This window comes from Marmota monax, unplaced genomic scaffold, assembly GCF_021218885.2.
Source record: "Marmota monax isolate L192 unplaced genomic scaffold, Marmota_monax_Labrador192_F-V1.1 WCK01_AAM20220418_F8-fsc00074, whole genome shotgun sequence".
NCBI classification, from domain to species: Eukaryota; Metazoa; Chordata; class Mammalia; order Rodentia; family Sciuridae; genus Marmota; species Marmota monax.
The window spans coordinates 6,901,724-7,045,902 of record NW_026694232.1 but is presented as its reverse complement, the minus strand read 5'-3'; the positions used below and the strand labels follow the sequence as shown (position 1 = coordinate 7,045,902).

At 35.3% G+C, this 144,179-nt stretch overlaps 1 protein-coding gene across 1 annotated transcript; it reads left to right on the top strand.

The window, feature by feature from the left end:
- The first annotated feature begins 77,610 nt into the window (after positions 1-77,610).
- Positions 77,611-139,002, top strand: Ccdc39 (coiled-coil domain containing 39). The gene is made up of 20 exons (XM_046466880.1): positions 77,611-77,796; positions 90,046-90,165; positions 92,010-92,156; positions 94,686-94,844; positions 95,665-95,757; positions 95,857-95,985; positions 106,835-107,026; positions 112,989-113,092; positions 113,400-113,532; positions 115,438-115,632; positions 116,545-116,709; positions 118,202-118,339; positions 120,168-120,376; positions 126,361-126,484; positions 133,740-133,899; positions 134,877-134,983; positions 136,010-136,150; positions 136,286-136,465; positions 136,675-136,760; positions 138,442-139,002. Exons 1-20 carry the CDS (start codon positions 77,707-77,709, stop codon positions 138,587-138,589), a joined length of 2,820 nt encoding a protein of 939 aa, XP_046322836.1. The 5' UTR covers positions 77,611-77,706; the 3' UTR covers positions 138,590-139,002.
- The last annotated feature ends 5,177 nt before the right edge of the window (positions 139,003-144,179 follow it).

The window sequence follows — 144,179 nt, the reverse complement described above, 5'->3', positions numbered from 1 at the left end:
ACCTTGTCAGGTTTAAATTATTAGCCCTGGATCACTCCTCTGCTAGAAATGTTCTACATATTTATCTATAGAAGTAAATAACAGCTTGAACTTAACATGTCAACAACTTCAAAGAACGTTCTAGCCAACCTGAATGAATTCTATCTTGTTAATACCACTGTCTGAAATTTGGCCGAGAAGATTAGGGAAAATGATGAAGGTTAACTCACTAACTTTGTATTGTTGCTTTATAATTTGCAACACATTTAATATACCTGATCAAAATAGGGAATCCTTGAAATGATCCTGTGAGGCAGATATTGCTACAGTCTTTGTGTCACTCAGCTTTCAATTACTGTAAGAAACTACTGGAGACAATCAACTTCAATAAAAGAAATGTATATTTTGGCTCACAGTTTTGGAGTTTTCAGCCCATGACCAGTTGGCCTGTTGCTTTAGGGCCCATGGGGAGGCAGTACACCATGATGGGAAAGCATGGCACAGGAAACTGCTCACCTTGCTGTAGATGGGAAATAAAAAGAGAGCTAGGAAGGGGGTGTGGTTCCAAAATCATCTTTAAGGGCATGCCTCATATGACCCAGCTTTTTTCTACTAAGCTCCACCTTCTAAAGGTTTCACCATCTCCCAGTAGCCCCACAGGCTTGCAGCCAGACCTTTAGCACACGGGCATTTTGGGTACACTTAACCAAATCACAGCAATCTCCAGTTACAGAGGTGAGGAGCCTGAGAAGCAATGAAAGTAAGCAATTCATTCAAAATATCTTAGTTAAATAATTCATCTAGGACTCAGAGCCAGGTAGTTTGATACAAAACCCCACATTCTTTCTATCACATAAGCTTCATTTCTCCCAGTCACCTTCCACTCAGACTACATAAGCCCTGAGGGGATTTTGTTATTTAAACCCATCCTCCCTTTAAAGATCATCAAGGGATACAAAAACTTTCCAGTTACAAACCTCTTCCATGTTTGTAGGCAGAGAGGGCTGAGCTACAAAGCCCTACTGTGTTCACCCACTTTTCTTTCACATATGGCTCTTATAAAAACAAACAGATGTAATGAGAGTTATGGAGATCTATACGGAATAGTCCCATGATAGTACTCAGGGTATCCTGAGTAGTTTATCAAGAAACAGAATGGTAACTATTCTTCATCTTATTTGCAGAATTTGACAATGCTGAATTTTACCTGTCTTCTGATCTCGAAAAATAGTGAAGGTTCAGAAATGCCATCACTTGTGTTCTGCAAAAAGTCTTAATATGGCTCTTGAACTCTCTTGTTTATCTATACCAAAGGTCAGCTGCAAACTCAAAATTCCTAACTGTTTGTCCCCATTGATCAGTTGAAACAAAATGCACATCATCCTCATTTTTCTTAAGCATTTCTCCTTCACCTGGGATGCTGAACTGTAGCTCACCCTCAGACTGAGAGCAAACACTCCTCCTGAGAATAGGCTGGCTGTAGGGTCAGACACTGATGTACTCTCCTTTCACATCACTCTTGCATTTCACTTGCCTATACCTAGTTCTGTGTGGCTTTGGGAAGGAAGGAAGGAAGGAAGGAAGGAAGGAAGGAAGGAAGGAAGGAAGGAGGGAGGGAGGGAGGGAGGGAGGGAAGGAAGGAAGGAAGGAAGGAAGGAAGGAAGACTGGCCTAACCCTTGATGCTTACAGTTCTTATGGTTAGAGCTTCTCCCTGTTGCAACAACCCTTTCCTCCCCTTGCAATAATCCTCTTCCACAAAGTCTTTCTGAAGTACAGATTTATTTTTATTTGACAAATGTGTAGAAGGATACTCAGAGAAAGTGTTCCGCAACCACTAGCATATTATCAAGATGGTTCATAGAATAACTTTCTTTGGGTAGCTTCTTATGATTTGTGCTGTAGCTCATCTCTAGTCACTGTATAAGGAGGGGGCTCAGGGTGGATGTGGAAAGCAGCAGAAGGGTGGGAAATATAATTCTTGCCACCAGTCAGAGCTCCCCCTTTTTTTTCCTATTTAAAATAAGCTATAGAATAGCCATCCTGTATAGTCTCTGTACCTATTTAGGCAAGGATGTTAAAAATATGGAAAAGTGTCACAATGTATTTTTAAAAACACAAGTTTTGAAACAACATAGAGAATGTGGTCCACTGGAGGTTAAAAATATATTTGTTCCTATAGAGAAAAGATCAAAAGGTTCTATTCTAGTTATAATAGCTGTTATGAGGGGAGTGAAATTTGGGGTAAGAGTTTTCTTTCTTTTTCTCAGAATTTCTGCAGTGGACAAAAATTTCTTCTTAAAAATTAAGTTTTATTTGTTTATTTTAAAGGATGCACTGTCTTAGTCCATTCTGGCTGCCATAACAAGATCCCGTAGACCAGGTGGCTTAAACAACAGAAATTTATTTTTCTAGGGAGTTGGAAAGTCTAAGCTCAAGGTTCTGGCCATGCTCAGCTTACAGTGAAGGCTGTTTTCCGAGCTTGTTGAGGCTGCCTGGTCTCTGTCCTCCCATGGTCCTTTACTGGTGTGCATGCAAGGGGAACAGGTGTGCTTTGGTGTTTCTTCTCGTAAGGATAGTGATCCCCTCAAATCAGGGACCCACCCTTGTAACTTCATTTAAATTCACTTACTCCAGATATAACTTACTTATTCCAAATATAACCACGCTAGGGGCCAAGTTTTCAATAGATGCATTTGGGGAAAGATACATAAATTCAGAAATAACACACAGACTTACCATAAAATTTAAATAATACAAACGAGTATATAAGGCCAGTAGTGAAAGTGGACTCCTTTCCCCTTCTATCTCTACTCTAGACACAACCACTGTTCCAGATTTTTCTCTATGTTCACACCACTTGTGGGGGAGGGACACACACACATACATGCATACCCATAGCCCCATAGAGTTTCTTGTTGTTCTAATGGTATCATATACTCTGTATTGTTCTTCATTTTGCTTTTTTCTCTTTACAACATTTCCCAGGCAACTTTCCATGTTGGATCTGTTTTTTAGTTTTAAATCTACTTAGAATCCTTGTTGCTACCATAATTTGTTGAAGGATGCTGAGTTTATTTTCATTATTTTTGCTCATTGTTACCTTTAAAACATTTTAAGCAAAGACAAAATTCAATTAGTACAGTATGAGCCTGGTGTGGAACAAATAAAGCACTTACATTAAAAAGGGCTAGAAAGAAATAAATCAAAATACAAGGATGATAATTTATGAATAGTAACAATATAGATAATTTTGTTATTTTTAAACATAATTTGCTGTTCTGTGTGCTTCACTCTTGTTAAGGTTACTGAGGTTTTTCTTTTTTTTCAAAATCTTCATGCAAAGTCTTGCATCAGTTTTGGAGAGTTCTGTTCTGTATCTCTGCTGCAAAAAGGACAAAACTTCAACTAATGTGTGAGTTACTTAGCTGTAAACAATAACTAAAATTATATCTGATCGCATCATCATCATCATCACCTCATTTAAATAAAGGGGTAGTTTCTTTTTGGAAAAATCACGAATCAAGGAGAACATACGCTGGATTTCTCTTTGGTAGACTTAGGTCTTAAAGCTAGTTGAACTGTGTGCCTTGAAAAGGTTCTCTTTGCCTCTCCTGACTCAGTTTCCTCCACTACTGGGTGACATTGCTGTGGCCCTTAGAGATCAAAGGAGCAAGGAACCGATTGTTTCACTCATGGGCCGCAGTGTTGATACAGCCATTTACTTCTGACTTACACAAGCCAATAGACCAATAGAACCTTGGTCTTCACAATGTTCTGCCTCTTCTTTGAATCTGTGTGAAATACATAAGAAACATGTTGGAGCTCTCTTTCTGCCTCCAGTTCGCAGAGTGGCGGAGCCAGTCCTGGGTCATTCTTCTTTACCTTGCTTTTGTTCTGTGCACATTTGCCTTTTTTTTCTGTTATGTAAGTTATTTTGAGGGAAGGAAGTTTGCTAATTCCAGGTTGTTTTTCAAGAAAACCTCAGATTTCAGAAGACAGGGAGGTTCCTCCCTCCTGGCATCATGGAATGTCTCTGTGGTGCCCTTTCCAGTTCTGCTGCGGAAGCACTTGTGTTCCCATCTGTGGCAATGCCATTTCTGTCCCCAGATTCTAACTCTGGGTTGGGCCTTCAGGGGAAGGGGTCCACTTCCTGAATTCTTTTGTCAGAGATTCAGAAGCTATTCGGTGGCAGACCTTTCATATCCCTGCTTGGAACACAGGATACTCTCCAATTCTTCAACTTAGTCTTGGAGGAAAAACTGCTCCCTTTCTTTTCTTTCTTTCTTTCTAAATATTTTTAGTTGTACATAAGCACAATAAGTTTGTTTATTTATTTTTTAAATATTTTTAGTTGTAGATAAACACAATAAATTTGTTTATTTTTTTATATGGTGCTGAGGATCGAACCAAGTGCCTTACATATGCAAGGCAAGTGCTCTACCACTAAGTCACAACCACAGCTCCTCTTTTTGTTCTTAAAGGAAAACAGTAACACATAGACATTGTAAGCTATTAATACAAGTTGAAAGTGTAAAAACCAAATTCCTATACCATATTTTTTCCTCTTCCCACTAATAATTATGATTTATACCATGAACACACATGGTCCTATATATAAAACTCTATATTGAACACAATCACACACATCTGGTTGTGTGTGTGTGTTTTCTTTCTTTTTGCCAAAAGTAGTATCATATTATACACCTATAAGATAGTGAGACCAATGTAAGGGTAGTTGGGTTAAAACTATCAGAGTCCATTTGGCTTCCATTACTTTAAAATAGCAGTTTCACATACCCAAACCTCCTTCCTTCCCCTACTCAGCCTGTCCCTTCTGCAGGTTGTACTCACTGAAATCTTTCCCTGAAATTTGCCAGTACTTACTGGTGACTAACTTTTGCCTAAATTATAGTTAGTACAGGAAAATGCTCATATTTGCCTACATATTATCCTTGTCATTTTTTCTTACTTCCTCAACTCCTTGAGATACTAACAAATGGAAGGAAAATATTTTTTTAAGAAACAGTAATTTGAGAATTCGTTTTACAAGTCTTTAACCTTGTCTGTTGGTTTTAGGTCTAATCAAACAAGCTGGGTTCAAGTTGAGGGGCATAGTTCTTGTCACAGTATTAATTGAATTCTAGCCTCCCCTATATCCAGGCATTGCAATAACTATATTTTTTTTCTAAAATAAGTCCCTTATGCTGCAATTTAAGGTTTATGTTCTCTTGCTTTCTGAAGATACAAAGAGCAGTTATTTGTGCTCACAGTTCTTCTGATTAAGCCAATAATTGGAAAATAATCACATCGAAATGGGCTTCAGAATCTTGAGTGGTACTTGTACTTGGGAGCTAACAAATATTTCTCCCCTCCGAAGCACATAGTTTGGAAAAACACTGCACAAAAAGCTTCAGGATGGGTTTTCCCAGCAGTCATCCTATATCTTTCAAGATTAGTTGCTGAGGAGGACTGGCAGGAACACTTTGGTCCTGTGGAGTGGAACAAATAATCAGATTCTGGCACACTGCCAAATTTTATTGATCCTTTAAAAATTACGTATATACACATATGAGAGAGAGAGAGAGAGAGAGAGTCAAGTTCTGACTTACCACCTATTTCTAAGTTGATCTGTCTTTCCTTTAGTACCTGAGGAAAGAGTTCATGGTGGCCAGGTATAAGGTTTTCTGGACAACCAGTATTTCTCTCCTTTAGCTAGTGGCTATCCATCAAGAGGACAATTGCTCTTCTGCTCTGCTCACAGTTTGTTGGGTCATTGTCCCTGTATCCCAGGTTAGCTGAGGTGAGCAGCAGGATGAAAACAAAGTCACAGCTTATTTTTTTTTGCATCTGAACTAAACTTTATAAAGAAATCACAATGTTTCTGTCTGTGCCCAAGCAGCACCATAACGTTCCTGCAGTGTATTATGTTTTCAAGACCTCTTCATCCTTATGGAAAACAATTCTTTTTTTTTTAATATTTATTTTTTTTATTTGTAGTTGGACACAATACCTTTATTTTATATTTACATGGTGCTGAGGATCGAACCCAGGGCCTCTCACTTGCTAGGTGCGCTCTGCCACTGAGCCACAACCCCTGCCCCTGGAAAACAATTCTTTAGTTGTTTGTTTCTATACTGATGGACTCCGTGAGAGCAGAACTTTATTCCATTCACTGTTCATTCACTGTTCATACCATGTCTGGCATACAGTAGGCCTTTAGTAAATATTCGTAAATTGACAATAGATACTATCACTTTATGGCTTTCAAGGAGAAGGCTAAGAAAGAGATTTTAATATGAAGTGTAGTAACTGCCGTGTTCTTTTGAAAGTCACCATGAGGATTCTCAAGTCATATTCCTTAGAATTAACAAGCACCCAGTCTCTTCAATGTGCTTCTGTAAGCACCTGGAAAAGGAGCTCACTATAGTCCCTCAGTGGAGGGAGCTGAGTATAGATTTCTTTCTAGTGGTATTTGGTGAGGGAATTTTCAAACTCTGAACCCTTTCCTGCAAGGTGGCTAACAAGAGCACAGATTAGTACCCACTGTTCGCAAGGAACCAGGGATCATGAACTTTGGTTTAGCCTTTTTCTTAAATTGGCATCAAAGGAAGCCATCTCTAACTATTCACCTGCACCATGGAGCATGATACACATGTACCACTGCACAAATCCACCCCTCTATTTGTTGTTCTGTATGCTTTGTACCGCAAAAGTCTTTTTTTTTTCCTTCACTCTTTGAATGCCTGTCTGTCTTGTTGTGGCATTTTTGTGATAAGATGCAGAAAATTAGAAACAGAATTAGATTACAAACTGGAATAGGAAAACAGATACAAATTAAGAACTGGAATAGAAATTATTGTCTTAGGAAACATCACATATAAAGTGATGGTTATGTGAAAATTATTGTATGGAAAGTTGAAAAATGCAATTAACCTAATGAAATTCAGCTAAAAACAGGATAAATGAGTAAGAGTAAATGTACAAATAATATAAAACTCATGTAGCTGGTAGAATTACTAGATTTTTGGGAATCATTTTGCTGTTCTTATCTCTAGTTTGGCATCACATGTAAGCCACTTGGCCACGTGTTTTCAAATGCTGTATGTAATTTTTGTCTTTCTATGCTACTATACATCTTTCAATGTTATAGTGGGAGTAACAGCCTAAGTGTTATGCATTTCACTGAAAAAAATATATATAAGGAAAACTTGATTTGTGAAAGTTGTTTCTCCTCGTTCATTTGTTTATTTCTTCTTTGGGTCAGTTATCCATTTATCCTGTTGTCCTACAGCATGCTAGACTATGGCAATACCCTGGGAAAGAAAGTGCAATCTTTCACCTGAAGGTGCAGTGAGGACTTTGTTACAAAGGGTTTTGAGAGATTTGGAAATTTTGATAACAGAGTCTGTTCCTCATTGCAAAAGGTAAAACTGTGTCAGCTCATTAAATAGGCTCCTACCTCACCAAGTCACTGAAGCTGGTGGATTCAAACATGATGTCTCCAAAGCCAAATGAATTTGGTTTTCCCAAGGTGATTCTAATGAGATGATGTCTCCAAGAGCACCTACTTCAGAGTAAATGCCTGTTTATTTCTTTTTTCCTTCAATGACTTCTTGATTCATCTAAATATAGCCTATGTGTTTCTTTCCCCCCAGAAATTACTATTTCCCACTATCAAGAACTGAACTAGGCTTCTGAGAGCAAATTTAATCTATTTTTGAGAAACGTCAATTAGAGAGTCTAAAATGTTACATTTTTTTCCCCTTGGTGCGATTCTTTTCATTCTAATGTTTGTTTTAATAAAAAACAAAAAACTGAATCCATAGGGGAGTCTATCACAGCATACCTTTATCACAAGAAAAGGTGGCAACATATAGGAGGTGTGAAAAAAATTATATTGCAAGGCAAGAGAAAACAACACCCAACTGCACCCTGAATTTGAAAGCCTTCAATACTTTATTGCATGCAAATGCCTTATTCCCTGTTCCTCGTTTCGAAAATACTTGTAGTTGCCCAACTAAGAAGGATTTGTTTTGCACAAATTCTGGAGATGGCTAATTTCGGTAACATTTGAAAATATACACTTTCCCATACATATGTACATTTATATAGATTCATTTAGAATTCCTCTTTTTCCTCTAGGAATGACTTATATTGTAAACTACGCTACTGAGCAGCTTGTGTTTCCATGTAATGAAGTACCACTGGAGAGAACAGTCACTTGTGGCAGGTAGCAAAGAAATTTCAATAAAGTAAACTCTTGGTATTATCAAAATTATACATTTGGGGCTGTTAGCATGGCCTAGAAAAAGATGAGGACAGGCTCATCTCATTAAAAGAGAAGAAATAGTGGAATTAGCTTGAATCTAATTACAAGCCACACTATCTAATGTAAAAACATGACTGTTTTTTCACTCCCATTCATTTTGACTAGTAATTAGTTTTGGCCTCTAAAATGCCACCCTTTAATCATCCAAACACAGATGTGATTTGCCGTGCAATTTAATCTTGCTTTAATGAAGAACTAATGGACGCATCGCAAATTACTTTCCCTGTTGGAGAAAAATTCTATTTCCTGCTTTTCAAAAGATCAAGAGTATCTTGTGATAATAGCCCAAGCGGCCCTGGCAGCCTCACCGCACAGAGCAAACAAGCTCTTTTACTCAACTCCCAATTCAATGGAGAAAAAGAGGCTACAATTAGCAACAAAGCAGGGGAAACGCAGCATTACAGCCGAATCACTTTCTGTAGCTCAACCCCCAGCAACCACTGGCTTGTTAGAGCCAGGTCTAAAGTGTCAGGAACGAACAATGCGCTGTGATAAATTACTCTCTTCAAACAGCTGCACTGCTAATTTTCAATTATACACACAAATGGCTCTCAGATTGGAAGAAAATGGAGTGCATGGGGAGAACAGTAGTAGATTTCTATGTTTGTTTGGTAGTGAGTGTGGAGGCGGGAGAATGACATCTTGAAAAGAAAGCCGTGGTGAGGAGCGGTGTTTGAACTTCAGAAGATGAGCTGTCCTGGATCTTAGGGAGACCTGGGGTTCCCTCGCCTAGCTCTTCTCTCGAAAAGGCGTGAAATTACGGGTTACTTTCTTTCGTGGGCTGGTTTTCCTGGATTGGTTTGTTTTCACCAGTCACCCCGTTTATGCTGAAAATTCACTGCTGATCTGTCTTGGGGAGCCTGCTCTGAATCACACAAGGTTGGCTGGGTACTCTGGCCATCGCTGTACCAAATCCCCACAGACCCTTCCATCTCCTTCCCTACTTCCTTCGTTCCCCACCAACCCAATTGTGCTGGAAGCTTCTACTCTTTCGCTCTCATTCACCCCATCAACAGCAATTCGGGACTTCAGTGTTATATGCAGACTCTGAAGAGAAGCCCCCTCCACCCAAATAAGAAACAGTCTCTCTTTTAGACAAGAGAAAAATTTAAGAAATCTCACTTGTTTTTCCTAACAAGATTTTGCCTTAAGGAATGCTAAAATTTGGTCAGATTTCTTTCTCCAATGAGAATGAATATTGTGAGATATTCCTTTTCACCTGGTTTTGGATGCAGAAACACATTATTATTTTTTGCTTTCTTGACTCATGTGTTCTCCCTGTGGTCCTAAATGTCAGCCTATTCTGGGGCTGATTTGAAAATTAAAGTTCAGGGAGGAACCCACTGCTGGATCACCTCTCAATGTTTCAGGAAGGATTCCTGGTGGACTTGCACCCAAACCACTCTACCCAGACCATTTAGCACCTTGGTGCTGCACCTTCTGCCCCCACTCCCTGTTTTTCAATCGTGGCTATTTCCCAAGAAACAAAAGGCAAAGGTTGGCTTTTTTCAATAGAAAGAGTGTTGCTAAAGAAATCATTTTCTCATAGGAAACAAGGAAGCCACTTCTTGTTGAATCTATTTCTATCTTTTTCCGAGCAGGAGAAGATAGCCATAAGTGTGTGACATGGGGTCTTCCTTTAGCTCGCTGTCTTGGAAATCAGTTTGTGACCAGAGTAGCTGCTCTTTTGTCTCACAGCAGGGACAGTGTTGATGCTACTGCATTTTTCATCTTGAAGATGCCACATATCTCTTGCCACCATTAGTGTCTATTCATTGTGTTTGCTGTGCTCATATTTTGGGGAGCACCTTAGTAGACGGCTTTCCCCATACATTTTTTTTAAACCATGATGATTCAAGCCAGGAGCTTCTTTTGACTTCAACAGAAGATAATAAGTGGGCCTCATCTGCTTAAGGGCCACACATTAACACCACACAATCATTTGGCCAGAAGAGGACAATGGCCATTAAAATGTTCTGATTTCCAACCATTTTTTAGAAGATTGAATGTAGCGTAAATTAATGTTTTAAAAAAAGGAACTTCTAGAATGGAATTTGTTTTAAAAAGAGCAATCATTTTAGAAGGATAAGGTTGTGGTGTGTGTGTGTGGGGGGGGATCTTTTAGAGTAGTCTTCTTCGACAAGGAAAAAACTGAGTATTATCTATTTGAATCAGAAATATTACCATTTAGAAAAGACTATGTGGAAAATTTAAAATGCTAGTCCATTAAAAGTTACTTTTCTTGGTGCAGCACAGGAAGGCTGGGGGTCGGGGGTGGGGGATGGTTGTGATATTGAGTGGAAATGTGGCACCTTTTTTTCTTTTTTTGCTGAAGTGGGATTTTACTCCTTCTACTTTATAATCGTTACAGAAATTTAAACCTCAAACCATTTCAGCCCAAGCTTATACTAAGCTTGTTAGTGGTTTCTGATGCTGTGGACGATAATGCCGAAGCATTACCATAAATCAGCAGAATTAACTATGATCTTCAGAAGCATGCTTGAAAGTGGGTGACAGAAGTCTGCAATTTGGTGCTCTGAATATTATGATAACATTCTATATTAAATGTTCATAATCTACTTAAAGCTGAGCTTCAAGTACATTTTGTATTTGTGCTTTGCCCAATATTAAAAGCCAGTAACAATTATTACAACTCGTGTGAGGCTTCATTATTTGCAAATGCAAAATATAAAAATATATGGTCATGTATGTATCGAGTGGCCATTTAATTAATTTTTTAAAAAAGTATTTTTTTTCATCTGAATGTGGCTTGCTTTGTCCATTTAAGAGTTGGCTTGAAATTATATTCCTATCACATTGACATTTACAAGAAAAATGATCTATAGATTCAAATGCATTTCAGATACTATATTGCAAACTTCTAAAATATGCATTATTCACTCTTTCTTCAATATCTTATGTCAGTTTCATACAATCTTATGCCTTAAAAGGAAAGGATCAATATTAGGCAAAAGTAATACATTTAATTACATGAAAATTAATACCCTTAACATATTTTTGCAAACCCCCCCCCCAAGATATATCCTCTGACTTAGTCCTGAAATGACCTAGTTATGAGCAAATCAAGATTTATTTCTTTATTGTCCTTGTTATTCTATTTTAAATTTCATACATCCCAGTATACTAGAGATACAAAGAAAATATCTAGGCAAATCATTCTTAGTAAATGGATAGAAAATTATTTTTTTAAAACAGTGTTAAAAAAGTACAATGGTTCATTACTTGACCTGAAATTGCCACCTACCACTTTAGGTTTTCCCCTAATAGCACTTACAATAAAGTTTACATGCCACAATCAATTGGCTAATTTAGCAGGTAAGCAAGTTAGACACACTGAGGATTTTTAATATGTAACTTATCAGATTAAAATGAAGGTCAAATAAAGGATGCAAAAATGTAAATGCAACTTTATTTTCCCACTGATTTTTGTGCAAATGGAAGGAAGATGGAATTTTGATAGTACTTTTCATTCACAATGGTTATATAGAAAAGCTCATCTAAACCAGATCCTAAATGGGATTAAATATGATCTATTTTAAGTGGATCATCTCATAAAAACCTCATAAATTTCTAGCATTTAAATTCTTTCAAAGAAGCTCTGCCTTTCAGGTCTTGCCTGGGGATGCAGGAGGAGTTTGAGTCCTTGAGATTCCTCCGTTGTGTAGTGCTTTCTCCAGTTCACCCTTGATTTCTTCAGCAGCAGTGAATGATTGCCAGCAGCCCTCCCTCTTAATGTCCCTGTGTCCATGAAGAAAAAAGATGCACAAAAGCACTTTGAAAAGAGAAAACTGCTATGCGAATACAAGATATGCAACAGAAAAAAAGAATAACAGTGATAACAATCACAATTTATTGGGCACCTACTAAGTGCTTCAATATGTGAATGATCTATATTCAAAATTTTTCAATCTTCTATATGCAAAAATTTCTAAACATCAATGTGGGCAATATAACTTTTAGATAGATGAGGAAATCAAATCTCCAGAGGAGGACCCAGTATTTGAACTCATGTGTTTGGTTCTAAAGCCAGTAATTTAAATCACTGAACTATCCTGGGTCCAATTACTTAAATATATCGATTGTATATCATCATTATATAAAAATATGTGCTAAAATGCATGTTACAAGTTATGTGGTCATTGTGTTATGTTATCACTTATGAAAAACCAAGATTTTTAAAAATAACTTCCTTTCCCAGAGAATAAGATTTGGGAGACATTTATCTCTAGATTGTATGATTTGGAGAGAGGGAAAGATAAGGAGGACTGGCATTTGGGATCACTCAGGCAGGGGCATAAATGATTGGTATGAGAATGAAGTGACTAAATTTGCTACATGAGATAACTTCAATCAAATCAATTTTTCTTCTTTTTTTTTTTTGGCATTATATGCATTCATGATATTTTCATCAGAAGCAGCATTCTTTAAAAAAAATGGTTTTGGCAAAGTTCCAAGAGTAAATGAAGACGTAGGGCATGTATGGGCCCTCTGGCACCAATACTTATAATGGTCACAAAAATTTAGAAAGAGAACAATGTTTGGAGACTTGCCTTACCATTAGCAAAGCACATTGTGCTAGTCAAGATATACTAATATGAAGATGGGTATTCATGCAGAATAGGCCATGCAATCAGTGGGACAGAATATAAAATCTAGAAAAGATCAATATATTCATGGGGATGTGGTTATGATAAAAGACATTTGAAGTCAGTGGAATAAATGAACTCTTTAATCAATGTGTTGGGACAATTGGTTGCCCATTTAGAAAAAAGATGTGATCAAGTCCCCACTGTTCACAAAAATAATCCTGAAGGATTAGTGATTTAATATAATAAGCAAACACATAAAAAAATAAAACAAAGTCAATAAAATAACACCATAAAAATTCTAGAGAAAAATGCAGGAGAATATTTTTCATGGTCTTTAGGAAAGAAGTTCCTAAGCAAAACACAAAACTGCCAAATCAAATATTAAGAACTTACAAATTTGACTACATTAGGCTGGGGATATAGCTCAGTTGGTAGAGTGCTTGCCTTGGATGCACAAGGCCCTGGATTCAATCTCCAGCACCACAAAAAAAAAAAAAAAAAAAAAAAAAAAAGAAGAAGAAGAAAGAAAGAAAAGAAAAAAATTAGAATCTTTTCTGCCATTAAACAAAAGTCATTTTTAAAAAGTTAAAAGGAAAGCAATGACTGAAGAAAATATCTGCAATACACTATAATAGTCATAATAGTCAAAGGAGTAATAATAGTCACAATATGTAAAATTCTCCTACAAATCCAATAAGAGAAAAATATTCCAGTGGTAAGTTAGAAAAGAATGCAGAGGGCCATTCATTTTTGGAAGAAAAATACAACTATGTGGTAAGTACAGATGTATTTCAAAGAAATGTAAATAAGAACAAGTTACCAGTTTGTAGCCATCAAACTAGCAGAATTAAAAGGCTGCCCTTGTCCAGTATTGATGAAGATGTAGAGAGAAGGACACATCTGTACACTGTAGTGGAAGGTGAATAGATAACACACCATCAAAATTAAAAATTCACAAACTGCCTGAACCAGGTTCTCATTATAACATTTCTGGTCATAGCAGAGAATTGGAACCTACTATGTGTTGGTTAATATTAGGATAACAAATATGGTGCATCCACCCATGGAATATTATTGAGAATGAAATAAACTTATAAATGGAAAGAGATCCAGTGATTAATGAAAAAAAGGGTAAATCTCAGAACAGTAGGTGTAGCATAGTCTTGTTCATGCAAAATCTATATATGTATATACATAGTGCATAGGACAACGCTTACCTCAGTTGGACATCTCATTAAGAGAAAGGGCTTTGGAGTTAGGTAAGTGTGGATTAAAATTTCCTTGGCAAATTGCAGAACCCTTGGAGGACTCAGTTTTTCCATCTGGAAGATGGAGTCCTATCTTTCAGGACTTTTGTGAGGGTTAATGAAGTCATGTACTTGAATCACAGAGCTCCATGTCTGGCCCAGAATCAGCACTTGATGAATGGTGGCTTTTATGTTTGTAGCTTTACAACAATTCTGGGACATGGTGAGATATTTTTACTCCAAATTTTTACAAGTGGAGAAATTTGGACTCAGAGAGGTTAAATGGCTTCTCCAAGATCAGACAGAACCTGGGACTAGAGACTGGATCTAATTATTATTATTCTGACTTTTTTAATAGAAGCTGAAGAAATTGAAGGTTCCATAATTATTCCTTCACAAATTTCTAATTTTTAATCTACATTTTAGGAAGATTACTTTCACCTGTGATATGAAAAAAAAAACTAATTTGTAATAGAAATTAGCATTGAAGGGACAAATCCCTCCAGTAGCTCTATATCATTTTCTATGAAGTGTCTGGCCTGTAGCATCCAAATATCTGTCATTACTGGCACCTGAGGGCAATGAAATAGGCAGATCCCTACTATTTTCTGATTAAAAGCACCTCTTCTTCCAAGTCCCCATCTCATCCCAAGTATCCTGCCCATTCTTAAATCTCAGTTTTCCCCTTCAGTTGACATAATGCTCTGGCCTCTGACACATTCCTCTGTGACTCTGGTACACCTCCCTCTCTACAGCACCTGTCTTTAAGCTCTTCTCAATCACTTACATTACTTTTTCTACATTTTTGTTTTTCCTAATAGCTTAGCTCTGAGGAAAGATACTTTCTGTGACAATTTATAAATTAAAAACAGATAGACCTTTGAGATATTGTCAGAAATATGCAAGAAAATGTTAAAATATGAAATGTTAATATTTTTCTTTAAATTCATTAGTGAATCATTCTTCAAAAGGTGCTCAAAACAGTTTCTGAATGATTTTGTTTTTCCAGAGTCTGATATTGTGCCTGATACATCTTAGGTGCTCAATTAATGATCATTAAATGACTGGATGACTATGAAGTTTCAGATGTTCTTTGTTTCCAAGGAAGAAATACTTAACAATGAGACAAGCCACCTGGAAAGATTCAAGGACTGTCTATGAAGACACTCTATACAGAGCTTGAAGCTAGAGAAGATCACATATAAGATCTTTCTTTGATTCTGGGATTCTGGGATTTTAAAATAAATGTTGAGTATCTGCTTTTGTTTATTTTTATTTTGTTTTGTTTTTGTATAAGATACTTGAATCCTTTGGTTAGGTAAAGCTACTAGCTTTTTCTTTCTTGCTTTGTAGAGCTACAAACTTAAAGAATCAGTGTTTGGATTAGAGATTGGTAAGCAGCGTAGAGTCTGGAAGGCAGGGCACAGGGGACCTGGAAATTCTATATTTCTTTTATACTGGTGCAGGCACTTGGAAGAAACTTAACTAACTGAATACGATGTCCAGAGAGAAGTGAGGCATCAATGGTCATAATCTGGTTAGATAGCAACATCATACAATAAGAGGTAGATATTCTTAAATATCGGCAGAGAATCCCTGACTAGAAACTGTGAGTGAGGGAATTCAGGAGGAAGCTTGAGGCCAAGGTGGAAGCAGGTGGGGTGGGGGTATAGCTCAGTGGCAGAGCACTTGCCTAGCATGCTTGAGGCACTGGGTTTGATTCTTAGCACCATATAAAAATGAAACAAATAAAGGCATGCTGTCCACCTACAAATACCAATAAATAAATAAATAAATAAACAAACAAATAAATAAATAAATAAATCCAAATTAAAAAAAAAAAGACTTGCTTCATTTTTTCCCCCTAAATTTGTTTGTCAGGAGGATTTTTGCAGGTGAAATTCAATTTTGCTTAATGTGAAAGAGATTCAGATAAGCTGTAGCGTCTCTTCTGTTTTAGTTGTCAGTTTTTCATCATTGTGACCAAAATATCTGACCAGAACAACTTAGAGTAGGAAAATTTATTTTGGCCCAGTTTGAGAAATTTAGTTCATGGTTGGTTGACTCCATGGCTCTAGGCCTTAGGTGAGGCAGAACCCCATGGCGGAAGAGTATGATGGAGGAGCCCTGTTTCATGCAGGCCAGGAAGTAGAGAGAGGGACTGTGGAAGGGGTTTCAGGGAAGATTAACCCTTCCAGGGCACACCCCTAGTGACCCACCTCCTTCAGCCAGGCCCCACCTGCCTGTAGTTGCCACCTAGTCAGTCCATTCGAATTGGGAAGGACTGATTAGGTCACAACTCTCCCGGTCCAATCTTTTCACCTGTGAACATTCCTGCATTACCACAGGAGCTTTGGGGGACACTTCATATCCAAACCATGAACGTTATTTTGTTTTGTAGTCATTATTCTCCAGTTATTCCTTTACTTTGAAACTACTTTCCATGCTAGAACTATTTGCTGAACAATTAATGGATACTTAGGCAGGTAGAGGGAAAAAATTGTCTTATTGATTAATAATATTTACAAAGTTATCATTAGCACAATGTGGTTTTTACAAACCATCATCTATTTTAAATTAGTATTTTTGTGACGTGGGCCTGAGAATTCTATTTTCACAAAAAGTCCAACTAATCAGGGTGATCTGATCTGTCTTGAAAAAAAACCTGAGAAATTTGGGGTCTTCAGCTTTGCACTTGGCCATGAGACTAACACTAGGTCTCCAATAAAAAGTATTTTGAAAGATCCAGAGGTAAGCCCTGTACAGTGGCAGTAACCTCAGTGACTTGGAAGGCTGAGGCAGGAGGACAGTAAATTCTATGGACAGCCTTTTCAATTTAGTGACAGCCTGTCTCAAAATTTACAAAAAAAGATAGGGAGAGCTGGGGCTGTAGCTAGTGGTAGAGTGCTTGTCTAGCATGCAGGGGGCTCCTGGGTTCAATACCCTAGTACAGCAAAAGCAAAACAAAACAAGACAACCTTCCAACCCCCACCACAAAATCCCTAAAAGATTCTGAGACAGAATAAACTTTTTCCTGGCTGGCCACTGAAAGATGTCAGGAACCTGTCTCCCTTATATAGAGAGAGTTTTCTCCCAGACCATGGTCCAGGAAGCCAGTGGGGCAGCATACAAGTTTTATGAGAGCTTTTGATGTCCATTAAGTCTCTCGACACTTCTGGGCGAAGTACGGGAGGGGGTGTATTCTGGGAGAAAAATGTGCCAACTGAAGACTATGAATTAATGCTTTTCTGATATTCCTAAAATTAAAACCCCATGAACTAACCATTTTAGAGTATTAAGCTTTGCTTCAAAATGCATTCTCCACAGATGAATCAAAGGGCCTAATGCATTTGCTATTTGGGAATAATAAAGCATGAAATGGGGTGTAGGACTTATATATTTACATAAGAAGAAGGAGCCAGAAAAGTTTAGGAAAAAACAACAACAGAGGAAGGTGCTCTGTGAGACTTGCTCTGAAGACAGCCGCGCCAACTGCTCCTCTTCAAACCACTCCAGTTCATCACATCCAGAGAGCACACAGGCCTTTGGAAGCCTCAACTGTTCCTTTCTCTTGGGTTCCCTGGAACTTTGTCCAATTTTTGGCACTGCAGTTGCTTTGCTGTTTCACTCCTGGGAGAAGCAAAGAAACAAATGAAAGGACAATGTTTGCGTTTTCCAAGTTTTCAGTGTTGATCAGGTATTGCGATTGCTACTAGGAAAATAATATCATTTACAATGGAAAAGAAAAAGTCCAGAAATAGAAACTTTAGCAATAGCATTGATCTAAGCCCAAAGTTAACCTAAAATTGAGTCAGAGTTTGCATTCCATGCAAGAAAAAGTTGTCTAAATCACATATAAATGTACATGATCCCTTTGGCAATCTCCTGTGGAGATTTAATCTCCACAGTTGGTTAAGTTGTGTTGAAGAATCATGGAATCACACATCTTTTGTGGCTGTAAGTTGAACATCTTGTCAAGATAAGTAGGATTTTCAAATTTTTAAACAAAAAGATTGTTTCAGATAGAATCACTTTTTATTTAATTTAGTCATAGCAAAGCAAATTGAGAACCAAGGTCAGGCTGTAGGCAGTCCCTGGGTGAATAGAGGCTCTATCAGTTAGAAACAGTTTGGCTACCTGTCATGGTAGATGGGAAGTTACTAAGCCATAAGCAAGATTAAAAGCTAATTTATTTCTCAAGTTCATTATTTTGGAAGGAGGTAGCCTAGGGTTGATGTGGTAGCTTCATAACATCATAGATTATAATGTTTTATTCTTGTTTCTTTGTCATGGTGAGGTTGCATCATTTCCAAAAATGGCAGTTTTGATTTTAGTCATCATGTTTCCATCCCAGTCCACAGGAATGAAGAGGGGATGTAGAAGATGGATGGCAAAGGAGATTACGAGAAACTGCCATATAGCTCTTCCAGTTGTATTTCAAAAGCCTTGCTTAATTGCATAGTTACAACTAGCTGCAAGGGAGGCTGGGAGAATATTCTTCATTCTGGACAGGAATGTGCCCACCTAAGCACTGGAATTTTATTAGCAAGGAAGAAGGTGAGAATGAATGTCAGAGCAAATGGCCATTAGCCATTAGTCTGTGTCTTCATGCCCCCTAGATGCCCATTCTAACATACTTTGTTACTTTTTGGGGGGCGATACCGGAATTGAACTCAGGGGCACTTGACTACTGAGCCACACACCCCCAACCTACATTGTGTTTTATATGAAGTCAGGATCTCACTGAGTTGCTTAACACTGCACTTTTGTTGAAGCTGGCTTTAGACTCTGGATCCTCCTGCCTCACAGCCTCTCAAGTTGCTGGGATTTCAGGCATATCCCACCCCACCCAGCTCATCAGTGTTACTTATTTCTTCACTTTAAACTTTACTAATTTTCTTCTGAATGCAGATCTGGAGTACCAGTGCATCAATTACATTATGCAAAGTTGATAACAATGATTAATTGGAAACACAAGAGGTAAAAATAGAGATGATTTCTAACTTAGGAATAAAAAACAAAAGGGGAAAAAAGGGCCTATCAAGTTTCTCTCTTTCCCTCTCCCCCCTCCCCCCCCACACACCAGTTTTACCCACTCTAGTTATTTTTGTTTTTTTTTTGCTTATTTCTGGGCTGGGGGGCCTCACTGGATGGTTGAGAATACTTCACATAATCTAAGAAAGAATACAAGGATAGTTATTTGGCTTTTTTTTCTTTGAAGGACAAGGCAATTCACAGAAAGGACATCTGCTTTGTCAAAGAGGAAAATAAAGAAAATCTTTTTTTTTTTTTTAAAGAAGATCTTTTATCATTGTTAGCCAAAGAAAGTCAAACATCTTTTGAGTTTCTTTGGTTATTTTAAACATTGCTTTGCATTTGCACTCTCAAATTTTTGTGAACCCAGACATTATTTACTGAGATAACCACTAGAAGTGGTGGGTTTCACCTCTATCACCAACAAAAACAATTTATTTGATATAAAGCAATATATTTGATATATAGAAGATTCTTTTGTTGTTTAATTCATCATCAGGGTATGTGAGTGACCTTATCCAGGAGAGCTATCAAGTAACATTTGAGGACAATGTAGGAGGAAGACTTTATTGTCCAGGCTTTGAGAGTAGGGTGATATAAAAGTCAGCATTATAATGTGTTGTTTGATTAATTAGGTAGATAATGGTAGTGCACTGTGGTAAAAAATAATATATACCTGCAACTTTGGCTCTTAATTTTAGTATGTGTGATAGTCAACTGAGGAGCTTGTTAAAAAAAAACCTGCTCCTAATCCAATTTTCCAAACTTTCATTTGGTACATCTAGGATAGGTATCAGAATCTGAATTTTTGACCAGCATCCTAGGATCAAGTTTTAAGAAATACTGCCATAGAAATGCAGGAAGCATGAAGGTATTGACAGAATATGAGATTTAATACTGTAAAAACTGAATTTCAGTTATCTTTACCATTTACTAATTGTGTAATCTTTTGACTTTTGAATTTATTTCCTCATTTTTTAAAATTGGTAAAACCATAAGTACCTAATATTGATTATTTTTTTTGGATTAACTGGAAAAAGATTCATGGACACGTATTTCTTATTGTTTAATATTCATAAAATAGTTCTTCTATCTTGTCATGATTTAAAGCCCTCCATGGGCCATCTACCCAAAAGTGCCATCCCAAGTAAGCCTCTGAAATTCTGACCTAAGTATCTTTTGGATTAAAAGATTATCTTTAGAAAATATTCGTTGCCATCCAAACAGGTCACTAACAACTGATGATCTCTACCTGTGCTTTTTGTGGTATGTTCTATGGAACAGGGGTCCTGTAGGACATTAACAGGTGGTATTCAAAAAAAGTTCATGGCCAAATAATTTTGGAAAATACCAGATTAAACAAAGTCAATTAAAGTTTCTTTAGTGAAAGACTTCTATGAGCCTTGATATATTAATGTACATTTTGCATCTACAGAAGGAGAATTTTGTGTAAACATTTTCCAAATTTAACAGGGAAATCTTTTTTTCATGAAGCATTCCTGGAGGTTTGGGTCTACAGAACACACTAGGAAACACAATGACTATGTCCTCACACTAAAGTTTTAGATTTGCTAACAGACCGTGCTGAGCAAAGAGAGATGCTAGAATGGTAGATTTGGGAGCAGAGGAGTATGAAAAGTTATGGGACATAAGAGTCCCTAGTGAGAAGCTCACAGCAGTCAAGGACGTTGGAACACAAGGGGTCCTGGAGGTTGAGGTTGTAAAATGGAATTAAGATTTGAAAGTCAAAATGCTTTAGTTACCATTTGTCAAGTACTGCTTGACTAGGGAAACAAGTTCTTTACTTCCTTTCTCTGTTCTTATATTTACCTTCATGGCTTCTAATCTCCCTAATTGAGCTCACCTAAGCGCTCACAAGGAACATTCATCCACTGCCAAATAAACTTTAATTTGGTAGTTAACGTATGTCAGACACTGGGATTGAAGCTAAGAATCAAAGATTGAAGATACTGTTCACGTCCTGGAAGAAGCTAAGAATCAAAGATTGAAGATACTGTTCACGTCCTGGAAGAAGGACAGTGGAGTCAAAGAGAAATGCAGGTGAAGGGATGTGTGTGGTCACTTACTAATGTTAATTAATTTATGAGGATACTTATAGTGAATGAGGGGCAGGGTTTTGGGGAGTGAAGTACCAGGAAGATTTCATAGATAAAGTTGATTGTGCCAATTCTTGAGGGAGTAAGTCTTGAAACATTTGGAAAAGTTTTGAAATACATCCAAGTCTTGAAAGATTTGGAAGCATGAAGGAGAACAGCATTCTAGAAGAGACTCTCATCTGGAAGCATAGAGCGTGCATATGACTTGATAAAAACACACCATCCTTTGTATAAGGTAAGGGACTAAGGGTAAATTCTTAAAACCATGCTGCCAAATCTTCCCCTTAATTAAGAGCTGATTTTTCATCCATGATGGTAGCATAAATGGATAGAATGAGTCCTTAACAGACTACGGATATGGGAATCCAATAGGCTTCGTGGTCACCCTGATGGATTCCTTCTTAGCTGGGTCTCCTCAGGAACCCACAGTCACTGAGTCTTGACCATATTGTCTATGCTCCCTGCTCAGGCTAGCTCTTGAATCAAAATGCAATCCATTGTCATTTGAAATCAACCTGCCCTCCAAGAAGTATGAATCTCATGCACACCTACTGTGAAATTTTCCCTGACTTCTGTAGTCTAAAGTACTGTCTTCTTTTTTTTTCTTCTGAATTAATGGTGTTTATGATCTAAGAAGGGCATTAGACACATTCAACTCATTCAATAGTTTTGCATCTTATATGGGATCCATTCCTGAAAATATCTCAAATCACCATTTAAATTGATAGCAGCTGAGCACTCTGAAGTACAAAACCAATAATGATCTAGTGTTTTTCTTAATTTTTCTCTTTATCCCCCTGTATCTTTTTCCTGGGTCTGTAATAGCAACTTTTAAAGTTTAATTATAGATTGACAACAAATGGGGATTTCTTCCAAAGTAAGGGGGATTGTGTAAAATTTGAGGCCAAGACACAAGCCCAACCTCCCTGGTTTCTAGTATTATTTCTTATTGGTTGGTTTCATTTGGGGGAGAGAAGAACTTCTGTGGAATTAGAACTCTGAAGCTAATTTTCTGGACAAAAATGGGTACTTTGTGTGAAGGCAGCTAGCCAGTCAGAGAGGCTATCTCCCTGCCTCAGGGCAAGTGTCCCTGACAAACAGTGTCTGTAAGGCACCAAGTATTTAAATATATTTAAAAGAGAAAAAAATGAATCAGGTGAAATAAATCCATTTTTCTCTAAAATTCAGAGAGTGAGTTTTAGAGTATGTATAGATAAAACAGAGATCAGAGTCTAGAGACCTATTAATTATTTTTACTTCTGACAGGAGGGGAAAAGAAAAAAACTGTGCTGTTAAGAGCCACCAATGTGTGTCTCCAGTGCTCTTTAACAAAACATGAAAGAGAAAAGTGGAACACTGACTCTTTCCAGCTGCTGTGGCTTTAGGCAAAACTTTGGCCACAAGGTCTGCTGCCCTGCCTCCCTGATTTTCCTATTTCAACAATTGCACTAAATTCCGGGTAAATTAATTTTCCCTCAAAGTGAAAGGTTCTTTTAATAATCCTTGAATGTTCACATCATTGTCATTAATGGGCTTTGTTCTGTTCACTGTAGGATAACTTCTTTATATACTTGTCTTTTCAAAAGCTTTCTTCCAATGAATAGACATCATAGTAAGTCACTTGAAAAATCTCCTGTAAATATGGACTTTTTCAATATTATCAACCATTGTCTCATAATTTTCTTTCATAACTCTGACTTGGAATTGCAGAAACCTTGGTCATGAATACTAGGTCAAATTCTATACTCGTAGCTTGTAAAAGCAGTTTGATAATAAATTCAAAGCTTATTGTAGTTAAAAAAATAGTAAAATGTCAATATGGGTTAGCATTCTGCAGAATTTATTTTTTAAGCATCTTTTGTTCTCATTCTATACTTTGAGGTTTAAACTGATGATAAAAGATAGAAATATGAAGAGTTAAGAGTTCAAGGAAATGTCACTTTTGGAGACCATATTCCTGAGAATTTTTTTTTTAATTACCAAGAAAGAGATTCAGTGTTGATGTATGTGGATTCTAATGACTGATCCATCTGAAGTGAGTCAATTTCTTGGCTTTTTGCTTATTAGAAAGTGACTTTGGTTTTCTCATCTATAAATTAGGGATAACAGCAGCTACTTGAAAGTCTTTTATAAAAATTAAATGAAGTAACCCATGTAATGTGCTTAGCACACTGTCTTAAGCCTGTCAAAATATCTATTATTATTATTTCCTAGTTATTGTGACATTATGTGGAATTTAAAACTAGGAGACCAAATAATCCCAGGAATGAGGATTTGAAAATTTTCTTTACCATGGGGCTTGTTTTCAGGGGTGATAATTCTTTTGTTTGGGGGGAAAGGTGAGAACACAACTTTTCCAGGAGAGAGATATGGTTTTGTGTCTTTGAAGAGGCTGACCAGCCACACTCGCAATTCTCAGCCTACAAAAACAAATCAACAAATGTATTGAGAATAAAAATTTATAGGCACATGCCCAGATGTGTCAAAACACTTTATTTTGGTAGAGGCTAAATAAATATCTATTTTTAGCTCTTATTCTATCAAGAGACAGGAATTACATTTCTAGTTAATTCAGATTTGCATCTAATTCCTGGAGGGTTTACATGTCATTCACTGTTATAGGTAGAAGGTCTGTGTTATTCACCTTTAAAGTCATGTGTTGAAGCCTTTAACCTTCAATGTGACTGAATTTGGAAGGAAGTGATTAAGGTTAACTGAGGTCATAAAATGGGCCCTTTATATGATAGGATTAGAGTCCTTTTAAAAAGAGGACACATAAGTTTCTCTCCTTTACACTAGCATGAAGACACAGCCAGAGCAGCCACCTATAAGCCAGGAAAAAAGACTTTATCAGAAACTGAATCAGTTAGAACCTTGATCTTGGGCTTACCAGATGCAAAAGTGTGAGAAAATAACTTTCTGTTGTTTAAACTATAGTCTATGGTATTTTGCTTTGGCAGCACAAGCCGACTAATATATTCACCCAGGATTTCTGGGCTGTGGCTCCATGAACCGGGGGCAGTTTGGCTATTGTGAATTGAGTGGCTATGAACATTGATGTGGCTGTGTCACTATAGTATGCTGATTTTAAGTCCTTTGGGTATACAGGGAGGAATGGGATAGCTGGGTCAAATGGTGGTTCCATTCTAAGTTTTCTAAGGAATCTCCATTCTGCTTTCCATAGTGGTTGTACCAATTTGCAGTCCCACCAGCAATGTATTAGTGTACCTTTTCCCTCACATCCTCACCAACGCTTATTGTTGCTTGTATTCTTGATAATTGCCATTCCGACTAGAGTGAGATGAAATCTTAGAGTAGTTTTCATTTGCATTTCTCTAATTACTCGAGAAGTTGAATTTTTTTTTATATATTTGTTGATCAATTGCACCTCTTTTTCTGAGAAGTGTCTGTTCAGTTCCTAAGCCCATTTATTGTTTAGTTTTTTGATGTTAAGTTTTTTGAGTTCTTTACTGTGGAACGAACCTAGATGCTCTTCAACAGAAAAATGGATAAAGAAACGGTGGTATACATACACAATGGAATTTTACTCAGCATTAAAAGAAAATAAAATTATAGCATTTGCAAGTAAATGGATGGAGTTGGAGAAAATCATGCTAAGTGAAGTAAGCCAACCCCAAAAAATCAAAGGCTGAATATTCTCTCTGATAAGTGGATGCCAATCCATAATGGGGGAGGCAGGGGCGTGGAGAGAATGGAGGAACTTTGAGTGGGCAAAGGAGAGGAAGGGGAGTGGAGGAAGCATAAGGGCAGGAAAGATGGTGGAATGAGATGAACATCATTATCCTAGTACATGTATGACTACAACACTACATTGTGTACAACCAGAGAAATGAAAAGTTGTGCTCCATTTGTGTACAATGTTAACTGCATTTCAATGAATCGAAATGCATTCTGCTGTCATGTATAACTAATTAGAATAAGAACTGGGGGCAGAACTCATTCTCTAATCCATTTAAAATATCTAGTACTATTTCTTTCTTTTCCTACTCCTTTGTTCCCAAGTCCAGACAGCATCTCTTTCACCTTTGAGACAAATGGCATATCTCTTCAACTTTTTTTAATAGATGAATTTATATTCTGAGTGCTTCAGAGATTAAACTTTTAAAATACGTTTAAATTCATATTTTGCATATAAAAATTTATGTTTCATCATGAGTCCATTAGAGAAATGTGATTGACTAGAAGTTTGATAATATAAGGAATTATTGTTTAATATTTAAATGTGATAATATTATGTTCATATGTTTAAAAATGCAGCTCAACAAACAGATTAATAAAGAAAGAAGGAGTCCCCAAAAGGCTTCCTTTTTAAAAAAATATTTATTTTGTAGTTGTAATTGGACACAATATCTTTATTTATTTATTTATTTTTATATGGTGCTGAGGATCAAACCCAGGGCCTCACATGTGCGAGGTGAGCACTCTATCACTGAGCCACAATCCCAGCCCAAGGCTTCCTTTTTTTCTGAGATATATATTGAATATTTGTGGGTGGTATTATATGGTGTCTGGGATTTGCTTCCAAAACTTCAGTGCAAAAGAGGAATATTAGGTGTAGATAAATCAGGACTGGTTTTGAGTTAAAGAAACTGAGAGGTGTCTTCTTAGGAAATCACTAAATTAGGCTGTCTGTTTTTGTATTTTTTTGATAATTTTTATAATAATTTTTTTTCAGTCATGAGTACCAAGAGTCCATTATGAGCAATCAGAAAACAAGAACCGAATACCTTTGAAATCTACATATTTTTCCTCTAGAAATAAGGTGTGAAGTTTTAGATGTGACTTATTCTCTCAAAAGCTCATGTGTGAGACAATGCAGAAGGTTTAGAGTTGACATGATTAGGTTACAAAAGCCTTTATCCATTTAGTGAATTAATTCCCTGACAGGGATTAACTGAGTGGTAGCTGTAGGCAGGTAGGGTGTGGCTGGAGTAGGTGGGTCCCTGGGGACATGCTTTTGGAGTATATATTTTGTCCTTGTTGAGCAGAGCTCTCTCTCTGCTTTCTAGAGCCATGTCCCCAGCTGCTTTCCTCTGCCATAATCTTTCACCATGATATCTGCCTCACCTTGGCTCTGAGTAATAGAGTCGGCCATCGGTGGACTAAGATCCTTGAAACTGAGTGCCCAAAATAAACTTTTCTTCCTCTAATTGTTCTTTTCAGGTCTTTGGCCACAGCTGCAAAACAGCTGACTAAAACATAAAGCATAGTTCTGACCAATGAGAAGGGTCATGGGGCAAAATAAGATTCTCAGAAAGGAGAAATCTTGTTAATATCTCAAACTTTCATTCTATTATACAAGCAAAACAGTCAACTCAGACTTTAAATGTAGACATTTTTAATAATGAAAAATATGTAAATATGAAGATCCTTTAATATTATTTGGTTATTTATTTACCATGTTAGATGTTCTAGTGATGTGGAAAGTTTGGGATTGCTTAAATATTTTTGTAGGCTTGAGAATTTTTTTTTTTTTAATCAACCAATTAGCCAGCAGCTTTGAAGGCAGTGGGCAAAGATTTCGCCACATGAGCTGTTCCTACAGTTTATCTGATGAGAAATGTTTACCAAATGATTACCTTCATTGTCAAAGAGTTTGTAGTGGCTGACCTAACCATACTCTGGAAAATGTATTGAGATCCTGTAAGACAGAGAAGTTGGAAAGTATAAAACAGAATCAAAATAAAGGAGGGGTAATGTTAATACCAATGTTGAAAGGCAGCTACTGGGCAAATTAGAGAATATTTAGCCATAGTGTGGCTGATTTCATCTCTGACTTTGTCCCCTCATGGCAGAGAATTCAGTGATAAATGTGCTAAGCACCTATGCAGTGCAAGGCACAGGGCAAGAGAACAGTAGATAGATTCCAAGGTAGAGCTCCTGGCCTTGTGAAGGTTTGGAGCACAGCTTGGAGCACCTCTGACTCCCGTCACACTCTTTTTTTTTTGGTGCCAGGGATTTGAACTCAGGTGTGCTTAACCACTGAGTCACATCCCCAGCCATTTTAAAAATTTTATTTAGAGACAGGGTTTCACTGATTTGCTTAGGGCCTCTCTAATTTGCTGAGACTGGCTTTGAATTTGAGATCTTCCTGCCTCAGCCTCCCAAGCCACTGGGATTACAGGCATGTGCCACTGTGCCAGGCTTCCCACTCTCACTTTTGTAGCACATAGGTATTAAGATGATGGGTAGGAAAATTCTAAAAACTTCATTGGTATTTAGGTTGTACTATTTAGGTCCATATAAATTTAGTGTCTTTAAGGACAAAGGGTAGTAAAGATGAGCCACTATAGGATATTATAGTTCAGTGCATTACTTTTGAAAATTTTGAAATTCCTAGGTAGGTGTGGAAGAAAAGGCGTTTTTCTTCTTAAATCTTTCTTTCTCCTACCCGCTTCTTCTTTACCCACCATAAGCCTGCTAGAATCACAGTGAGAATTATTTTAATTTGTAAAAGGCACTTCTGTGGGAGAGGGGAAAAAACGTTACAGTGGAAATAAATGTTGAAACAGGCAGAGTGCCCTCTCTGAAGGACACTGAAGTATCTAATAGTTTCCCTAAAAGATTATCAGTGGAGTGGTCCTGCATGAAAGAGAGGTGGCATGAAAGATCATTGCTTCAGTTATTATTAATGGATTGCTATTCCCACAAAGATCATCTGGGGAAGGGTTCTGATTGGTTGGCGGGGACCATCAAAGGTAGTTTGTTTAGCTGTGTGACTAATGCCACTGTTTTCAAGGTCTGCTCATGGTACTTCAATTAGATGGAGGCTGTGGCAGTTAGAGTAGCTTTCTTGAACTCTTTGCTGAATTTCAGGAAAGGAAAACTTTTCCATTAACTGTGAAGTTAAAAGAAAAATCCTATAATGTATTTCTTAACCAGATTAGAAACCAGAACCCTGGTAGGCTTTTGTTTAGCTATTTTGCTGAGGGTGTTCTGCTAAGGCCATGCAAAGAATGAATAATTCACATTGAAAACCTTAGCATTTTACTTAAAAGCATTATTTTCATTTTTGGAAAATGTGACAGCAAGAATTAGCACTGGCACTTCTGTTTCAATAATGGTGGTGATGTTTAAATGACAACAAATACATAATTGGACTTACATGCACATTTATGGACACAAAAATGTCATTACCTATTTTGGTGGAACATTTTATACTTACTCTATAAACAAGAAAAATCAGCTTAAGTTGTTTTTATCTATAAGCAATAAATTGATGTGAGAAACCCTTGCAGCATTCATACTTTGAGAGAAGTATCCCTTTTTTCATTCCCCGATTTTGAAAGGATGAAATTGTCTATTTTAAATAAGACCCTTGATGAGTCTTCCTAAAAATAAATGGTAACCCATTTTTATAATATTCCTAAAGGACTTTTGAAGATCAATAATTAAGCTCCTCCTCAAATTAGGAGATAGAGACAAACTGAAGCATAATAATTCTATGCTTTCCTTAGTTTTATTGAGCTGGAATTGTTTGAATATTACAGTGCATGAGATTTAGCATTTTATGGTGAGAACAGGGAAAAGGGATTAGGAGATTGAATGTTGTGGGATGAAGAGGGAACCCAACTATCTTGTGTATCAATCATTTTTCCCAAAGAAAGCAAAGGATAAATGAAATAATGCAAAACAATGAAATAAAAAGAATAATTCACTATTGCATAGATTACCATTTTGAAAGTAAGGAGAAAACTAACTTAGGTATTAATAAGAAATACTGTTATCTCTCAGACTTGCTGTGAAGTCCTGATTGACTCAACTCGCACAGTAAGACATGTGTCTTTCCATGTCTCCGTTGAATTATTAGAAGCAGATAAGAGTTAGAAATATTCTGTTCCCTTTTTTTGGTCTGCCAGTCTCCTTGCATGATAATGCATGTTTTATTGGTTAACTTGCATTGAGTTTCTTTAAAAAAATATAGTGTCTTGGGGCTGGGGTTGGGGCTCAGTGGTAGAGAGCTTGCCTAGCATGTGTGAGGCACTGGGTTCTATTCTAAATACCACTTATGAATAAATGAATAAAGATCCATCAAAATCTTAAAAAAATTTAAAAAAATATAGTGTCTTACTAGGGCATTTCCCCAGAGATTGGATTAAGATCATAGATATTGCTAACCTTAAAGTTTATAGATTCATATTTCACAGTGGCCATTAAACATTGCTAGGTCTCTTCTAGAGACCATTTTAGTCTGTCTACTAGTTGGGACATATGGGTTAACTTTGTAAATTAAGTATTTAACAACTATGTAAAGGTTGACTGTCCCACCTTTAGCATGTATATAGGGTAATTTTTTTCTTTTTCTCTTTTGTAGTGGCTCAGTAAGAATGTGGTTTCCACCGTTCATTATGTTTTCCTGTTTTTGCTTTAGACTCAGGTAATTCCCCAGCCTTGTTTGACCAATTGTTCCACAGCTTATGAACCCTCAGTGACTTCTGCATAGATACAACTCTCATTTCTCCAACAGATGATTCAGGGTAGTTTGTGTTAATATCGTGGTTCTGAACAGAAATGCAAGCTGTCTCAAATGCAGTCTACAGTGGACCACTAGCATTTTGGGTTTGATATTTGGGCTTACCACCCTATCTAATCATATCCCCATTTGCCTTGCTTTTCTGTCTGATCTAACCCCAAGAAAAGAAAAATTCAAACTTACAATATGGTCTAAATCAGTTTTATTGTTTGAAGGATATGTCTCTCAGGCATTTCTACAATACTAGCTGACATAGTTTTAGAAAATAAAATTATTCTTTAGTGGGGAATTTTAGGTCTCAAAAAATCATATTGGAAAAGTTTTTTGGGGCGATGAGGGTGCAGAGTCATGGGGTCTTGTCTAGCACCTCAGAAAATACTCCCAGTCTCTTACTTTGCTTACTTATAAGATTAGTTCTGGTGAGGTATAACTCCCCTTCCCCAAACCATCTCTCTCCCCACCTTTATAGTGAAGATCAGGGAAACCTCCACTAAGAAGCTTTTCTTGATTAGTCTCACCATGCTTCAGCCAGCCTGTTTAAATTCTGGCCTACTGTTATCAGGCTGTTTAAGACCTCCAAGGGACTGGGAGCTCCCACTTTTACAGGCCCTATCCCATATTGTATCCTATCAATATGCACTGATATTCCACATTAGCTCTATATTTGTTTTCTATAAATATAATTTGAAAGAATTTTAATGCTTTTACACCAAAATTATTTGTCTGTGCATGATATTTAAGATTGGCTATAATTTCTTGGTAATTGTGTATTTTCAGAAATTCTTGTGATGAGGAAATGTTCCTTCCATTTTTAATGTGATGCAAAGTTTATGAATATCGAATTTCATAGGCAATGAAGTAGACTACAGGAATTTAGTCAGCTATTTATCAATTTATTTTAAAAGTTTATTTTTTGTATTTTACATTGTGGTTTTTATTTATTTATTTTTATTTTTTTGTGTTGTTTAGATCTCAACCACACTTTTTTTTTTTTTTTGAGTTCATGGAAAGCTCATAGACAAGTTTTAGAGAATTCTATGTATTAGGCAATGTTCTAGCTGCTGGATTAACAAGATTGAAAAGACAAAGTACCTGCCTTCAAAGAGTTCAAGATGTAAAAATGATATTGGAGTAAATGTTACCAAAGCAATGTGATAAGTGTATTAAAAAGTAGAATTAGGACCACACAGACGACTTTTACTAACTCTGCACAGACAAGGTGATGTTTGAGCTTAGAGATGACAGTTTTTCAGTCATTCCTAGACTGAAGAGTATCTAGCTTTAGGTACTTCAAGGATGATTGTCTTGATCATTTCCCCATTCTATTTCTTAGCAAATACAATCTTGAGCTCTTTCTGTAAAAGTCTGGAACATCTATCAGAATTTGTCTGAAATAGTTTTCAACACCCAAGGCCACCCTCTGTTTCCAATTCTTCTCCTTCAGCTATAGAGACAGAAGATGAACAGCAGGATGATCCAGCTGGATGTGACCTTCACAGAGACCCTTTGAGGTTAGTATTATTGTCCCATTTTATAGATGAGAAAATAAAATCTTGCAGAGGGAAAATCACTTGCCTAAAGTCAGGTGGGTAATAAAACAATACAACTGGGATTCAGTCTCCCATCTGGTTAAGGCTGCCTCATAAGCCCTCCACCTCACCACTCACAGACTGGGACATTGAGTAGCAGCTTCTCAACTGTATTCCTGTAACCACTGTTCTCTAGGTGACCATCTGTATTCATTTTCTTATTAATTTCCTCTTCTGATGATGAAGTATAAAAGGACTTTTGGATAGGAAAGGAAAAATGAAAGGAGGAAGGAAGGAAGAGCTGCTCTTGCAATACCAGGAAGGGGTAGCTCAGAAAAGGAAAAATATTGAGCATAAAAATTATCCCCCAAATACTCCCAGTTTTTCTTCTAGCTTCTTTTATGCGATGAGCATTTTCATCTGACTTTATATTTTTGCCTACCATAGCAAGAAATATTTTGCTTGATATATAATTTTTGATAAGGAAAGATTCATCAGAATAAAAACTCTATTATTTCATATACTTGAATGAATTTTAGGATGGTAGTTAAACAGAAGAATAGAAGAATTCATATTATAATAGCCATTTCTAATGATCCAATTTTAAGATTTTGTTCGAAGTTGAGAGTAGAACCCACACAAACATTGAATTAGTGAAAGGTACTAATAGCAAAAATTCCTTAGAGCCACAAAGAGTAGTCTTTGCTGTAAGTTAGGATAATATTCTGTTAGAAAAATTCTGACTTCGGTATTGTGTAAGCTGTTTCCTTAATACATATCCACCCTCTGCCTAGGTGATATTCATGAAATAAGGCATAGATAATGCATTTAGTAACACTGAGCTGAATCATGCAAAACACAATTTGTGTGTAATTTTGGGAGTATAAAATAAAAGTTGTTTTAAATGTCAGAAAAATTCCATAAAATAAAGCATTCTAATCAGAAAAAAATTCAAGAGCTTGTGTCATAAAGGAAAACAATTTACTTGTGTTGGTACCCTTAATAAGTGCCCCAAAGCGTTCCAGGGCTGTTCCATTCTCTAATGATATTACAGTATGTGGCACATCTCATCTAATCTGTTAGTAAAATCCTAAAGTCACTTATGTCAGTCTCTAATGCAAGCCAAATGAGTCTTTCCAGTAATAAGAAGCTTCGCAGAATTAGTTTTCGTTTTGCAGAAAATTGCCATTGGGGCTGGCACTTTTATCTAAAAATTTCACTCGTGCATAAGCAAAAAACTCATATATTATTTGGTTACATTCCATCAGTATGAGAAATAACATTGTGAGAATTCTATGCATGCTAATGATATATAGAAATCCACCTGCTTTCAGATAAAATGAGTTTAATTTTCTGTTGCCCACTGCCTGGTTGGCCTTTCATAAATTACTTATGCACAGCTATTATTAAAATAGAGGGAAAGCAAATTAGAAAGTCCTCCTATCTCTCCACTGGATTTAGCCAAGGCAGGGCTGTGACAGCTAGAGTCAGCGTTTTTGAAAAAATTCTGCTCTCTTGAAAAATTTTGCATCTCTATACAATTCTATACCACTGTTGTAAACGTTCTGACCTGCCTTCTTACCAAATTAACCTAAATCCTTTCTATTTTTCAACATTAATGGAATCCTCTAGAGTCCTGCTGATATATATTAAAATATATTTATTGGTTAATTTGAATTCCAGCATTTTGTACCTCATTTCCAGCACTCCTGTTATATCTGAACAGCCTTGAGCTTTAGCATTAAAAACTTACAAATTAAGATACATACAGTACATCTTACAATTATCAGATCAAAACAACTTAACTTTTATTGGAGTAGAGAATGGCAAATTTGACTTCCTGATAAAACAGAAAATGAGGGCAGTCTGTGTGACATAGTTAATTGGATTTCAAAGAGTGTTTTCCAGCTGATGGGGGTGGGGGATCTTTATTGGTCAATGAATACTTGACCTCTTACTTGAATAACAGGTGAAAAGTTTTTGTTTCTAGATAGTTTGGATATCCAAAGTTCCCAATTACTTTAAGATTAATTCCTGTTAATTGTTTTCTTTTGTTCAATTCTCATCACAAGTTTCCTAGGATGTACCAGGTGACCATGTCTTCAAGGGCTGAATTAGTTTCAGGATGGATGAAGCTCTACTCTTTCAATATCATGGTGTTGAAAGCACTATCAAAACACCATGTTCAAAATCAACTTCAACTGTAGGTCTTACTGAGAGAGATTAAGAAAGTTTTCAAACCACTTCACAAAATTCCCTTATAAGCAGATTGGTTTTTAAGACAATTGCATCCTGTGCGGAGATGATGGGTTATACTATACAAATAGTATTATAACCTAATTCTGGAAAATAAAATATGTCCATCAAGTTAAAATTATTCTGCATAGCATTCTGATATAAACTTGGTCCATAACTAAATGGAGTATTTAAAAGAGCATCTTGATAGAATAAGTTGAGTCACTGATACAAATAAAATTACAAATGAGGATTTGTGGTGTATGTGTGAGGTGAGAGTGAGGGAGTCTTGGGAAAGTAGGGTGGGCTGGGGAAGGAAGACACACATCTCTCTCTTTTTTTCATCTCTGCCCTGAATTGTAGTTTGGGTTTTTTTTTTTTCCTTTTTGGAAGAATCAAATAAAGTTTCTAACTTTCAACTTCATCCAAATAAAGTTTATAAATGTTTGTGTGGTATTTTAGAATTGATGCTTAAAAATAATGTCAAGCAAATAAAACCTAAATTCACAACTCAAAAGTAATATAAAGGATTCTGAAGATGCTGTTGCTATGAGATAGCAAAGGAAAATATCCTTTTCAGATCTGTCCATAGCAATTTTCAAGTAGCGTTGTCTCTTCTCCTGGCAAAGTTTAATGACAGAAGTATTTTGTCCTTGTGAGAATTGGATTAAAAAATATTATTTATAAGGCGATATTACTAATTCTAACATTTTCAGTGTGTTATTAGATAGTCTTAAGATGCTTTTAAAATAAATATCTTCTGAAATTTGCAAATTAAAATTCACTGGCGATGGAGTTTTGTCAAATGTTTCAAAAAAATTTGAGATTAGTCATCTACTTGGATATGTTAATCCTCTGTTTATAAAATACTTCACTAATTGAAGCTTCTTAGGTGTTCACTGACCTCAGAAGTGGTAATGTGAGCCAAGAAATCCCATGGAAGACAAAAATCAAAATGTCATTTTTCTATAGCAATCTGCTTGTAGTCTAGCACTTTCATGAAAAGTGAGACATTCATTTCTTTAGCTAGTTTAAGATTACCAGTGTGATCGCTATTGTATAGACACAACTTCCTATCACTTTTAATCATGGTGAGATATTAAAAAAAATCTAAATTAAAATTAGGAAATGAATAAAATTATCTGAATAATTCAGGCAAAAGGAAAGAAATAAAAGTTTTAAAAAACAAGCCAATTGCATGCTATCCCTCAAAATCTTTGATTTGATTTTCTTGTCAAACACTTTGTTTATAACACATTTATAAAAATAGGATAACAATACCATACTTGTAGATTTTTGGGAAGATTGAAAAAGATCTGTATGGAAATGATGGACTTATGAATATGTAGGTACTCAATAAACATCAAGTGTATTTAATCAACAGTGGGAATGTAAGACTATTTTTTTGGTATGTGCTTTAGATCTGGTATATATATTTTCATAGTATTATTGGCATGATTTCTACATAGAATTAACCCTTCTTTAGTTGACTATGTGTATGTAAAACTATTTTTTGGTTGTTGTGATACTTTAAGTCTTCTATTTTTTTTAAAAAAAACTTTACAATTATACATAGTAGTGGGATTCATTGTTATATATTCATATATGAACACAACATAATTTGGTTGATTTTATTCCCTAGTACGTCCCTGTTTTCCCCTTCTTCCTCCCTCTGTTCCCCCTTTCTCTACTCATTTGTCTCCTCTATTTCCATGAGAGCCCCCGATTTGATTTCCTTATTTCTCTCTAGCTTTCATATATGAGAGGAAATATGATCCTTGGCTTTCTGAATTTGGCTCATTTCACTTGACATAATTATTTTGTGGCATATTGGTATGAGTTCCATACATAACTCCTCAATGTGTACATTGGTGAATGAGGGAAAGAAGGAATTGTTTGTGAAAACAGTCTTGTTCTCTTAGGTGAGATAATTGTTACCAAATATGAACACTTGTAAGGGTTTTTGGAATTCAGCATCAAACTCTAGAAGGGCTGCAGCACTTCACACTCCCACAGGCAAAGTGCGAGAACATCCTTCTCACCTCCCTTTAATAAATTGAACACATAATTTTTCAAAACTTTTGTCAATTTAATCATTGAAAATTCAGTTTCTACTAAAAGAGTATGAATACCTGTTTCCTTTAAACCTCATCAGTACTGACCAGTATAAACAAAACAAGGTATTTTATTTGAGTAAATTTATTTTTTAAATAATAGGTATGTGTGTGTATATATATTATACATGTATAATATACATATATATATGTATGTATTACCATGACTTTTATTTATTGCTAGTGAATTTGAACTTTTTCTTCTGTTTATTAAAATTGGAATGTCTGTGGTGAATTATCTTTTCTTATCTTTTTTTTAAATTTAACTATCAGTGTATTATCTTTTTCTTACTGAGTCATGAGAACTATTTATATGTTAACATATAATTTCTTTACCATTTTACACTTATTTTTGGCTTTTCAATATTAAAACGTTTTAAAACTTGCATAATTTTCTATGTTCTTTGAAAAACAAATTCTTTTCCTTGCTTTAATATTAAAAATTCAATACTTTTATATTAATTCCAAATATTTCCTTCCTAAAGACTGCAAAATTATTGCTTAAATTCATTCTAACTTTTTTATAGGTTTTTAAAAACATTTTACAGAAACCATCTGAGATTTGATTTTGAATATAGGAAGAAGTAGGTTGTTGGTTTTATTTTTCCACATAGTAAGCAACTTTCCCAACAACTTTGTATTGAATAAGTTTCATTGATTTATGACACTTCCTTGACTATTTATTTGGGTCTATTTATGCAATACAAATCTTGGTTATCACTATTTTGGCAATAATAAACTTTTTACAATAAATTATAAATGATGATGATACTTATTATAATTTTAACCAAGTCAATGACTCATTTGCTAGGTAATGTTGAGTAAGTTACTTATCCCATTTGGAATAAGTAAAATGGTTGATATCTTAATAGTCATTTCATCCCAACTCATTTTTTTGTGTGTGTGGTACTGGGATTGAATTTAGGGGTACAGTATCACTGAGTTACATCCCCAGCCCTTTTTATTTATTTTTTTTTTATTTTGAGACAGGGTCTGGCTAAGTTGCCCAGACTGGCTTTGAGCTTGCAATTCTCCTGCCTCAGCCTCCTCAGTATCTGGGTTTACAAGTGTACACCACTGCCCCTGGCCCATCCTAAATCTTCAGTGGCCAATTATGGTAGTCTTACCACACTTAACAAAAGTTGGTTTCTATATAGTCCTGCCTGTCACTTTGGACGACTAAAATTTGAGAAACCTTTTGGTCAGGTCTTCTGGGAAAAAAGTGTCTTACTCTAAAAGGTGAGAAGAATAGTTCATCTTTATCTTGCTCTCTGGAACACACATGCACACACATGCTTTTTAAAAGATGGACAAGGGATTTTGCTGCCTTGGCTACTACTGACAGTCGTCTTGAGATCATGAGAATTAAAGGTGACTCAAGGGAGGAAAGCTAAGAAAATAACAGAGCAGAGTCTGGAGCCCTAATTTCTCTTTGACTTATGCCCACACTGATGACACACGGCTCTTCTTATTTCAGTTACTTGCAACTGAAATGATCCTGACTGATACATATGACATCATCCAAGCTCATCTTTAAGATTAACCACTCTTGGGGCTGGGATTGTGGTTCAGTAGCAGAGCGCTTGCCTCTCATTTATAAAGCACTGAGTTTGATCCTCAGTACCACATAAAAATAAGTAAATAAAATAAAGGTATTGTGTCCATCTACAATTAAGTATACATATATGTATATATATATATATATATGAATATGTGTATAGGTGTGTATATATATGTATATGTGTATATCTACATTAAAAAAGATTAACCACTCTTTTAAATACCTCTTGGAGAGACTATTAGCAAGCATCTATAATATACTGGAATTTTCATGCTTACTCCCAATCTCACTGTAGATATTATAAAGCCTGTATTATCTAAAGTAATCCAATATATGTCCATTTAGCTCACATGTAGACTATAGTAACTAGTGAAAAACTTGCTGATGAGTTAAGGCTTTTTGTCATACCCCTGCACTGCTAAAAATAACACATTTCCCTCACATTTTATGACAGGTTGGCCAATTTTGGGTGTCCATGTACATTAAATATTGAGTTAATTTTGTACTTCTTTAAGATAAATATAATTTCATAGTTTCTTCCAACATGTCAATGAATTGTCTTATACCTTCTTCTTGGCTTGTGAGTACCCACCTTGGAATTCATTGTTTGGATATATATCAATTGTTGGCTGCTAAAAAAATAAAGAAAGAAAAAGAAAAAGAAAAGGGAAAAACAAACTGAACAAAGCTTGTATACAAATCTACATTTTTCCGAAAATAGTTATAAAGAGATAACATGTCAAAACAATTGAAAAAAAATCCTAAGCAAGAAACTATTCTCATTGGTAAACTGTCATGAATGCAGTAGAGCTTGCATTGATTACACAAGTCACAGCATTGATTACAAACCCTATAAGCACAAAATAAGAGTGGCTGGTGATCACATGGAAATGGAAGAAAAGCAACGCTAAATCCATGATCGTATCTCCTAGTTAAGGGGTACAACTAGGAATTTATAATGGTGTAACAAAAATCACATAAAGTATAATCTTTAATTTTTTCCACACCAAAAGATATTAGAAAAGTTAGGGTGGTTTTAAAATAAGGCAAATCTTGCCGAGCCTGGTGGTGCATGCCTGTAGTTCCAGTGGCTTGGGAGGCTGAGACAGGAGGATGGTCAGTTCAAAGTCAACCTCAGCAACTTAGTGAGACCCTGTCTCTAAATAAAATATAAAAATGGGTTGGGGATGTGGCTTTGTGCCCTTGGATTTAATCCCTGGTACCCACCCCCAATCCCCCAAAAAGAAAGAGCAAATCTTGGCAAGTGAAATACTACAGAGCCAATATTTTGCTTCTTAACAACTAACTTCTCAACAATCAATTCTTTAACCGTATTTGGACAATTCTAAGTGGAAAGTTCTGCAGTTTGAGTTTCAGTCATTTACTCACTATGCAAGTATTTCTAAGTATCTTCAGCAGAGGCTCCTCTGAGGTGTATAAGTCATGACCTCCTTGATGGTCTTGCCTAATCTTTTTGAATCCTTGATTTGCTTTTCATGGTGTATTTCTGTCTTGTCTCTTTCCGTCTATACTGTCATTTCTTGAAAACGTCCCAGGCAGTGTCTGTAGAGACGACACACAACTCTTCTTTCCCTTTATAATCTGCTGCTACAAATCTCTTCTGACCTTGAAACAAGTTAGAAATGTCCATTAAGGACTAGATTGGTTTTGATTATTGGCACAAGATCTACCCTTTGAGCAGGGTTTTACTGCCTCTGAGTGTAACAACATACGTTTTAATCACTTAACATTCTTATTTTGGGTTTGGGATTGGTGAGGAGGTCAGAGATCCAAGTTTTGAGTGGGTGAACTGTTACTCGGGCTCACAGTGTCCCTGACTTTTATGTTTGGCTTCGTGTCAATAAACTCCTTCAAACCTGTTGTCTCTAGGTTGACTGTTAAGTCTTAACTGTTGCAGGGTAATTATAAAATATTTCCTGTTTTCCCAGTTTCTTAACTGTTTTTCTCAGAATGTGGAATTTGGAAAAACATTAAAACATCTTAAAATATACAAGGAAGGAACCCCACATCGAAACGAATGATACACTATAGAATTTTTGTAATTCTTCCAAGTCTAAAACCAAAGTACAGAGTATCATTTGACTATGAGTTGTTTCTTTTTGACTTCTAGAAACTCTGAATGATTCTGTAAATTTTTGGCTAAAATAAAGTAAGAGGAAAATGAAAGAAATATTAAATGAATAGAATAGAATGTGCTTAATTTTTATCTCACAAAACTTTGGAATTATTAGAATGTTTACCAAAATGAGAGTTGACAATATTCGTTTGATATTTAAAGTAGCTATTATAATCAATTTGTTATTGCAGTTTAAAATTACTTTAAGACCTTGTCTTTGAGAAATTATAGAAATGTATTAATTACACAGAATAATGTTCCATAATGCCACTACTTTCTGTTTAGTATTTTAAAATTCTCAAATCATTCTCTCCATAACTTATTTCATTCTCAGAACAATGCCAACACATCAGTGGGGTAGGTACTATAATTATTTTATAGATTAGAAAAATGATCTACATTAAGACAGTGGCAAATGCTTGCAATTCTAGTGGCTTAGGAGACTGAGATAGGAGGATCACAATTTTAAGGACAGCCTCAGCAACTTAGTGAGACCCTGTCTCAAAATAAAAAGAGGTGTGGATGGGGCCCAGTGGTTAAGCACTCCTGGGTTAAATTCCTGGTACCAAACAAATAAATAAATAAATAAAAGATGGTAACTAAAAGACTGTCTGGGTCACATAGATAGCTAGTAACTGGCAGAACAGGAATGAAAGTGAACGCTAGTTCAGTTCTTTTCGTCTTTCAGTATGCTGTCTCAGGGTACAGTTCATAGAACTCTTCATATGAAAATGAATGTTTAATAAAAACCTATTGATCCATAGTGGGGTGGGGGTAGGGAAGAATGAAGGAACTTTGGATTGTGCAGAGGGGAGTGAGGGGAGAGGTGGGGTGGTGGGGATGGGAAAGAAGGTAGAATGAGACAGACATTATTACCCTATATACATGTATGATTACTCTACTGGAGTGAATGTACCATGTACAGCCAGAGGAAGGAGAAGTTGTGCTTCATTTGTGTACAATGTGTCAAAATGCATCATACTGACATGTATAACCCATTAGAACCAATTACAAGAACAAAATTAAAAAAAAAAAAACTACTGATATCCAGGTGCAGTATGTGGCACATGCCTGTAATTCCAATGGCTTGGGAAGCTGAGGCAGGAGGATCACGAGTTCAAAGCCAGCCCTAGCAATGGTGAGGCACTGTCTCTAAATAAAACACAAAATAGGGCTAGGGATGTGGTTCAGGGATTGAGCGCCACTGAGTTCAATCCTTGGTACCCCCCCTACTGCCTCCCCCCCCAAAAAAAAATCAAACCAAAAAAGCCCTATTGACTGATTGATTGACTGACTGATTGATGTGATAAGGAAGATGTTTTCACTAACTGAAATAAGAAGAAATCACCAAGGATCTGGTATGTGGATGTTTTCTCCTTCACCATTCTTAAGTCCTGTTTCTAGTGGCAGCAGCAGTAGCTGCTACACGTGAGTTCTCCGTTTAACTAGAATTTAGGAGGGACTATAAGATGAGTGGCAAAAGAGAGTCATCTCCCTACTATATTAGGTCGAAAAACTGTTCAAGATTCAGGATAGGTCTTTGGTTCCCCATTCACGTGGAAAAGGAACACTGGAACTGATAAGGAATACTACCTTGACTGTTGGAATCTAGGGAGAGGTCTTCAGGATGATACAGCACATATCAATACATATAACACTTCATAATAACCAGTTCTTTGTGTCCAGAAGCTAATTCTCTCTCTCTCTCTCTCTCTCTCTCTCTCTCTCTCTCTCTCTCTCTCTCTCTGTTTTTTTTTTATTTAGCACAGGACATATCCTAGAAACTTAGTAAAGGACATGCTACAATATTAAGAATTCTATAATTAATGCTGGATAGCTTTGAATTTAAATCCTGTACTTTTCAGGGTCTAATTAAACTCAGACATTATTGTGAGTGGAATGAGACATTTTCCTGATCAACCGTATATTAATGGTTTAATGTGAAGGATTTTATGTTAAAAGTTTAAAACATATTTGGAATAATGCGTTTCCCTTTGAAGTCAGGAAGAGTGAAAAGTTATCTTGCCTTAACATAAAAGGAAATCACCTTTGATAAAAAGTGGTCTTATTAGGACAGATATTATTTTTATCTCTTTACAATTCTCAGTAGCTCTAAAAAAATAGGCTGCAAGATTGTAAATATAATTCTTGACACTAAACCAAGATAACTGTTCTAGTTTAGTGGTCTTTGGTTCTAAATTATTAATTCATTTTAGATGACATTTTTAGTTGTTGAATTGAACTCTTTGGTGAATGATGTTAATATCTTTAGATAGCATAACTGCAAAATGGTTGATTACCTGTGTACTAACGTGTTTAATTTCAATATTTACTTGGAGTGTGAAAAGTAGTTTCATGTATGTCCTAGAAAATAAACTATAAGAAAATAACCATCTGCTAATGTTTATAATGTACTTTAAAAAGGAAATGCTGTTCATTTTCAGTCATTTTTCTTAAACTTAAACCTAAAAAAGAAATGCGTACTCAACAAGATATAAACTATAAAAATTACAGAAAGGTAAATTTCCAAAACTACCATTTCATAAAACCTTCAGTTTCACACAAGTAAAATAATATTAGTCAGATTTTAAGTAATCCAATATTGAATGAAATCATAGACATAAATAAAATAGCCAAAATGCCATAAAATGAGCTTTAAATTTCCGTATAAAAGTGTTTTCATGCTCATACAAACTTATAATCTTTTGCCCTGGTCTTAGAAAGAAAGGATTGAGTTCTGCTTTTTTTCTCAGTTTTGTCAAAATAGAAATAATAGATTTCAGGAGAAAAAAGCAAGAAAGTAAAACAAAGGGCAGAGCTGAGAGCCAAGTGGTTGGAAAATAAGTCTGAACACATTTCTCCAGTGCTCATGTTCTCTGAGTTGGCTCTTTAACCTTGAGTAGTAGAGATGTAATTGTCACTCATTTCTTTCTATATTCTTACTGAAACTAGAGATGATACATTAATTTTAAGGCAATAATAACTCTCTTGGAGCCTGCAGATTTAGGCCCAGGGTACGGAATAGAATGTATGACTCTCAGAAATGAGAATCTTATGCTTGAACTTGGATGATTTACCTTTGTCATCATTAGTAAATCCTGAAGTTGGATCTCTTAAAACTGGTTGTTTCTTTCTTTTTTTCAGCATCACCAGGGTTAAAGTTTCCTCCCAATTGCCCTAGACTAAAGCAGTTCTCCCAAATCCCAAGTAAGTTATTCAAGAGAGCATAAGGCAGAACTAAATTCTGTTGAAGAACTTATCACCACTCGAACCCCAAGAAAATCTAAAGAAGGCTGCCAACCGGCTTCGCTGCTGCCCTCCCCCCACCAAGAGAAGACGTAAAAATGGAAGATTTACAAAGTAAACTACAGTGTACAGAATATATATATATATATATATATATATATATATATATGTATATTAACCCACCACTTTGTCTTATTTGCATGAGCACAAATCGCTTTCAACTTAATGCCAGAGAAAAAGGCAACATTCCCTGTGATGACTTGCTGAAAAGCTTGCTGTATTTGTTTGATAATGGATTTTAGTTCATTGTCATGTACTTCACTCTTCATCAGCAGGAGCACTTCAGGGTAAAGAAACAGGCTTTTACCACACTGGAACAAAAGCTATATAAGGAAAAAAAAATCCTGAGCAGATGGAATATTATTTGCATTTGCACAAATAGTGCTTTTTAGCACAATTCATATTACTCCATTGTGAGCTCAAGTAAGCCAGATGTGTCTACAGCATGCTGTAGGCACAGAATCGGCTTTTTGTTTGTCAGACTCAGAGGTCCCAACCTTATGATATCTTTGTACTTGTATATCCATTAGTTTTATTTCAGTTACTTATCAAAAGGGAAAAGAAGAAAATAGCACTGGGTATTTAAGAGGACCATTGCGTAGAGGGCCAAATTAACTATTTTTTATTTTCATGAATGAGGATCAAATAGGTTTCAGGTATCTGTCCATCTAGAGATCTAAATGATGATGCAAAATTAAAATTCAGGAGCTAAGTGTGAGAAATATCATTTCTTCATGATTACATCAAATAATCTTTGACATATAGCTTTTTCTTAAGTATCTTAGATGCAAAAAAGATCAATCATATGATTTGACATGATTAAAATAGAAATTTAGGTCTGAAACGGGTCTTTGACACTATTCCAACTTTCTTATTCTACAACTCAGGAAACAGACTCTGAAAGTGAGGTGACTTATAGAGAGGATGGGCTACACAAAATTGGGGCCTGTTCCCTTGACCTTGAATCCAACTCTCTATTCATTTGTCAGCATTTTCTAAAATGTTTTACTCAGGCTCCAACCTCAAATGGGTTTGGCAATTTGGGCTTCAAAAAAGTTAAACTAACCAAAGTTTCTCAACCTTTAGTAGCATCTATGTTTCACCTTTCCCAAGACAACAAATAATAAGCCACACTTCTCAAAGTTACTTGTTACAGAACCACCTCTTCCTACAATATATCCTCAGGTTTGTTATTTTTCCAAATGCCCTTTTGGGGTTTTAAGCTATGGCGTCCCATGCCTTCTTCAATGAAAACACAATGAATCACAGAGGGGAAAAAAATAAGATGAACTTGAATTCTGAAGATAAAGATACTCAATTGAATTGAAAAAGTAAGTGGTTTTTAAAGCTTCCCAGAAACAACTTTATCAATTAACATTTGTTTATTTCATTTTTAAAAAGAAGCCTCTAATTTCCATGTTACATAGTTTGCTTTATGTAAAATAGTATCTCAAAAATAAATAAATAAAATAGCACACTCATCTTTCATACTGGTATGAAATAGTGGTTGTCACCATCTGTGCTACTAGTGGAATATGGAATAGTGGCTGTTCTCCATTTGAGCCAACCCAGGGATCACTGGGAAAACCAAGAGCCATTTTTATCAATCCCTGAGCCACTCTTATTCATTTCTCCTTCAATTATTCCATGATATGGATACACCCCTACTTTGTGTCAGGCATAGTGCTAGACATTGAGGCTATAGGAAAAAAAACAAGATAAAGCACTTCTCAAGGAGCTTGCAGTCTAATTTGGCAGAGTCCAAAAAACAACCAAACAAAACATAAACAAGTAAGTAAACACATCAAGAAAAAATAGTTATGGTAAAATACATGTTACTGTATTCCAGATCCAGGACAAAGATGATAGTGAACTGAACTAGCATAGCAGTGGTGACAATGACAAGAAGTGGACAGAATTAAGAACTATCAGGGAGGGAACATATGCAGTTCTCGTGAAATATGACTGTGTGGATCGAGGAGAGAAAGACTAAATGATGCACATAGTCAGGGCACTGTTAGGTTACTTAGCAACTTTGTTTTTATGCTTAAAGGTATTTCTCTAATTACCTGATAGCAAAAGAGGAAAAGTACCTTAACTGAGATTTAAATGACACAAAGTCACATGGATGCAGATGAGTTCTTGTTTTTAATTCAAAAAAATTCAGGTTAAAAGCAAATTTTCTTTTTTTTTCTTTTTGAAAAATAATATTTGTATCTCAAGAACTTTTAGATGATAAATAAAGCATTTAAATTTAGCAAATGTGCATAATTTACAAAAGAAGAAAATACTATCTCTATTCAGAGATAGGTGTTCTTGCTATTTTATATACAGGTATTTCTAATTGTCCAAATTTTTATTACCTGAATTTAAGAACTGAAATGGATTTGGTTAACATGGATAGTTGTATTTTCTTCCAGTCTTTTTATGTATTCATTTCAAAACATTGCCTACAGATTGCATCCATAATTGTTCTCCTATCTTTTTTTTTAACATTATGTTGCATACATTTTCCTTTCCATATAATCTTTTAAAGCATTATTGTATACTAAATGTATAATTTGTTGAGTCACTCCCCCGTTGAAAAACACTTAGGTTATTTTTGTTTTTTCACCATAATAAACACTGTACTAATGAATGTGTTTTTATGCAATATTAGCCTTTGCTTTTTTCCTTAGGATAAATTTCTAACAGTGCACCTGCTAAATCAAAAGTTATCCACATCTTTAAGTCTCTTTATAGATAATGAGAAATGGATCCTATAGTTTACATCACTATTTTGAGTATTCCCAAAAACCATGTTTGAGAATTATAGAAAACAGAAACATTTTAGAAAATATCTTCAATTCAGGGACATGTACCAGCTATTTGAGAAAAAGGAAAATGTGATCATTTGCCATGTTAGCCATTTCAAGTGGGGCAGTAGATAAGCCTTTCATAACAAAGAGCATAGTGTGTCTTTGCACCAATGGGATGTGTAGCACCTATCCTATGCCAACAGAGTAGAGATGGAGGAAGACACCCCATGTGAGAAGAGTTCATTATCGTGTGACCTATTCAGTGGAGAACAAATAAGGTAATAATTGGTCAAGTATTTTGACTTTTTATCTACTTGTGTATAAGTAACTCACACTTCCTGAGTGATTGTCAGGTGCCAAATACTTTGTTAAGAGAACAAAGATACAAAGATGAATGGTATGGGACCTGAATTCAAGAAGTCTGGTTGAGATAGACACATGAGCAAATAATATCTACTATTAATCTAGCATTGTGTGTGTGTGTGTGTGTGTTACTGGGAACTTAATCTAGGGGAGATCTACCACTAGCCGGTACTACCAGTCCTTTAAAAATTTTTATTTTGAGACAGGGTTTTGCTAAGTTGTCAAGGCTGGCCTTGAACTTGTGATCCCACTACCTCAGCCTCCCAAGTCATTGGGATTACAGGTGTGCACCACCATGGCTGGCAATCTAGCATTTTCTACTTGTTAGTCATTGTACCAAAATCTTTACAATTATCTCTTTTATTCTGAAAACATCCTTGTGAGGGAACTTTTATTTTCTCCTCTTTTTTTTTTCCTCACATAAAAGAAAACCTGACTCACAAGAGTTAGGTAATTTACTTAGGTCACATGTCCAGTGGATTACAGAGTGGAAATTTATCCTGGGTCTGTATGAAGTCTGAAGTTTGTGCTCTGGTCTCCAGTGCTATAAAGTAAGACTATTTTAAGAACTATAATGAGTATTTTATTGTACAAAGCCCCAGGGGCCAGACACAAAAGTTGAAGTGTCCAATTCTACTAGAGGATAAAGAACGAAAGGTCCCAGGAAGCTTTATGGAGATGCTATGATTGTGTGGTGTCATTTCAAATGAATATACATTCATGAGGTTCACAAAGGGAAAGCTCACTCCAAGCTGAGGGATTAGCATGAACAAAGGCCCATTCTGATGTTTTAGAATAGAGGGAGTCCACCTTCCACCATCTTTTCCTTCTCACTTTATGGGCTATCTGCAAACAATCTCATCCACTCCAGAGGCTATACACATTGGCATAACCACATCACTCTCAAGCCTATGTGTGTATTGTGACCTTCCTATGGATCAGCAGAATTGTGTTCTCAACCACCCGCTGGGTGGCTCCACTTGGATATTCAACAAGCACTTCAAATGAAACATGGTTTGTTCCTTTCCAGCCAAGTTTTCCTCCTATTCATACTCAATGTGATTTCCAAATCTTAGCTTTCTTATTGTTCCTCAGCATTTAAAATACTTGGAAAAAATCACCAGGAACAATTGGTTCTCTTTAAGTTCTTGAGTTTCTTTTTGTTTATTTGTTCTCATTGTTTATACATGACAGTAGAATTCATTTTGACACATCAGACATAAATGGAGTATAACTTCTCATTCTTCTGGTTGTACATGATGTAGAATCACCCTGTCATGTAATTATATACACATATAGGGTAACAATGTCTGATTCATTCCATTATCTTTCCTACACCCTGTCCCCTCTCCTCCCTTCGTTTCCCTCTGCCTAATCCAAGATAACTCTATTCTTCCTTAGCCACCCCACCCCTTATTGTGAATTAGCATCCACACATCAGTGAAAACATTCTGCCTTTGGTTTTTTGGTATTGGCATATTTCACTTAAGCGTATTCTTTAGCTCCATCCATTTACTGGCAAATGCCACAGTTTTATTCTTCTTTAAGGCTGAGTAATATTCCATTGTGTATATATACCACATTTTCTTTATCCATTCATTTGTTGAAGGACACCTAGGTTGGTTCCTAGTTTAGCTATTGTGAACTGAGCTGCTTGCTATAAACGTTGATGTGGCTGCGTCCCTGTAGTATGCTGACTTTAAGTCCTTTGGGTATAAACTGAGGAGTGGGATAGCTGGGTCAAATGGTGGTTCCATTCCAAGTTTTCTGAGGACTCTCCATACCACTTTCCATAATGGTTGCAGCAATTTGCAGTTCCACTAGCAATGTATGAGTGTACTTTTCCCCCCACATCCTAGCCAAAATTTATTGTTGCTTGTATTCTTGATAATTGCCATTCTGACTGGAGTGAGATGAAATCTTTGAACTTCTTTCCTTCTAATCCTCACTGCTATTGCCTTAGTCCAAGCTTTTATTATTTTTCATCTAAAATATTGCTTTCTAATGTTACAGAAGGGATATAGCCCAAAGAAGATTAAATGGAAAGAAGATAGACTGGAATTTAAGAAAAGTTTAGAGTATCATTTCCAATTCTTAATGGTGAGCTAACTAAATTTTTACCAGTAATTTATTTGAATTATGGTTTTTCCTTTGGTAAAATGGATATTTACTTTCCAGGTTACTCCATAGATTTATATACTAATGTGCTTGAAGGATCCAGCATCATGCCTGATACTTAATAGTTGTTTAACCAATGACAGGTAACTTTCCTATTAGTCAGAACCTGTTTCTGGTGAGAGAAAGAAAAGCAGTTCAGATGAGTTTAACCAAAAGAAGAATCAGATTGATAGATGCATCTGGGAATTTCCAGACATTGTCAATTAGGGATAAAGCAGTGTCAACAGAACTCTGTCTTCTCTTATTTTTCTCAAGTCTTGGCTTCAATTTTACACAATCACTTTCTACATTGGGAACTCAGTTTACATCCTTACATTATCTGAAAGAACCCATGAATTAGAGGGAAGGAACTCAGATCAGTCTTACTTGATTCTCACTAACCTGTGAACAAATCACTTGTCCTGGGAAACGTAGCATTAGCATTGACCCAGCTTTGTGGTTGTGTGGAACACTGTGATTGACAGTCCAGCAGGACCCCAAGTGCAGAAATTCTTCCTAGGAAATAATGTTTTCAGACAAAGACCATATGCTACCACACCTTTCCTCCCCAACTCTGTCTCCTGCATTTCTGTCTAGCATATCCTCAACCATTTTCTTCCTAAAATATGGAGTATACTTTGTAACTCCCCAAATCTTAAAAACTAGCACTCAGAGAACATAATGCTAACTTCTTCACAGGGCTCAAAAATGCACATCTATCTTATCTCAACCAACCCTCCAAACTTTCCTCGGTGTCTCAGGGCTATTATCACCTCAATAAGCACTGAGTTTTCCCTCTTGCCTTTGCTCAATCCTTTCTTTTTCTTGGAAGAATCATTTTTTTTTCTGTGTCAGCTTAGAGGTGCCCCATCTGTCTTTCCAAACTGCAATGGAATTCATTCTTTTTGTTTACCCCAAACCCTTCCTCCTTAGAGGATCTGCTGGTCTCCCGCTGCAACTCTGTATTTGGAAGGCTTACCAATTATATAGGGCCTGACCATGTTCTCTGAGCAACTGCAGATTGGAAAGGGTTTGAGAGTTATAAAATAATTTCTAACATACAGAGAAAGCCTACATTCAGTAGGAGACAATGAGGCCAAGATGCAGAGAGAACCAGAGAGATAGGATAGCCCAAGAACCTGAATCTGAATGCTTCAGATCTTGTTCTAATAGTGCCAACCAATAATCTGTTTTATTTTGTTTCTCTTTAATTATGTTGAACTGAGCCTCTGTCACTTGACAAAAACTGCCAGGTTCAGCTTAAATATTTTTTTCCTCTAAGAGACCTTTCTGGACTTGGTTATTGTAGATCTCCTCTATTAGACTGATTTCTGTTTTTTGGAAGGTCCACGTAAGTATTTCCCTATCCCACTAGGTACCTTCATTAAGTGTTACTATTTTTCTGTCTGTGCTAGATTGGGAGCTTGCCTCCTACCCTATTAGCACAGGGTCTTATACACAGGAGAGTTTTGAAAATTGTTTATTGAAGTAGCTTGCCAAAGGGGGTTAAAAGAAGGGTTTCCATGCCATTTGCCCATGTATTTTTCTTTTTCTTTTTAAACTCTGCATTGATAATTGAATGAAAAATAATCTAAAATATTTCACTGAAAATGTAATTTTTGAAAAATATATGTGAGTAACCAGAGAACATAAGCTATATTTGAAGCGGAAAAAGGTTACATTTTCAAATAATGAACTCGAGCCATTTCTGTGTCTTACCTCTAAATAGCAGGTACAAATTGGTTTATTTGCATTTTCTTGGTTAATTACACATTTTGGAATGATCTTTCCATGTGGAAGTCATTGATAACAGGATCTAATTCCAGAGACCAAAGTGCCATTAGTTTCATTGAATTGAAGCATTTTCAGAGGGTTGGAGTCAAAGCCTGGGAATTAGAAATCATGGGTCTTAATTACATCTTGTTCCTAGATTGGTTGTTTTCTTGGAAGCATACAACCTCAAAAAATTCAAGTGCTTATAAAATGAAGATGGGAATATGCATCCTTCAACATCAGACCTTTATGTCATTTAATGAAATATGACCTATAAATACCTTTGAAATTCTAAGGCGATGTTCATTACTTTCCTGAGCCCTTAAATTGAAGGACAGTTTTAGCAAAGTGAATCGATAGGTAAATCGGCTATGCTCTTATGAACCTCTTTTATTATAGCAATGATTGTTTGCTCTGATCAAGGCCTCTAGTCCAAAGTGTGCTAAGTCCAGTTGTTTGTACAGAAGGCACAGGAATAATGAAGAGAAGAAAGCTGATCTGAATTGGATGTCTGCTTTACATGGGTGCTGGGCTAGGCACTTTACTTACCTTTAATCTTTAGAAAAATTCTTTGAGCTTGAGGATACAGTTTATCCATGATAAGACTGAAGCACAGATACCTTAAGTAATTTTCTTCAAGGTCGTATAACCAACAGTTGTATCTTTATGATCCTGTGGGGTCTGTGTGATGGTTTTCCATAGAATTAATTATAATGTTAAAATGTCTATGCTTTTGGACATTTACTAAAAAATAGGTACCTATTATGTATGGGTATCTTATCAGAAGTAATGCTGTGCATTTTATGGTTAATTATTGTCAACTGCAAGGGGAACTTTGGCCTTCAAGGTGTTTTCCTCTATCAGAGTGGCTCATAAACTTAGAAATTTAGCCCTTCAGTTTGTCTATAGATGGGACTCTAGAAATGTTGTGGGCAGTCATTTTTGAACTACAGGATGAGCATCAGATTCATTTATGAAGCTTATTGAAAAAATTAGCTTTTGGATATATTTTGTTTAGATTCTGAAGTGTGTGTGTGTGTGTGTGTGTGTGTGTGTGTTTACAATCTCTTCTCTGGGATGGGAGACAATGATCCAACATTCCATGGGAGAAGACAAAAGCTAGTTCTGTGGAAGTATGTGTGTGGGGGAAACTCTATAAGACTTAGGTTCTCTTTCTGATAACCTGAGGTGCCTAAAATCACTTCACAGTTGCAGACATGTCTAAATTGGCTTCAGAACTGACTGACTTTTCATAAAACCCAATTGGCAGAGTTACCTGATCCCAACATGTTTTTTTGTCTCTCAGTCTGGAGTCAAACAGTTAACCTAAGTGTGAACGCAGCCCTCCCAGGAAGCATGTGCAGCAGCTGAAGTAAGAATCTTTGGCAATAAGCCCACAACCTTACCATGGAGGCTGCACCCTGTTCAACCACCAGATAAGGCAGGATAATACCTTCATGTTTCACTTGGCCAGTTTGTAATGTGCCACTCAAAAGGAAGCAAGTCTGTCAAGCTCGTGTGTTCAGCATCTGATTGTCCCCACACTGCTCCTGCCATCCCCCATTGTGTCACAAGTACATGACTTGCTGGGGCAGTGAGGCTCAACCAACAAGGAGAGGGGGCCTGGGAGGATTATGGCAAAGAGCAGCGAGGCTCGACTAATGGGGGAGTGGGGGAAACCAAGAGTCCCACATCCACATGAGCTCCGCCTTGCTTCATGCAACCAAACCTCGTTGAAAAGCCAGTTCAGATTTTGGTGTAACAACTCTATTGGCAAAAGACAGCAAAAAAACTCTATTTCCCAAAGCTTATTTGTTTTAAACTCAGAAGAAAAAGTGTTAGAAGGAGGTCAATGCTATTTCCTTATTTTTATTTATTGAAAACCAATGTGTGTGTACATTCATTACTTCCTACACTGGCACAAAAACATCGGTGAAGACTCTTGGAAATAGCCATAAAGCACTATAGGACAAAGCTATTTATTTTATTGATATTTTTCTTTCCCATCTGATATAAAACTTCACCTGCTAATCCTTTCTTATGGGAACTGACAGTAGTCAAATGTAACAGAGATGTCCATGGGGCCTGGTATGTGTGTATGGGGGATCTACATCATGATTTACATTGTATCAATATGCAAACGCAAATGGTTTATGGCATAGTTAAATACTTGGTATATATTAACTATTGATTCAAAATAGCTTTGTAAAAATTATTTCACAATGAATGTAGTGGTAGTGATCACACCAATGATGAAAACTGGCCTTACAAAACTATAGGGACCATCTGAAAATTGATGGAATAAAAAGTTTCAATATATCTGGCTATAGATGATACCCCCACTCTAACCCTCCCCACCGCATCTGTTTAAATTCTTCAAGTGAGAATATCACTTAGAAAGTGCTTTGTAACACTAGAGAATCTTGTGTGCACTTTAAAAAACTTGGCCTTGATCCTCTCTCCTTGTTTCTTGGCCATGGTGGGATGAGCAGCTCTGCCCCACATGCCCTCCCTGCCATGATGCTTTGTCTCACACAGGCCCCACAGCAAGGCAATAAGCAAACCATGGACTACAACCTTGAATTCTAGCTTTTTTCTATTCCTATACACAGATGTCTACTTTTAAGAGCAAAATTATAGATACATTATAATGTTATTTCATTTACTATACATATATACAATATAATAGATACACTATAATAATATTTCATTTACTATTTTAAATATTATTATGTCATAAACATCATGTCATTAATACTTGCTTCCTCTATAAGAAAGTGTTTATTGGTTATAGAGTACCACATGAATTTTCCAACCTACTATTGGACACTTCTTTCCACACTTTCTTATCTGAATATAGATACAGCAATACATTTTTTTGTGCCTATCAACAATCATTTCTTAAGAATAAATTCCCAAAATGGAAACTATTGAATGTTATAGTGATTATGGACATAGATTCTATGGTCACATTCAAATTCTTAGCTTATGAATTGTGAGAGTTTGGGAAAATTACTTAGCTTCTAAATGCCTTAATTTGCCTTTCTATAAAATAAAGATACCTATAGTGGTGTCATAAAGGTTCTTTTTTTAATATTCAAAAAATTCTTAATTCAGTGCCTGGCACATAATAAATGCTATATAGATGTTTGTAAATGAAAAAAGCAAAGGGTATTATACCTTTGTAAGGACTCTGATGCATGTTATCAAATTACCTTCCAGAATGAATCTATCAGTTTATATTTCTTACATTTGCATGTACGTGTAGTACCATTTTCCTGCCCCCATGGAGTAGTGCTTAAGGATATGGGAGGTTAGACCACTTTATCTCAAAATCTGGCTTCACTGCGGAGGGGTTGCATTTTCCTGGGAGAGTTACTTGACCACGCTAAGTTTCAGATTTTTTTATTTTTTGTTTTCTGTAAAATGGGGATGATGAGAGATATTCACCTTATAGGATTTTTGTGAAGCAGAAATGCGCTGATAAAGTGCTTAATGCAGGGCCTTGTACAAAGTAGGGGATCAATAAACTATTAGTCTTTGTTTGCAGTCCCTCTATTTAAAGTGAAAATTAGAACCAGAAAGTATTGCATCTATGGCCAAAGCACTAAGGTAATAGGTCAACATGACCCAATAAATCAAGTAAGAAAAAGGAAGTATCTGGTTCTAAGTTATATAGTTTTTGTGTTCTGGATCAATATGGAGATCTTGAGAAAAAATGTCTGAGCAGCCTTGCCATGCCCAGGATATAGTAATCAATGATGTGGACAGTGGAACTGAAATTACAGTCATTATCATTGTCAGTGTGAATATGGAAAGGAGGAAACTTCATCTTTGAAGAAAGAGACAAGATAATTCAATTAAGCAAAGAAAACTATAGTAGTTGTCTACTTGAAGAGAAAATTAAGTTAGCCAAGTACCAGGTATGGAATGAGTGAGTACTCAAAACAGGCAGCAAAAGTTGTATTAGCCATTTTGTGAAACCAAAACAAAGCAACACCGGCAATGAACAAAATTCTATAGAAAAAATTTACTTAAGATACCTAAAATTTACCTAAGTAGATAATTAAAAACTGGGTAGTATCCCATTCTTCTTGGGTATCACTTGGTCAACCTTCTATATAAGTTAATAGAAGGACTGGACCTCCTAATTACATACAATCTTGAAGAACATAGGACTCATCAGAGGAGACCAACACCAATGGCTGGAAAGATAAAAGATTCACCTTGAGAAATGTAAGAGAAAATTTTGCCATTTTTTTAAAAGAGAAGGCAAGACTTTCTTAGAGAAGAAACGGTGCAATTATTTATTCCCACTGCGAATGGAACTGCAAGAAGTGAATTTCAAGCTGCAGCATGAAAGATTTAAGTTAGAACGATTGAAATAATTTATTTGTAGTGTGCAATGTAAAATACTACAAATGATTACTAAGGAAAGCTATGTAAGTTCTTCAGAAGTATTTAAACTGGGACTTTTTTTTGGATAGATTTCAAATGATTTTAGTGGGTCTTAACTAAAGACAGGAGAATGGGCTGGGTAGACTCTCGAGGTTCCTTTCTATGATTTGATGATAAAAAAATTTGATCCTATAAAGATTGCTCTGGCTTCTTTTCTATTGCAGCTACCCAAGGAAAAGCTGTTGCCTTGACAACAAGGGACATTCTTAGGTTCCTCATATGCTAATAGGAAAACGGCCAATTTTCTTGTTCATAAAAGAAAACTGTTGGTTAATGTCTCTCTCTCTCTCTCTCTCTCTCTCTCTCTCTCTCTCTCTCTCTCTCTCATTCTTTTTCTCTCTCCTCTCTCCCTCATACTAGCTACTCTTCAATGAACCTTAGCGAAGGGCAGAAAATAAGAAAGGATAGAACAGTTTATATCTCTAGAAATCCTCACTGAAACTTAAGAAACTCATTTACAAAGGAGTTTGGAGTAAGATGATATGAACTAACAAGAAAACTGTGTTTAATGTGTAAAGAAGAAAAACAATGAATAGTATAAAATTCTTAGTTTGCGGTAAGATAGGGGCAAACCAGTGAACAGATTCCAGGAGGAAGGACTCAACGTGCCCCTTCACGGATGTCTCAATACAAGATGATATCAGTGAGACAGTTTTTCAAAAACTACTTCCACATAATGTATGTATGGATATACCACCTGCTTTTGAATAAACTGATTCAATTGTATACAGATGTAGGTTTACATAGGACTTATGAGAACAATGCCACAAAATAAGGCAGAAGAACAGCAATCACTTTCACATGCAATTCACTAAGGTCAGAAGTGACAATTAGTTCACCCGGGCAAAAGCCATCGAATAACCCCTGCTTTCTCCTTTGCTACCTGAAATATAGCCAAAAGCAAGCTAAGAAACTGATTGACAGATGATAACAAGTGCTTTAAGTAAATTTACCCACATATTATGTGGAGAGTTAGAGCTTGTAGAATAAAAGCAAGCCACCTCTCTGCAATGTCTCTTAAAGCCTCAACTATAAAAAAGCCAAGTGTTTGAGCCCAGTGGAAGACGGCTTTTTGCATATAACAGCATGGAAGTGTCAAGCTGCAGCCTCAAACCACTCTTGTTTTTGTGTTGTGTTCACATGGCTGGTGTGTACAGTATTATGACAAACACATATTCCCTTGTACGTCCACCCTACATTTTTCTATATAGTAGTTACACCGTGGATATATTATTTGCTGTTTTCTCCATTCCCCATTACCTCCAAGGATTTTTTTTTTTGCTTATTATTTTTTGTTAAAGAAGTGCTTTAAAATTATCAAAATCATTTGTGCTTGTTGTAAAGAATATGAAAACAGTGTAGAAAAGAACAAAGAAGGAAATGAAAGACTATTGTTTTGAAGAGCAATATTGAAAGCAAAGGAAGCTGTGGTAGATATTTCTTTTATTAATTGCTAGAAGAGCACAGGACACATGATACAGTACACACTTCTTACCCTGGCTCTTTCTGTTTTCTGTGCTGAGGCTCGTGCCTCCCTGGACCCTGGAGAATAAGAACACTGATGACATATACAGGTACCATAGGTATTAAAGGGTACTCTGTTGCCCTGAAGAGTTGGGGGATAGATGAGCATTTCAAATTCCAGGCCAAAGCATTTGCAAAACTTTGACAAGGTAATATTAAGGAGGTTTTGAAAATTTTTGGTCTTCAAGGCACAATATTGTTGGAAGATTTGGGGGGTTAGCTTTTCTTACCCACAATCCACTTGTCCCCAATTTTCCCCATAGAATGAGATTATCATCGTCTCAGTTGGCCCCACTTCTACATAGTCACAAAATCTTACCTTTTAGTTCAGTTTTCCCCTATTTCATATTATCATTAGTAATCTTTTTTTCCATCCATCTTCCCCATTTACAATGAATCAGTTGATCCCTACTGTCCAGAAGAAAATATTCTTGTGATAGGGCACCTTTCAACTTTTCCTGTCTTGTCTCATGTCCCTCTCCTACACAAAGGCCACCCGACAGAAGTCATTCCATCCCCCATCATGTTGAACTGCTTCTAATTCCCCACCACCTCCTCCTCCAGCTCAGGGCTTGCTATTCTCTCCCCTGGAATGCACCTTTGTCCCAGCATTTCACCAGGATTCATTGAGCCACTACCTTTACAATTTCAGGTAAGAGTCTTTGCTGGCTGGATAGCTCCTCTGCCCTGCTTGCTTCCCACCCGGAGATAAGACATGTTCCCTTGCTGAGTTGTGGCAACCTTGCCACCCTCTGGGCATTTGGTATGTGTTAGCTAATTTAATAGAAGTTCTGAGAGGCAGTGTCTATGTCTGTTTTATCCATAGATGTATCTAGCTATCGCCCACTGTAGAGTATGTCACACAGAAAGTGTTCAATGACTTGGGTACAGTGAATGAATGAATGTATGAATTTCTACTGTGTACGGAGGCTGATGAGTCCGAGCTAAATTACCATGAGATTCTCTGAATTATGCTGCTTATAGGGTAATAGAGGCCCAGATAGATCAGAAGTTTAACAAGTGCCATGATAGTGAAAATAGGAGCACATATAGGTGACCTATAGCATGAACATGAGTAACAAATATATGTAGGTCATGAACATGAGCAAATATGGAAAGATATCCATGTAGAGGAAATGGATGTGTGGAGGCTTAAAGTGAGAGAGAACTTGAGGAAAAAGAAACACATTTAGCTTGGCTAGAAATTTCCAGCATAAGGCGAAGGAAAGTGAAAGACCTGGCTGGGGAGGAGTTTGGGACTTGTTCATGAAGGTCTTTTAATCATGTTAGGGGGCTATAGAGAGCCATGGAGGAGTCTTCATGGGAAGGAGGTGTTGTGCTCAGATCTGAGATTTAAAAACGTCATTTTGGCTGAGATGTGGAGGTGGTACCAGAGAGATGAGTTGTAGAGGTCAGGAGACCAGTCAGGGGGCTTCTTTTCTGGACACTTCTCCAACTGAAGATAAGCTCTTTGAGGAAAGGACAATCGTGTTTTTGGTGTTGTTGGAGACTCTTCTTATCCTAGTGATCATATTTCAAAAGTCAGAATAAAAAAAGGCCCAATTATAACATAAATAAGATAATATATATGGGTGATACACACACACACATACACGGGTACGTGTGTGTGTGTGTGTATTTCATTGAGCTGTCATTTCTTGGATTAAGACCATATGATCTTTCCATGTTGCAAAAAATACCTAGGAATAACCGATCAAATACTGTTGTCTTGAGTTTGTTTTGAGGACTAGTAAAACAGTTAATGAAGATATGAATGAAGGAAACCCTGAATGATAAAAGAGTCATCTGAAAGGTTATTCGTGAATATGCTGTGCTTGTGTTAGAATATAGCCTTAAAGGAGTACCCTTTATTGAATAAGACCATTTTATTAAGCCTTCAGTCAGCAGACTATGAATACCTATCTTATATATAGCACTCATTAGTAACCGTAGCTCCCATTTTCCTTTTGATAAAATGAAAGAGAATAGAGTAATTTTCAAAGGGACTTTTTGAAATCATAGTAGTTAACTAAATCAAAATTTAATATAATATGTATTAATATAATATATAGTGAAATGTTCCAATTTTTATATTAGTTGATGTCATTGAATCTTTGATTTAAAAAACAATTATTTTTTCAAAACATTTAAATTATGTGAGATAATAACATATTGCAAATTCGCTAGATAAAAGAAGGCAGAGAATGGATTATTTCTGATTCAGATTGTACATTGTTTAGTTGTGTTTAAAATTAATAAAGGACATACATTTATTTTTTTTGTAGGTTGCTGGGTGATATGGATTATTTGTTCTAATACCTACTTTTCTAAAACTTTTGGTTTTTGATGGTTCATAAAGAAGCGTGAATGTATATGACTAGCTTAATCATTGATTCAACAACTATCTATACAAATTAAAAATGTATGTTATCTTTAAAAAATTTATTTATTCATTCTAATTAGGTATATATGACAGCAGAATGCATTTTGATTCATTGTACACAATTCCAGCACAACTTTTCATTTTTCTGTTGTACATGATGTAGCGTTGCACCATATGTGCAGTTGTACATGTACCTAGGGTAACAATGTCCATTTCATTCCACCATCTTTCCTGCCTCCAGTATGTTGTCTTCTTAAAGAATTGATTTGCATGTTGGTCTCTCCATTTTAAATTTAAACTTTCATTGTGAATTATTGTCGTCTTTATGGTTGCTTCATAACAATTGCAACTATCAGTGTTTAAAAGAATAAGAAGGACTATGATTCTGCATCTGGATGTTTTTAATAGACTGACACAGAATTCTGTTTAAGATCAAACATTTTGTTATTTTAGAGTGGGCATGAACTGAAGGGAAAATGTTTGTAGATTGTTAGGTTGGTATTGGTCCACAATTATTTTTGGGGTCTTTTTAAATACATCTCTAATGCTACACCCAGAGATTTGGCTCAGAAGTCAGGAATAATGATTTTCATTATAATAGTAGACCTTGATGAGAGTTCTGGAGAGAGAAAGGAAGAAAGAAAGAAAGAAAGAAAGGAGGAAGGGAGGGAGGGAAAAAAAGCAAGGGTGGTATTTTACATATACAGACATGTAGCACCATCTACTGGATTAGAGTAAATGAATAAAAGCAGTAAAACATGTATTTCCACTAGCGAAAGTGTGAACCTCTGAATATCAAAGCTTCTTATAGTATTGACTTATCCAATTCTTTTGACTTTTCGGATTATTTTACTAGATAGGTGAGAATATTTTGACATAACGGGCCTTCTTTCCCCCTTTGGCCTAGGTTCTAGGAAATAGTCATAAAATTATTAGCTGTTATTTATAGTGCCTTCGTCTATAGCAATAGATCACATACACACACATACACACACACATACACACGCACACACACACACACACCCTCCACTCAACCTAATTACATAATAACACACACGCAGCCTATTCTATCTACCTCAATTACATAATACTTTACAAGGCAGTAGTTGCCATTGGCAAAATAAATTTTGTGATTTTGTATTTCCCAGAAATAGATATTAGAAAGTCTGTAATTAGAGAGGTGTTTCTTCTATTGTTCTTCTGCATTAGAAAATGCTTCTTTAAATATAGTTATGGTCTCTTGTTATCAAGAGAAATAAACCTGTAGGGGTAATTGATTATTAATTCAGTGAGCATTAATCAAGAAATTAATATGTGCCAGCCACAGGATGAAAACATTGAGAAAAAAGCAAAGATGACATCAGAAATATTACATAGTCTTTGGCTGTGAGATCAATGCTCCTTCATAAAGACTTACATCCATTTTTAAAGAGTGGATAGTGTCCACTAGAACAGCTGATTATCTGATGCAAACTTGTGGAGTGTTAAAGTTCTCAAAATATAGACACTGGCCAAGATACTCACCACTAAAGTCACATTTTGTGTAGGCAGGAAATTGAAGAAAAGGACAGTTACAGGACCCCTCTGATACTCTTCTTCTGAAACTTATTTCATCAACCCAGTCATTACCTACCTTATTATACCTTATAATAAAATGCATTTCCTCAGAAGGCAGGGAATACCTAATCAGTGGAAGTGCAAATCTGATGCACATCTTGCAGTCAGGGGCAATCTTGGAGGTTTCTTCTAATTCTGAGGTTATACAAATACTGAGTCTAGGCATATGCAATCACTAGGAATTAAATGCTGAATAAATGGAGACTTTTATCATATTTGTGTGTAGCCAAACAATAAATGTTTCAGTTTTTAAATTAATCTGTATATTCAATGAAATCGCAATGAAAATCCCTCAGGCTCCCCTTTAACCACAAAACAACACAAAACTTGACAGTTTGATTCCAAAGTTTCAAATTCATTTGGAATTGTGTTAAATAGACAGAAGAGTGTTGTGACAGTGGTGAGATATGGTACATTTGACCGGCTCTGCCACTCAAAACAGTGTGGCATTTTTGTAGAGATAAATAAATCAATGGAGTACCAGACATCCCCAAACTATACCTTTGTATATATAAGAATTGAACATACCGAATGGATATATTTCAAACCAAAGGAGAGAGCTATTTCAAATAGTCTATTGCTATTTATTTTGAAAAAGTTATAAATATACTTCTCACACATGAACATAAATTTCATGTGAATTAAACATTTAATATAGAACATATAATTATAAAGTACTAGAAAAAATTATTGGAGACTATTTTTATAGTCTCCTGGGAAATGCCTTCTTTAGTGTGGAACTAAACATACAATTCTTCCAAGAGAAAAATGACAGATATAATGACATAAAAATTTAAAACTCTTCTCTTTCCTATATGTATTACCTCAACGGATTTTTATGATCACTATCATGTACCAGGCATTGCTGTAGTCTCTGAGTTCAGGGTGAACAAAATGCACATTATACCTATGATTATGTATCTTAAAGTCTAGTGGCAAATATAAAAAATAAACAAGCAAATATGAACACACTAATTGTGGTGAGTTGTTTGGAGCAATTAATAAATGAGAAAAGTTTGCCATGAGAGAAAACAACAGGGAAAACTATATTGGATCAAACAGTCAGGAAAAACCTTCCTAAATTTATGTGTAGAATAATATAGAAGTAACTATTAGGAAAGGAAAATGTTTCAGGCACAGGGAAGAGCTTATCTGAAGACACTAGGGCTGGAAGATTTTTTTTTGAGACTCTAACAAAACAATTTTTAAAAAGTAAGGTGGCTGGAATACAGGGAATGAGGGAAAAGATGGCAAGAGATGGGGTAGGAAAATAGGCAGGAGTCAGTTCACATAGGACCTTGTAGACCAGTTAAGGAGTCTGGATTTAATTACAGCTAAACTGGAAATTCACTTAAGAATTTTTATTTGGAAAAAATCTGATTTAAGTTTTTTTTTTTAAAACCCCTTAAAATGGTATAGCTACTTAGAAAAAAGTTCTGGCATGTTTTCAGAAAACTAAACATATACTATCTTATGATCTGCAATTGCACTCCTTGGTATTTGTTCAAGAAAAAGAAAAACATACATCCACGAAGCTGCTTGTTCTGGGAGTGAAGGTTAATAATTCTGAAACTATTTTAGGCTGGTAGGAGCTCTGTGCCATTGGGTCATAGTCAGAAATATCAGATTATGTTAAGGTTTGGCTTATACAGATAAATATAGAAGCAATTATGGACATGTATGAATTTATAGGTTAGTATACATACATATATTATTAGTGTTTTCTATTGAAAGGACTCCAAAGAAGGACACTCCCATAACAACAAATATGCTCAGAGCTCAGTTTGATTTTGAGTTTACTAAAAATTTATTCTATTTTTCTTCCACATTTTTTATTGGTGCATTATAGTTGTACATAATGATTGAATTTCTTGTTACATATTCATACATGCACACAATAAAATTTGGTCAATATCATTCTCCTGCATTCCCCCCACCTCCCCTCCTTTCTCCCCCTGGTTCCTTTACTCTACTCTACTGATCTACCTCTGATATTCATAAGATACCCCAAACTTTCTTTTCCTTTTTCCTCTCCAGCTTTCACATATAAGAGAAAATATACAACTCTTGACTTTCTGAGTTTGGCTTAATTTACTTAGAATGATATTCTTCATTTCTATCCATTTACTGGAAAATGCCATAATTTCATATTTTAATGGTTGGGTAGAACTCCATTGTGTGTGTGTATACATATATACATATGTCCATATATATATGTGTGTGTGTGTGTGTGTGTGTGTGTGTGTGTGTGTATATATATATATATATAAAATTTCTTAATTCCATTCATCTACTGATGGGCATCTGGGTTGCTTTCATAATGTAGCTATTGTGTTATAAACACTGAGGTGGCTGTATTGTAGTAGTATGCCAACATTACTTCTTTGGGGAAAATACCAAAGAGTTGGATAGCTGGGTCATATGGAAGTTCCATCACTAGTTTTTTTGAGGAATCTCCATACTGCTTTCCAGAGTGGCTGTATTAGTATGAAGTCCCATCAACAATGTACAAGTGTACCTTTCTCCCCAAAACGTCATCAGCATTTATTATTGTTTGTATCCTTAATCATTGTCATCCTGACTGGAGTGAGATAAAATCTTAGTGGAATTTTTAATTTGCATTTCCCTGATTGTTAGAGATGTTGAGCAGTTTTTTATGTATTCTCTCTCTCTCTCTCTCTCTCTCTCTCAAGTTTCTGTTTAGTTCTTTTGCCCATTTGATGATTGGGTTATTTGTATATGGTATGAAATTTTTGAGTTCTTTGCATATTCTGGATATTAATCCTCTATGGAAGGAGTAGCTGGCCAAGATTTTCTCCCATTCTGTAGGCTCCCTCTTCCTGCTCTTAATAACTTCCTTTGCCATGCAGAAGCTTTTTCGTTTGATGGCATCCCACTTATTGACTCTTGATTTTATTTCTTGTACTTTTGCGTTCTTAAGGAAGTTGGTGCCAGCACCTATATGATGGAGTGTTTACCCTATGTTTTCTTCTAGCAGTTGTAATATTTCTCCATTTTGAGTTTTGTGCAGGGTGAGGGAGAGGGGTCTAATTTCATTTTTCTAAATATAGTTAACCAGCACCATTTGATAAAAGGCTGTCTTTTCTCCAAGATACATTTTTGGCACCTTTGTCAAATATCAGACAGGTATATGGATTTGACTCTATGTCTTTAATTCTGTTCCATTGATCTACATGTCTATCAATATCATGATGTTTTTGTTACTATAGCTCTATGGTATAATTTCAAACCAAAGGAGAGAGCTATTTCAAATAGTCTATCGCTATTTATTTTGAAAAAGTTATAAATATACTTCTCACACATGAACATAAATTTCATATGAATTAAACATTTAATATAGAACATATAATTATAAAGTACTAGAAAAATTATTGGAGACTATTTTTATAGTTATTGTAATACCTTTTGCTTCACTTTTCTCGCTAATGATTGCTTTGGACATTCTGGGTCTCTTACTCTTCCAAATGAATTTAAGAATTTTTTTTTTTGGGGGGGCTGAGGATGTTGCTCAAGCGGTAGCGCGCTCGCCTGGCATGCATGCGGCCCGGGTTCGATCCTCAGCACCACATACAAACAAAGATGTGTGTACACCGAAAACTAAAAAATAAATATTAAAATTCTCTCTCTTTCTCTCTCTCTCTCAAAAAAAAAAAGAATTGTTTTTTTTTTTTAATTTTGTGAAGAATGTCATTGGTATTTTGATGGCGATTGCATTGATCTCTATATTGCTTTTGGTAATATGGCCATTGTGATAATATTGATTCTGCCTATCCAAGAACATGGGATGTCTTTCCATCTTCTAACATCTTCTTCAATTTCTTTCTTCGGTGTTCTATAATTTTTATTATAGAGCTCTTTTACCTCCTTAGTTAGATTAATTTCCAAGTATTTAATTTTTTTTAGGTTATTGTGAATGGGATAGTTTCCCTGATTTCTTCCTCAGCGGAATCACTGTTGGAATATAGGAAAGTTATTGATTTATGGGTATTGATCTTGTATCCTACTACAACTCATCTTTAAGCTTTAGAAGTATTCTGGTGAAATTCTTTGGGTCTTCTGGATATAGGATCATATTGTCAGCCAACAGAGATTGTTTGACTTCTTTTCCTATTTGATTTTATTTTCTGTCCTGATCACTCTAATGTTTTGAGGACTATATTGAATAGGGGTGGTGAGAATGAACTGCTTTATCTTGTTCCTAATTTTAGAGGAAATGCTTTTAGTTTTTCTCCACTTAGTATGATATTGGCTTTGGGTTTGTCATAAATGGCTTTTATAATATTGAGGTAATATCCTTCTATCTCTAGCTTCTCCTGAGCTTTTTTTTTTATTTTTTATTTTTTTATTTTTTTTTATTTTTAATTTTTTAAATTTTTTATTGTGGGTTGTTCAAAACATTACAAAGTTCTTGACATATCATATTCCACACTTTGATTCAAGTGGGTTATGAACTCCCACATTCACCCCATACACAGATTGCAGAATCACATCAGTTACACATCCATTGATTTACAAATTGCCATACTAGTGTCTGTTGTGCTCCGCTGCCTTTCCCATCCTCCCCCCTCCCCCCTCCCCACCTCTCCCCTCCCCTCCCCTCCTCTCTCTCTACCTCCTCCACTGTATAACCCTGAGGGTCTCCTTCCATTACCATGCAATTTCCCTTCTCTCTCCCTTTCCCTCCCACCTCTCATCCCTGTTAAATGTTAATCTTCTTCTCCTGCTCTTCGTCCCTACTCTCTTCTTAGTTACTCTCCTTATATCAAAGAAGACATTTGGCATTTGTTTTTTAGGGATTGGCTAGCTTCACTTAGCATAATCTGCTCTAATGCCATCCATTTCCCTGCAAATTCTATGATTTTGTCATTTTTTAATGCAGAGTAATACTCCATTGTGTATAAATGCCACATTTTTTTTATCCATTCGTCTATTGAAGGGCATCTAGGTTGGTTCCACAGTCTTGCTATTGTGAATTGAGCTGCTATGAACATCGATGTAGCAGTGTCCCTGTAGCATGCTCTTTTTAGGTCTTTAGGGAATAGACCAAGAAGGGGAATAGCTGGGTCAAATGGTGGCTCCATTCCCAGCTTTCCAAGAAATCTCCATACTGCTTTCCAAATTGGCTGCACCAATCTGCAGTCCCACCAGCAATGTACAAGTGTACCCTTTTCCCCACATCCTCGCCAGCACTTGTTGTTGTTTGACTTCCTAATGGCTGCCAATCTTACTGGAGTGAGATGGTATCTTAGGGTGGTTTTGATTTGCATTTCTCTGACAGCTAGAGATGGTGAGCATTTTTTCATGTACTTGTTGATTGACTGTATGTCCTCCTCTGAGAAGTGTCTGTTCAGGTCCTTGGCCCATTTGTTGATTGGGTTGTTTGTTCTCTTATTGTCTAATTTTTTGAGTGCTTTGTATACTCTGGATATTAGGGCTCTATCTGAAGTGTGAGGAGTAAAGATTTGTTCCCAGGGTGTAGGCTCCCTATTTACCTCTCTTATTGTTTCTTTTGCTGAGAAAAAACTTTTTAGTTTGAGTAAGTCCCATTTGTTGATTCTAGTTATTAACTTTTGTGCTATGGGTGTCCTATTGAGGAATTTGGAGCCCGACCCCACCGACTGTAGATCGTAGCCAACTTTTTCTTCTATCAGACGGCGCGTCTCTGATTTGATATCAAGCTCCTTGATCCATTTTGAATTCACTTTTGTGCATGGCGAGAGAAAGGGATTCAGTTTCATTTTGTTGCATATGGATTTCCAGTTTTCCCAGCACCATTTGTTGAAGATGCTATCCTTCCTCCATTGCATGCTTTTAGCCCCTTTATCAAATATAAGATAGTTGTAGTTTTGTGGATTGGTTTCTGTGTCCTCTATTCTGTACCATTGGTCCACCCTCCTGTTTTGGTACCAGTACCATGCTGTTTTTGTTACTATTGCTCTGTAGTATAGTTTGAAGTCTGGTATCGCTATACCGCCTGATTCACACTTCTTGCTTAGCATTGTTTTTGCTATTCTGGGTCTTTTATTTTTCCATATGAATTTCATGATTGCTTTCTCTATTTCTACAAGAAATGCCGTTGGGATTTTGATTGGCATTGCATTAAACCTGTAGAGAACTTTTGGTAATATCGCCATTTTGATGATGTTAGTTCTGCCTATCCATGAACAGTGTATATTTTTTCATCTTCTAAGATTTTCTTCTATTTCTCTCTTTAGGGTTCTGTAGTTTTCATTGTATAAGTCTTTCACCTCTTTTGTTAGGTTGATTCCCAAGTATTTTATTTTTTTTGAAGATATTGTGAATGGAGTGGTTGTCCTCATTTCCATTTCAGAGGATTTGTCGCTGATATACAGGAATGCCTTTGATTTATGCGTGTTGATTTTATATCCTGCCACTTTGCTGAATTCATTTATTAGCTCTAATAGTTTCTTTGTAGAGCCTTTTGGGTCTGCTAGGTATAGGATCATATCATCTGCAAATAGTGATAATTTAAGTTCTTCTTTTCCTATTTTGATGCCTTTAATTTCTTTCGTCTGTCTAATTGCTCTGGCCAGTGTTTCGAGAACTATGTTGAAGAGAAGTGGAGAGAGAGGGCATCCCTGTCTTGTTCCAGACTTTAGAGGGAATGCCTTCAGTTTTTCTCCATTCAGAATGATGCTAGCCTGAGGCTTAGCATAGATTGCTTTTACAATATTGAGGTATGTTCCTGTTATCCCTAGTTTTTCTAGAGTTTTGAACATAAAGGGATGCTGTACTTTGTCGAATGCTTTTTCCGCATCTATCAAGATGATCATATGGTTCTTATTTTTAAGTCTATTGATGTGGTGAATAACATTTATTGATTTCCGTCTCCTGAGTTTTTAACACGAATGGGTATTGGATTTTATCAAAGGTCTTTTCTGCATCTATTGGGATAAACATGTGAGTTTTGTTCTTAATTCTGTTTAAGTGGTGAATCACATTTATTGATTTGCATATGTTGAACCAAATCCTTGCATTCATGGAATAAAATACATTGATCATAGCAGATTATCTTTTTGATGTGTTTTTGAATACAGCTTGCTAATATTTTATTAAGGATTTGGCATCTATGTTAATCAGGGATATTGATCTGGAGTTTTCTTTGTTTTCATAGATCTTTGTCTGGTTTTGGTATTGAGCCTATCCTGGTTTCATAAAATGTACTTGGGAGTGTTCCCTCCCCTTTAATTTCATGGAATAATTTGAGAAATACTGCTGCTAGTTCTTCTGTAAAACTCTGGTAGAACTTAGGCAAGAATCCATCCTGTCCTGGACTTTTCTTTTTTGGAAGACTTTTAATTGCTGTTTTAATTTCATTACTTGATGTTGGTCTATTTAGGTTTTCTATATCTTCCTGATTCAATTTGGGTAGGTCATATATGTTTATAAATTTGTCAATGTTTTCCAGAATTTTCAGTTTATTGGAGTATAAATTTTCAAATTTTATCAGAGGTTCTGATAAACTTTTGGATTTCAGAAGAGTGTGTGGTGATAACTCCATATCTTGTTGATTTGAGTCTTGTTACTCTTTCTTTTGGTGATTTTGGCTCAGGGTTTGTCAGTCTTATTTATCTTTTTAAAGAACCAACTCTTCATTGCATTGATCTTGTGTAATGTTTTCTTATTCCTAATTTCATTGATTTCAAATCTTAATTATTTCCTGTCTTCTACTGGTTTGGGGGTTAGTTTGTTTTTCTTTTCCTAAGGAGTTATGGTGGAGCATAATCTTATTAATTTGAGATCTCTTTAATTTTTTAATGTGGACACTTAGCATTATAAATTTTCCTCTTAGAAGTGTTTTTATACTGTCCCAGAGATTTTGATATATCTTTGTTCTTATTTCTAAAAATTTGTATATTTCAATTCTCTTTTCTTTTTTGATCCATTTTTTTCATTTAAGGGAGTATTGTTCAATCTCCATGTGGCTTCTATTATTTTCCTTGCTGTTGATTTCTTGTTTTATTCCATTATGATCTGATAGTATGCATGGGTTTATATCAATTTTTTTTTGTATCTCCTAAGATTTGCTTTGTGGCCTCGAATATGATCTATTTTAGAAAAAGTTTCAGGCAAAGCTAATTCAGCTGTTTCAGGGTGGAATATTGTGTAGATGACCATTAGGTCAATTCGATTTGTAGTGTTATTTAGGTTGAAGATATCTTTATTGATTTTGTTTTGATGACCTGTCTATTGGTGATAAGAGTGTGTGAAATGACCCAGTATTATTGTGTTGGGATCTAAGTGGGATTTAATGTCATGCAGCATTTTTTTTCATGTAATTGGGTATGTTGACATTTGGGGCATAAATGTTTACTATTGTTAGATCTTCTTTTGGATTGCTTCCTTTCCTAGAATGTAGTGGACTTCTCTTTTTTGATTAATTTTTGCTTGAAAACTGCTTTGTCAGATATGAGAATAGCTAATCCTGCTTGTTTTCTTGGATCATATGACTGGATTTGTTTTCTATCCTTTTACCTTCAGTCTGAATATCTTTGCCTATGAGATGAGAGTGTTTTGTAAACCATGTATTGTTGAATCTTGTTTTCTGATTCATTCTGCTAATGTGTGTCTTTTAATTGGGGAGTTGAGATCATTAACATTCCATACCTAGTCTTTTGAGGAACCTCCGTACTGATTTCTATAAAAATCTAAAATACCGCCAGCAGTGTAAAAGTGTTTATCTTTTTCCACATCCTTGCCAACATTTATTATCATTTACATGTAGACCTTGATTTTTAAGTACAATTCTTCATAATAAGGAAGAGGCTCCTCAGAGAACTGACTTTTGGGATGGATCATTGAAAATACAAGATGAACCTGAAAAGTCCTACAGTGTCAGAAATTAAGAAGATGTTCAAAACCAAAAGACTGGAGTCATGTCAAAGGCTCACTGGGGCCAATAAATGATTGTATAAATTAATAAATGGGAGAGAACCCTTTATATATATATGTGTGTGTGTGTGTACACACATATATAAAAATATTATATATATATATATATATATATATATATATATATATATATATATATATATATTTTAGTTGTTAATGGACCATTATTTTATTTATTTATATGTGGTGCTGAGAATTGAACCCAGTGCCTCACACATGCTAGACAAGTGCTCTACCACTGAGCCACAACCTCAGCACCCCCCAGAGAAGGGAGAATCTTACAGAAAAATTTGAAATAACATATGTAGTCACTCTTCCTTTAGGAGGGAGAGTGTAAGGTGTCTCCTTAGGGAAGGCTGATCTTAGCCATCTGCTTCCAAATAATAGTGTCTGGAAGGGGAAAAATAATAACTTTTTTAATCCATGTTTGTCAATGTGGCATAGTCTTAATAATTTGGTCCATTCCATTCCCCAGTACTTTCCCTTTCTCTGTCTTCTGCTTTCTCCCCTGATAACCTTCCTGTTCTCTATTGACCTTTCATCTATTAGAAAAATAATAACTTTACAGTAGAAAAAGCTGGCAAACACTACCTTGACAAAATGTCTGAGGGTGAAATCACCACGGCGATTGTAGGGCAAACATAAGATGGCTATAGCTAAGCTCCCTTGACAACGCTTCCATCAGCCTATGCTTTTAGTATTCAATCAAAGTCATAAATATTCAGCATATGTACTCAAGGTCAGAAACATATGCTTTTGAGCATGTGCTCCTTTATGTAACCTGTTGATACCGTGTCTTCTTTGTTTGGTCTGCATATAAAAAAGGCCTATGGAAGCACTACTGCTGCCTCCAAATAAAGTATAAGTACTATCCTAACTGCCCCTTGCATCTTCTTTCACCTACTGGGTTCTGAAATCTGTTTCCTAGAGTATGAGCCCCTGCAGGACAGAGGTCTTGGGGAGTCATGTGTTTGTGTTAAGAAGAAAATTTGTAATTTTTTATTTCTAACTATTCTTTGGGGAATTGATGCAGAATAAACATGCATTTGGGCAAATATTGAATTCCAGTGAGTTATATGCTTCCATTGTGTTTTGAAATATAAGTTGGCATAAAAGAACCAACAAAAAGAATCATTATGGTTTCAGTGTTTTTTAAAATTAATTAATTTATTTATTTTAATTAGGTATAAAGGACAGCAGAATGCATTTTGATTCATTATACACAATTGCAGCACAACTTTTCATTTCTCTGGTTGTACACGATGTAGTGTCACACCATATCTGCAGTCATACATGTACTTAGGGTAATCATGTCCATCTCATTCCATCATCTTTCTTGCCCCCATACCCCCCTCCCCTCCCCGACCTCCCCTTTGCCCCATCAAATTTCCTCCATTTTTCCCATGTCCCCCCCATTATGGATCAGCATCCACTTATCAGAGAAAACATTCAGCCTTGGTTTTTGGGGATTGGCTTACTTCACTTAGCATGATATTCTCCAACTCCACCCATTTGCCTGCAAATGCTATAATTTTATTCTCTTTTAATGAGTCATGTGTTCTTATATCATGTGATGAGAAGGGCACTGTACCTCTGTGGCTTTCTTTCCCCAAACCCATGATTTATCATACCTAATCATGAGGCAAACAACAAACAAAATAAAATTAGATATATTACACAATTCCTGACCAGTGCTACTCAATGCTGAAAGGCAAATGAAATATAAGGAAAAAAAATTAGAACTTGTCACAGACTAGGGGAGACTAAGGAGACATAATAACGAAATGCAAAGTGATACACTGGATTTGGTTCTGGAACAGAAGAAGAACATTCATGGGAGAGATGGAAAATCTGCAGTTTAGTTTAGTTTATAGTAATGTACCAATGTTAGTGTCTTTATTTTGATAAATAGCATGCACCATGGTAATATGAAATGATAATACTGAGGAGATGTAAAGCTGAGTGAAGGTATACAGGAACTCTACTATTTTTGCAACTCCGTGCAGATCCAAAATTATACTAAAATAGTGCATCAAAAAAAAACTTGTACAAATATGTCTTTGTTTTGTTTTGCTTTGCAATGCTTGTGATTGAAACAAATATGTTTACAATAGCTTTATTTGCAATAGCCCCAAATTGGAAACAATCTAGCAATTAAAAACAAGCTATTGATATATACATCATGTGGATAAATATCAAAACCATTATGTGAAGGGAAGAAAAGCACCTTATATGAGAAAGTACATGTTTATATCAATCTAAGTCCAATGATGATATAAGGGTGGAGCCCTAATCCTAGGACTGGTGGGATCCTTAGAAAAAGAAGAAGAGACACTAGGAAAGTACAGAAAAGAGGTCAAGTGAGGATACAGTGTCCAATAGTATAGGCTTCATCAGAAACATCTCAATCTTGGATTTCTGGCCTCCAGAACTCTGAGAAAACAAATTTTTGTCATTTAAGTCACCCAGTCTGTGGCATTTTGTTATGAAGACTTAGCAAAACTAATACACCAGTCATATTATTTAGAGCCATGGAAATAGATATGATCATCAGGGAAACAGGAGGAAAAAGAGAACAGTGGAAGGAACAGCTTGGGTCTTGAGGATGACCGGTCTTTAGTAGCCAAACAGGACAAGATAAAGCAGCAAACAAGACTGATGGGTTAATTGGAAGCTTTCTCTTATGGCAGAGAGTCAGAAAAGCCTCCAAGAAAGCAGGGCACGGTGATGCATACCTGTAATCCCAAAGACTTGAGAGGCTGAGGTAGGAGAATGGCAAATTCAAAACCAGCCTCAGTCAGGTAGCAAGTCCCTGTCTCAAAATAAAACAAAGGGACTGGGGGTGTATCTCAGGGTAGAGTGCCTCTGGGTTCAATCCCCAGTACTTCTCTCTCTCTCTCTCTCTCTCTCTCTCACACACACACACACACACACACACACACAGAACCATAAGAAGAAAATGTTTTAATAGGAGAAAAACAGCTGAGTTGAATGTTGGATCCTGAGGAACAGGAAGCATGCTGATTGTAACAAGCGCAGTTTCTGAGCTATGCATGGCAAAATATATTAACAACAATGTTAAAAATAAAACCAAAACCAGATTGGGAGAAAAACATTATTTGCACATATGTAATGCTATCTGTAACATTATATAACACTGTTATAATTTAATAAGACAGCAGTTTAGGGAAAATGGGGAAATGATATGATAAAAACATTCTTAGAAGAAATATGCTCAGTCACTCAGAAATATGATACTTCCTCTCACTCAGTGAACTGTTGAGACACATGACTAATCAGTTAGGGTCACTCCGGGTGAACTGGGATGGCAGGAAATAATCACACAAAGACAGAAAAAATACCTTTTTCTTTCTTTTTTTTTTTTGGATGGGGGGTTCTGTGACAGCTCCTCTGACCTAGGCAAGGCAGGCAACAAAGAGCATGAAGCATGCCTGGAACCCTGGTTTTATTGGCGGAGCCTGTTTGAAAGAACATTCTAACCATTTAAGGCAGAGGGGTAATGTTACAAGGGGCAGCCCGCTCCCATTGGTAACGCCCACTCCCAAAGCTGTGCTCCTCTGCTGAGTGGAGATGGGGATCTACCTGCTTCCCTGTCAGAGAAGCCAGTCTCTACATTTCCATCACTCAAAGCTAGGGGGCGCTCAGCTCCTATGTGGCAGCTCCGGACAGTGAAATGTCAATTAATAATAATATATTGTATTTTGCCTTTTGTGAAATATTTAACATCTTACTTCATAAGTAACTTCATGAAAATAGCATCCAGAGTTTGTGGAGAATATTCTTCTATTGTTCATGAGTATTTAAAGGCTTTTTCTTTTTCCTTTTCCGGTACTGGGAATTGAACTTAGGGGCATGATCATTGAGCCACATCCCCAGCCGTATTTTGTATTTTATTTAGAGACAGTTGTCTCGCTGAGTTTGCTTAGAGCCTCGCTATCGCTGAGGCTGGCTTGGAACTCGCAGTTCTCCTATCTGAGACTCCCCAGCCCCTCCGATTACAGGCGTGCACCACTGCACTCAACTTTTAAAGGCTTTTTGAGCATAACTTAGTGGTATCTTTCAAAATAAAATAGCTTATACCGGTTTTCCATTCATTTTACTCCTAAAAGTATGTTTTACCAAAACACATAGGCATGCAAAATTACATCTAATTTCACTGAATCTAAGACACTATTGATTAAAAGATGCAGCTCAACTTCAGAGATATTAAAATGTGAAAATAAGCACATTCTAGAATTTGTGAAGTATGGTATTATAAAGATGTTTGCTGTAGAATTGGTAATATTGAATTTTAAGCTTTCATTAAAATACTAAGGAATATCTAAATGTACTGTCATGGAAACATGGCCACCACTCTTAAGTGAAAAATGGATTTGCAGAATATGATTCTATTTCTGTAGGACAAAAATTTATATATGTAAGCATTTATAGCTTCATTAAAAACATGTACTAGGGTAAATAACAGTGGTAATCTTCTAGAGATAGGTTTGGCATGGAAGTAAAAAGATCCTTCCTTTTACTTTATACATATATGTATTTTTTAAAAAGGATAACCTTATTTTTGCAAAAAAAAATTTTCTTTATATTTTGTCCTTAACCTGATTTGAGTGAAGTTAGCTACACGGAAATAAGATAATGGAAGGGTGCCATCTTTGTATTATTGGTATTAAGTATTTTTTTTCCTATATACATGTATTTGTTGTGGTGCTGGGAATTGAACCCAGGGCCTTAGTGCATGCAAGACAAGGATTCTACCAACTGAGCTATATCCCCAGCCCTCCTTTTCCATGTTTTTTATTATTGTATTATAAGTCATACATAATAGGCTCATTTTGATATATTCACAGATGCATATAACATCATGACTACATTTTAACCCCAGTCCTTCCTCTTTCTCTCTCCTCTTCCTTCCCCCTGACTCTTCCACTCTACTGAACTTCCTTCCATTTATTTATTGATTTTTTAAAAATTGGTGCATTATAGTTATACATAAAAGTGAAATTCATTGTGATATATTCATACATGCATATGGCAAAACTTGTCAATTTCATCTTGCAGTTTCCCCTTTCCCAGCAGTTCTTTCCCTTTCTCATTCCTCCTGCTCTCCCTCAATCCCCTTCTTCTACTCCACTGTTTTCCCTTCTATTTTCATGAGATCCTCTTATTTTAATTCCTTTTTCCTCTCTAGCTTCCACATACGAGAGAAAATATTCAACTCCTGACTTTCTGAGTCTTGTTTATTTCACTTAGCATGATGTTCTCCAGTTCCATCCATTTACTGGCACAGGAGGTAATTTCATTTTATGTTCAACTCAACAAGACTTTAAAAACTCTGGGTTTTGTTTCCACACCTGGATCTGAATGAATTCAAGTAGGGTTATGATCCAGAACTTGTGAGTTCTCACTTGTGAGTGAGAACTAGGTGACACAAGATGTGGAGGTGATGAACTGAAGCTGCAGAAATATAATTTTAAGGCAGAATTGTAGAATTTGAAGACTACATGGAAATTTCATCTAAAATTATGTCATATAATTATCATCCTTAAATTCAGAAAATAGAATCCTTGAGATGGGTTTCATGAGATTCTTTACAAGGCTTCAGCTGCTAGACTTCTTTGCCATGGAGTATGGTAGAGTGCCCATCAAAGATTGTAGTAGTCATGTATTTAGCAGCTCCTGCTGGAACTCAGAGGGATAAATCAATCAATTGGTATTGGCCAAAGGAGTATTTCTCAATATTCAAATTAGTAACTGGGATGGGAGATTAGTAATGTGTATGATATGTGGGAAGTAATAACTCATAATTTTAAAAAGCAGCATTGCAACAAACAAGGCTCCAACATAGATAACCACTTGACATCTGAACATAAGCTAGAAACTAACGTCTTCATTAGTAGGATGACTAAACTATTATAAATTATGATCTTCTAAAAGATATTTGAGTTCTAAAATTCCATTATTCTATGCAGGTAAAAATTGCCTTTGCAAGCTGAGTCTTCCTCCCAAGCTAACATAAGGATTTAAACATTGTAGAAGTGAGAAGGAAAATGCCTTGCTAATTGTGGTCTTTAACGACATTGTTTTTTTAAAAAAGTTATGTGTATAACAATAGAACCCACTTTGACATAATTATACAAGCATGGAGTATTATTCTAACTCAGACCCCAGTACCTTTCCTTCCTTCTCACTTTCCTCTCTCCCTGAGCCATTCCCTTTATTGATCTTTCTGCCATTTGCCCATTATTATTTTTAAAATTAATTTCTTGTGGATGTACATGATGGTGAGATTCAATATGTTGTATTCATATATGTACACAGAAAAGTTGTATCAGTTCATTCCACTGTCTTTCCTTTTCCTACGCCCCCTTCTCTTCCCTTCATTCCTCCTTGTCTAATCCACTGAACGGCTATCCTCCTCCCACCCCACTTTGGGTAGCTTTCATATATGAGAGAGAATATTCAACCTTTGGTTTTGGGGGATTGGCTTATTTCACTTAGAATGATTGTCTCTAGATCCATCTATTTACCAGCAAATGTCATAAAGTCATCTTCTATATGGCTAAGTATATCTATTGTGTATATATACCACATTCACTTATTGAAAGGCACTAAGGTTGGCTCCATAGCTTAGCTATTTTGAATTATGCTGCTATAAACATTAATGTGGATGTATCACTATAGTATGCTGATTTTAAATCCTTTGGATACATATCAGCGAGCGGCATTACTGGGTCAAATGGTAGCCCATTCCTAGTTTTTTTGAGAACTCTCTATACTGTTTACTGGAGTGGTTGCACCAGTTTGCAGCCCTACCAACAAGTATGAGTGTACCCTTTTCCCCACATCTTCACCAACATTTATTGTTACTCATATTCTTGATAATTGCCGTTCTGACTGTAGTCAGATGGAATCTCAGTGTATTTTTAATTTGCATTTCTCTAATTGCTGGAGATGTTGAACCTTTATTTTTTTCATATATTTGTTGACCATATTTCTTCATTTGGAAAGTATCTATTTAGTTCCTTTGTCCATTTATTGATTGGTTTATTATTTTTTTTTTTGGTGTTAAATTTCTTGAGTTCTTTTTATATTCTGGAAATTAATGCCCTGAGGTGCATGTGGCAAAGATTTTCTCCCATTCTGTAGGCTATCTCTTCATGCTCTTGATTGTTTCCTTTGCTGCGAAGAAGATTTTTTACTTCTTGCACTTTAGGAGTCTCTTTAAGGAAGTCAGTTTCTGAGCTGAAATGAGTAGGTGCCATGTTTCTTGTACAGAACACCATTTCTAAATCCACAAGATTAAATTTGTGGAAAACACTGTAGGTTCAAAGAGACAAAGCTACTAAAGGAGAATGGTACCCCATGTCTATAATACCAGCAGTGTGGGAGAATGAGCAGAAGGATTGTAAGCTGGAGGCTAGGCTGGACAATTTAGAGAGACCCTGTCTCAAAATAAAAAAGGCTAAGGATGTGGCTCAGTGGTAGAGCACTGGGTTCAATCCTCAGTACTGCATGAAAGAACAACAAAAAACAAACCTATAGTCACAAGTAAATATGTATTTCAGGACAATTGAGAAAATATAAATATAAAATGACTATGGGGATTACTTTTTTTTTTTCCCCTGTACTGGGGATTGAACCCAGGGTCTTGCATATATTGAGCAGGTAATCGACCTGTAAGCAACATCCCAGGTCCAGGTCCTGAAATGGTTGTTAGGTAATACTGAAGGATTATTAGTTTTATTAGATGTGATAATGATATTAAAGAACATGTCTATAATTTGAAGTACCACAGCAAATGATACAGATAAAGCTAATATGTATGGAAAATAGGGATGTTAAGGTGATGCATATATAGCTGTTCTTTATACTTTCTATTCTAATGTGCATTTACATTTTAGGGGGAAAAATTTATAAATGGTTGCTTATTGGATGTGCAAAATTAATTCATGCTCGTAATGCATACTTTAATTATTTCGCTGTAGCCTCACCTCAGTTCATTTATTTAGTAAACGAAAGGAATAGATTAGCTGATTGTTTTGTCCCTCTAGTCCTGAGATTCTAAACAAAGACCATAATGCAAATGCCAATGGATGCCAAACAGGTAATTCAAATTAGTGATCTGGTGAAATGTTTGCTGGTCTCAAGGGGGCGTTTTCCAGGGGAATATTGCCTGTTGATGACACGGGCTCTGCCATCTAGACTTAGCCCAGAGAAGGACATACAGATTTTTATATGAAATTCCGTATTTTTAAATGTTAGTAAATGAAAATGCAAAAAAATTAAGAGTGTAGAAGCGGCCCTGGAGGAACCACCAAACTCTGCACTGCGAGTTGGCGGTCTCTGTGCGGTCCACCCTCTGCTCTGCGGTCAGTTAGGAAGATGAGCATTGATGGGGAAGTTCAGGAGATTAAGATATGATGATCAGAACATCCAGAATAATTGTAGAGAGTGAATTCTGTTTCAAAATGCCAGTCCACCTCGGCCTATTTTCATCTATAATAGTACTAAAAATCTACACAAATCAGCAAATGCCTCTTATAAACAACAACAACAGAACCGGGTTTATTTCCTTGTAGGCTCTCCTCTCTGCCAGGCCACGGTGCAGCGCAGCCACCCCCCAGGTACCCTGTGGTCCTCTGACCGGCTATTGGAGCCATAGATTTCACACCCTCCGAGGGCCGTTTTTTAGATGGAAAGTCGTGCCGCCAGCAAGTCCCTGAAAACCTCGGAAGGGAGTTTAGCTTCCCTCTGCGTTTGAGGAAAAAAACGTTCCTCAAGGTGTTAGTAGGGAAATCAAGGGCAGGAAGTCCCACCCCCGGGTTTGGGCGCTTCCGGTTTGGTAACTAAGGGCGCCGTACCGTTGCTAGGGCTCGGGTGGCAACTTTGCCTGTGCTTCAGAGCAGCGCGGGCGCTGCTCACTCGCTGTACCCGAGCGCAGGTTTTTGTTTGGCTGTGTGTGGGGGGGTTCTCTGTCCGTTTGCCATGAGCAGCGAGTTCCTGGAGGAGCTGCATTGGGAGGATGGGTTTGCCATCCCAGTGGCGAACGAAGAGAACAAGGTCCTGGAGGATCAGGTGAGGACCAGGTGAAGGCGACCAGCAGGAAGAAGGGAGGGTCTGTCGGCGGGTCCTCTGGTGGGCAGCGCTACCGTGGCCGTTTTATTTCTCTCCTCATCTCACCGGTTCTGTCTAACGCTCGCCCGTGCCATCTTCTTCCTCCCTCACCCAGCCTGTCCTTTTCGGTTATTGTTAAGCATTCAATTTTTTTTTTTTTTTTTAAATTGAAACAGTAATTGACATCTCGGGGTTATAAAACCCGAGTGACTATTTCCTCCCTCCTGCTCCACGTATTCATTGCAAGCCTCCTGGGCAAGAAAGGAAAGACTGGTTCCCATGCCCGCTTTTTCCTTCTTTGAAATTAAGCGCTACTTAGAGAGGGATTCCTGAGGTTTGCCCAGCAACAGTTATTTGAGCATGTTTATAAACAAAACACGTTTGGTTGACATCTCTTTATGAGCTTCTGCTTATGATGTTTAAAGTGACTGACAGTAACTCAAGATGTTTTCAAGAGGGATAGTTCAACAAGAATGTAAAAATATGAAGTGCAGAAATTTCAAGTGGGGATCAAGTTGTCACAGTATGACAAAATATTTTACGTTGTAAGGACGAACTTAGACCAACTCCAGTTCTTAGCACTCGTTTTTAAAGAATTGCAGCTGTCTCAGCAAACTTTTAAAAACATTTAGCAGTCAGTCTTAAGTTCCTGGGTATGGTGATGTTTTGTGTAGAAGAGAATCCAAGAAATACACATGATGCTTATGCAACTTTACAAGATAGAAATTTTTCTCTCCTTTGACAAATGAAAATAAAAATCCCTAAAGCTATCCTTTGAAAAGAATGGGAAACACTTTTCAGAATATTCTGTCCTATTTACCCAATTTAGAAGGCTGCTTCATTTTTTTTCTTTATCTAAGAAAGACAACATTAGGAAATGTAAGAGATCTAGCACTGAATTTTGAGAAATAAGAAGTATCCAGTCCCGGGTTCAGGTCCTATTTACTCACCCTGAGCCTGTTTCATCTTCTCTAAAATAGAGGTAAATAAAAATAACTACCTCATGCTATTGTTATAAGGCTCATAACGTAGGTTAAATGTAAGTTTTTAGTGTTATTGTTATATCTGTATCACAAGATTGCATGTACAGAGACTTTTTTTTGAGAGAGAGAGAGAGAAAGAGATAATTTTTTAATATTTATTTTTTAGTTTTCGGTGGACACAACATCTTTTTTTTTTTTTTTTTTTTACTTTATATGGTGCTGAGGATTGAACCAAGCGCCCCTGCGCATGCCAGCCGAGCGCGCTACCGCTTGAGCCACATCCCCAGCCCAACATAGACTTTTATTAGCTGCTTAAAAATTATAGAGCAGGAAGAAAGAAAAATAAGGTTCATGATTGTTTCACCTGAATAAACTATGACATCAATAAAGCAATTCTTTAAGATATTTAAATATAAATGTACAGGCATAAAATATAAGAGATCACTTCCCCAAAGCACCTACTGGTGATTGAAGAAGTGACTATCATAACATTAAATAAACATTTCAGACATTTGCTACACAACTATACAGAAAGAAGAAAAATGAAATCCTATTACATGTGACTTTTTAACACAAAATATTAATTTTAGCATTGAGAGAAGAAAAAGAAGAATTTTTGAATTTAGGTATTGCTTGATTGCAAGAGGTACTGATTGCTAAAAATTCCTCTAAGAAAAACTACTTAAAATTAAACAGCTTAATTACTGTTTTTTCAAAAACTGTTTTAATTATAGACAGTACTGATTAACTTCCTTCTTTAATTTTTTTTAAAAATTCTCATTTGTTATATGACAGTGGAATGCATTACAATTCATATTACACATATAGAGCACAATTTTCATATCTCTGATTGTATGCAAAGTATATTCACACCATTTGTGTCTTCATACATGTAGTTTGGTAATGATGTCCATCTCATTCCACCATCATTTCTAACACCATGCCCCTTCCCATCCCCTCCCACCCCTTTACCCTATCTAGAGAGTTCAGTCTATTCCTCCCATTCTCCCCCTCCCTACCCAACTATGAATCAGCCTCCTTTTATCAGAGAAAACATTTGGCATTTGATTTTTGGTGATTGGCTAACTTCACTTAGCATTATCTTCTCCAACTCCATCCATTTACCTGCAAATACCATAATTCTATTCTCTTTTATTGCTGAGTAATATTCCATTGTGTATATATACCATTATTTTAATCCATTCATCTACTGAAGGACATCTAGGTTGGTTCCACAGTTTAGCTATTATGAATTGTGCTGCTATAAACATTGATGTGGCTGTATCCCTGTAGTATGCTGTTTTTAAGTCCTTTGGGTGTAGACCGAGGAGAGGGATAGCAGAGTCAAATGGTGGTTCCATACCCAGTTTTCCAAGGAATCTCCATACTGCTTTCCGTATTGGCTGCACCAATTTTCAGTCCCTCTAGCAATGTATGAGTGTGCCTTTCCCCCCATCCTCACCAACACTTACTGTTGTTTGTATTCTTAATAGCTGCAATTCTGACTGGAGTGAGATGAAATTTTAGAGCAGTTTTGATTTTCATTTCTCTAATTGCTAAAGATGATGAGCATTTTTTTCATATATTTGTTGATTGATTGTTTATCATCCTCTGAGAAGTGTCTGTTCATGTCCTTGGCCCATTTGTTGATTGGGTTATTTGGTTTTTTTTTTTCTTCAGTGCTTAGCTATTTGAGTTCTTTATATACGCTAGAGATGAGTGCTCTATCTGATGTGTAAGGGGTAAAAATTTTCTCCCAAGCTGTAGATTCTTTATTCACTTCACAGATTGTTTCTTTTGCTGAGAAGAAACTTTTTAGTTGAATCTATCTTATTTATTGATTCTTGATTTTAATTCTTGTGCTATAAGACTCTTATTAAGGAATTGGGGCCTAATCTGACATGATGGAGATTAGGGACTACTTTTTCTTCTATTAGATGTAGGATTTCTGGTTTAATTCCTAGATCCTTGATCAACTTTGAGTTGAGTTTTGTGCATGGTGAGAGATAGGGGTTTAATTTCATTTTATTGCATATGGATTTACAGTTTTCTCAGTACCATTTGTTGAAGAGGCTATATTTTCTCCAATGTATGTTTTTGGCACCTTTGTCTAATATAAAATAATTGTAATTTTGTGGGTTAGTCTTTGTGCCTTCTATTCTGTACCATTGCTCTACCAGTCTATTTTGGTACCAATATCATGCTCTTTTTGTTACTATTGCTCTGTAGTATAGTTTAAGGTCTGTTATAGTGATGCCATCTACTTCACTCTTCCTGCTAAGGATTGCTTTAGCTATACTGGATCTCTTATTTTTCCAGATGAATTTCATGACTGTTTGTTTTATTTCTATGAGGAATGCCATTGGAATTTTGATTGGAATTGCATTAAATATTATAATGCTTTTGGTAGCATGGTCATTTTGATAATATTAATTCTGCCCATCCAAGAGCAAGGTAGATCTTTCTATCTTCAATGGTTCTTTTTTTTCTTTAGGGTTCTATAGTTTTATTGTACAGGTCTTTCACCTCTTTTGTTAAGTTGATTCCCAAGTATTTTATTTTTTTTTGAGTTTATTGTAAATGGGGTAGTTTTCCTTTCAGAGGATTTGTCACTGATATACAGAAATGCCTTTGATTTATGGGTGTTGGTTTTATATCCCATTACTATGCTGAATTCATTTATTAGTTCTAGCAGTTTTCTGGTGGAATTTTTTGGATCTTCTAGGTATAGAATGATATTGTCAGCAAGTAGTACTAATTTAACTTCTTCTTTTCATATCTGTATTCCTTTAATTTCTTTCATCTGTCTAATTGCTCTGGCCAGTATTTCTAGAACTCTGTTAAATAGAATTGGTGAAAGAAGGCATCTCTGTCTTTTTCCAGTTTTTAGAGGGAATGCCCTAAATTTTTCTCCTTTTAAAAAGATGTTGGCCTGGGGGTTAGCATAGATAGCCTTTACGATGTTGAGATATATTCCTGTTCTCCCTAATTTTTCTAGTGTTTTGAACATAAAGGTGTGCTATATTTTGTCAATGCTTTTTCTCTATCTATTGAGATGATCATATGATTTTTTATCTTTAAGTCTATTGATGTGATGCATTACATTTGTTGATTTCCGAATGTTGAACCAACTTTGCATCCCTGGGATGGATCCCACTTGATGGTGGTGCACGATCTTTCTGATATGTTTTTGTATGTGATTTGCCAGAATTTTATTGAGAATTTTTGCATGTATGTTCATTAGAGATATTGGCCTGAAGTTTTCTTTCTTTGATGTATCTTTGCCTGATTTTGGAATCAGGGTGATATTGGCCTAATAGTATGAGTTTGGAAGGGCTGCCTCTTTTTCTATTTCCTGAAATAAATTGAAGAGTATTGGTATTACTTCTTCCTTAAAGGTCTTATAGAACTTGGCTGTGTATCCATCTGGTTCTGGGCTTTTCTTGGTTGGTAGGATTCTGATGGTGTCTTCTATTTCATCGCTTGATATTGGTCTGTTTAAATTGTGTATATCATCCTGATTCAATTTGGGAAAATCACCTGACTTAAGAAATTTGTCAATGCCTTTGATATTTTCTATTTTTTGGAGTACAAGTTTTCAAATGATTTCTAAGTATATTCTGAATTTCTATAGTGTCTGTTGTGATGTTACCTTTTTCATCACGTATGTAAGTAATTCGAGTTTTCGCTCTCCTTCTCTTCATTAGTGTAGCTAATGGTCTGTCAATTTTATTTATTTTTTTCAAAGAACTAAATTTTTGTTTTGTCAATTTTTCAATTGTTTCTTTTGTTTCAATTTTATTGATTTCAGCTTTATTTTAATTATTTTCTGTCTTCTACTGTTTTTGGTGTTGTTTTGTTCTTCTTTTTCTAGGGCTTTGAGATATAATGTTAGGTTATTTATTTGTTGACTTTTTCTTCTTTTTCATCTTCATTTCTTCATGCAATGAACTTTTCTCTTAGTACTGCCTTCATAGTGTCCCAAAGATGTTGATATGTTATGTCAGTGTTCTCATTTACCTCTAAACGTTTTTTTAAACTCCTCCTTGATGTCTTTTGCAACCCATTGTTCTTTCAGTAGCATATTATTTAGTTTCCAGGTGTTAGACTAATTTTTATTTTTTATCTTGTCATTGATTTCTAATTTCATTCCATTATGATCTGATAAAACACAGGGTAGTATCTCTACATTTTTGTATTTGCTAAGAGTTTCTTTGTGGCATATTATATAGTCTATTTTAGAGAAGGCTCCATGTGCTGCTGAGAAGAAACTGTATCCACTTATTGAAGGGTGAAATATTCTACATATGTCAGTTAAGTCTAAGTTATTGATTGTATTATTGAGTTCTATAGTTTTTTTGTTCAGCTTTTGTTGGAAGATCTATCCAGTGGAGAGAGAGATGTGTTAAGATTACCCAAGATTATTGTGTTGTGGTCAATCTGACTGTTGAACTTGAGAAGAATTTGTTTGATGAACATAGATGCTCCATTGTTGGGGGCATATATATTTATAATTGTTATGTCTTATTGGTGTATGGTTCCCTTGAGTAGTGTGAAATGTCCTTCTTTATTCCCTTTGATTAACTTTAGCTTGAAGTCTACTTTATGTGATATGAGGATGGAAACCCCTGCTTGCTTCCACAGTCCACGTGAGTGGTATGATTTTCCCAACCCTTCACCTTCACTATGTGGATTTTTTTATCTATGAGTCTCTTGGAGGCAGCATATTGTTGGGTCTTTATTTTTAAAAAATCCATTATGCTAGTCCATGTCTTTTGATTGTTGTGTTTAAGCCATTAACATCAGTGTTACTATTGAGACATGATTTGTATTTCCAGCCATTTTTGTTTATTTTTGTCATTTAACTTGACTTGTTTTCTCCTTTTATTAGTTTTTCCTTTAGTGTAACACCTCCCTCTACTGCTTTTCATTGTTGTTTTTTATTTCTTCTTCATGGAATATTTTGCCAAGGATGTTTTTTAGTCCCGGTTTTACAGCTGTAAATTCTTTTAACTTTTGTTTATCATGGAAGGTTTTTATTTTATCATCAAATCTAAAGCATAATTTTGCTGGATACAAGATTATTTGTTGGCATCCATTTTCTTTCAGAGCTTGATATATGTTGTTCTAGGATCTTCTAGCTTTCAGGGTCTGGTTTGAAAAACCTGCAGTTATCCTAATTGTTTTCCCCCATATGTAATCTGATTCCTTTCTATCATGGCTTTTAATATTTTTTCCTTATTCTTTGTGTTGGGCACTTTCATTACAATGTGCCTTGGTGTGTATCTGCTGTTATTTTATACATTTGGCATCCTGTAAGCTTCTTGAATTTGTTTTTTCCAAATTATTCTTCATGTTTGGAAAGTTTTCTGATATTATTTCATTGAAAAGATTGTTCATTCCTTTGGTTTGGAACTCTATGCCTTCCTCTATCCCAATAACTCTTAAATTTTGTCTTTTTAATGCTATCTCATATTTCTAGAATGTTCTGCTCATGGTTTCTTACCATTTTCACTGTGTAGTCTGCATTCTTTTCAAGATTATATATTTTGTTTTCATTGTCTGAGGTCCTGTCTTCCAAGTGGTCTACTCTGTTGGTGATGCTTTCAGTTTGACTTTTAATTTGGTTTATTGTTTCTTTCATTTCAAGGATTTCTGTTTTGTTTTTTTTTTAAGAACCTCTATCTCCCTATTGAAATAATCTTTTGCTTGTTTATGTAACTCTTTGTCAAAATGATGCCTGTATTTGCTCTCTTATATCATCCTTTAATTCACAGACTATTTAATCATGTACATCCTGAATTCCTTCTCTGTAATTTCTTCTGCTGTGCTAGCCATGGATTTGTTTGGGGCACTTTCTTCCCTTGTCTTTTCATGTTTCTTGTGTGTGTTCCCTTCTAGCGCTGTGGTCCTAGGCATTATTGCTTTTAACCTATAGGTTTATAGTGCTCCTTTAGGGTTCTAATACCTCTCATTTTGTGGGAAAGAACAATGTTAACAGACCTCAATATGAACAATGTTAACATATCCCAATATAAACAATGTACCACCTATAAACAATTCATTGCTATTAAGATTTTACAATTTCATTACAATGTACAGAAATGTTGAATTTGATTATTATCTGTAATATAATCAGTAGGTTTGTAAAAGGGTTTACAGTTTCTGACGTTTGACAATGAACTGGGGGGGAGGTGTAGGATGATATGCTGAGGAGGCAGGATGTGCGGATATAGAGTTAGTATTTCTTAGGGAGTGTCAAAGAAATCTCACGAAGAGAGTTAGTAGCAGGAGAATAGACAGGAAGTAATTTGGGGTAGACAAATACGTGGAAAGACAGTGGAGTACATAAAACAAATACACATATGTATTAAGAAAAATAAAGGATGTTAAGATAGTAAAAATTGGAGGAAAAAAGAAAAAAAAGGCATATACTACACAGGTAAAATATACTATTCAGATATCCCAGTCTCAAAACCCTAATTCATGCAAAGTACTTGGTTTCAAATATGTTGGGGACATGAGGGTGGGAGAATAGAGGGGGAGAAGAAAAGGAGAAAAAAAAAGTCTTGAAGAAAGAAACCTGGATTATTAATTGTTTTGGTTGGAGATCAGTATCTTTCCTGCTTCCCTTCTCATCTGATAAGGTGGGGATGTCTGTTGTTAGCTGGTATTTCTGCCCTCATGATGGTGAAGGTAACCAGGATGGGAAGATTGGTCCTGGTGTAGGGTAACTGAAAGTGAGGTGTGACACCTGCCAGTCCTGGAGGGAGACTGCACTTCAAGGGTGTATTTTGGGTCCTCTCTTATGACTTGAGCCCCTGGTTCTATCTCCCTATCTTGCCTGAAGATTTCCCAGTTCCTGGTGTCTCTGTTAGTCTCCAAACTGTTGCACCCTCTCCCTCTCCCTTAGTAGTTCTCAATTAAGGGACCTCTCTCACTGGGGTTCCCATGGGCGGTGCCCTGGTCACACTGTTTCACTGAGAGCTGTTTTGTGTTGGCAGTTACTGTGCTGGGTTATGGGCCACTGTGGGGGAGTGGGTTTGAAAATCAGGTACCTGGCCAGTTGGAATTCCAATCTGGGAGCTGCCCCCACCAAAAATGGCCAGGAAGGTGACCCAAGATGGAGGTGGGCCACTTCCAGCGCCAGGGTGTCCAGTATGGCTGGGGGTAGCTGGGCAGTGGTGTTGTGTGATGTGTTCAGTGATGAGCTCTGTGATGTGCAGAGTTGCGGCTTTTCTCTGTCTTCAGAGCCTGTAGGATGTTCCCAGGTGCAGGCAGACTACTGCGTGTAGGGGACTATGGCAATAACTTCTGAGTTGCAAGATGGAGGTGAAGGGGGAGCCCAATGTTGGTAGATGAAGGTCCACAGGGAAATGGCAGCAGGAGTTCCTGTGGGTGGGTAGCAGCTCAGTGTCCTATGTGGGAGTGGAGTGGCTTCTGGGAGTTCTGCATCAGTGTTGATTCGGTGATCCCACTAAGGCACTAGGGAAGCCCTGTGTGGGCTAGTAGGGATTTGGGTGTCGGGAGCCTGGAGTCCTGCTCTAATACTGAGGCCCGGAGCTCTGCGGGGACATGGCGCTGATGATTTCTGCAAGTGAGCAGCTGTATAGGGGTCCTTTATCACTCTCAGAGAAGCAGTATTCCTACTAGTTGAGACCTGGGTCATGGAGCAACACAGAATGCTGCCTCCCTCTGGCCTACCATCTTGGATCCTCTCTAACTTCCTGCTTTTTAAGGTAAAGAAATTAGTACTCTTACTTTTTTTTTTTTTTTTACATTTTGTCTTGGAGCATTAAAGATCACAGTTTTATTACTATTATTCTAATTTGTTATACATGACAGCAGAATGCATTACAATTCATATTATACGTATACAACACAATTTTTCATATCTCTGGTTGTGCACAAATTAGAGTCACACTGTTCATGTCTTCATGCATGTACTTAGGTAATCATGTCCACCTCATTCTACTGTCTTTCCTACCCCCAGACCCCTCCCTAACCCTTACTTCCCTTTGTTCTATCTGGAGTTTGTCTAACCTTTCCATGCTCTCCACCAACTCCATTATGAATCAACATTTGTATATCAGAGAAAACATTTGGCATTTGTTTTTTTGTGGTTGGCGAACTTCACTTAGCATTATATTCCAGTTTTATTATTTTTATATCATCAAGGTTTATTTTATTTGCATTCAATCCAATACCATTATCACAAGTTTTTAATCTTAGTTTATATTTAAATCAACTTATTGATCCTCACTGAAGCCACTTTTACACCATTTATCTTTTCTTGAATCCTTCCTTCCTTCCTTCCTTCCTTCCTTCCTTCCTTCCTTCCTTCCTTCCTTCCTTCCTTCCTTCCTTCCTTCCTTCCTTCTTTCCTTCCTTCCCTCCCTTCCTCCCTCCCAGGTCCTGGTGCATGCCAAGCATATGTTCTGTCACTGAGTTACATCCTCAGCCCTTAAATCTTTCATTTTGATTCATCTTATCCTCAAATGGTTGTACTGTGCGTTTAGTTCCCAGTTGTTAAATTGGGAATTCCTCTACTGGTTTGATGCTCTATTTCCTAGGTCACATACCTTCTTTTTTTGTATTATTTCCTTAATTTGATAGAATACTTTCTAGTGTTCTCTAAAGAAGGGTCTGTGGGAGGTAAACAGTCTGAGTCTTGAAATTCCAGGAAACATCTTTATTGGCCATCACATTTGATGGTAGTTTTGCTGGGCAGAAGATTCTAGGTCAGAAATAATTTTTTTCTTAGAATTTGGAATGAATTGCTCTTTTATCTTCTAGGAGTATTGTTGGTGAAATCAGTTATTGTTCAGCTGTCCATTTCTTTGTAGTTTATTTTAAAAAGAATTTTTGAAAGTGTTTAAAAGTTTATCTTTCCACATCATGCCTTATTTTGGCAACTATATTGATCAATTATATTTTAAGTTTCTTTGTTGCTTTTTTTTTGTAGCACTATGATTTTGTTTTAGGGGTACAACATAATTTCCAGTTTCTCTGTTTGTGTTCATTTATATCTCTTTGTGTAGGTATGTGGGTTTAGTTCTTATCTTGTATCCTTTGGGATCCAGTTTATGTTTCCATCCCCCACATGTTGTAAACTTTTCAACAAATATCTGAAAATCCTTATATATCCTTTTATATTTAAGAAAGAAATAGTAAAATTTGGGATCTTGTTGGGAAAGGGTTTGTTTAATGGGTACAGATTTTCACTAAGGTAGATGAAAAATTTCTGGAGATAATGACTATAATGGGTGGCACAACAGTACAAATGTTTTTAATGCCACAGAACTATACACTTAAAAAATAGTTAAGATGGCAATTTATTGTGTTTTATATTTTACTACCATTTATCTATCTATCTATCTATCTATCTATCTATCTATCTATCTATCTAGATCTCCTAAAATGCTATACAAATAGAAATTTCATAGTTCACATTCTCTGCAAGCCAATAGAATTTATAATAAATATTTAAAAATTATTTTTAGATTTTTGGATCAAAAATTAAAAATAATCCTCTATCTTAACTTCTTAAGCCATATGTATTCCTGGATGGATCTTATATGGAAGAGAAATTGAAAGGAAAAATCCTGTTTTAGAAAACAGTACAAGGAGACTGTGTCACACCCAGATTGATGGGAAACTGCAAAAATCTTACTCAGAGAAAATGTATAGCCTTACCTGCCTTCATTATTAAGTCAATAAGACAAGAAGAAACTAAAAACTCATTTTAATAAATTCAAAGAACAGCAAAGTAAACAAAAGAGTCAAAATCAATGAAACAACTAACATAAATACTATGCATATAAAATCAATAAAATATTGTGACAATAATACTAAAAACTAATTTTTATATGTAAGTTTAGTTAAGTATGTAGGATTTAAATGAGTAAATTAATATTTTTTCTTCCTTAGATAAAAATTCTAATATTTTCTTTGCCTATCAGTGGATTGTGTTGTATGCCCCTGTGAGGTACCACATACCTTGGGGACTATAGCTCAAGTCTATAAGGAAATGTATTTGTGCTTTGTTTAACCTTTATACACTTTGATGTGTGACATATTCTAATGGTTTGGAGAATATATCTTGTACTCTTCCAAAGGTTTATTTTGTTTGTTTAATATTTGTACCATTTTGTTTTTTATTAGGGGTTCTAATTGAAAGGCAAATAAAATATATTAAGAAAAGGTTCTAAGCAGCCAAGACCTAGTCTGTTAATCTTTGAGGTTGGAAAAGGAGTTCGGAGAGAAGCAGCCCTATGTGGTGTATAGCCACTATTCAAATTCATGTTTTCTGTTCTGTGTTTTTGTTGTCTTATTAGCATGCTGTTATTCACTTAAGACATCTTGTGTTTTAATTATGGAATAGAATCTCATTTTTGCCTTACTGCTATATGAAAAATACATTTTAGCAGTGGATCCTGCTACTGCCATAAGTCTAAGAAAGATTCTGTTCTATGTAATATGTTCTGCTTTATATTTAAAATGTCAGTAGATTTTAGCAGTTCATATAGAAAATTTAAAGAAGCAAAGTGTTATGTACTGAATGTACAAAATTTGTATGGTCAAGTTTTAACCCCCTGTGTGATGGTGTTTGAAGGTAGAGCCTTTGGGAGATAATTAAATCATGGGAATGGAGCCTTCATTGTTGAGATTAGTACCCTGTATAAGAAGAGAAAAAAAGAGAGATGATCTTTCTGCCATGTGAGGACACAGCAAGAAGGCATCTCTCTGCAGAGTAGGAAGAGGGTCCTCATGAGGAACCAAATTGGCCAGCACCTTGATCTTAGCTTCCCATTCTTTACAACTGTGAGGAATAAATTTTTATTGTCTAAATTAACCAGTCTATGGTATTTTTGTTATCATTAGCCAAACTAAGATGCAAAGTAAGTGAAGATATAATTTTCTTTAGATTTTAGGGATTTAAAGGTGATAAAACTTTATGTAAGTATGTATGTATGTATGTATGTATGTATGCAGTGCTAGGGGTCCTACCCAGGGTCTTGTACATGCTAGGCAATTATTCTACCCCTGAGCTACGTCTTCAGCTGCAAAGAATCAGGAAGGGCTTTTAAAGTAAATTATATATATATTTTTTGGAGGTGCTAGGATTCAAACCCATGGTTTCATGCCTGCTAGGCAAGTGCACTGTCACTGAATTATACTACCGATTAATAAGACTTTGGTTAATCATGACATTTATTATTTACAGTTATCAAAGCTGCAGAATGAAAGATCAAGGTTGCAAGATCAGCTACGTGACTATGAAGATCGAATTAATGCTATGACTTCTCACTTCAAAGATGTTAAGCAAGAGTTATCATTTATACAGGTATAGTAATATTGAAATTTATGTTGATTATGTCATATATAGTCATGGAACAAATATTTCACAGTGTATTTGTGTCTGTGATTTTATTTGAATTTGATATAGGAAACTTTAAAATAATAAAAATATTGGGGAAATAACTTGAATCTGAAAGTATATTAAAAAAAAGGCTTTGGGGGAATTAACTCTGCTGCCAGTTTTAAACAAAAGTTGATTCATACGAAAGGAGAAATCATCATTCAGATAAATGAATATAATATTAAGTAGCAGATTAATATGAGAAGAATACCATGATGACAATGAGAAATTAAGGCTGTAAGCAGAAATAGGGATAATATAATACATAATAGATTTTCAGTCTCTTTTTTTTTTTAGTTTTTCAGCATAGCCAACTGGGATCATTTTGAATGGAGGCCAATAGTCCACACTTTAGTGGTTGCTACCGTATCATGGTATTTCATTGTTCAAGAATTGAAATTTTAATAATATTGATATTCGGAAGTTAAATTATATTTAGGAGACCTAAGCTATCTGGGGAGGGCATAATTCATTTTTAGAAGAATATAAAATAAAATTAAAACATGAAGTAATTAACTAGACTTCTGCTTTATGAACAATGTATTTAACTGTAGAAACACATTTCCTGATGATATCCAGCAAAGCAGATAGCTCTGCATATCAGTGTTGGAGAGTTTACAAACTTCTTTTCCAAACTAATTTTTTTTCCAAATCTAATAATAATTTTTCTGAGAAAAAATATAAAACTCTTAAAAGTGAACAAAGCCATGTGTTTCTTTTTTGGGGGGGGGTGTTGGGGGGCAGAATACTGGGGATTGAACTCAGAAGCACTCAATCACTGAGCCATATCCTCAGCCCTATTTTATATTTTAATTAGAGACAGAGTTTCACTGAGTTAGTTGCTTAGTGCCTTGCTGTTGCTGAGGCTGGCTTTGTACTCTAGATCCTCCTCCTCAGCCTCCCAAGCCACTGGGATTACAGGCTTGCCTGGCCAAAACCATGTTTTTAAAAACAATTTATATTCAATATAAATAAGTTTTTCCTGGTTTACAAATTTCATTAGAATGTTACCTTTAAAAACAATAGTCAGGATTCTCGAATCCTGTTATGCTTGAGTAGTAATCAATAAACTTTGAAATTAACTAATGAGTTGGGGATTTGGAAGACAGAGATTCTTCATAGGTATATCTTATAATAATCATTAAACTTGGACTAAATAGACAAACTAAATAGAAACAAAATGTGATAATTTTCCTGTAACACAATATATAGCTTTAATATTATAATTAATTTTGAGTATTAATTTTGAAGCACTACTAGATAAATGGTTAAGAAATGTTCATTCTTTAAATAAAATAATACAAAGGCATGATTATTTAATAATATATTCAGGGAAATAATGCTCAATGTTTAAATAATTATTTTAAAATTATCTCTGTTAGAATATGTGATCAATTCAATATAAACATTACATTTCCCAATTATTATTAAGTTGGTATTTCTTACTGATAGATAAATAATAAGTCGTAGTTTTTAAATCTTACCTTATAAAGTTTTGTTTTCTTTAGTTTTTCTAGATCAACATAATATATGAAAACTATTGACAATATTTTCTCCCACCAGTTCATTGACTAATTTTCTTACAACTAGTGAGCTGCCAAAGTACATTATAATAACAGTATAAAGTGGTGTAGGTTTCAGAGAACTAGAGTTTATAATACTCAATCTAAGCATTTTGTGGGAACTGTTTTTTTGTCTAATGGATTATTATAAACATTTCATAATTGTTAACATTTAAAAGTATTTCTATTTTGTGTATCATTCTGTAGTCTCTTTACAAAGCCAGGGAACATGAGATTGAAAGCGAAGAGCATTTTAAGGCCATTGCCCAAAGAGAACTGGGACGAGTGAAGGATGAGATCCGTCGACTAGAAAATGAGATGGCTACAATACAGGAAAGAAAAAGTGATAAGGAAGTATGTGTTGAAGAGCTACTTAAAAATTTGTGCTAATGTACCTTTTTTCTCATCAAAGGAACCTTGATTTTTGTTTGTGTGTAAAGAAGGCATTCATTAGTTTCCTGGCATTTACTTATATTGTTTTTTGGACAACAAAAGGGCATGGAGATATGATTGAATAAAATAATGCTACATTATTACATTTCCCTCATTATTCATTCACCAGCTATGTATTGAGAGTCTGTGCAAAGTATCACACTGGCTGCCTGTTATAATATAATAGGCATGGTTTATATGCAAGTGCTAAATTTTTAACAGCTGCATCACTCTAGGTTTGAATTTCATTTACAATTCTTACCTTTTGTATTAATTTGTCAGCTTTGTGACTCTAATATTAAGCTACTTTAACCTTTCTCTTTTCTTTAGCTTCTAGTTACTTGAGTTAGGAGCTCTTTCCAAATTTTGAATCTTTTCTTTATATATGCATGTACATATGGAAATATACACATACAAATTTTGTTATAATTTTATAATGTATTTGTATATGTAATATCATTCATATCAATTTGTATTTCTATATTATTCTGTTTTATGAATATAGGTTATGACTAAATTTAAAATATTAAATATTTTTTAGCTCCTTTACTATATTTGCTTCTGTTAGGAGTACTTCAAAAATTTATATCTTATATAGATAAGAGACTTCCAAATATGATTGGAAATGGGGCTGACAGGAACTTGTGGTTTTAGTTAACATATCAAACACATTTTTACCTAAGACTGTGTATATATTTGGGGTGGCTTTGGTGGAGTGACTGAGGAGATTGCTGTCAGGAAGCTACCCCCCAATTTTTTTTTTATTTGTTCTTTTTAGATATATATGACAGTCGAGTGTATTTTGACGTATTATACACACATGGAGTATAACATATTCTAATTAGGATCCTGTTCTTGTGGTTGTACACCATGTGGAGTTTCACTGGTTATGTATTCATATATGAACATAGAAAAGTTATGTCCAATTCATTCCACTGTCGTTCCTATTCCCATCCCTGCTGTCTTCCCTTCATTCCTCTTTGTCTAATCCAATGAACTTCTGTTCTTCCCTCCCCCTCCCCTTATTGTGTGTTAGCATTCACATATCAGAGAGAACATTTGGCCTTTGATTTTTTGGAACTGGCTTATTTCACTTAACATGATAGTTTCCAGTTTTATCCATTTCCAGAAAATGCCATAATCTCATTCTTCTTTATGGCTGAATAATATTCCATTGTGTGTGTGTGTGTGTGTGTGTGTGTGTGTGTGTGTGTGTCACATTTTTTATCCGTCGTCTGTTGAATCTGTTGAAATGCTCTATAGCTTTGCTATTGTGAATTGAGCTGCTATAAATATTGGTATGGTTGAGTCACTGTAGTATGCTTATTTTTAAGTCCTTTGGCTGTATACCAATGAGTGGGATAACTGGGTTAAATGGTGGTTCCATTCCAAGTTTTATGAGGAATCTCCAGACTGCTTTCCATAATGGTTGTACTAATTTGTAGTCCCACCAGCAATGTAAACCATTTCCCCCACATCCTCACCAACATTTATTGTTACTTTTATTCTTGACTATTGCCATTCTGACTGGAGTGAGATGGGCTCTCAGTGTAGTTTTGATTTGCATTTCTCTAGTTGCTAGAAATGTTGAATATTTTTTTCATCTATTAATTGACCATTCATATTTTTCTTCTGTAAAATATCTGTTCATTTTCTTCCCATTTATTGAGTTTTTTTATATTAAGGTTTTTGAATTCTTTGTATATCCTGGAGATAAATGCTCTATCAAATGTGCATATGATAAAGATTTTCTCCCATTCTGTAGGCTCTCTCTTCACATTCTTGATTGTTTCCTTTGCTGTGAAGAAGCCTTTTAGTTTGATACCATCCCATTTATTGATTTTACTTCATATGCTTTAGGAGTCTTGTTGAGGAAGTTAATTCCTAAGCTGACATGATGGAGAGTTGGTCCTACATTTTATTCTATTAGGTGCAGGGTTTCTGGTCTAATACCAAGGTCCTTGATCCACTCTGAGTTGAGTTTTGTGCAGGTTGACAGTTAGGGGTTCAATTTCATTCTACTACATGTGGATCTCTGGTTTCCCCAGCACCATTTGTTGAAGAGGCCATCTTTTCTCTAATGAATGTTTATGGTGCCTTTGTCTAGTATGAGATAACTGTATTTATGTGGATTTGTCTCTGTGTCTTCTATTCTGTTCTATTGGTCTTCATGTCTGTTTTTTTACCAATAAGATGCTGTTTGAAAAACTTTTTCAAGAGACTTCTGGCTCAACTACTGTTCTCGACTTAGTGTAATTTTCCATTTTATGACTTAAAAAATTTAAATATGAGTATGATGGTTTTGTAGTGAAATGTGACATTATGAATATCTGGAAGATGGGGGAAGAATTTCTACTTAATATGTTCTGTTGTATACAATATTGTGTTTTATTTTGGTTTGTATAGTGAATAACGTTTTATAATCTCCCTTTTACATTCCTTGGAAATAAGAATGGCATATTTAAAGCTACTCAAAAATTGGATGGTTTGAAATGTCAAATGAATTGGGACCAGCAAGCCTTGGAGACCTGGTTAGAAGAATCAGCTCATAAAGATAGTGATGCCCTCACTCTTCAGAAATATGCACAACAAGATGATAATAAAATTAGGGTAAGAAATTATAAATTGTAATTGTCAATTTGTCTCTAAATCTGTAGTATGTCAATCTTCCTTCCTTCCTTCCTCTCTTTCTTGCCTACAATTGTATTTACTGATTTTTAAAGCAGGACCAGAGACTCCATTTTGTATCTAGTAAAGCCAAATATTCTCTCCATACCAAAAAAAAATGACTATACTTAAATAACCAAAAATTTTGCTGGTAATTTTACAGATCCTTTGATAGTTTTATAGATTCTTCTTTGATCAATTGGGGATCCATGGATGTCAGGTTAAGACTATCTTGATTTAGAAGGATTCTTGAGAGCATTTCAGAACAGAAAGTCTTATACTAGAACTTTTTATTGACATTTTACCTATTGTATTTAAAATATAGTTTGAATATTATATTTTTTGCTATTTGAGAATATAGTGCTATTGTTTGATCTGTTATCATAACCATCACTTAAATTCCACTTATATCTGGTGATATTAACAAAGTTAGTATTATAAAACATGCTATTTTCTAGTAGGCTTAATATCAAATATATTATGTTAAGTAGTTTCAAATGTCTGATTATAATTTAATATTTTTTTCTATTTAAGAAGTATTAAGAGTCATTTTAGAAATTATTGAATATTCATGAAGCTATAGGCAAATAGTTTAGTCCTTTGGGGTTTAAAAGATAAGGAAAATGTATACTATATATAGTTGGTTTAGATATCAAATAATGCATAATATTGTCTAAAATAGTTATGGTTGGGTATATTATCTAATAGCTTTTAAATTAATAAAATGATAATAATGAATATTTTGCATGAAACCACATCTTAGGCCTTGACTCTGCAATTAGAAAGACTGACTTTGGAATCTAATCAGAGAAGAAAGATTCTTGACAATGAACTGGTGGAGACTCTAAGTGCACAGGTTGGTTTAATAAAGGTTTTTATTTCTTTTTTTTTTCAAGGTGATGTTTACAGAAGCACTTAAATTCACATAAATGTTCTTTGCTCTTCTAATTGACAGTTAGAATTGGATAAAGCAGCACAAGATTTTCGTAATATTCACAATGAAAGACAAGAACTCATTCAACAGTGGGAGAACACAATAGAACAGATGCAGAGAAGGGATCAAGATATAGATGACTGTGCCTTGGTAAAGTAATTTAGTTCTTGTAATGTTCAGCTGTGTTTGTCTCTTTTGTATTTAACTCATTATTTTAAATGTAAATCACAGTGTTATTTGGAAGTCACTTTTGCAGCAGGATTCAATAATTTTGATGTTTTTCAAAGCTGAATCTATCCAATTAGAAATGTGATTTTATGAATATTATTTTCTTATAGTATTATAATCCATGAAGGCTGAATCTTGCCATCTACGAATTGTGTAACAAATATTACTGCAGTAAAACAAGGCCCTGACTTACACATGGTTGTCCATGATGCCTTAGATTTAACATATGTGCGGTTTGGCAGTAAGTTATAGGTGTAGGGAAATGAGCCTTGGTAAATAACCAAGATATAAATGAAGGAGATTCAGACAAGAAACTTAGATGGTTATAAGGTTTAACTTTGGTACTGGGATTGAACTCAGGGGCACTCGACCACTGAGAGATATCCCTAGACCTATTTTGTATTTTATTTAGGGACAGGGTCTTACTGAGTTGCTTAGCACCTCACTTTTTGCTGAGGCTGGCTTTGAACTTGTGATCCTCCTGCCTCAGCCTCCTGAGCCTCTGGGATTACATTGGATTACAGATGTGTGCCACCATGCCTGGCTAGGTTTAACTTTTTAAATTGGGGTGCCAATAATGATGTAGAAGGGGAGAAGGATGGCACAATGGTAATATAGAGCTAGTATTATCACTTGTTACTTTCAGAGGTAATTTAGGAGAACACTATTGGGAAAGAAATAAGGAATGAAGTATTGGTAAGTAAAAATGGGAGGATTAGGAGGAGTTGGGAAGGAGAAGAAATCAAGGAGGAGAGAAGAAGGTTTAGAAGATGTGTTTCAGAATTCCATTATAAAACTATTCCAAAAAAAGGACAGCAGCCAAGGCCACTGGGAGTTTAGAATTCTGATTACTTGTGATTTTTGTATTTTAAATTTCTGTAAGAGACCAATGTTTTATTGGTTAATGGGCTATGTCTTTCTAGGAGGAATACATGAGAACCAATTATACTAGAGGTCCTCCTAATTTTTAGTGTAGATATTGTTATCTATTTTTTAACTTCTTTCTACTTTCAAAATCAAGTCCTGTCTGTCACCCCTTACATTACAGGTCCACAATCAGCATTCTCATACCACTCCATGGCTAAATTGGCTCAGCCTATTGATTTGGCAGTAGTAGCTATCTGATCATGATAAAAGTGGGTTCTTAGTTTCACATTGACATCTCTGATTGGGTTGTCAGAGACTAGGAAGGGTGCCAAGTGATGGTTTCTTTAGGCAGTGGTACACTTCTAAATGTTTTTTGTAAGTGTTCTCTGAGAAGAAAACAAGATAAAATAAACACAAAACCTCCTGGTTTAAGTATTTCTGATTTCTATGGTATAACTACTTCCTTACCAACACGAGTCTCCTGAATACAGAGTAGAGTAGAGATGTGTAAAATCAATTTTTGTGAGTCAACAAGAGCTGCTTCATACTGCTGCAGCATTTAGACTGGATAGGTTAGGTTTTTCTATGTCTATCCTGTTAGGCGTTTTTATCTAGGATTGACAAAAAACAGATTAACAGGAGAAAAGCATACATATTTTATTTACAAATACAGGGAAGCCCAAACAAGAAAAATACTCAAAAGATGTGGCAAGACCTAAGTCCTTTATACTAAGTTGAACAAAGAATTGCAATTTTGGAAAAGTAAGTAAGATGGCAAGGATTAGTTTGACAAGATTTGTTTATCTAGATTTCTCTTGGCCTTGACTCCTTGTCTCTGGTGATGTGAATGTCTTTCTCCTGCAGTAGATGGGCACCTTTCATATAGGAGTTTTGCCTTTTGCTTTCAAGGGGAAAAAGAAGAGTACCCTTCTTGGGATCTGCAGTGTTTCAAGTGCCTTTAACTCAAAATGGTCAATAAGCTGAAGTAGGATTGTTTGGGGGTGGTGACATATTTTGATCTTCTGTAACTGAAATTGTATTCTTTCGTCTCTTTTCAAACAAAACTTGTCATTTTAGTGACACCTTAGCAGGAGTCTGGCCAAAAAATTCTGAAATTGGCTTCTTAAGAGAAACAGTATTTAGAAAAGAAAAAAAAATTTCTATACTATGGTTTTATTCTAAGGTAGAAATGTTGGTATAAGCAACATATTTTCACTTATAAGCATCACCCATATGAAAACATAAATAGCACTGTTGAGAAATATAATGTTGAAGTTGGCCTAAAGCATTTGCCTAAGTGTTAGAAAAATTAATGTAATGCAGAAAACTTTAGAATGATCATTGGAAATGTTTAAACATAGGAAGTTCTGCTATGTCTTTTGTTTGAGCCCAATAATTATATAGAATGTTATAGAATGTTTGGTTATAGAGAACATATAGGAATACTACATTAAACAAATTTAAAACATCTTATTAAAAGTACATTAAATCTCAGCTATGCATCAATTTAATATGCAAGTGTGTACAAATATGATGTGTAACATTTATAAAACTGACTGATTTCAGAATACATATATCCTCCCCCAGTTTCCTAGGATTAGTTATTTTGTAGGTTCCCCTTTGGTAAACATAAAAGAAATACATTAGGGTAATTTTTCATTTTAATTCATCAAATCTATTGCCATCAGAGTCACTTGTAAAAAGCTCATCTGATCTTTTTATTCCCCAGGTTTAAAATATTCTTTGTTCCACAGTGCTTAAAAAGTTGACCCTCTTTAAAATGGCATTTGATTTTACACAATTGTGGTCTAAGTTCTACCTTTCCAGTCTCATTCCTTGCATCTATATCTTGTTCTTAATCTATTCCCTTCTCTTTTCTGCCCTCCCACCCTGCACTCTAATCACTTTAGAATATTTATGCATCTCCATGCACTGTCACAGGCCTGACTTAAATTATGCCTCTTGAGTCATATCTTCTATTGACTCCTCTGGGGTAGAATCCATCATCTCCTTGTTCTCATACTTATTTTGTCCACATTTCAGTTATACTTTATGTATTCCATTTATTATTGTATATTTAAGATCAGCAAAAGATGGAGTGGAGATCTTCCTTTACAAACAAATAATTAAAATGTTTTTTTTTTATTGTGTAAGTTTTTTTTTTTAATTTTTTATTGTTGGTTGTTCAAAACATTACAAATTTCTTGACATATCATATTCCACACTTTGATTCAAGTGGGTTATGAACTCCCACATTCACCCCATACACAGATTGCAGAATCACATCAGTTACACATCCATTGATTTACATATTGCCATACTAGTGTCTGTTGTGCTCCGCTGCCTTTCCCATCCTCCACCCTCCCCCCTTCCCTCCTCTCCCCTCCCCCCCCTCCTCTCTCTCTACCCCCTCCACTGTATAACCCTGAGGGTCTCCTTCCATTTCCATGCAATTTCCCTTCTCTCTCCCTTTCCCTCCCACCTCTCATCCCTGTTAAATGTTAATCTTCTTCTCCTGCTCTTCGTCCCTACTCTGATCTTAGTTACTCTCCTTATATCAAAGAAGACATTTGGCATTTGTTTTTTAGGGATTGGCTAGCTTCACTTAGCATAATCTGCTCTAATGCCATCCATTTCCCTGCAAATTCTATGAATTTGTCATTTTTTAATGCAGAGTAATACTCCATTGTGTATAAATGCCACATTTTTTTTATCCATTCATCTATTGAAGGGCATCTATGTTGGTTCCACAGTCTTGCTATTGTGAACTGTGCTGCTATGAACATCGATGTAGCAGTGTCCCTGTAGCATGCTCTTTTTAGGTCTTTAGGGAATAGACCAAGAAGGGGAATAGCTGGGTCAAATGGTGGCTCCATTCCCAGCTTTCCAAGAAATCTCCATACTGCTTTCCAAATTGGCTGCACCAATCTGCAGTCCCACCAGCAATGTACAAGTGTACCCTGTTCCCCACATCCTCGCCAGCACTTGTTGTTGTTTGACTTCCTAATGGCTGCCAATCTTACTGGAGTGAGATGGTATCTTAGGGTGGTTTTGATTTGCATTTCTCTGACAGCTAGAGATGGTGAGCATTTTTTCATGTACTTGTTGATTGACTGTATGTCCTCCTCTGAGAAGTGTCTGTTCAGGTCCTTGGCCCATTTGTTGATTGGGTTGTTTGTTCTCTTATTGTCTAATTTTTTGAGTGCTTTGTATACTCTGGATATTAGGGCTCTATCTGAAGTGTAAGGAGTAAAGATTTGTTCCCAGGGTGTAGGCTCCCTATTTACCTCTCTTATTGTTTCTTTTGCTGAGAAAAACTTTTTAGTTTGAGTAAGTCCCATTTGTTGATTCTAGTTATTAACTTTTGTGCTATGGGTGTCCTATTGAGGAATTTGGAGCCCGACCCCACCGACTGTAGATCGTAGCCAACTTTTTCTTCTATCAGACGGCGCGTCTCTGATTTGATATCAAGCTCCTTGATCCATTTTGAATTCACTTTTGTGCATGGCGAGAGAAAGGGATTCAGTTTCATTTTGTTGCATATGGATTTCCAGTTTTCCCAGCACCATTTGTTGAAGATGCTATCCTTCCTCCATTGCATGCTTTTAGCCCCTTTATCAAATATAAGATAGTTGTAGTTTTGTGGATTGGTTTCTGTGTCCTCTATTCTGTACCATTGGTCCACCCTCCTGTTTTGGTACCAGTACCATGCTGTTTTTGTTACTATTGCTCTGTAGTATAGTTTGAAGTCTGGTATCGCTATACCGCCTGATTCACACTTCTTGCTTAGCATTGTTTTTGCTATTCTGGGTCTTTTATTTTTCCATATGAATTTCATGATTGCTTTCTCTATTTCTACAAGAAATGCCGTTGGGATTTTGATTGGCATTGCATTAAACCTGTAGAGAACTTTTGGTAATATCGCCATTTTGATGATGTTAGTTCTGCCTATCCATGAACAGGGTATATTTTTCCATCTTCTAAGATCTTCTTCTATTTCTCTCTTTAGGGTTCTGTAGTTTTCATTGTATAAGTCTTTCACCTCTTTTGTTAGGTTGATTCCCAAGTATTTTATTTTTTTTTGAAGATATTGTGAATGGAGTGGTTGTCCTCATTTCCATTTCAGAGGATTTGTCGCTGATATACAGGAATTCCTTTGATTTATGCGTGTTGATTTTATATCCTTCCACTTTGCTGAATTCATTTATTAGCTCTAATAGTTTCTTTGTAGAGCCTTTTGGGTCTGCTAGGTATAGAATCATGTCACCTGCAAATAGTGATAATTTCCTATTTTGATGCCTTTAATTTCTTTCGTCTGTCTAATTGCTCTGGCCAGTGTTTCGAGAACTATGTTGAACAGAAGTGGTGAGAGAGGGCATCCCTGTCTTGTTCCAGATTTTAGAGGGAATGCCTTCAATTTTTCTCCATTCAGAATGATGCTAGCCTGAGGCTTAGCATAGATTGCTTTTACAATATTGAGGTATGTTCCTGTTATCCCTAGTTTTTCTAGAGTTTTGAACATAAAGGGATGCTGTACTTTGTCAAATGCTTTTTCCGCATCTATCGAAATGATCATATGGTTCTTATTTTTAAGTCTATTGATGTGGTGAATAACATTTATTGATTTCCGTATATTGAACCAGCCTTGCATCCCAGGGATGAATCCTACTTGATCATGGTGCACAATTTTTTTGATATGTTTTTGTATCCGATTCGCCAGAATTTTATTGAGGATTTTTGCATCTAGGTTCATTAGAGATATTGGTCTGTAGTTTTCTTTCTTTGAAGTGTCTTTGTCTGGTTTAGATATCAGGGTGATGTTGGCCTCATAGAATGAATTTGGAAGTTCTCCCTCTTTTTCTATTTCCTGAAGTAGCTTGAAAAGTATTGGTATTAGTTCTTCTTTAAAGGTTTTGTAAAATTCTGCTGTATAGCCATCCGGTTCTGGGCTTTTCTTAGTTGGTAGTCTTTTGATGGTTTCTTCTATTTCGTCAATTGATATCGGTCTGTTTAGGTTGTCTATATCCTCCTGACTCAATCTGGGTAGATCATATGACTTAAGAAATTTATCTATGCCTTCACTATCTTCTAATTTATTGGAGTATAAGGATTCAAAATAATTTTTGATTATCTTCTGTATTTCTGAAGTGTCTGTTGTGATATTGCCCTTTTCATCCCGTATGCTAGTAATTTGAGTTCTCTCTCTTCTTCTCTTCGCTAGCATGGCTAAGGGTCTGTCGATTTTGTTTATTTTTTCAACGAACCAACTTTTAGTTTTGTCAGTTTTTTCAATTGTTTCTTTTGTTTCGATTTCATTAATTTCAGCTCTGATTTTAATTATTTCTTGCCTTCTACTTCTTTTGCTGTTGTTTTGCTCTTCTTTTTCTAGGATTTTGAGATGAAGTATGAGATCATTTATTTGTTGGTTTTTTCTTTTTTTAAGGAATGAACTCCAAGCAATGAATTTTCCTCTTAGAACTGCTTTCAATGTGTCCCATAGATTCCGATATGTTGTGTCTGTGTTTTCATTTATCTCTAAGAATTTTTTAATTTCCTCCTTGATGTCTTCTATAACCCATTGATCATTCAGTAACCTATTGTTCATTCTCCAAGTGATGTATGCTTTTTCCTTCCTTCTTTTATTGTTGATTTTCAGTTTCATTCGATTATGATCAGATAAGATGCATGGTATTATCTCTACTCCTTTATATTGTCTAGGAGTTGCCCTGTGACATAACATGTGATCTATTTTTGAGAAGGATCCATGTGCTGCTGAGAAAAAAGTGTAACTGCTTGATGTTGGGTGGTATACTCTATATATGTCAATTAAGTCTAGGTTATTAATTGTGTTATTGAGTTCTATAGTTTCCTTATTCAACTTTTGTTTGGAAGATCTGTCCAGTGGCGAGAGAGGTGTGTTGAAGTCTCCCATGATTATGGTATGGTGGTCTATTAGACTCTTGAACTTGAGAGGAGTTTGTTTGACGAACATAGCTTCACCATTGTTTGGGGCATATATATTTATGATTGTTATGTCTTGTTGGTGTATGGTTCCCTTAAGCAGTATGTAGTGTCCCTCTTTATCCCTTTTGATTAACTTTGGCTTGAAATCTATTTTATTTGATATGAGTATGGACACTCCTGCTTGTTTCCGAAGTCCATATGAGTGATATGATTTTTCCCAACCTTTCACCTTCAGCCTATGTATGTCTTTTCCTATCAAATGCGTCTCCTGTAGGCAGTATATTGTTGGGTCTTGTTTTGTGATCCATTTTACTAGCCTGTGTCTCTTAATTGGTGAGTTTAAGCCATTAACATTTAGGGTTATGATTGAGATATGGGTTGTTCTTCCAGCCATATTTGTTTATTTCTGTTACTAAACATGGTTTGTTTTCCTCTTTGATTATTTTCCCCCCCTTTACTGTCCTACCTCCCAGTGTTGGTTTTCATTGTTATTTTCCATTTCCTCTTCCTGTAATATTTTGGCGAGGATGTTTTGAAGAGATGGTTTTCTAGCTGCAAATTCTTTTAACTTTTGTTTATCGTGGAAGGTTTTAATTTCATCTTCCATCCTGAAGCTTAATTTCGCTGGAAAAACAATTCTTGGTTGGAACCCATTTTCTTTCAGTGTTTGAAATATGTTATTCCAGGATCTTCTAGCTTTCAGAGTCTGTGTTGAGAGATCAGCTGTTATCCTGATTGGCTTGCCCCTAAATGTAATCTGCTTCCTTTCTCTTGTAGCTTTTAAAATTCTCTCCTTATTCTGTATGTTGGGCATCTTCATTATAATGTGTCTAGGTGTGGATCTCTTATGATTTTGCACATTCGGCGTCCTGTAGGCTTCTAGGATTTGGGATTCTGTCTCATTCTTCAAGTCTGGGAAGTTTTCTCGTATTATTTCATTGAATAGACTGCTCATTCCTTTGGTTTGGAGCTCTGTACCTTCCTGTATCCCAATGACTCTTAAGTTTGGTCTCTTAATGTTATCCCATATTTCTTGGATGTTCTGCTCATGGTTTCTTAACAGTCTTGCTGAGCTGTCTATGTTCTTTTCCAGTTGAAATACTTTGTCTTCATTGTCTGATGTTCTATCTTCTAAGTGTTCTACTCTGCTGGTAGTATTCTCCATTGAGTTTTTAAGTTGGTTTATTGCTTCCTGCATTTCTAGGATTTCTGTTTGTTTGTTTTTTATAACCTCTATCTCCCTGTATAGTTGATCCTTTGCTTCCTGGATTTGTTTGCGTAATTCATTGTCGAAGTGATCTTTCATTGTCTGATTTTGCTGTTTAATGTCTTCCTTGATACTCCAGATCATCTGAAGCATGTATATCCTGAATTCTTTATCTGACATTCCATCTGCTGCAGCTGTTACCTCTTCTAAAGTTGTGTTGACCTGCATTGCTTGTGGTCCTTTCTTTCCTTGTCTTTTCATACTGCTTGCGTATCTTTCCTGCAGGCACGGGCGGCGGCTCTGCTCTCTCTTTATTTCAATTGGGGTGTTGTGGCTACCACGCCGGCAGGTCACTGGGCCTGTTCTGGGCGCTGGCGGCAGCTCTGTTCTGCCCCTACTCCAATTGGGGTGACGAGTGTACCACGCTGGCAGGCCACCGGGCCTGATCCGCCGGTCGGTTGCAGGTTTGCCTACCCTGCAGGTGGGGGCGGCGGCTCTACTCTGCCCCTACTCCAAATGGGGTGACGTGTCTGTCGTACCGGCAGACCACTGGGCCTGTCCCGCTGGTCGGTCACAGATCTGCCCACCTTTCGGGCACGTGTGGTGGCTCTGCTCTGCCCCTACTCCAATTGGGGTGTCGTGACTACCCTGCTTGCAGGACGCTGGGCCTGTTCCTGGCACAGGCGGCGACTCTGCTCTGCCCCTACTCCAATTAGGGTGGTGTGTGTACCACGCCGGCAGTCTCCTGGGCCTGATCCGCCGGTCTGTTGCAGGTCTGCCTACCTTGCAGGCGCGGGCGGAGGATCTGCCCTGCCCCTCCTACCACGCCTGCGGACCCCTGGGCCTGATCTGCAGGTTGGTCACAGGTCTGCTCACCCTGCGGGCACGGGTGGCGGTTCCGCTCCGCCCCCACTCCAATTGGGGTCACGTGGCCACCACACCGGCAGGGCCTGATCCGGGCGTGGGAGAAGGATCTTCTCTGCCCCTACTCCAATTGGGGTGACGTGTGTACCACACTGGCAGGCCACTGGGCCTGACCCGCCAGTCTGTCACAGGTCTGTTTACCTTGCAAGCGCGGACGGCGGCTCTGCCCTGCCCCTCCAACCACGCCCATGTACCACTGGGTCGCGGGTCTGCCCACCTTGCGGGTGCGGGTGGCGGCTCCGCTCCGCCCCCTCTCCAATTGGGGTCACGCGGTCACCACGCTGGCGAGCCGCTGGGCCTGCTCCGGGGGCTGGCGGCGGCCCGGCTCCTTCCCTCTGGCTCGAGGACAAATTGAGGAGACTCGGGTGACTGAGCCTCACCCCCCTTACCAGGAGACCAACTGCTTATGTCACCGCTGGTATTGATGAAGATCTCTCCTCCGCCGCTTTCTGATGACATCAGATCTCTGCCATGTTGGTATCCTATGCGAATGGCAGCATTTCGTTCCCCTTGCCGGGCAACCAAAGCAACGGGTGAGTCCTGGCTGGCCCTCAGCAGGACCCGGACCGAGAAGCAGTTTCCGCGGGCTCCTAGCCCCGGGCCAGGGAAGTTCCGGGAGCCGGAACTCGGCCGCTCCGTGCTCGGTGTAAGCTCCTATAAGAGTAGGCTCCAAGAAGCAGTCCCCGCAGGCTCAGTTCCGGGAGCCGGAATTCGGCCGCTTAGTGCTTGGTGTATGCTCTGATAGGAGCAGGGTCCAAGAAGCAGCCTCCGCAGGCTCCCCAGCCCTGGGCCAGGGCGGTTCCGGGAGCCGTAACTCGGCCGCCCCGCGCTCAGTGTTCGCTCCGATAAGATCAGGTTCTAAGAAGCACCCAGACACTGAACCCTAGCAATCTGTCTGCAAGCCGCAGGCGAATGGCAGCCTGAAATTACCTGTTCTATGTCTGAATGAGCTGCGGTCAGTCGAAAACAGGGATGGTGACGTCAGCTTTCCAACATGGTGGCTGCTGGCCTCCTCTGTGGTCTGACCGGTGTGGAGAACCGAGATGGACCGCTTCCTTCCCCCGTCTCGAACCCAGAATTCAGCCCTGAGTACGGTGCTTGCACGGCTGGCAGAAACTGCAGCGCTGTATTCCTGCGTCGCTATCTCCTCGTTTCCCAGCTCGCGCTGCAGACTCTAACCGCGGGGCGATTTGTTGAATAAACAGTGTTACCCTCCGTGCAACAAACCTCTCGCGTTTGAGTCCCCGTAGCCGATCCTCGTGCGATGGAAATCCTTCCTCCAGGTTCCGGAGCACTCCACTATTGCTGGAAATTCCTAACAAGATAGCCTTTAGCCGTCCTGACTTGTCATACTCCCACACAGTGAAGCAGCACACGGGGGCAATGCACTCCCCTCGCCGCCATCTTCCTCTCTCCTAAAATGTTATTTTTGAAAAATGAAAAATACTGATCTGTAAAATATTTGGAAAAATTTATTAAAATACAAGTTTCTATGTGAAAAATAGTTAATAGTATAATATTTTTAGGTGCTACCCTGCATATGTAAAGTCCCAATTGTTTTTCTTTCTTTAACAAAGTTCCAAAAAGATAAAATAGAGACCTTTAGCCATATGAGTTTATAGATATTAATGTATGACATATTAGTATTTTGTTCATATAAGAGACTCTTTTATTCATATAAAAGTATCTCTTAAAATGTTTTTTGTTAAATAAATGCTGAATATAATAATGGAAAAAATAAAAATGAAGTTCCTTTTAGTTTTGTTATATTAAATAAATATTTAAGTGAACACATTGTTTCAATCCTAGGCATTAATGAAGGTAAAGCAGGAAATAAGAGAAAAGGAAAATTTGGTCAAAGAAAAGATTAAGTTTTTGGAAAGTGAGATTGGAAATAATGCAGAATATGAAAAAAGAATTTCTGCTGCTGAGCGTAAAGTTTTTAAATGTAGAATGGAGTATCAACACCATGAAACTAGCAGAAGTCAGCTGAAGGATGAGGTATGTCAACTACAAGATGGCTTTGTGTGTTCATGACAACAGTACTATAAGATAGCATAAAGCTTTTCCTTGGTTTAAGGAACTATCTTCTAGTTCTTCTTGCTACATCTCTTTTATAAAACTTCTAGGGCGCTCCCATTGAGCCCCAGAATGCTGAGGTACCTGGGAGGGCTCTCCTGATGGAGTTGTGCAGTGCCCAATCTGCTCGCCACATATGGTGTTCTGTAAGGGACCTGAAGACAAATGGTTTCTGAGTATCTAGATGGAAATTGTAGTGGCAAGGTAACAGGCAAATGTGAAAATGAATATTAACACACAATTATGGGTGATAATGTGAAGTGTCTTTCCATTGCTACAAGTGTATGTGTAATTTTAACTCTAAAATTCAACTGGAGATACCTGCTTAAGTTCACTGAGTATTATTTTGGTCTGGTAGGCTAAAGGAGAATGATATTTTGGTCTAATAGTAGGCTAATCTGGGGATAAAAAAACTTGAAACTGAATTAGAGGACAAAACTTCTCAGGCATACATGTCAACTAGACTATTTTGTGCAGAGAACAGCCCTTTAGTTAGCGAGAGAGGATCTTTAGAATATTTCTGTATTGAGGTAATATGATCTGAAATTAACAGTTTTGAAATAGAAAATTGGAATATTATAAATATTATAGACCATTTTATTCTACAAGCTATTATCATTTTTATCTCTGATGCAGAAGATTTTTTTCTGTATAAAGACAATAATCAGATCATAAAAATAAATAATTTCTTGCTTAAATTAGATGTCACTGCTGATAGCTCATTCTTAAAATTTTCAGGGTTTAAGCCAGTTTCAGAAAAGAACACAAGGATTGATTGATTCACTTATTTTATTATTCAGTCATAATTTATTTATCAAGATGTAATTACCATATAGTAATTTATTCTTTTAAAGTGTGCCATTCAAAAGTTCTTAGTATTTTCATGAAGTTGGGGAATTATCACCACTGTCTAATTTTAGAATGTTTTTGTCACCCCAAAAAGAAACTCTATCTTCAATAGTAGTCATCCTTTTCCCTTCTGTTGACCCCTGACAGCTATTGATCTACTTTCATTCTCTAGAGATTTTCTTATCCTGTACATTTCATGTAAAAGAAATATAACATGTAGATTTTTGTCTGGCTTCTTACTATATTTTCAGGGTTCACCCACATAATAGCATGCATAAGTACTTCATTTCTTTTGATGCAGAATAATATTCCATTGAATAGATATACCCCATCATTTAGGCATTAATCAGCTGATGGACATTTTGGTTGTTTCCACTTTTTAAAGCTATTTTGAATAATGTCACTGAGAACATTCATGCTATTTATTTAATTCATTAATTATTTAAAAAATATTTTATACACTAGGATGTTAGAACCTCTGTCTTACATTGAGATAGTTACTATTGATTCTCTTTAATAGATTGCAAATTTTCTTTTATTTTAAAAATATATGCATCTTTTTCCTGGGCTTTCTTGACAAATGATTGACAATTGGAATTGTGTATATTTATGGTATAAAATGTGATATTTTGATAGGTATATACAATGTGAAATGATCACCCTGATTATGCTAATTAATACATATATCACTTCACATAACTATTTGGGTGTGTGTGGTGATAAACTTAAGAAATATTCTCTTGGAAAATTTCAAATATATAATACACTAGTGTTAACCATGCTATATTTTAGATTTCCATAACTTCTTTACAACTGAATAGTTATATCCTTTGACTAATATCTAGCCCCTGCTAACCAGAATTCTATTATCTGCTAATGTAAGTTTGACATTATTAGATTCCATGTATAGGTGAGATCATGCAGTATTTGTCTGTTTCTTGCATAATTAATTTAGCATAACACCCTCATATTTCATCCATATTTTTAGAAGTAGCAGAATTTTTTCTTTTTTCAAGGCTGAACTATATTCCATCATGTGGAATATAGTTTCTTTATACACTCATCTGTTCATGGATACTTAGGCAGTTTCCCTCTGTTGACTATTGTGAATAAGACTACATTGAACTTGGGGGATTAAGTCTGTCTTTAGCATAATGATTTTTCTCCCTTGGGGTCTTGGTCCAGAAGTAGGATTACTGGATTATATGGTAATTCTGTTTTTAATTTTTTGAGGAACCTCCATATTTTTTTTTCCATAATGACTTTAAAAATTTATATTCCTACCCACCAGGAAAATTTCCCTTCCTCCACATCCTCTTCACTTTTTATTTTTTGATAAAAGTCATCTTGGGTGTAAGGAACTTTTTTTCATGTGCTTTTTATATTAAATCCAAAAAAAATACTGTGGAAATTAATTAGTTTTTTTCCTTAGAATTCTTCTCAGAATTTTATGGTGTTATTTTTATTTATTTATTTATTTTTTAAGAATTTTTATTTGTTTTAATTAGTTATACATGATAGTAGAATGCATTTATACACTTTGTATCATACATAGATTGGATATAACTTCTCATTTTTCTGAGTGTACATGTTATAGAATCACATTGGTTATGTAGTCACATATATACATAAAGCAGTAATATCTGTTTTGTTCCACTATCTTTCCTATCTTTAATTCATTTTTAAAACTTGCTATTTCTAAATACACATGACAGTAGAATGTATTTTGACATATTATACATATGTAGAATAAGTATAAGTTGTTCCAATTAGGATCCCATTATTGTGGTTGTATATGATGTGGAGTTACATTGATCATGTATTCCTACATAAGGATAGGGAAGATATGTTCGATTCATTCTACTATGTTTTCTATTGCCATTCCCCCTCCCTTCCCTTCATTCCCCTTTGTCTAGCCCAATGAACTTCTAATATTCTCCTTCCTTGTTGTGAGTTAGCATCCACACATCAGAGAGAACAGTCTACCTTTGATTTTTGGGGACTGGCTTATTTCACTTAACATGGTAGTCCCCCAGTTCTATCCATTTACTGGCCAATGCCATAATTTTATCCTTCTTTATGACTGAGTAACATTCCATAGTGTATATGTACCACATTTTCTTTATCCATTCATCTGTTGTAGGGCACCCAGCTTGGTTTCATAGTTTAGCTATTGTGAATTGAGCTGCTATAAACATTAAAGTGGCTGCATTACTGTAGTATGCTGATTTAAAGTCTTTTGGGTATAAGCTGAGGAGTGGGATAACTGGCTCAAATGGTGGTTCTATTCCAAGTTTTATGAGGAATCTACAGACTGCTTCCCAGAGTGGTTGCAACAATTCACAATCCTACCAGCAATGTATGAGTGAAACATTTTCCCCATATCCTCACCAACATTTATTATTACTTGTGTTCTTGACTATTGCCATTATGACTGGGGCGAGATGGAATCTCAGTGCAATTTTAATTTGTATTTCCTTAATTGCTAGAGACATTGAACATTTTTTCATATATTTGTTGACCACTTGTTTTTCTTCTTCTGTGAAGAGTCTATTTAGTTCTAAGCCCATATATTGATTGAGTTATTTTATTTTATTTTGGGTTTTGGTGTTAAGTTTATTGATTTTTTTTGTATATCCTGTAGATAAATGCTCTATCTGAGTGCATGTGGTAAAGTTCTACTCCATTCTGTAGGCTCTCTCTTCATATTTTTGATTGTTTCCTTTTCTGTGAAGAAGCTTTTTAGTTTGATTCCATCCAATTTGTTGATTCTTGATTTTAACTTCTTGTGCTTTAGGAGTCTTATTGAGGAAGGTGGTTCCTAGGATGACATAGTAGAGAGCTGAGGCCTACTTTTTCTTCTAGTAGGCATAGTCTCTAGTCTAATGCCTAGGTTCTTGATCCACTTTGAGTTGATTTTTTTACAGGGTGAGAGATTTCATTCTAGTACATATGGATTTCCAGTTTTCGCAGCATAATTTGTTGAAGAGGCTAGCTCTTCTCCAAAGTATGTTTTTGGCACCTTTATTTAATATGAGATAACTGCATTTATGTGGGTTTGTCTCTGTGTCTTCTATTCTGTTGCATTGGTCTACATGGCTGTTTTTGTGCCAATACCATGCCATTTTTTGTTATTATAGTTCTGTAATACATATTAAGGTCTGATATTGTGATGTCTCCTAAGTCTCTTTTCTCACTAAGGATTGCTTTGGGTATTCTGGGCCTCTTATTTTTCCAAATTAATTTCATGACTGCTCTTTCTATTTCTATGAAGAACGTCATTGGAATTTAAGAGGAATTGCATTATATATGTATAGTACTTTTGGTAATATGGCCATTTATAATATTGACATTATTAATTCTGCCTGTCCAAGAGCATGAGGGAGCTTTTTGTCTTCTAAGATCTTTTTTAATTTTTTTCTTTAGAGTTCTGTAGTTTTCATTGTAGAGGACTTTCACCTCTTTTGTTAGATTGATTCCCAAATATTTTATGTTTTTTGAATTGTGAATGGGGTAGTTTTCCTAATTTCTCTTTCAGTGGATTCATCACTGATGTATAAGAAGGTGTTTGATTTATGGGTATTAATTTTATATCCTGCCACTTTTCTGAATTCATTTATTAGTTCTAGAAGTTTTTTTGGTGGAATTTTTGGATCTTCTCAATATAGAATCATGTCATTGGCAAATAATGATAGTGTGAGTTCTTCTTTTCCTATTCATATCCCTTTAATTTCTTTTGTCTGTCTAATTGCTGTGGTTAGAGTTTCAAGGACAATGTGGAATGACAGTGGTGAAAGAGGGCATCCTTATTTTGTTCCAGTTCTTAGAGGGAATGCTTTCAATTTTTCTCCATTTAGAATGATGTTGGCCTTGGGTTTAGCATATATAGCTTTTATAATGTTGAGGTATGATCCTACTATCCCTAGTTTTTCTAGTGTTTTTAACATGAAAAGGTGCTGTATTTTGTCAAATGCTTTTTCTGTATCTACTGAGATGATAATAAGATTCTTGTCTTCAAGTCTATTGATGTGATGAATTATGTTTATTTGCTTATGCTGTACGATAGCTTTATAATATAGTTTGACCTCAGGAAGTGTGATTCCCCCAGCTTTGCTTTTCTTGCTCAAGATTGCTTTAGCCATTTGGGTTTTTTTGTGATTCAATACGAATTTTAGGATTGTTTTCTACTTCTGTGAAGAATGATGTTGGAATTTTGATAGGAATTTTATTGAGTTGGCTTCAAGTATTACAAACATTCAGACAATGTTACTTTTTCTAACTCATGAATACTGGATATCTGTTTCTATTTCTTTGTGTCTTGTATAATTTATTTTATCAATATTTTCCAATAAGATCTTTGACCTCCTTGGTTAAATTTATTCCTAAATATTTTATTCTTTTTAGTGGTTTTTGTAAATGAGCTATTTAAAATTTTCTTTTTCAGTAGTTTGTTAGTGTATAGAAATAAACTGTTTTTTATATGTTGATTTTGTATCTTATACCTTTACTGAATTTGTTTATTAGTTTGAACTTACTTTTTGGTAGAGTCCTTAGGATCTTGCAAATTTAGTGAAGGAGAAAATTTGTATCTTGGACTTTCTGTTTTAACAATTTAGATTAATGGTAAAATGTAGGTGATTAGGAGGATTTGTGTATTTAGGATGATGTATTAGAACCTTTGAGATTTTTTTCAGATCCAACTGTACTCATATGATTTTCACAAGCACTTTATATACAGACATTAATTTATCTGGAATCCTGGGATATGGTCTTCCTAAGTAGGTCTAGTGATATTGGACATTTCTGCATTTCAACACATTTATGTAATTTTTAAATAATTTAATAGTATTATAAAGCAGACCATTTAAAATTTGACATGAAAATAAGTAAGAAAATACATATATATTAATTACAAAAAAGTTTTGTGGGTGTGGTATAGGTTAGAACTTAAAAATGGGCACAATTGAACTTCTTAGAAATGAAGTTAATTTATAAGAAAATAAATAAATAATTTTGTCATTTAACTAATGAATAGCTGGATTCTTTAAAAGCCACTGTGAATAGAACTTCCAGTGATTTAGAAGCTCTGAGGAAGAATATTTCCAAAATAAAGAAAGATATTCATGAAAAAACAGAAAGGTAAGAAAAAAAGCTATTTAAATATGTTTATGGTTTTTTTAGATACTTAAATTTATTTTCTATAAAATAATTGCAAAATTATAGCTACTACTCTACTGAGCTTAAGACAGTTTTACCTGACTTTCATCACAAAGGCTCTAGAGCAGTATTTTTATATTTATTAGATATACAATTTATAATGAAAAGGTTTATAGTAAATTTTCATAAGATATAAAGAAGTCTTAGGATAAATTATTCTTTGTTTTCATTAAATACTTTTTTGGAGTTTTTTTGGAGTTTGTTTTCTATTTTTTTCCTCACTATTTAGGTTACAAAGAATCAAAAATCATAATCAGATTGTAAAAAAAAAATTAAGTCACATTACTGAAAAAACCATGTCTGTGGAAGAAAAAGCTACCAATCTGGAGGATATGTTAAAGGAAGAAGAAAAAAGTGTAAAGGTAAAGTTTACTTTTAATTTTTTAAAATTAGCAAGAGTGAATTCATTAGACTCTTGGGGTCAGAGGACTATTTGTTTTGAGGCACTGGAAAAGGCTAGTCACCACTTCCTCATTGAAATTTTCAAAGGGACCTGTAAGGGTGCTCGGTTACAGTGGGCACTACTTCTTGCTTTTATCCTTTTTGCGGGGACCAAAGGGGAGGAAGAAGGGATAGCTGAAGATGATGGCAAATTCCCTAGACATTTTATAGGCATATATAAAATATCTCTAGTTATATTTGGATGGAATACAGCTTCCTCAGTAGTCATGTAAAAATTTCTGAGTAGCAATCTTGACTTGAGTGGTGTTTGAGTCCAAATCATACAACATTATTTTTTTAAGTTGTTTTTGTCCTCTAATGGCATGATTTTCTATGGCACATGATAGAGGGCAGTATTGGAACTTACTACAAACTTGTAAAGACTGTAAAATTCATATGAAATAGACCTTTTGATCACAGAGAATAAAAAAATAATTTTTAGAGAAATTAATTAAATTAGAAAATAAAAATATTGGCAGCAGATGTACTGATCGTATTCTAGCAGGACTGTTCATTATCTTAATTTTTTTTTGATGTTGTCTTTTGTTTGGAAAAAAAGGCTAACTCTATCTTTATTGAATATATACTGTATTATTTACCCTAAAACACGGACTTCAAAATTCTGCTAGGTAATCTTTGAGAAGGTCTTAAACCCAATGAAAACTGTCTGTTTTATGAAAAATGATGTGTTGATTATCAGGTATTTCTTGCTTTATAAAGATTAAAATGTGCCAACCATAGATTTCTTTTACTTCATATTGAGATTCACTGGTTACAAAAAGTATAAGAACACAGAAGGAAATTATTTCAACATTTAAAAACGATGACTTTCAGTTGATCTTAGCTTGGTAGATCAACCAGAGCTTAGAATACATTGGTGATAAGTTTCTAGGTCAAGATCAAGTTTGCTTCCAAGAGGAGAAATGAAAAGGGGGACTTGTTTGTATTTCCCAGGGGGCAGCACATGGCAGGAAGGTCAACGTGTATGAGTGATAGATAGTGCAAATAGTGTGCAGGGCCTGCCCTCTATTAGCCTATAAAGCCAGTATTTTAATTTCCAGGAATTTATATTATGCTGCTAAACACAGTTACTATTAAAATCAAATTCTATTTATAATTGAATAAATTATATTCAAAACAAAAGCAAAGTAATAAATATTCAGCATTTATCCCTTCCAAATTATTTTATTATAATCTATGTCTTAAGGTTAAAATTACTTACATCTCCTATCTGTATGTTGGAAATGCTGCATAATGGTCTGCTTCTGTGTATCATTCCACAACTCTGCATTTAGTGGACTCATGTTAGTAGCTTGAAATTGGTTGCTGTAGTAAATGTTTATATCGTGAAAGTCATATTCTTCTGAATCCCACCTCCATTGGAGAGCTGATATTTAGACATTTACCTGCTCATTACATAATCAAAAGAAGATGGAGTTTGGGTGACACTGTTTCTTCCCTCCCACACCCTCAAGATGGCAGTGAACTCAGTGAACTTATATATTTTTCTCCAGTGGTTTTTATTTTTTGAGGAAACCAGTGGAGTGACCTAGTGTTGAGACTAGGGCCATGTGATATGGAATTAAGATGACAGGACAAAGTGCATGATAGAGGAATAGAAAACTCCTAATTTAGTCTACTAGAGTAGATGATAGGAAATGTTGGGAATTTGTTGAAATCATGCATGGGGTTTTATATTCCCAAAGGCTTCAATATTGGTGGCAAGATTTCAAGTTTGTTTATAAGCTCCTAAATTATAGTGTTCATATATAAAAAACATTTTAAGATATTATGATTTCATTAACCATTATAATTCTTATTATCAGGAAGTAGAAGTTCAATTGAACATAGTGAAAGATGTGCTATTTAAGAAAGTTCAGGAGTTACAGACTGAGACAATGAAAGAAAAAGCTGTCATATCTGAAATTGAAGGAACCCGTTCCTCTCTGAAACATCTCAGCCATCAATTATATAGACTGGATTTTGAAACTCTGAAGCAGCAAGAAATTATGTACTGTCAGGTAGATGTTACTCTTGTGATTGTCTTCCATATTGATTTTTTATAGTTGTGGTGGTCAAGATGCCTCAATATCCTAAGAAAAGAAGAGTTTCTAAGCACTCTTTTGGAAGGACAGACAGATGCTAATGGTGGGATATTATGTTAGGTTCACAGTAGGATAGGGAAACCCTAAAAGCTATTCTTTTTCTCTATCTAACATGAACAGGCAATAGGAGAGACAATTCTAGTGAGGGAGACCCATGTTTTAAAGGAAACGGGGACAGCTGAGCCCAGAACAAAACAAGTCATGGGATACCTGAAAACTAGAAAAAACTATGTTGATTTTTATGTGTGCCAATATGAACACCTCATCCCTATCCCCAGGGCAATAGAGTAAATGTATTTTTCATTTTTTCTCTATTTATTAAAGACACACACATCTTACGTATTTTCATGATAATTTCTTAACACCCTCTCTTTCTACATCTTAATTTTCTCATCTAATATATTCTTGGTGGTTCAAAATTAAGTATAATTTTTAAAATGATTAATGAGAAGTTTATTATATTTGAACCTTTCCTAGTTATTTGTGACTATCTTTCTTGCATGCTCTAGAAAATGTACCCTCAACGATCCATGTCTATATAAGTCCAGTAAATTTACTAAGGCTTTTAGGGCAGTATGATAAACACCCCTGACTTTGTTACATTTTTAGATTGCTTTCATGTAACTCATGCACTCTGTTGAAAATGGTTTGTTATTGTTCCCTTTAAAGAAATATTCTATCCTGAATTGCTAAAGGACTAGAGCGATTTTACTAAGTGATGATGCCAACGCCAAATGCATAAGAATGTGTTCAGTGTGTTTTTATGTTACAGAGAAGCTTTAAATTATTTATTTCTCCTTATTAACTTCTTTTTAAAAACTATAACAGGATTTTTACATTCAACAAGTGGAACGGAGAATGTCACGGTTAAAGGGAGAGATTAATTCAGAAGAAAAACAAGCCCTTGAAGTAAAAATTATTGATCTTAGGAAATCCGTGGAACAGAAGAAGGCTACCCTTGGTGTTTTGGAGACACAAATGAAGAAGCTTCATGTAATTTAGCTTTATGTAATTTGTTATGTTTCTGGTATCCTAGTTAACAGTTGTTCAGTTTTAAGTCAATAGGTTCCCAAGACAACTTTGGTTAAGGTGATTGCTAAATTACCCAAATATATAAACAAAGGTTCACATTTTGAGAGACAGTATTAGAATGTAATGTTCCCATTAAACATTTACTATATGGTAAATATTGTATTATATTTCTCTAATATTTTATTTCACTTAGTTCTTATGCCTTGTGAGGAAGGTACTGTTTCTATTTTACAAAGTATGTGACTTATCCAAGGTTACATAGTTAGTACCTAGAGAACTGGGATTTGATCCTTGGTCTATTTGACTTTGAATTACTTTCTGAGTAGACTTTTTAGAACATTGGTAAACTCCAATTTTTTTTTTCCATACTAAATAACTTGATTGCCTGTTTTCTCTGAAATGCTCTCTAAAAGAAGCAGCTCTTATTTTTTGAGTCATCTATTGTTGTTATTCCACTAATTACTTATTACAATATTTCAGTTGACTCCATTCAGTTAGTAAGGTGAGAATGTTCTTCATCTTTAGGAGTTTTATTATGTTTATGGTACTATAAAAACCTACAGATGATGAACACTTTTCATATGTTTGTTGATCAATTGTATTTCTTCTTCTGTGAAGTGTCTGTTCAGTTCCTAGCCCATTTATTGGGTTATTTGGGTTTTTTTGGTATTAAGTTTTTTGAGATCTATCTATCTATCTATCTTATCTATCTATCTATCTATCTCCTGGATATTAATGCTCTATCCGAGGTGCCTGTAGTAAAGATTTTCTCCCATTCTGTAGGCTCTCTCTTCACATTATTGTTTCCTTTTCTGTCTAGCAATATGTAATTACATTTGTAATAATAATAACAGCCACCACTGATTTCTCATGTGTCAGGCACTGTCCTACATACTTCTTGACAGTAACTGTTTTAATCTTCCCAACAACCTGGGGAGGTAGGAGTTGTTCTCATTTCCATTTCAGAGGTGAGGAACTGAGGAAGAGTAGGTTACCCACCAAGGTCAGATGGCTAATAGGTAATAGAGGTCATCTGATTCTAGAGCTTATTCTTAGGCCCCTATGTTTTCTCAGACCCATAATGTTTTTACTTTGGTACTTGGATAGGATCAAGCAATTCCAGTATAGAAGGGGTGAGTCCTGTAATGAATTAAAATGTATATTCCCTCTCCTTAGAAATGGTGAGCTCTTCATTATTTGGTTGAGCTAGAACAATGCATAATATTTTCTATAATTATTGAACTCAGCCTAAACCCAAAATATCAATAGATGATGAAAATAAAAATGTTTCTATTTGACTATCTGTGTATATTATGTAAGATACATAGCATGATGAGAGAGTAAAATATCTGATTATAAATATTTGAGAGTGTATAATTTATTTTCATTATAGTATGTCCTTAATTTAGTTCTTGAAGTCATGCTTTCATATATCTTTTTCTTTTTTTTACAGAATGATCTTTACTTCATCAAGAAGTCAAACAGTAAAAATTGTGATGAAAAACAGTCCCTCATGACTAAAATAGATGAACTAAATATTTTTATTGACAGATCAGAGAAAGAACTTATTAAAACCAAAACTTTAAAACAGGTACACTAAAATTATGTACATATATCATTTTAAAAGCCATGTAGAAATTTTTAAAAATATGGAAAATAGTGAAGAAGAAAAAAGTATGATCACTGTACCTAAAAAAAGTGTTGAAGTCATATTTTTTCTTTCAGTTTTTTAAAGAAAATTGGCTTTTTATTTTATTTTGTATTTAATAAATTTTAATATATTATACAAATTTCCTAAAACACTAACTACTCCTTAAAAAACAACTCTTGATGACTTCCTGAAAATATATTGCATGAGTTACTATAACTCACTTAAGCACCTTCTACTTTGGGGATATATTTGTTTCCAATGTCTGGCTATTATGCATCATACAATAATGGAAAATGCACATATGTCATTGTACAGTTTTTCAGTTAGTTTCCTGGGATAAATTTTTAACTATATAATTATTATTATCAAAAAATTTTAATTGTAGATGGACACAATATATTCATTTTTGTTTGTGTATTTTTATGTGGTGCTGAGGATGAAACCCAGGGCCTCATGCATTCGAGGCAAGTGCTCTACCACTGAGCCACAACCCCAGCCCCTAACTGTATAATTATGAGAGAGGGAGAGAAGAGGGAGAGAAGAGGGAGAGGAGAGGGAGAGGGAGAAAAGGAAGGAAGGAAAGAGAAATATCTTTGGTGTCTTAAAACTAATTTTTAAGCTAAATTGCCCTCTAGAGGCTTTAACTAATACTTCCCCAACAGCAGTGTGTAAACATTCTATTTCATTTACCACTACTGAGGCTGGGTATTCCAAGTTACAAAACCATTGCCAATTTGATAGACAGATATGGTATCTCATTGTTTTATTCTACATGTTTAAATTTGAGACATTTAAAATATTTTGTTTAAGGATAAAATGTAAAACATTTATGTTTAAATAAAATGTTTACAACATTTTTCCATTATGTTCCGTATTTTTCTTTTTGGATATCTAATTTATGTTTTTTGTCTACTTTTCCACCAGAGGTTTATATATTTGAATTTTTAATGAAATATTCTTATATGTGAAAATATTATTTTGTTGTGTTTATATTTTCATTACTTACCTTTAAATTTTTATTCAGACATGAAATCTTTTTTAAATATCAAACCTGTGGGATTTTTTTCCTCTTTATAATTTTTATGTTTAGAAGCTTCTTTGTCACCCTAAAAATCAGAAAAATGTTTGCTATTTCTAGTTGCATTGATGTCATTTCTCATGTTAAGTTTTTCATTCATCTATAATATATTTTTGTACATGTGATATCTAGTAAGGATATAGTCTCTCCTCCAACTATAAAGCCAACTGTAAAGCTACATTTATGAAATAGAAAAATCTTATATTTTGTTTCTATGTTTTATTTTTGAGATTGATCAATTTATTCACTCTTATGTCAGGACTCTACTTATGACTAAATTGTTTTAAAATAGAAATGTATTTTCATATTATATTGCGAGATTTAGTTGAGTATAAAAATGTTCTTCCATAGGATTTTATGTTTTTTCTGGACATTTAAATTTCAATTGTGGGAATAACTTCTTCCTTTTTTTTTCTGTAAAGCCAGAATTTAAAATTGAATGATTTTTTTTTTAATGACTTGGAATAGCCATGCCCACCCCTCCTGCATTATTTATGTATTTATTTATTTATTAAAGAATCATGACTATGGAGCAATTTAAATTTAACCCTAGTTAATGTCTTTAGTCAATGGTCAAATTAGAAAATGGCATATTCTCAAGTTTGACTTTTAGAGCGATAAAAAGGAAGATATTTTGGTTTTGATATAAAAATTAATTATTTCAATATTTGAAAATTTTGCTGTTAATAGGATATGATGATAGAGGACAATCTTCTAAAACTTGAAGTTAAACGCACTCGAGAAATGCTTCACAGTAAGGCAGAAGAAGTTCTTTCCCTGGAAAAAAGGAAACAGCAGTTATGTACTGCTATGGACGAGCGAACTGAAGAAATTAAGGTTCATAAAACAATGCTTGCCTCACAAATAAGATACGTTGATCAAGAACGGCAAAGCATAAGGTAATTATCAGTTTTGAAACACTGCTAAAGAATTTTGAAAACAAACGTGTGTTAAACCGTGATGCAAAGAAAAGACCACTGACTCCAATTTTAAATCAAAGTAAAGTAAGCTTGTAATTCCTACCCGCTGGGACTGTCTCTTCTGAAATCCTTGGATTAGAGAACAGTACTCCAGCTATCTAGGAGTGCAGTTTTATAGCACAAAAAGTTGCAAAAAAAGGGGAGTGTCTTAAAAACTTACAGATAATAGGATTTTGACAAGCATAATAGAAAAGCAGGTAGTAGGTTAATGGTCTAAATGGTTCAGCACCCTGGAAGTAAATTTAGATCCCAACATCAGAATTTATGAGGCACCATTAGGGTTTCAGAGAGCGTTGTTATCTGGTCAGGGAAAGCCAGAAATGGGTGAGTTCAAGGCATGGGCAGGCATTCCAAGCAAGTTTAGAAATTGCAGTAATTTATAGTAAAATAGAAATTAACTTTTCAAGACTTTGTGTTGAGATGGCTCCCAATCTTAAGATGGAAATAGGCTGGGTTCATCAAGTGAAGTGATGCTTGTTCCCTCCATGACCCTGATATTCATCTTTTTCTTATTCACTTGAAAAGGCCTTAATAGAAGATATAGAGTATGTTATAGCCGTTAAGTCTAGGTACTTTCCTATCTTTCCTTTGGCTTGTTCTTTACTCTTTGGATTCTTGCTTTTACATTAAGATCATTAAGCCACTTGGGGTTGATTTTTGTGTATGGCTTGTGATAAGGATCCAATAATGAATTTTTCCCTATACAGCTACATTTATTGAAGCAATTTTCCTGCAGGAATTTTTCAGATCTTTTATAAAATTATTCCTGGCCACATGTTATTTTTTACATTGCTGTCAACATTATCTTCTTTTATAGCATTTTATTAATTTTTTTGTTGCTGATATTTACCAATATTTTACAGTTAGTTTCTGTATCTTAAGTATTCAACAAGCTCCCTGAAACTCGAGTTAATTATAACATTCTTCCTTAGATTCTATACTTATAGATATTTCATTCATATCATTTTTGTATAATAATTGTTTTGTTTCTTTCTAATTTTTATAAGTTTTGTTTCTTTTCTATACTTGCTAGGACCTTCAGTCCAATGCTGAATAATGGTGATTACACATGCTTTAATCTTGTTCCTAATCTCAAAGGGAAAGTTTTTGTTGTTTTATCCTTAAGCATAAAGCTTACTGTAGGTTATTTATTTATTTATTTATTTATTTATTTATTTATTGCTACAGACTGAACCCAGGGCCTTGTGCATGGTAGGGAAATGCTGTGGCAGTAAGCTATATTCCCAGTGCTGTTTGTTTTGAGATACCCTTTATCATAATTAAGGTAGCTCCCATCTATTTTTATTCTTTGCTAAGAGGTTTTAATTTTTAACACTGGAAATGGCTTTGTCTTTTGTTATTAATTTTTCTGTATTCACTTATATTGATTAGTTTTTCAAAGTTAAATTATTCTTATATTCCTGGAATAAACTCAATATGTCTGCCACATATTATCTTTTGTATGTACCTAGATTTTGTTTGATAATATTTTAATGCAAGTTTTACATCCATGTTCATGTATACAAATGGCCCACAATTCTCCTTGCGCTATTGCTTTTGTTAGGCATTCCAAGCAAGTTTAGAAATCACAGTAATTTATAGTAAAACAGAAATTAACTTTTCATGACTTTGTGACGAGATAGCTCCCAATCTTAAAATGGAATTAGGCTGGGTTCATTATGCGAAGTTGTTAAGGTTATGTTTATCTTCTTAAAATGACTTATGTGTTTCTTATTCATTTATATTCTGGATAAGTTTGTAAAAGAGTAGAATTACATCTTCTATGAATTTTCAAAGACCTCATTGGTAAAACCACTGGTGTTATCTGTTGGGGAAGATTTTTGGTCCTTTGTTAAATTTATTTATTGGCCATATAGAATAATGCAGATTTTGTATTTCTCTTTGATTTAGTTTGGGAAACTGTGTTTTTCCCTGGGGAAATATTTTTTTATACTTCATCCAAAGTTTCAATTATTGCCATCAGTAGTCCATAATATCATTTTATTACTTAATAGTTGTAGCATGTATAGATATTCTTGATATTGTTTATTTGTACCTTGTCATTTTTAGGTGGGATAAGTCTTACAAAAAGTTAATCAATTTTATCAGTGTTTGAAAAGAATCAGTTCTTACTGATCTTTTCTATTGTGCGTTCATTACTTCATTAATTTCTGATCTCATCTTTACTATTCTTATTTTTTGTGGGGTTTTAAATGTTCCTTATCTAACTTCTTTAAATAGATGTGTAGTTCATTATTTTTCAGTATTAAAGCTAAATTTCCTCTAAGTATGATTTTAGCTGCATCCCATGAAATTTGATATTGTCATGGGTTTCTTTCTTTTCTTTTCTTTCTTTTTTTGTCTTTCCTGCCTTTCATTGTCTTAATTGAAGTTTTATTTTAAAGAGACAACTTTGTGAAGGTATAACTGAGCTACAATAAATAGCTCATATTTAAACTGTACAATATAAATATATACCTGAGAAAACATCACCGCACATCATGACCCTCACAAGTTTCTTTGTGCCCCATCGTAAATCCTCCTGCCAGTCCCTTCCAATGTGCCTTTCCAAGATAGCTGCTTTTTATACATATTTTAGATTGCATTATCAGGAGTTTTATATGAAGGGAATCCATTAGTAAATACTCGTTTTCTGCCTTTTGTCATTTGACATAATTATTTTGAGACTCCGTCCGTACTGTGTGTAATCACTAATAACATTCCTTTTCATCAGAGATTGGCACACTCTTTTGCAAGGGTTAGATATTAAATGTTACAGTTCTTTGCAAACCATATCATCTTTGTTTCAATAACTCAACTCTACCATTGTGGAGTGAAAGCAGTCACAGAAAATATGTAAATAAATGAGCATAGCTATATTCCAAAAAACTTTATGAACAATGAAATTTTGTTTTCATCTTTCATAAAATTTAGTTCTTTTGGTTTTTTTGCAACTATTTAAAAATGTAAAAGCCATTCTTTGCATGTAGGCTGTACAAAACAGGTGGCAGTCAGAATGGTTTGCCAACTCTGGCTTTTTATTTTTTCAAAAGTAGTGTTTCATGATACTCTAATTTGTTTATATATACACCTGATGAAAAATGGACGTTCATGTTCTTTCCAGTTTTTAGCTGTTACAAACAAAGCTGCTATGAACATATGTATTGTTGGCATAGACATGTGCTTTCTTTTTTTCCTGGCTAAATACCTGGGAGAGGAATTACTGGCTCACATGATATTCATATCTTCATCTATTTGTATCTATATCCATATGACTTTTCAAGAAATATTAAGAAATTACCATGTATTCAGTCTTTCTGTCTCTCCTGTCTTTTATTGATTTAATGAATTTTATTTTTCTTCCTTTTAATTGAAAATTAAAAATTCTAATTATTTTTTGGTCATTTTTAAATTCAAAAGAGAGTTTGTCTTTCCCTTCTTAAAAAGACTTAGCACCTTTTACTTCTACTTTTTTTCCCCTCCTCTTTTATGTATTCTTGAAAACACTGATTAAATTTAGAATACAATGTTTTTATGAAAGGTCTGATTCTAGGGTAATTCAATTTACATCATAGGGAACCTAATTTTTGTTGTTGAGTTTCTTTAAAAGCTTTGGGACAATCTCTTTATCCTTGCTTTTCATGTCTGGGTGTTTAAATTTTTCTTGCTTGGCTTTTAGAGAACTCTTTCAATTAATTATTTCATTCACATCTTTCTTTGGTTCAGGGGAATATTTTTCTCTATTACTTCAACTTTTTTTCTCATCACCACTTTCTCTGTTTTCCCCATTTTTTTTGCTCATTCTTAGTGGATGCTGACCTTCTAGATCTGTCCTCCAGGTTTCTTAACTTTTCTCTCATTTTCTACTTTATTTACTTTAAAAAAATATTCTTATTTTCTCTCTCCCTAGTTCCCTTTCTCTCTGGCTAGCTTCCTCCACATTTCTCCATCTCTCCAACTCACAACTGAATCTTTATTCTTCACTGATATTTATTGAACAGGAGAACTCATTTTCAAGAACTGTTGTTCTTTCTTTGATTCTTTCTTTTCCTAAGAGTCCATTTTGTTTTATAGATATTTTTGGAGCTAATATTTTTTTCATATTTTAGAGAATACTAATTAGAATACTTTGAGAGTTATATTCTATGTATTATCTGTCTCCCAGGATTTGTTTTTCTTTGTTCATTTAATTCATTCTGTTAGCATTTCATGAATGTCTGATGATCCTTGGTTTTCTATCAATATTTTCTAATAAATACTTAATTAATAATTAGTGGATATTGGGATAGGTAGTTGGTAAGGGTTTTATCTGTAGCTAAGTAGATCTCTTTCTTCAACAAATCTGTCCACCAAATGGGAGCCTGGTTTTAGGCTCTTAGCTAGTTTGTCCCCTAAGGAGCACAAATTGTTACTAGGCAGAATCAGGACTTCCATTGTTACCAACAGTTAGAATGTATTTATTTTGAATGAAGTAGACTTCATTATATTGCTAAGCAGAACTGCCTTTCTTTTTCATTTACTTCCACTGTTGTAAAACTCAGAATTACTTCATGTTCTCTCTTTACTTCTTTCTCTAGCACCAACATATATGCTACTGTGGCAATCTGTCAGTCATCATCAGAGTAGAGACCATCCCTGTCAACATCTCTGTATACCCAGGGTATTGGGGGAAATGACCCAGATGTTCGATGAAGATCCTTTTATTAACTACCTATTGATGGTAGCTCACAAATCAATTTTGCTCTTTTGATTTATTATTCTTAAGTTTGGGTTTTCTTCAGACTTCTTCGGTAGAAAATAGTTTTTGCTGCCTCAGTAATCTTCCATGAGCATCTGTCTTTTTCTATCACTCTTATCATATCTGTTTTCCATTTTCCTATGAATTTGTGAAAATATTTGTGTCTTTCTTGTTTCTAGAGATATTATGGCTTAAAAAAACTTCTTCATCTCAGGAAAGAGAACAGATAAACTTCTGCTCAGTCTGCCATCTTAAGCTTGAAGGCTAGCTTCCGTTTATGATCACCTGAAGGATGGGCAAATTTTTTTTTCTGATAAAAAAATAGTGACAATTAAAAATAAGAAAATCTTTAACTAAATATATTTTTCCGTCAGTTTTCTCTTGGGGCAGAAAACTGGTAGGTTGAAGATTTTTTTTCACCATGGTTTTGTGTCTTAACTTTCATGAGATTGTTGCAGGTAAATGACTCACCCTCCATATTGCCATGAGTATATTAGCACTACTAGTATTATTATAAAATAACTTCTAAAAAATAGCTTATAAAATATAAATTTATTGTAATAAAAGGAAAAAGTACCAATTTAAGAATTTGAATCTGAATGTTAGGAGACAATTCTCTGTGAGCTTCTCATATTTCTGCATGCGTTGCAAGGGGAGGTATTTTCTGCCCTGTTCTGGATTATCTTTTCAAAGATATTTGAATAGCATACAGCCTCAGAGGAAGAGGTAGTATTTCACTATGGAGGAACAGTTAGGCATACTTGTTTATTTTCTGTTAGAAGATATTTGGGTTGCCTATACTTCCTCAGCGATGACACAAACCTACCAACTGCCTTCACCTGAGCATCTCCTTCCCATTGTGGGACAGGGGAATGGGTAGAAGCAAGGGGAACCTTTGCAAACAGGAAACTCGTACATATTACTTGCTGTACCATGAGTAATAATTTATAAGTCCTTTGTTTATGCCATAGGAATCTCATGTCTTCTGACAGCATCCATGAAATCATGGCATGCTAACTTGTTAGCTTTCAAGTAGATAAACTCTGAATTATTAAATTAAAAAATGAGAACACATTTGACCTGCTTGAGTTCGATAATAACATAAATCCAAATGTCATCAGAAAGAACTCATGACTGTCCTTTATTTTTTTTCTCTTTATATTAGCGCTGAGTTTCATGAGCGACTAAGTAAAATCAACAAGCTGAAGAATAGATATGAAATTCTTACTGTTGTTATGATGCCTCCTGAAGGAGAAGAGGAGAAAACACAGACCTATTATGTAATAAAGGTAATCTTAATTGATTTACAGATGTGAGAGTAAGAAGTATCTTTCTTTGTTAACTCATTCACAGTAATCTTCTGGGTTTAAATGAACCCAAAAGAGCAAATGTTTTCCATGAAACAATAGCAGCTATTTTACTTAGTTAGGGTCATTAGCTAATGCATTAATAACATCCAAAACATTAGTTGCTAGATGGAGATAATGAAGCATTATCAGTTCTATATATATCACCAATCCCTGAGATCCAAGCATGCCCTCTGGATCCCAAAGCCTACTGCTAACTTCCTCTTTTGAGTTCAGGTCATTCTAAGTTGACCATTCTTTAACCATCATTTTTGCTGTCATTTTTATTGTGTCATTTTCCCTCATCTAGTCAAGACTCATAATCTGTTTTACTCTAAGACATATATCATCATTCTGGGTGCCTTAAGCATGCATGTGACAAACTGTTCAATACCTTAAGGCTTTCTTTCACTATGGCCACCTATTATATGCCATACGCTGGACCTTAGCATTTTGTGGAAGCTATACCACCTCTGAATCTTAAACTCCAGTTTACGTTTGCAGTCCTGGTAAGCAGTTGTCCAGAGAGGAAGAGGGCTGCTCCCTTTCTCTCTTACTGTACAGGATACAGACATATCAGGTAAAACTGTTTTTTATCTCTCTCTCTCTCTCTCTTTTGTTTTTAAACCAGGGTGCTTAATCACTGAGCCACATCCCCATCCAGTTTATATATATATATATATATATATATATATATATATATATATATATATATAAAATCTCACTAAGTTGCTTAGGACCTTGCTAAGGCTGGCTTTGAACTTTCAATCCTCCTGCCTCAGCCTCTCAAGCTGCTGGGATTACAGGCATGCACCACTGTACCCAGTGAAACTGCTTTTCTTTTGTGATGTTTGAGAGTTGTCTGGTTATCTTAACCTAAGAACTCATAAGAGAGAACTCCAGAACTGATCAGGAATTGAATGTAATTTTGTTCCTGTATACTGCTACATTCATCTTTTCCATGTAGAAAATACCCTGGATAGATGTGAATTTCTTTATAAAAAGGTTTGGGAAATTACTCAATACACTTTAAGAAAGGACTAAAATTGTAACTTTGACTCATGGATAGAGGTACTCTCAATTCACACCTTCAGAGAATGGTCCTGTGGATGCTGTCTTCAACTTCTACATATTTCCTTCAGCAACCAAGTTTTCTTCTATAGCCTTTCTTCAAGTTTTCCCCTAACACATACATTGAGTGTGGCTTGCCTAACTTGTAACCTTTGGAAATTAACCTATGGGAAATCAGTGCTAATTCTCAAATCTTTGTTATAACATCAGACTTCTGCCTAATAGTAACAAGATACTCCTCCTCCCATATTTTAAAGGGTCTCATATTGTGAGGGGTAATCTCTAATTAGTTAGCTGTGGGTAGAAGGTAAATGTTGCAATTCCAGTTATTCTTCTCTAACAACAAGGGCTGCGGTGAGTTACTTACATATACTGGTGTTAAGAATGCCTCTGTCCATATCCTGCTTTTGTCTCTAAGTAAGTAGTGATCTTGAATAAGTTGTATGACCCTTTAAGGCCTGTTTTCTCACTTGCAAAATGAGGATGATAATATTGTTACTTTTGTTGGAAAAAGTATGTGAGAAAATATATGCAAAGCTCTCAGGATAGTGCTTGGCACAAGATGACACTCAAATATTAGCTATTATTATTGTTATTGCTGTGATGATGCTGATTCATCTACTCAGGAAAACAGGCAAAATATTTTTAGTGAGGGAAAAATTATGCTTCTATTCACAGTGACAGTGATGGACAAATATCATATAACATGTTAAGTAATTTGAGGCTATCAGTTACCCTCAATTGACTGATACCATACTTCTTTTCCTTCCATCTTCTCTGGGATCCATAGCTTGTCACATAGTTATTTCTGTTTTTAATTGTATAATATGTTTAAAATTTTTACTAACAATACTTCACATGTCTCACATATATAAAAAATGAGCCTTTATTTCTTTAGAACTGTTACTGTCTGGGGATGCTGGGTTGTTGTCTCTATTCAGCAAAGACTTGAAGAACAGGACACAGGGAGAGCAAGCAAGAAGTAGATAGAAGGGGCCCCAGAGCTAGGAATCCAGGGGGAGTTTTGGCTTGTTCTTTTTATGGTCTCTGGAATTTCCTCCTTTTCTGATGTCCTCCCCTGTCCATGTGCTTCACACTATTATTGGTTGGTGCCCCCTCTGTCCATGTGTTTTACTCTTGGATCCCACTTAGGAGCATGAGTACGAAAGTGTCTCTCTGATTGGGTCCTCCACTTTTGTCCACAAGCACTTTCATCAACCAGGAAGTTGACCACATTAGAAGACCCACTCCATGCTCCTTTGTTCTGACTTTGCCTCCAACCTCCTTACTCATGGTCTTGCCCTGGCTGTCAAGCCCTTCTATATCTCCCTCATAACTAAATTCAGTCTAACTTTTATCAGGAAAAATTATCCATGGCATGAAAATGGAGACAAACAGTCACTGGGTGCCATGACACCATTACATGGTGACACCAAGTACTTGGCATTTCTTAGCAGGCCCTTCAGGGATTATCTGATTGAAAAGGAGTGAACACCTTTGACTTCATGTTGACTAATTATTTTATCTATCCTTCCATGGGGATAGATATGAACTTGTAGATAACTGAGAGTAACACAAATGATTCTTTTTGCTAACAATGTAAATGAATTTTGGCTAGTGGAAACACAACTGTGCTTTTTTGTTTTATATTTGTATGAGAATAACTTTTAACCTTTGGAAAATAATATTTTAACAGTTTCACTAGGAAAAACAAATTTGCCAATTAGAACTTAATTTTTATTTTTCAAAATGATTCCATTTTTCAGAGCCACTGTTTTTTTTTTTTTTTAAATAGATTTAGGGTTAAAATATAGTCAATTCAAGAGATTTCTCTTTTTCTTATCCTTACAATTCTCCACAAAAGGATCTTTCTTGGTGGAGCATATTCGTATGTTTATAAATTTGGGTAAGAGGAATTTGGTTACAGTGTTAGCAACTGTTCTGTTTTCTGCGTGTTGTAAGCCAGGGGTCAGCAAACCAGGCCCCAGTCAAATGCTGCTTGCTGCCTGTTTTGTAAATTAGTATTATGAGACACAATAATACACTTATTCATTTGTGTGTTGACTATGGCTGCTCTCCTGCTACAATGGCAGGTAAGTAGTTTCAGCATAGGCGGAATGGCCCAAAACATTAAAATATTTACTATCTGGCCCTTTACTTTAAAATTTTTTTGACCCTCTTGTTAGTTTCTTAGGGCTTCCATAACAAGGCCACAAAGTAGATATTGTGAACAACAATAATTTGTTTCATACTCCTGAGTCTAGAAGTCCAAGAGGAAGGTGTTATCAAGGTTGGTTCATTCTAAGGGCTAGGAGGGAGGATCTGTTCTATGTCTCTCTCCTCTTCTGGTTTACTGGCAATCTTTGGTGTTCCTTGGCTTGCGAAGGTGTACCTTCATCTTCACATGGTGTTCTTCCTATGTCTCCATGCAGTCTTCCCTCTGTTGGTATATGTTCAAGTTTCTCATTTTGTAGGAATATCAGTTATATTGGATTAAGACCAACCCTAATGACCTCATTGTGACTATATCTACAAAGACTCTGTTTACAAATAAGGTCACATGTCTTTTTCCCAGACACAGTTCAACTCAGAGTCCCTGTTTTTGGTCTTATAGTAGTAGCCTCTGGTCTATGGAGCATACATGGTTTTGTTTTTCTTTTATCAATGGTAGCATCTCACAGTATCTGACTTTTAAAAACCAGACTGAAAAATATAATCAATAACCAGTGAAGAACTGGTATCTTTAAAATCTTATCTAAAAGTTTCTCTTAGTCTTTATAAGTATAGTTATGACCATAATCTAGTGAAATTGTCCAACTCTAAGGTACTTGAAAATGCTTTGAAATGTTAGAAAGCTATTAAAAATTCCAAATACCAACTTTTCTAACCCCAAATAAAAATAAACATTATATAATCTTCAATTTAGAAGCAGATGGAGAAACTTTAGAATTTCAAGGTATACATGAAATTAGAGCAGGAATTTGTATAGGATGAACAAATTTAACTCCTTCATTTGAAAAATGAAATCAAGCTCAAAGAAGAAATATGAATTACTGATGTCACTGAACTCACTGGTAGTCAATCCACAGTTAAAATCCATGTTTTGAATCATTCCAGCTCTTCCACTAAACTATATTTCAAGTAAAAATAGATGTCAATTCTAGACACAACTTAAAGGGATTAGATATAACATATATAGCAACTTTTATCTTTCTTTTTTCTGAGCTTTGACACATAAAAATTGTACATACCTATGGGCTTTTGGGTGATGTTTCCATATATGTGTACATTGTATAACGTTCAAATCAGGGTGAGTGTATCTGTCTCCTCAAGCATTTATCATTTCTTTGTGGCTTTTAAAAATTATAATATTTGTTACAAAAATATGTGTAACTCATGTTTTGAAGCATAATGCAACAAATACCAATGAAACTGTTAAGACTTGAAGCATTACTAATAAGACTTTCTTTCTCATTGACTACATCTGGTTTAAATACATATATCTAGGGATTGAATTAAAATATTGATTTTTAATTTTGACTAAAAATAGAATTTTCAGTGTATATGTTTTTGTGACCCTTTAATCAGAGACATTCTTTGAACTGTACAGAGTATAGCCCAGTGGCATAGTTACCCTAATAGGAATACACTGTAATATGTCTACTCAAAGGAAATTTTAGTTTTTAGCAAGTTATAAACTTCATGTTTTCTATGTATTTATCAAAATAATCTCTATTTTTTAAATAGTTATTTTAAAATTATGACAAAACAAACAGAGGAGGTTATTTCCCTGGATATACCTGGTTCATCTTTTATTCCTTCAAAAGATTTGAAATGAGAAACTGTTCCTGAAGCTCTTTGAGGCCAAAAACATTCTTCTGATTTAATACTGAGTTTCTATTTTTAAAATTTGTTCTAATTAGTTATATATGACAGCAGAATGCATTTCAATTCATTGTACACAATTGCAGCACAACTTTTAATTTCTCTGGTTGTACATGATGTATATATAGTCACACCAACATGTGCAGTCATACATGTATCTAGGGTAGTGATGTCCATCTCTTTCCACCATCTTTCCTGCCCCCATGCCCCCTCCGCTCCCTTCCCCTCACTCCCCTTTGCCCAATCAAAGTTCCTCCATTCTTCTCATGCCCCATTCCCCCATTATAGATCAGCATCCACTTATCAGAGAACATTGGCCTTTGGATTTTTTGGGATTGTCTTACTTTGCTTAGCATGCTGCCTCCAATACCATCCATTTACCTACAAATGCCATAATTTTATTCTCTTTTAATGCTGAGTAATATTCCATTGTGTATATATATCTTAGTTTTTTCATCCATTCATCTATTGAAGGGCATCTAGGTTGGTTCCACAGTTTAGCTATTGTGAATTGAGCTGCTATGAACATTGATATGGCTGTGTCACTATAGTATGCTGATTTTAAGTCCTTTGGTTATAGACCGAGGAGTGGTATAGCTGGGTCAAATAGTGGTTACATTTCAAGTTTTCTGAAGTGTCTCCATACTGCTTTTCATAGTGGTTGCACCCATGTGCAGTGCTACTAGAAATATCTGAGTGTACCTCCCCCCCACTTCCTCTCCAGCACTTATTGTTGCTTCTATTCTTGATAATTGCCATTCTGAATGGAGTGAGATGAAGTCTTCGAGTAGTTTTGATTTTCATTTCTCTAATTACTAGAGAAGTTGAATATTTTTTCATGTATTTGTTGATTGATTGTATATCTTCTGAGAAGGGTCTGTTCAGTTCCTCAGCCTGTTTATTGATTTCGAGTTCTTTATATATCCTGGAAATTAATGCTATAACTGATGTGCATGTAGTAAAGATGTTTTCCTACTCTGTGGGCTCTCTCTTCACATTATTGATTGTTTAATTTTCTGATAAGAAGATTTTTAGCTTGAATTCATCCAATTTATTGATTTTATTTCTTAAGCTTTAGGAGTCTTGTTAAGGAAGTTCAGGCCTCATCTGATGTGATGAAGATTTGGGCCTACTATTCCTCTATTAAATGCAAGGACTCTGGTCTAATTCCTGGGTCCTTGATCCACTTTGAGTTCAGTTTTGTGCTTGATGAGAGATAGTGGTTTAATTTCATTTTGCTGCATATGGATTTACAGTTTTCTCAGCACCATTTGTTGAAGAGGCTATCTTTTCACCAATGTATGTTTTTGGCGCCTTTGTCTAGTATGAGATAAATGTATTTATGTTGGTTTGTCTCTGTGTCTTCTATTCTTTACCTTTGGTCTATGTGACTATTTTGGTGCTAATACCATGCTGTTTTTGTTACTATAGCTCTATAGTATAGTTTAAGGTCTGATATTGTGATGCCTCCTGCTTCACTATTCTTACTAAGGATTACTTTAGCTATTCTGGGTCTCTTATTTTTCCAAATGAATTTTATGATTGCTTTTTCTATTTCTGTGAGGAATGTTGTTGAGATTTTAATTGAAATTGCATTAAATATGTATAAAGCTTTTGGTAATATGGCCATTTTGACAATATTAATTCTTCCTATCCAAGAACATGGGTCTTTTCATCTTCTAGAGTCTTCTTTAATGTCTTTCTTTGGTGTTCTGTAGTTTTCATTGGATAGGTCTTTGACCTCTTTTCTTTGATTCCCAAGTATTTTTTTTTTAATTTTTTTGGAGACTATTGTGAATGGGGTAGTTTTCCTAAATTCTCTTTCTGAATGTTCATCTCTGAGGTAAAGAAATGCATTTGATTTATGGGTATTAATTTATATCCTGCTACTTTGCTGAATTCATTTATTAAGAATACTGAGTTTCTGTTCTCTCTCTAGTGAGTCTTATTTCTGTTTTCAGTGGGATTTACATATGCTTAACTTTTTGTCAGACAGTTTTAGGTAAGCTTTGGTTAATTATTATATTTCCATCATGGTTTTGTATCCTGTATGCCATATTTTAAGGCCTGAGGACTTGGTCTTTTACTCTAAATCAAGTGCAATAAATAAAGGCCTGGTCCCATGTGTAGGTACTAAGGTAAACTTATGTTGTTGTTCATTAACTATTTTCTGCTGCAAGGACAAGACTTTTTCTCCCTGATAAATACCTTTACTTAACTAGTTCTCTTCTATACTTTATAGGCTGCTCAAGAAAAAGAAGAACTTCAAAGGGAAGGTGACAGTTTGGATGCTAAGATCAATAAAGCTGAAAAAGAAATCTATGCTCTGGAAAACACCTTGCAAGTACTCAAGAGCTGCAATAACAATTACAAACAATCTTTTAAAAAAGTGACGCCATCTAGTATGTAGGAGTTATTAAAATATGTACAATTAAGTATATATAATTATTTTATTTATAATTTGTCATATATGACAGAAGAATGTATTGCAATTCATATTACACATATAGAGCACATTTTTTCATATCTCTGGTTGCATACAAAGCAGAGTCACACAATTTATGTCTTTGTACATGTGCATAGGGTAATGATATCCATCTCATTGACCATCTTTCCTACCCCAATGCCCCCTCCCTTCCCTTCCCTCCTCTTTCCCTATCTACAGTTTGTCTAATCTTCTCATGCTCCCCCTCCCAACCCCACTATGAATCAGCCTCCTTATATTAGAGAAAATATTCTGCATTTGGTTTTCTGGATTGGCTAACTTCACTTAGCATTATATTCTTCAACTCCATCCATTTACCTGCAAATGTCATGATTTTATTCTCTTTTAACGCTAAGTAATATTCCATTGTGTATATATATGACATTTTCTTTACCCATTCATCTACTGCAGGGCATCTAGGTTGGTTCTACAGTTTAGCTATTGTGAATTGTGCCACTATAAACATTGATGTGGCTGTGTCTCTATAGTATATTGTTTTTAAGTTATTTATTTTATTTTAACCAGAAGAATGTTATGAGACATGGAGAACAAAAATATACTGTGTTTGATTAAGTAGGAAAAATCAATCACCCTCCCCCCCCCCTTTTTTGTAATTGGTCTGTTAAGATGTTGTTTTCTTTATTGGTTCTGTTGGTATATGACATGTTATTTCTATGGAGAATTAATCTCAAATCTGAAAAAACTGTATATTGCTGCTGTGTGTTGACCAAACAAGAAATGGCTACTACATGCTCACATTGTCTTTCTTTAAGTAGATACAAGGAATTTAACCTTTTATAAGAAGACATCTTAGAAATTTCTTATCTGTAATATTTTGAGACTTCTTCCTCATAGTAAGTTGAAAATTTTAGCTAAAAATTTTCCAAATTTTAGGTGATGAATATGAGTTAAAAATTCAACTAGAAGAACAGAAAAGAGCTGCTGATGAAAAATACAGATATAAGCAAAGACAAATAAGAGAACTTCAAGAAGATATCCAGGTAAATTCTATAGTACCTTTAGTATCTGAAGTATCTTAATAAAAGTCAACTATCATTATTACTACTTCTATTTTCTTGATCTTGCACAAATAATAGAGTTTTTGTACATCTTTAGGGAAGTAGACAGTAAGATATAAAAGTAAAATATTCAGTAAATCAGTTAAAATTCCAATGTGAAGCATTGACATTTGTTATTTGTTGATGGGTCATAGCTAGCCAATTATGATCTATCCACTGACTAATTCCTTAGTGTTCACATTAAGATTGCTCCTTGACATTTAAAAGATAAAAATAAAATAGCATTAAGTAGTTACTAAAGTAAATCACTTTGCCTAGCATTCATGAGGCCCTGGGTTTAATACTCATTAACGTGAAAAGAAACAAAAAATAAGTACATGTATGAAGACTCGAATTGGGTGTCAACATACTTTATATATAACAGAGATATGAAAAATTGTGGTATATATGTATAATAAGAATTGTAATGCAAAAAAATAAACAAAAACAGAGTACATGTATAAAGGTATGAATTGGCATGAACAAATTCTATATACAAAGATATGAAAAATTGTACTCTATATGTGTAATAAGAGCTGTAATGCATTCTGCTGTCATGTATTTAAAAAATAGAATCAATAAAACTAAAAAAATTTGATATGGTAAAAAATGAATGTAAATGTCATTTTAGTTCTTCTGGATAATTTACTAATCCACATACTTATCCCAATAAACTCAACTAAATACAGAAAAAAAAGAAAGAAAGCTGGAACAAATAATATAAATTGTGAACCTTTAAAATTGCCTGATTACAATAGTTATTTATATTATTGATTATTCCAAGTACCATGAAAATACTTTCCAGTGGAATTACGTAGAAAATTTAACCCAAAAGACCATTATACTTAGGCATCGATAGATTAGATATGTATCATATACAAAAATTAATGAATTAAAATTAATACTTGACAAATGAGAAGCAATGTCAGTTTTTGTTCTAGCCAATAAGTGTGTTACTTATTTTTGCAGAGCATGAAAAACACTTTAGAAGTTATAGAACATTTAGCAAATAATGTTCAGGAAAAATTATCAGAGAAGCAAGCTTATTCATTTCAACTACGTAGAGACATTGAGGATCAGAAGCCAAAATTTGAGAGAGTAACTAAACAGGTATTTATATTTTTTTCAAAATTTACTTATAATAGTTTTTTTTAAGTCTTAAATGGTAAGCCCCAATTCTACTTTATCCTTAAAATTTGTTGTAAAAATCTGTTTATCTAATAATTAATTATTATTTACCAACAGTGTGGAAAACTCACCAAAGAAATTCGTCTTTTGAAAGAAACAAAAGATGAAACTTTAGAAGAACAAGACATTAAACTTCGGGAAGTGAGGGAGTTTCACAAGGTCATTGACGAAATGTTAGTTGATGTCATAGAAGAAAATGCTGAAATCAAACTTATTCTTAAAAAATACTTTGAACAGGTAATAATAAAGTACTCTCTAATAAGTAAATTTTTTTCTTTGTTCTTTCTGTGGTACTAAGTATTGAACCTCTTTGTGCATGCTAAGTATGCTATGCTCCATGAAAATAAAAAATTTTAATATCCATCATACAGCAAAATCTAATTAGAATTTTTTTTTCTAAAATAATCATTAGTAGGACTATTGATTACTGTTAAATATTTTTCCAGAATGGGTTAGAACTACCCACAGCTGGTCCAAAAAGCAGTCGCCAAAGTTCTAGATCTCCTTCACAGACTTCCCTGGTGTCAGTAAGGTAAGTAAAAGGCTAATAAAACATCCTAACTCTCATAGCTGCTACCCTGAGTGCATCTAGCCCCTTGCATGTCACCACAGCTCGTGGATGAGCCAGTGCACTCCAGTGCTCTCCTCACCCTCAGCTACCTCATTATGCCAACATTACACAGGCTACATGTAGAAAAAGGCGGTAAAGCAAGAATTCCCTTCTGACTTCTACTGTCACCATTCCTATTACAACACATGGGCTGTGACTGACAATTATTTTAGTAGGATGAAATTTGGGAGTTACAGCTAGCACTGGGATGGACCCCAAGTTGGGGAAATATTTAAGCCATAAAAGGACACATCAAATTTGTGAATAAAACTGCATTAGTGAAATTGTACATAATTAGAATTTATTTGATACTTTGTTCTGATAAAAAGGAAACTATTTTTCCCTTCTGCCATTTATTGTTATTTAGAATTCTATCACTGGGGATGCTTAATCAATTCTCTTGGGCTTTGTTGGCAAAAAAAGAATTATTGTTGATCCCCATTTTAGAATTTCCAATCTCCTATAGTCAGCAGCTACTTATTACTTTCTATTGTCCATGTAGAGATTTCAAGAAAAAGGGAGCTCCTAAAATATGTTTTAAGTATGAAAACTTGGCTTCTAGGGGCTGGGGTCGTGGCTCAGTGGTAGAGCGCTCACCTAGCACGTGTGAGGCACTGGGTTCGATCCTCAACACCACATAAAAATAAAATAAAGATATTGTGTCCACCTAAAACTAAAGAATAAATTTAAAAAATTGGCTTCTATATAAATATATTAAATAGTTACTTGTGTTTCCCTGTACTTTCATAAAATATATTTTAAAAAGCTATCATTTCAGTTGCATAGCTATTTTTTCAAATGATCCCAATTTTCTATCAACATGCCTCTCCTTTTCCTCTTGAATTATTATGTAAGCTATAATTTTGATTGCTTTTCTCAGAAGCAAAATCTTGCCCCTGTTTTGTTACCATCTTGAAAGGCTTTAATACTTCTAACTCTAAGAAATTGATTATATTTGTGTGCTAAGTCAGGTTTTCATTGCTGTGACAGAATACCCAAGTAAAACAACTTAAAGAAGGAAAGATTTATGTTTGCTTCTGGTTTCAGAGGTGTAGTTGGTAGTTGGCTGTGGCAAGGCACAGTATCATGGTGATGAAGGTGTGGTGGAACAGAGCTGCTCACCTCACAAAGGCTAGGAAGCAGAGAAAACAAGGGGCTGGGGACTAGATATATTATCCAAGGGTACATATCTACTAAGAACCCAATCTCATTAATTAGTTTCTACTTCCTATACTTTCTGTCACCTCTCAGTAGTCCATTCGGTATGAATCCTTCAATGGATTAATTCACTGATGAGGTCAGAAACCTCATGATCCAATTACTTCCCCAAAGCCTCACCTCTCAAAAATCATTGCATCGGGCACAAAGCCTTTACACATAAGCTTTTGGGGGATATAAATTATAGCAAGTTGAAAACATTTTTCTCACATAGAAACATATTTATCTATTAATTGAATCTATGTTCATCATTTTCTAAATTGTTTTTTGATATCTGTTAATAGTCATACTTTTAAAAAATTTATCAGTGTTTTGGACTAAACTTACAGTATTTTTTTTCAGGTCAGCTATGAAATTTACATTAAATTTATAATTTGTTTTTAAGGTCAGCTTCAAGTTCCACAAGTATTTCTCCTTCTCAGACTTCAATTAAAGTATTAGCGCTCAACTTCCCGGACTCAGCACCAGGATACAGCACTTCTAGTTCATCTAGTGGCTCTAGTAATGGTAAAAACAAAAGGAGCAGCAAATAAAATTTTACTCTTTTGTACATATTTTAAATACAAAAACTAAAGTTTCATAATAATAGCAAATCCCATTCTATTTTTTTGGTTATATAACAGGACTACTGATATAGTATTAGAAATAAAAAATGATCAGACAAAAGTTTTAATCTAGTGGAAAATGTAAAAACTGATAGTTAGTTTGTAAAACAAAAAAGGTAATTTTCTTAGTTTTCCTATTATTTTATTCCTAGAGAAGGAAAATAATAACAGTAGATTCTTAAGGATAAGTTGTCTAAGCATAGAAAAGATTGTAATTTTCACTGTAATTTTGATGTCTGTAGTGTTAAAAGATAGTTTGCTTCATTGTTTCATGGAACCACACATTCTAATGTAACGGAATCTTTCAGGAATAAACATCTAAAGAGTCAGTGCAATCATAATCAGAAAATTCTCATTTACCTTAGACGACTTCAATATTAAGTTTTCTTTATTCAAAGAGACATATTTCCCAGACTTTTAGGGGAAAATAAGTCTGTTAAAGGCTGTTCCTTCCTTTGGTATAATTTGTTACCAAAAGATAACATCGTAACTCCTCTACCCCAAAGAAAACAGCTAGTAAGAGAAATTCAGTTTATCAGTAAAAAATGTATCTTAAATTCCTAAGAATTACTTCACTTTTTTTTTTTTTACAACACATCAAAGATTTTGCTCTCAAGATACAGCCAACCCAGCATAAAGAATAAGAATATATTTTTAAAATTTCTTGAAATAATTAACAATTTGGAGAAAGGTTGATGTGATATGATTTGCTCTTAGAATTCTATAAATTTAAATTGGAGGTAAACTGCTATATTTAGAATTGGAATCACTAGATTTAGAATTAGGTTTTTTTTTTTTTTTTTTTTTTTTTTTTAGTTAATACTTTGTATCCAGAATTCTGAATTCTTGGAATAGAGTGGAATATCATAAAACTGGATTTCAAATAAAGGTATCATAATTTGTGTATGGAAACAAATGTCTCCTAAAAACCTTGGGAAAAAATATTCATTGCAGCTGTCTGGAACTGCCATGCAGTTCCTTCTGAAAAGCAGTAGTGGTGGTAAAGTAAATCTGTTTCTCCTGCTTATTATTTGGAAAAATGATCTTGTTTGGAAGTAACCAGGAAAAGTCATAATAGTAGAGTCCAATGATTAATATAGGTAAAAATACTAGGCAATTTTTGGTTAGAACATTGCTCCAATGCATGAGTTATATTTGTAAGCTCTAAAAACTGATTAAATATAGTCGCTTTATTCACCAAAGTTCTTAATTCTCAATCATATATTACTTTGTAAATTACTTGGAATTTGGAAATATTTTTAATTATTTACTTTTTCTTTTTTTCCATTTTTAAAAATTTGTTCTACTTAGTTATACATGACAGCAGAATGCATTTCAATTCATTGTACACAAATAAAGCACAACATTTCAATTCTCTGGTTGTACACTATGTAAAGTCACACCATTTGTGCAATCATGTCTATACCTAGGGTAATGATGTCCATCTCATTTCACCATCTTTCCTGCCCCATGCCCCCTCCCCTCCCATCCTTTGCCCAATCCAGTGGAACTTGAAATATTAAATACTGTGTTCTATAAAGGCAGATTGTCGTCTAACTAACTCTGATTTTGGACAGTTACTTCTCTATGCTTTTGCACTTTATTTGTAATACAGATAGTTATGTACTTCACAATTTATTGAAAAAGTTGTATAATATAAACAAAATGCACAGGGCTTAACATAGTAATTACACTATAACTAGCAACTTCTACCTATTTGAGTCACTAACTAGAGCCTAGCACAGAATTTGTGGAATGGTTAGGTTCTTAGGCCAGCATACAAGTTTACATTGAACCTTTCAATAATAGTTCCAACTTGAGTGTAATAATGCTAAAAATGGTGAGGCAAGATTACCTCCTTTTCAAATCTGGAGTTTTCTTTACCTCCATAAGTCAAGCTTTTTCTACTTATGGAAATCAACACAGAGTCAGCCTGGGTATGTACAGTAAGACATATTGATGCAAAGAAAAATGGTGAAGATTTCACTAGGGAATCTTCATAATTTAAATCCTCAATTTAAATACACACACACACACAGACACACACACACACACACACACACATGATAAATATAGAAAATTGTTGTGAAGGACTTCCTAAATATATCCTTAGAAACTGGTTTGTGTGTTCTTTCAATTTAGTATGTCTGAGGAAAGCTGTAATTTCTAAATTCAGGCAGACAGCAAGAGAAGGCATTATCCTAATTCTTACATAAAATGGTATGTGTAAAATTTTAAGGTGTATTTGGGATTCCCAAGGCTCAAGGGCTATGCCAAAAGGTAGTTTTTACTCTTTTAAGAATCCCATTATGTAGGACTGTAAAATGTTGATATTAGAGCTATGAATACATAGAAATAACTGGAGTTTATTGTTGCAGACTAATGCTTGAGTAGCCTATTTCTTTTCTTTTTGGTTATTTTTAGTTATATGTGACAATAGAATTCATTTTAATATAATTGTACAAACATGGGATATATCCTATTCTAATTAGGATCCCATTTTTGTGTTTGTACAATGGTGGAATTCAGTATGATGTATATATATATATATAATATGTGCATAGGAAAATTATTTCAGATTCATTCCCCTGTCTTTCCTCTATGTCTTTTCCTCTCACCCCCTCACTTCCCTTCATTCCCCTGTCTAATCCACTGAATTTCTATTCTTCTCCATCCTATTGTGGATTATCTTCCGTATCAGCAAAAACATTTGATCTTTGGCTTTTTGAGATCAACTTATTTCACTTTAATGATAGTCTCTAGATCCATCCATTTACTGGAAAATATCATAAAGTCTTTTTTCTTAATGGCTGAGTAATATACCATTGTGTATATATACCACATTTTCTTTATTCATTCATCTGTTGAAGGGCACCTAGGTTTGCTCCATAGCTTAGCTATTGTGAATTGTGTTGCTTATAAACATTGATGTGGCTGAGTAATTGTAGGATGTTGAGGATTTATACGAGGAGTGGGATAGCTGGGTCAAATGATGGTTCTATTCCATGTTTTATGAGGAATCTCCAGACTGCTTTACATACTGGTTGCACCAATTTGCAGTCCCACCAGCAATGTATGAGTGAACCTTTTCCCCTACATACTAGCCAACATTTATTGTTACTTGTATTCTTGATAATTGCCATTCTGACTGGAGTGAGATGAAATCTCAGTGTAGTTTTAATTTGCATTTCTCTAATCGCTAGAGATTTTGAACATTTTTTTATATATTTTTTGATCATTCATATTTCTTTTTTTTTGAGAAGTGTCTATTCAGTTCCTTTGTCCTTTTCATGACTGGGTTGTTTTTCTTTAGTTCTAAGTTTTTCAAGTTCTTTATATATCCTGGAAATTGGCACTGAGGTGCAGGTATCAAAGATTTTCTCCTGTTCTATGGGCTCCCTCTTTGTGCTCTTGATTATTTCCTATGTTGTGAAGAAGATTTTGGTTTGATACCATCCCATTTATTGATTATTGATATTACTTCTTGCACTTTAGGAGTTTTGTTAAGGAAGGCAGTTCTTGAGCTGAAATTTTGGAGTGTAGGGCCTATATTTTCTTCAAGTAGACTCAGGGTTTCTGGTCTAATGTCTAGGTCCTTGATCCACTTTGAGTTGAGTTTGGTGCAGGTGTGAGATAAGGGTTAAATTTCATTCTGCTACCTGTGGATTTTCCATTTTCTCAGCACCATTTGGTAAAGAGGCTATCTTTTCTCCAATGTATGCTCGTGGCACCTTTGTCTAGTATGAGATAATGGTATTTATGTGAGTTTGTCTTTGTCTTCTATTCCATCTCATTGGTCTTCATGTCTGTTTTGGTACCAATACTATGCTGTTTTTGTTAGTATAGCTCTGTAATAGTTAAGATTTGAGATTGTGGTGCCTCCTCCTTTGCTTTTCTAGCTAAGGATTACTTTGGCTGTTCTGGGTCTTTTATTTTTCCAGATGAATTTCATGATTACTTTTCCTATTTCTATGAAGACTGTTGTTGGGATTTTAATTGGAATTGCATTGAATCTGTATAGTACTTTTGATAGTATGGCCATTTTGACAATATTAATTCTGTCTATCCAAGAACATGGGAGATCTTTCCATCTTCTAAGGTCTTCTTCAATTTCTTTCTTTTATGTTCTATAGTTTTCATTGTAGAGGTCGTTCATCTTTTTTTGTTAGATTTCCAAGGTTTTTTTTTTTTTTTTTTTTTTGAGGTGATTGTGAATGGGATGGTTTTCCTAAATTCTCTTTCAGCTGCTCTGTCATTGGAGTATAGGAATGCAGTTGATTTCTGGGTGTTAAATTTTGTATCTTGCTATTTTGCTGAATTCATTTATGATTTCAAAGAAGTTTTCTGGGGGAGTTTTTTGAGTCTTCTAAATATAAATTCAGGTAATCTGCAAATAGGTATAAAGTAGTTTGAACTCTCTTTCCTCTTTAATTTCTATGTTTTGCCTAACATCTCTGGCTAGAGTTTCAAGGACTATGTTGAAAAGAAATGGTGAAAGTGGGAATCTCTGTCTTGTTCCTGTTTATTGAGAGAAGGCTTTCAGTTATTCTGTTTAGAATGATCTTGACCTCAGATTTTTCATATATAGCCTTGACAATGTTTTCATTTTTTAAAATATTTTAAAAATGAATGGATGCTGTATTTTGTCAAATGCTTTTTCTGCATCTGTTGAGATAATCATGTGATTCTTGTCTTTAAGTCCAATTATTTGATGAATTACATTTATTGATTTCTGTATTTTGAGCTAACCTTGCATTCCTGGGATCAAACCTACTTGATCCATGGGTATACTATCTTTTTAATATGTTTTTGTATGTGACTTGCCAATATTAAGAATTTTGTGTCTATATTCATCAAGGATATTGGTATGAAGTTTTCTTTCCGTGATGAATCTTTGTCTGGTTATGGTATCACAGTGATAGTAGCTTCATAAAATGTGTTGAGAAGAGTTCCCTCCTTTCTATTTTTTTTTGAATAATTTGAGGAAGATTGATTTTAGTTCTTTAAAGGCATGGTAGAACTGATGAGAATCCATCCAGCCCTGGGCTGTTCTTTGTTGGTAAGCTTTTAATGGCTGCTTAAATTTCCTTACTTGAAATCAGCCTGTTTAAATTTTCTATATCCTCCTGGTTCAATTTGTGTAGGTCATTTATCTCTAGAAATTTGTCAATCTCTTCAAGATTTTCTATTTTATCAGAGTACAAATTTTCAAAATAGTTTCTGATTATCCTTTATTTCAATAGTGTCTATGGTAATATTTCCTTATTCACAGATTTTAACTTTTGGAGTTTTTTTTTTTCCTTTCTTTTGGTTAACTTGGCTAAGTGTTTATCAACTTTGTTAATTCTTTCAAACATCTTTTTGTTTTGTTGATTTTTTTGAACTGTCTTTTTATTTTTTTTTATTGGTTGTACAAAACATTACAAAGCTCTTGACATATCATATTTCATACATTAGATTCAAGTTGGTTATGAACTCCCAATTTTACCCCAAATACAGATTGCAGAATCACATCGGT

Excerpts from the sequence above, each read along its gene's own strand:
- Ccdc39 (XM_046466880.1), top strand. The coding sequence starts at position 77,707 with ATGAGCAGCGAGTTCCTGGAGGAGCTGCATTGGGAGGATGGGTTTGCC. Across the intron at positions 95,986-106,834 it reads ATATAGATGACTGTGCCTTG|GCATTAATGAAGGTAAAGCA; the intron begins GTAAAGTAATTT and ends TTTCAATCCTAG. Across the intron at positions 134,984-136,009 it reads AACTTCAAGAAGATATCCAG|AGCATGAAAAACACTTTAGA; the intron begins GTAAATTCTATA and ends TTATTTTTGCAG.